This window comes from Bos grunniens, chromosome 6, assembly GCF_055505025.1.
Source record: "Bos grunniens cultivar Pamir isolate PY7600 chromosome 6, Bosgru_T2T1.0, whole genome shotgun sequence".
NCBI classification, from domain to species: domain Eukaryota; kingdom Metazoa; phylum Chordata; class Mammalia; order Artiodactyla; family Bovidae; genus Bos; species Bos grunniens.
In genome coordinates this window covers 48,841,309-48,985,487 of record NC_141170.1, presented here as the reverse complement: position 1 = coordinate 48,985,487, position 144,179 = coordinate 48,841,309, and the positions used below count along the sequence as shown (strand labels likewise).

The 144,179-nt window shown below is 39.2% G+C and overlaps 2 protein-coding genes across 2 annotated transcripts; both read right to left on the bottom strand.

The window, feature by feature from the left end:
• Positions 1-54,197: 54,197 nt before the first annotated feature.
• Positions 54,198-112,687, bottom strand: CHIC2 (cysteine rich hydrophobic domain 2). The gene is made up of 6 exons (XM_086407668.1): positions 112,229-112,687; positions 80,393-80,447; positions 80,100-80,255; positions 57,970-58,026; positions 57,744-57,803; positions 54,198-54,552 (listed from the first exon to the last, which is right to left on the bottom strand). The coding sequence occupies exons 1-6, from the start codon at positions 112,345-112,347 to the stop codon at positions 54,502-54,504; spliced, it is 498 nt and encodes a 165-aa protein (XP_086263794.1). The 5' UTR covers positions 112,348-112,687; the 3' UTR covers positions 54,198-54,501.
• LOC147370675 (cytochrome c oxidase subunit 7C, mitochondrial) lies at positions 63,016-63,444 on the bottom strand. Its single transcript, XM_086407669.1, has one exon. The coding sequence runs from the start codon at positions 63,320-63,322 to the stop codon at positions 63,131-63,133; it is 192 nt and encodes a 63-aa protein (XP_086263795.1). The 5' UTR covers positions 63,323-63,444; the 3' UTR covers positions 63,016-63,130.
• Positions 112,688-144,179: the final 31,492 nt, after the last annotated feature.

Below are 144,179 nucleotides of genomic sequence, written 5' to 3'. Positions count from 1 at the left end.
TAATGGAGACATAAAAAGCTTTTCAGACAAGCAAAAGTTAAGAGACTTCAGTATCATCAAACCAGGTTTACAACAAATGTTAAAGGGACTTATATAGTCAAGAATATAAGAGAAGAAAAAAGAGCTACAAAATCAACCCCAAACAATTAAGAAAATGGCAATAGGAACATATATATCAATAATTACTTTACATGTAAATGGATTAAATGCTCCAACCAAAAGACACAGACTGGTTGAATGGATACAAAAACAAGACCTATATATATATCCTGTCTACAAGAAACTCACTTTAGACCTCAAGACACACATAGACTGAAAGTGAGAGGATAGAAAAATATATTCCATGCAAATGGGAAGCAAAAGAAAGTTGCAGTAGCAATCCTCATATCAGACAAAATAGAACTTAAAGAAGATTACAAGCGATAGGAAGGACACTACATTATGATCAAGGGATCAATCCAGGAGGAAGACATAAAAATTATAAATATCTATGTACCCAACATAGGAGCACCCCAATACTTAACACAAACACTAACAGACATAAAAGGAGAAATTGACAGTAACACAATAATATGCAGAGTACATCATGAGAAATGCTGGGCTGGATGAAGCACAAGCTGGAATCAAGATTGCCGGGAGAAATATCAATAACCTCAGATACGTAGATGACATCACCCTTATGGCAGAACGTGAAGAAGAACTAAAGAGCCTCTTGATGAAAGTGAAAGAGGAGAGTGAAAAAGTTGGCTTAAAGCTCAACATTCAGAAAATGAAGATCATGGCATCTGGTCCCATCACTTCATGGCAAATAGATGGGGAAACAGTGGAAACAGTGGCTGACTTTATTTTTGGGGGCTCCAAAATCACTGCAGATGGTGACTGCAGCCATGAAATTAAAAGATGCTTACTCCTTGGCAGGAATGTTATGACCAACCTAGATAGCATATTCAAAAGCAGAGACATTACTTTGTCGACAAAGGTCCATCTAGTCAAGGTTACGGTTTTTCCTGTGGTCATGTATGGATGTGAGAGTTGGACTATAAAGAAAGCTGAGTGCCAAAGAATTGATGCTTTTGAATTGTGGTGTTGGAGAAGACTCTTGAGAGTGCCTTGGACTGCCAGGAGATCCAACCAGTCCATCCTAAGGGAGATCAGTCCTGGGTGTTCATTGGAAGGACTGATGTTGAAGCTGAAACTCCAATACTTTGGCCACCTGATACAAAGAGCTGACTCATTGGAAAAGACCCTGACACTAGGAAAGATTGAGGGCAGGAGGAGAAGGGGACAACAGAGGATGAGATGGTTGTATGGCATCACTGACTCAATGGACATGGGTTTGGGTGGACTTCAGGAGTTGGTGATGGACAGGGAGGCCTGGCGTGCTGCTGTTCACGGGGTTGCAAAGAGTCAGCCCCGACTGAGCAACTGAACTGAACTAAACAATACCAGGAGACTTTAACATCCCACTCACACCAATGGACAGATCATCAAAACCGAAAATTAATAAGGAAACCCAAGTCTTAAATGATACATTAGATGAGATGGATCTCATTGGTATCTCCAGGACATTCCATCCAAATGCAGAAGAATCCACCTTCTTCTCAACTGCACATGGAACATTCTCCAGGATAGACCACATCTTGTGTCACAAATCAAACCTCAACAAATTTAAGAAAATTAAAATCATATCAAGCATCTTCTCTGACCACAATACTATGACACTAGATATCAATTACAAGGAAAAAAACTGTAAGAAACACAAACAAATGGAAATTAAACAACACGTTTCTAAATAACCAACAGGTTACTGAAGAAATAAAAAAATTTCTAGAAGCAAATGACAATGAAAACACAACAAGTCAAAAACCTATGGGATGCAGCAAAAGCAGTTCTAAGAGGGAAGTTTATAGCAATACAATCCTACCTCAAGAAACAAGAAAAACATCAAATAGACAACCGAACTTTACACTTAAAACAACTAGAAAAAGAACAGAAAACCCCCAAAATTAGTAGAAGGAAAGAAATCATAAAGATCTGAGCAGAAATAAATGAAAAAGAAATGAAAGAAACAATAGTAAAGATGAATAAAACTAAAAGCTGGTTCTTTGAGAAGATAAACAAAATTGACAAACCTTTAGCCAGACTCATCAAGTAAAAATGAGAGAAGAATCAAATCAACAAAATTAGAAATGAAAAAACAGAGGTTACAAATAATGCAGAAATACAAAGGAGTATAAGAGACTATTATGAACAACTATATGGCAATAAAATGGTAACCTAGAAGAAATGGACAGATTCTTAGAAAAGTTCAATCTTCCAAGACTGAACCAAGGAGAAAAAGAAATTATGAACAATCCAATTACAAATTCTGAAATAGAAGCTGTGATCAAAAATCTCCCCAAAACCAAAAGCCAGGACCAGATGGCTTCACAGGAGAATTCTATCAAACATTTAAAGAGATAATGCCTATCCTTGTAAAACTCTTTCAAAAAATTGCAGAGTAAGGAACACTTCCAAACTCATTCTATGAGGCCACCATCATGCTGATACCAAAACCAGACAAAGACAACACAAAAAAAGAAAAATACAGGCCAATATAACTGATGAACATAGATACAAAAATCCTCAACAAAATTTTAGCAAACAGAGTTCAGCAACACATCAAAAAGCTCATACACCATGATCAAGTTGGGTTTATTCCAGGAATGCAAGGATTCTTCAATATATACAAATCAATCAATGTGACACATCATATTAACAAATTGAAAGATAAAAACCATATGATGATATCAATAGATGCAGAAAAAGCCTTGACAAAATTCAGCACCCATTTATGATTAAAACTCTTCAAAAAATGGGCATAGAAGGAACCTACCTCAACATAGTAAAGTCCATATATTATAAGCCTCAGTTCAATTCAGTTCAGTCGCTCAGTTGTGTCCAACTCTTTGCGACCCCATGAATCACAGCATGCCAGGCCTCCCTGTCCATCACTAACTCCCGGAGTTCACTCAGACTCACGTCCATCGAGTCAGTGATGCCATCCAGCCATCTCATCCTCTGTCGTCCCCTTCTCCTCCTGCCCCTAATCCCTCCCAGCATCAGAGTCTTTTCCAATGAGTCAATTCTTCGAATGAGGTGGCCAAAGTACTGGAGGTTCAGCTTTAGCATCATTCCCTCCAAAGAAATACCAGGGCTGATCTCCTTCAGAATGGACTGGTTGGATCTCCTTGCAGTCCAAGGGACTCTCAAGAGTCTTCTCCAATACCACAGTTCAAAAGCATCAATTCTTCGGTGCTCAGCCTTCTTCACAGTCCAACTCTCACATCCATACATGACCACAGGAAAAACCATAGCCTTGACTAGACGAAACTTTGTTGGCAAAGTAATGTCTCTGCTTTTGAATATGCTATCTAGGTTGGTCATAACTTTCCTGCCAAGGAGTAAGCGTCTTTTAATTTCATGGCTGCAGTCATCATCTGCAGTGATTTTGGAGCCCAAAAAAATAAAGTCTGACACTGTTTCCACTGTTTCTCCATCTATTTCCCATGAAGTGATGGGACCAGATGACATGATCTTTGTTTTCTCAATGTTGAGCTTTAAGCCAACTTTTTCACTCTCCTCTTTCACTTTCATCAAGAGGCTTTTGAGTTCCTCTCCACTTTCTGCCATAAGGGTGGTGTCATCTGCATATCTGAGGTTATTGATATTTCTCCCGGCAATCTTGATTCCAGCTTGTGCTTCATCCAGCCCAGTGTTTCTCATGATGTACTCTGCATATAAGTTAACTAAGCAGGGTGACAATATACAGCCTTGATGTACTCCTTTTCCTATTTGGACCAGTCTGTTGTTCCATGTCCAGTTCTAACTGTTGCTTCCTGACCTGCATACAAATGTCTCAAGAGGCAGGTGAGGTGGTCTGGTATTCCCATCTCTTTCAGAATTTTCCACAGTTTATTGTGATCCACACAGTCAAAGGCTTTGGCATAGTCAATAAAGCAGAAATAGATGTTTTTCCTGAACTCTCTTACTTTTTCGATAATCCGATGGATGTTGGCAATTTGATCTCTGGTTCCTCTGCCTTTTCTAAAACCAGCTTGAACATCAGGAAGTTCACGGTTCACGTATTGCTGAAGCCTGGCTTGGAGAATTTTGAGCATTACTTTACTGGCATGTGAGATGAGTGCAACTGTGCGGTAGTTTAAGCATTCTTTGGCATTGCCTTTCTTTGGGATTGGAATGAAAACTGACCTTTTCCAGTCCTGTGGCCACTGCTGAGTTTTCCAAATTTGCTGGCATATTGAGTTCAGCACTTTCACAGCATCATCTTTCAGGATTTGAAATAGCTCCACTGGAATTCCATCACCTCCACTAGCTTTGTTCATAGTGATGCTTTCTAAGGCCCACTTGACTTCACATTCCAGGATGGCTGGCTGTACGTGAGTGATCACACCATCGTAATTATCTGGGTCATGAAAATATTTTTTGTACAGTTCTTCTGTGTATTCTTGCCACCTCTTCTTAATATCTTCTGCTTGTGTTAGGTCCATACCATTTCTGTCCTTTATCGAGCCCATCTTTGCATGAAATGTTCCTTTGGTATCTCTAATTTTCTTGAAGAGATCTCTAGTCTTTCCCATTCTGTTGTTTTCCTCTATTTCTTTGCATTGATCACTGAGGAAGGCTTTCTTATCTCTTCTTGCTATTCTTTGGAACTCTGCATTCAGATGCTTATATCTTTCCTTTTCTCCTTTGCTTTTTGCTTCTCTGCTTTTCACAGCTATTTGTAAGGCCTCCCCAGACAGCCATTTTGCTTTTTTGCATTTCTTTTCCATGGGGATAGTCTTGATCCCTGTCTCCTGTACAATGTCACGAACCTCATTCCATAGTTCATCAGGCACTCTATCTATCAGATCTAGGCCCTTAAATCTATTTCTCACTTCCACTGTATAATCATAAGGGATTTGATTTAGGTCATACCTGAATGGTCTAGTGGTTTTTCCTACTTTCTTCAATTTAAGTCTGAATTTGGTAATAAAGAATTCATGATCTGAGCCACAGTCAGCTCCTGGTCTTGTTTTTGTTGACTATATAGAGCTTCTCCATCTTTGGCTGCAAAGAACATAATCAATCTGATTGTGGTGTTGACCATCTGGTGATGTCCATGTGTAGAGTCTTCTCTTGTGTTGTTGGAAGAGAGTGTTTGTTATGACCAGTGCATTTTCTTGACAAAACTCTATTAGTCTTTGCCCTGCTTCATTCCATATTCCAAGGCCAAATTTGCTGTTACTCCAGGTGTTTCTTGACTTTCTACTTTTGCATTCCAGTCCCCTATAATGAAAAGGACATCTTTTTGGGGTGTTAGTTCTAAAAGGTCTTGTAGGTCTTCATAGAACTGTTCAACTTCAGCTTCTTCAGTGTTGCTGGTTGGGGCATAGACTTGGATTACTGTGATATTGAATGGTTTGCCTTGGAAATGAACAGAGATCATTCTGTCGTTTTTGAGATTGCATCCAAGTACTGCATTTCAGACTCTTTTGTTGACCAAGATGGCTACTCCATTTCTTTTGAGGGATTCCTATCCGCAGTAGTAGATATAATGGTCATCTGAGTTAAATTCACCCATTCCAGTTCATTTTAGTTCACTGATTCCTAGAATGTCGACATTCACTCTTGCCATCTCTTGTTTGACCACTTCCAATTTGCCTTGATTCATGGAACTGACATTCCAGATTCCTATGCAATATTGCTCTTTACAGCATCGGACCTTGCTTCTATCACCAGTCACATCCACAGCTGGGTATTGTTTTTGCTTTGGCTCCATCCCTTCATTCTTTCTGGAGTTATTTCTCCACTGATCTCCAGTAGCATATTGGGCACCTACTGACCTGGGGAGTTCCTCTTTTAGTATCCTATCATTTTGCCTTTTCATACTGTTCATGGGGTTCTCAAGGCAAGAATACTGAAGTGGTTTGTCATTCCCTTCTCCAGTGGACCACATTCTGTCAGATCTCTACACCATGACCCACCCGTCTTGGGTTGCCCCACTGGCATGGCTTAGTTTCATTGAGTCAGACAAGGCTGTGGTCCTAGTGTTATTAGATTGACTAGTTTCCTGTGAGTTATAAGCCTACAGCAAACATTATTCTCAATGGCGAAAAACTGAAAGCATTCCCCCTAAGATCAGGAACAAGACAAAGGTCTCCACTTTTGCACTATTATTCAACATAGTTCTGGAAGTCCTAGCTAAAGCAATCAGAGAAGAAAAAGAAATAAAAGGAATCCAGATCAGAAAAGAAAAAGTAAAGCTCTCACTGTTTGCAGATGACATGATATTGTACATAGAAAACCCTAAAGATAGTATCAGAAAATTACTAGAGTTAATCAGCAAAGTTGCAGGATACAAAATTTGGCAAAAGGTGCAGGATACAAAATCAATACATAGAAATCACTTGCATTTCTATATACTAACAATGAAAAATCAGAAAGAGAAATTAAGGAAACAATCCCATTCACCATTGAAACAAAAGAATTAAATATCTAGGGATAAACTTAAGACAAAAGAACTGTACACAGAAAATTATAAGACACTGATGAAAGAAATCAAAGATGACATAAACAGATGGAGAGATATTCCATGTTCCTGGGCAGGAAGAATCAATATTGTGAAAATGACTATACTACCAAATGCAATCTACAGATTCAATGCAATCCCTATCAAATTACCAATGACATTTTTCACAGAACTAAAACAAAAAATTTCACAATTCATATGGAAACACAAAGACCCCAAATAGCCAAAGCAGTCCTGAGAAAGAAGAATGGAGCTGGAGGAATCAATCTTCCTTCCTTCAGATTATACTACAAAGCTACAGTCATCAAGACAGTATGGTACTGGCACAAAATCAGAAATATAGACCAATGGAACAAGATAGAAAGCCCAGAAATAAACCCATGCACCTATGGGTACCTTATTTTTTACAGTGGAGGCAAGAATATGCAATGAGGCAAAGACAGCCTCTTCAATAAATGGTGCTGGGAAAACTGGACAGCTACATGTAAAAGAATGAAATTAGAACACTTCCTAACACCATACACAAAGATAAACTCAAAATGGATTAAAGACCTAAATTTAAGACCAGAAACTATAAAACTCTTAGAGCAAAACATAGGCAGAACACTCAGTGATATAAATCAAAGCAAGATCCTCTATGATCCACCTCCTAGAGTAATGGAAATAAAAACAAAAGTAAACAAGTGGGACCTGATTAAACTTAAAAGCTTTTGCACAGCAAAGGAAACTATAAGCAAAGTGAAAAGGCAACCCTCAGAATGGGAGAAAATAATAGCAAATGAAACAATTGACAAAGGATTAATTTCCAAAATATACAAGCAGCTCGTACCCGAAAAACAAACTAAAAGCAACTCAGTGCAAGGAAAAAAAAAAAAGTAGGGAAAAGACCTAAACAGACATTTGTCCAAAGAAGACATACAGATGGCTAACAAACACATGAAAAGATACTCAGCATCGCTCATTATTAGAGAAATGCAAATCAAAACCACAATGAGATATCACATCACACCTATCAGAACGGCCATCATCAAAAAGTCTACAAACAATAAATGCTGGAGAGGGTGTGGAGAAAAGGGAACGCTCTTACATTCCCTCTTGTTGGAGGGAATGTAAATTGATACAGCCACTATGGAATTAGGAATAAAACCACCCTATGACCCAGCAGTCCCACTCCTAGGCATATACCCTGAGGAAACCAAAATTGAAAAAGATACATGAATCCCATTGTTCGCTGCAGCACTATTTGCAATAGCTAGAACATAGAAGCAACCTAGATGTCCATCAACAAATGAATGGATAAAGAAGGTGTGGTACATACACAATATGGAATATTACTCAGCCATAAAAAGGAATGTATTTGAGTCAGTTCTGAGGTGGATGAACCTAGAACCTATTATACAGAGTGCAGTGAGTCAGAAAGAAAAAGATAATATCATATTCTAACACACATATATGGAATATAGAAAAATAGTACTGAAGAATTTATTTACAGGCCAGCAATGGACAAACAGACATAGAGAATAGACTTATGGACATGGGGAGAGGGGAGGAGAGGATGAGATGTATGGAAAGAGTAACATGGAAACTTACATTATCATATGTAAAATAGATAGACAGTGGGAATTTGCTGTATGACTCAGGAAATTCAAACCAGAGCTCTGTATCAACCTAGAGGGGTGGGATGGGGAGGAAGATGGGAGGGAGATTCAAGAGAGAGGGGATATATGTACACCTATGGCTGATTAATGCTGAGGTTTGACAGAAAACAACAAAATTTTGTGAAGCAATTATCCTTCAATAAAAAAGTAAATTAAAAATTAAAAAATACTGTAGTTTTTCAATTGATTCTTTTGTGTTTTCTTGGTAGACAATTATATATTTATATAGAATACTAGAGATTTGCAAATAATGATAATTTGGCCTGTTCCCTACTGTCAGTTATACTTTTTTTTTTTTTTAGCCTTCTTTCAAAAGTTAGCTGGGACTTGCAGGATAATGTTAAGTTTTAATGATGACAGGATGAACCTCATCTCATTCCTGATCCAAGAGGATTATTTTTGCTGCTGCTGCTGCTGCTAAGTCGCTTCAGTCGTGTCCGACTCTGTGTGACTCCATAGACGGCAGCCCACCATGCTCCCCCGTCCCTGGGATTTTCCAGGCAAGAACACTGGAGTGGGTTGCCATTTCCTTCTCCAATGCATGAAAGTGAAAAGGGAAAGTGAAGTCGCTCAGTCGTGTCCGACTCTTAGCGACCCCATGGACTGCAGCCTACCAGGCTCCTCCATCCATGGGATTTTCCAGGCAAGAGTACTGGAGTGGGGTGCCATTGCCTTCTCCAGAGGATTATCTCTACTATTGTACTTTTTATAGTGTTGGCTGTTATTTGAGATAGCACTTATTATGCTTTTTTTTTTTTCACAATAATGAATTTTTTTTCAATCTGTTTATATTTACAAAGCAGAGCGGTTTAAAAAATGAAACTCATTACATTTTTTGGTACTTATTTTGAAAATCTGAAGATTCAACCATCAACGACCTGTGTTTTGGTTATTTTTACTGCATTGGGAAGAGCATTAGACTGGTTCTAGTTTAGTTCTAGTTTGAAAACAATGGTTTCATTTGGGACAGATCCTCTCACTTCTCTGGGCCTTAGTTCTCTCCCTATAAAATGGTGAGAGAGAAGATAATTTCTAACTAATTTGCTAATAGTTTAAGCCCTATTTTCATGGTGCTTTGTGTTTTTAATCAAGCATTTGCATATGCCGCATCTCATGACATAGGCTGCAGCTCTGCAGTTCACAGCAAGCCAGTCACACACCTGGAACTAACAAGATTCTTTCCCCAGTCTCAGACCTTCCTTGGTTTAACCCATTTGGCAGAATGCTCCATGCTGGACGTGGGATCCAGAGCCATCCATCAAGAGGGACCTGAAGCAGGGAGGGTGTAACACTAGTGGGACGAAGCTACATTAGGAAGTTGCTGAGCTGGCAAGCTGAGGGTTACAAACCCTGGGGCTGCTACAGATCAGGCCAAGCAAAAGGTCAGGAAACTGGAAAATTAGGACAGGACCACAGAGAATTCTGAGGGCAGAGGTCAGTCACAAGGCAGGGACGGAAGCCAGGAAGTCTAGCCCGAGGGCTAAAGAGTCCACAGTTCATAAAGCTGTGGTCCAAGGGAGAAGAGAAAAATTTCAGAGTTCAGGTTAACAGGTAAGATGAGGTTCAGGTTCCAATTCAGCTAACTCAACACCCTTGCACAGTGTGGAAGCTCAGAAATAGTTGTTGCATCAGATCCACTTAAACCTGGTCTTGGAACAGATGCTTCCAGCCCCAGTGATAAGCAGGAAGTGTTTTCATAAGTGAGCAAATCAGTTGCATTTGGGGAGAATGGTTCTGGCTGACTGAGGACAAAGAATTGAGGTCAGCTGAATCCTGGCAAATTGTCTGAGGGTGTGGGGAAGGGTGGGAAGGGAGTTGGATAGGGTAGTACTCGAGCCATAAAAAGGTGAACTTCTAGTGTCCCACCATCCCTCAGGGAGAATGAAGAACATTAGAGTTTGCTTTCAGAATTTTCTCTCTGTATGTTTATCGTTCTCCATCGCCTCCAGCCCATATCAACTCTCTAAATACTGCCCTCAAAATCTGCTCTCAGATAAGTCCTTTCCAGCAAGGAAGCTGATAAACAAGCTCATATGATACTCAAATAATCATTTGTTTCCTGTCTCAGGGGTTGTTGTCCTTTTATGAGCAAACTAATAGTGACGAATTTACATTAGGGAAGTACTGTGGATCAGGAACCAGGATAATGAGGTCTCACCCTGAAAGATATACAGATGCTCTTTATTCGAGGATTCTGTTTTTCTGACTTCACCTACCCACTAAAATTCACTCGTCACCCCCAAATCAATACTTGGCAGGGATTTTTTGGTCATTCACAGATGTGCAGAGTGGTAAAAAATGAGTCCCACCCAGAGCATCATTAAATAGGCTCTGCCTTCCTGCTTCAGCTCTCAGACTGAAAACAAGAGTCTTTTCGTGATCTATGTAGTTCCACGTTTTTTTGCACTCTTGTGCTTTTGTGGGTGATTTTACTGCTTAATAGACCCCAACATATTACTGAAGTGCTGTTTAAGTGCTTCTAAGTGCCAGGAGGCTGAGACATGCCTTAACGAGAAAAGTGTGTTAGACAAGCTTCCTTCAGGCATGCTTTATGGTGCTGTTGGCCATGAGTTCAAAATGAATGAATCAGCTCTATCTATGTATATATTAAATAAGTTGTCTTTGCATGGAAACATACATAAAGCAAAGTTATATATTGCTTGATGGATGAAAGCCTTGTTGTGACCAGAGACTCCAAAGAAGCTAACTCTGTATTTCTCCAGGAACAACAGTTCAGAATTTGCTAATTTGTGGTTCACAGTGACTTTCTGGAGCATAATTACTGCAAATAATGAGAAAGGGCTGTACTTGGTCTATCTCCAAGCACTTCTTCATCCTGTCAGCGTTACCAGGGACCTTCTGCACAACTGTTGCAAAAAAAAGAAAATATTTGGAAATATTTTCCAAGATCTTAACCTTTTCACAGGCATGACCTATAAGTCTCATTGACAAGTCAGGAATACAATGGCCTGTTCAGGATTGGATGCACTGTTACAGAAACTGACATAAAAAGACATGCTGCAATAATTCTGCTTGTATTTTCTTTTTTTTAAACTGTCCTACAGCTTTGAGGGGTCCTCCTCCCTCAACAGAGTTTTCTGTTTTGTTTTAATTATTTATTTATTTATGACCGCACTGGGTCTTCGTTGCTGCACTCGGGCTTTCTCTAATTGTGGACAGTGGGGGCTAGTCTATAGTTGCGGTGTACTGGCCTCTCATTGTAGCGGCTTTTCTTGTTGTGGAGCACAGACTCTAGGGCTCTCATGCTTCAGTAGTTGTGCTTCATGGGCCCTACAGCACATGCACTCAGTTGTTGTGGTGCACAAGATTAGAGTTGCTTGGCAGCATGTAGAATCTTCCTGAACCAGGGATCGAATCCATGTCCCTGTACTGACAGGTGGATTCTTATCCACTGAGCCACCAAGGGAAGTCCCCAACAGATTCTTGATGTGAGTGTAAAACTCTTGAGAGAGACTCCTCAGTGATCAATAATTTCACTAATTTTTCACTAACAATTTCAATAATTTCATCAATAAGTTCACATAGATTCCACATGAAATTCTAAGTAGAAAGCTGGGTCCAGGACAGAGACAGGTGGATAGAGGTTTACAAGGGCTCCTTACTCCTCCTCTAGCAGAGGGTAGGGGGTCTGATTCAGTCATCAAGAGAGGGACATCTCTATTTGGCACTTAGTCTGACTGTTTCTGACCCTTCTAACCCAGAATTATCCTGATTGGAATGGAAGCCAGATGACATTCTAGAATCAATTCAAAGGACACCTGGATCCCGCTGCAAATATAGAAGCTGCTTACGCATCCTAATCCCTAGGGCACAGAGCCTAAGACAAGAAGCCCGTGTGTGTTTTTAAGCAATGATACCAGGTAATTCACCTTCCAAATTTGTTTAAATACACTGAGGATTTCAGGAGCTCAAATGTTAGCTGAAATTTGCTTTCCCAGAAGGAAAGGCATTTCAAGGTGACACAGAGTCTCTCTGCATTTCTCTTTCAGTTAAGTTGTGGTTAATTTCTTTTCTTTGCATTGAAATTCATGGGACAAAAAGGAAGCTTCCCTCCCCACCATTCAAGGCTCCCTGGGCTCTTAAATGCCACAATCCTGAGCTCGGCATCCCAGACACACATTTCTCACAGAAAAGAACTGAAAGGCCTCTCAGTGCAGCCTCCCCCAGCCCAGAGGCCCTGCAGTCTGGCCTCCCTCAGGGCCTTCAGGAGCCGCCCCAGCATCTCCCAGCAGAGCAGTGCACGTGGCTGAGTCCAGGGAGGAATTTGTAACTGGGGACTGGGGTCAAACGCCTTCCGGTTTTTCTACTTAGTGACACGCTTTCTCACACAGGGGTCGAGCGTTGGGGCCTCACAAATGCAGCCTTGGAGATGAGCTGCTAGAAATGTTTTCTTAACAAGAGTCCTTTTCTTTTCCCTTGAGACCCCAAGAGTTTGAACCTCAGACCTTTCAATCCCTCAGCTGAAGCTATAAACCACAAATGTGCTTCATGATGAAAGTATGTGAGGGACTGGCTCTTTGGTCCTTGCCTCAGCAGATGGTTTGGGCTCTCTGCCCACGCTGGTGCGAAAAGAACAGGGGAGCAGCTCCCTCCACCACCAGGGAGCCGTCAGGATTCATCAGCTTGGGCTTGTATCCTCAGCAGGCCTGCTGCAGCCCTCAGCCTGGCCCAGAGCGCGTGCCTCTCTTGCCTGCTCGCCGACGGCTCGCTCCCATAGCAAGTCTTCTAAGAAGATTGTCTGAGAAGTCTCCTTTGGTTTGTGGCTGCTGCTGCTACTGCTAAGTTGCTTCAGTCATGTCCGACTCTGTGCGACCCCAGAGATGGCAGCCTACCAGGCTCTTCTGTCCCTGGGATTCTCCAGGCAAGAACACTGGAGTGGGTTGCCATTTCCTTCTCCAATGCATGAGAGTAAAAAGTGAAAGTGAAGTCACTCAGTGAGTGAAGTTGCTCAGAAGTGAAGTCGCTCAGAAGAGTCAGTGTCCGACTCTTTCCATAGCACAAAAAGCCCAGCTGCTGCTCCCTGGGGAAACAGGGGAGCTAGCATGGATCTAAAGTAACGGGTGAGACTAGGAGGGTGGCCACCCTTGGGACTGAACCCAGACCCAACAGGTATAGATTTCAGAGGATTTATCACAGCACAGATTGTCTTCATTCTTTTTCTTTTAAAATTGTTTCTGAAAATATTTGCATTCTGTGTGTATACGGGCTTCCCAGGTGGCTCAGACAATAAAGAATCCGCCTGCAGTGCAGGAGACACAGGTTCAATCCCTGGGTCAGGAAGATCCCCTGGAGAAGGAAATGGCAACCCACTCCAGTATTTTTGCCTAGAGAATTCCATGGACAGAGGAGTCTGGTGGGTCACAGTCCATGCGGTCGCAAAGAGTAGGACACAACTGAGCAACTAACACTTTCTTTTTCACTTTTCTGTGTGTATGTGTGAACACTTTCTTTTTCACTTTTCTGTGTGTATATGTGTTATTTGGGGGGTTGGGGTTTTCTTTATTGTGGAAGAGAAAAGCTGAAGGAGAGTGCAGGAGGGTAAGTGGAGGTGATGGTGAAGCCAGGTGCTCAGCTGAGCAGGGAAGGGTAATTCCTATCCTGGGGCATCTTACTCTTGACTAGCTTTGGAGGTGGGGGATGGGCTGGAAAGAAATTCAAAGAGGATTTCCAGCTTTATGAAAAAAGAGGAAAAGCAAAAATAGCATTCTGCATGGGTTTTGCAGCAGTCATTACAGAGGCAGCCATATTCAGTAGAAAGAGTGGCCTCGCCAAGCTCCTTCCTGGGGACACACTCAGCATCAGCCGCCATGGCGCTGAACTGTGTCTGTGAGCAGCTGTGCTTCATTTCCACTGATTTTGTGCATCTGCTACCAAGACATGTCCTCAGGTAATTGCTTCTTCACTTAAGGCCATTTCAACTAAGAAAAGGTTTCACAGGAACCTCTACTTTCAGATAGGGAAAGCTGCATTTGATTTTTTTCACTCACTGCATTAGAAACACCTATCCAGGAAGAACTTGTTTTAGTTTATTACTATCACGTGAAGGGCTTCCTTAGTGACTCAGCAGTAAAGTACCTGCCTGCAATGTAGGAGACCTGGGTTCGATCCCATGGTTGGGAAGATCCCCTGGAGAAGGAAATGGCAACCCACTCCTATTCTTGCCTAGGAGATCACATGGCCAGAGATGCCTGGCAGGCCACAGTCAGTCCATGGGGTCACAAAGAGTCGGACACGACTTAGTGACCATACAACAACATCACATGAAAAATCTTCAAAAGTTAAATTTCACTTAATATAGATTTTACAGATCACCATAGTTGTGTTCCCTGCTGCTGCTACTGCTGCTAAGTCGCTTCAGTCATGTCCGACTCTGTGCGACCCCATAGACGGCAGCTCCCCCATCCCTGGGATTCTCCAGGCAAGAATACTGGAGTGGGTTGCCATTTCCTTCTCCAATGCATGAAAGTGAAAAGTGAAAGTGAAGTCGCTCAGTCGTGTCTGACCCTCAGCAATCCCATGGACTGCAGCCTTCCAGGCTCCTCCATCCATGGGATTTTCCAGGCAAGAGTACTGGAATGGGGTGCCATTGCCTTCTCCATGTATTCCCTGATCTGCCTGCAATGCAGGAGACCCTGGTTTGATTCCTGGGTCATGAAGATCCCCTGGAGAAGGGAACGGCTACCCACTCCAAATTCCAGCTTGGAGAATTCCATGGACGCTATAGTCCATGGGGTCGCAAAGAGTCAGACGCGACTGGGCAACTTTCATTTTCACTTTTTCATGGTTGTGTTATTGTCCTTGGTCTTTATCAAACAGAATAAAATTATAGGACGTCAAGGCACTTTATTCTAGGGCATTTTCTGTTGTGATGGAAACATTCTGTAACTGTATTTTCCAGTACAGTGGCCACTAGCCACTTGTGATTACTGAACTCTTGAAATGGCACTGGTGCTACTGAGGAAATGAGTGTTCACTTTACTTAATTAGAATTATTTAGATGCTAAATTGGGGCATCCCCCGTGGCTTAGCAGTAAAGAATCCACCTGCAATGCAGGAGCCGCAGGAAATGCGGGTTCTATCCCTGGGTCAAGAAGATTCCCTGGAGGAGGACGTGGCAATCCACTCCAGTATTCTTGCCTGGAGAATTCCATGGACAGAGGAGCCTTGCAGGCTACAGTCCATGGAGTCCCAAAGAGTTGGACACGACTTAAGTGACCTAGCACACACGCATGCTGATGCTAAATAAAATAACTCCATGTGGCCAGTAGCTGCTATACTGGACAGCACATTTCTAGAAAATTGAGGATGAACCATCATTTGCTCCTAGAGGAGTTATATATAGGAAAAACTTTGAAACCAGACATCCTGGATTTGAACCCCAATTCTTTCCACTTACCAGCTGTGGGACTTTGCACACATCACTCAATCTCTCTGAGCCTATTTGCTCATCTGTATAATGAGGGTAGTAACAGTAATCCTTACTGTGTTGTTACAAGGATTCCATGAGTAAATACTTCTAAAAGGTGAATGCAGGAGGCAGGAGGAGAAAGGGATGACAGAGGATGAGATGGTTGGATGGCATCACTGACTCAATGAACATGAGTTTGAGCAAGCTCAGGGAGATGGTGAAGGACAGGGAAGCCTGGTGTGCTGCAGTCCATTGGGTTGCAAAGAGTCAGACACTACTCAGCAACTGGACAACAACAGTTGAACGAGTGCTAAAGCACATAATAAGAGCTCAGTCAATACTAGGTATACCATTCTTCCCTAAGAATACAAGTGGAAAGGCGAAAAGAAACTTGAGGAGGGGAGGAGACTAGAGTACAGAACTTTTGAGTGAATAAAAGGGGTGCTTATTCCCTCAGGAAAGACAGGGAGGTCAACAGTGCAAATAAACCACCTATGCTCAGCATGCTGAGACCTGCCCCCAGATAGAGGGATGTCAGTAAAAAGTGTGATCTGAAAAGTGAACTCCTTCAAAGGGGTATTAAATTCCTCTCTTTGCTCCTTCCCTGTGGAGGCTGCTCCAGGCCTCTGCCCAGCTTGAAGTCCTCCTAGGGCCTGGCAAGACAAAGCCCTGCTCCGTGCCTGCCCATAGCCCTGTGGCCTAGGCCTCTGAGCCCAGGGGGCTGCACAGGCCTCCCAGGACTGCCAACAAACAGTGGGCACAGTGTTCCCAGCCCCCAGGGCAGCCTCTGTCCTGTGGCTGTGTTAAGGCTAATTCCAGTAAAGGGCAGGAAAGATGATGAATCTATGAAGTGGATTTCTCTTCCATGGGGAAAACAGTCTGGATAATTGGAATAAAGTGCTCAGGCTGCTTAAGAGTTTATGGATTCATTTGGACTGTTAGCCTTCCCGCCTACACATATACACTACACACACAACACACACACACATATAAAACCATGTGTCTAGAATTCTTGGAATGTGTTTCTCTGGTTATTGCCACCTCCTGAAGCAGCACTGCAGGCAGCAACATCAACTGATCTATTTGTCTCTCTAACTCCTTCACACAGACGGATGGTTGAATGAGTGACATAATTGAGTCCCTGAAAACATACTCTAAAACATGCATTCTCTGAAATTAACCTTCTACATTATGAATAGGATTTAAAACGGAGAATTCAATTGTTATTAGCCTTGGGTCAGTGTGAATTATAAAGCCAAGAAACACATCCTTGCTTTAGGAAAAGACACCATTACCAGCCTGGCCAAAAGGATGCTTGGGTTCAAGCTCCAGTTCTGCCCTCTGACCTACAGACTCCACTTCCTTTTTCGTAAAGGACAGGAGAGATAACGGATGCCTCCAGGATGCCTCAAAACTCACATATCCTACACCACCGGGGATCCCTGGGCGAGTCGTCAGGCACAGACCCTTATAGCTACAATTTTCCCAGCCAGGAGGCCACTTTCTCAAGTGGTAGGATGTTGCTGCTCTTGCTGTTACCTCCAGCTATCCCAGGGGCAGAATGGCAAAGCCACAGCAGTTGTTGTTAGGAAAGCCAACCCTGTCTCTCCAGACAGGAGTTCCAGCTCCGATCACCTCGGTGGCTTTTGAGGGGGGATTTCCATTCATAAACTCCATTCAGAGGCTTTTTGGAGGCCTTCTATCCTGGTGCAATGAAGCAGGCTGCCTCTTTTTCCACTAAATGTCCAAAGGGAAATGACATTCACCAAGAATTCAGACAAACTTTTTTAGAAGTAAGTGTGAAAATTGCACCGATCCTTGTTACTTGAAGCATTTAAGAAGAAAACTGCAGGAAGTGGTAGATTCGGGACATAAAGGACATCATTTGCCTGCCTTATTATCTCATTTTTCAGAGCTGACAGGACAGCTGCCTGTTATTACAGGGCACACCAGGAAGTGTTTAGCTGCCAAACAGAAAGGAACGAGGGAGGGATTAGCAGTCCTGTTCACGCCACACAAATAGAATTCCTGCACCTGGTAGTCATGCAGTTAGGTTTATCATCTTCATAGACTATGTTACTTAAATCCCATTTACCAAGAAACAAAAACAACCCAAAAAAGGCATCTTAATGTCATTGTAATTATGATCAGTGTTAGTAACCAATTTGCAGTTTTTAGCCTAGATTAAATTAATTGGTGGCGGTTTTCATTTAATTGCTCTAATCTTTTATTTGGTTTGAAGAGTGAATGTTGTAAATTCACTCTTCTGTGTTGCAAATCAAACGCATTCTTAAAAAATGAAAGATGGATAACAGTTTAATCCTCCGGAAGGCTGCTACCATTAATGATGTTGTGTAACAATAGCGATCTCTTTGCAAGGTGGCAGATCACCTAGAGAAGTGACATTTCAAATGGAGTCAATAATCTGGTTCTCAGTTTCACTTTCTAATGCCAGAGGTGGGGGTGGGGCAGGGGAGCCGGCTCCTTGAACGGCCAGCACAGCGGAGATCCTGAGCGCAGGGCCGGAGAGGTTGCTGATGGACACAGAGGCCCCATATGGCCTGCTTGTTCCCACAAAAGTGAATTCAATTCCCTCACGACAAGCCCCAGGGAAGAATCTAGCAGGAAGAAAAAGTGAATCTCAGCTCCAGTGAAAACCACCCTTTAGTGTTCATGAACCTTTGAATTAATAAAAAAGCTAACCCCTCATGGAGGCTTGTTGCTTAAGATTAGGGTGGAAAATTGAGATGGTTAGGTTTTCATCTCTTTTGGCATTTCCTAGGGAAAGGCTACCCACTCTAGTATTCTGGCCTAGAGAATTCCATGGACTGTATAGTCCATGGGGTCCGAGGAGTCGGAAATGACTGAGCAACTTTCACTTTCACAGGGCCTCTCCATGCCAGCCAATCCTTGATATAAAGAATGAGACCAAGCTGGACCCTGTAGGAACTCCTCACAGTCTAACAGCAGTCATCCTGTCAGGAGACCTCAGGAATGTTTAGGTTTTCAAGGGAGTGCTAGTTCTCTAGCGGGGCAAGAGGCAGGGACATTCTGGGTGGAGGGAACCATGCAAAGGGCACACAAAGGACCTGAAGGGGGACCTGCTAGAAGTTGGGTAGGATCAGTGCTTGGGGTGGCTACAGAGGAGTGGTGGGGGGGGGGAGGTTAGAGCAGAGGACAGAGGGGCGTGGTCATGGAGAAGAGTAATATAGCATTGGTGATATTACTACTACTACTACTACTACTACTACTACTACTAAGTCGCTTTAGTCGTGTCTGACTCTGTGCGACCCCATAGACGGCAGCCCACCAGGCTCCCCCATCCCTGGGATTCTCCAGGCAAGAATACTGGAGTGGGTTGCCATTTCCTTCTCCAATGCATGAAAGTGAAAAGTGGAAATGAAGTCGCTCAGTCGTCAGACTCTTAGCGACCCCATGGACTGCAGCCCACCAGGCTCCTCCGCCCATGGGATTTTCCAGGCGAGAGTACTGGAGTGGGGTGCCACTGTACTCCTACAGCATGACTTTAAGGAAAAGAGGTTGAAGAGGGGAAAACCCTTAGGATATTCCAAGTAGGAGACGCTGAGGCTGCATATCAGAGCGCATGGGAGGAAGAAACCAGTCCCAGAGGGCTTTAGAGTAAAGGTTTGGCAAGACACCTGTTACCAACTAATTAGACATAAGGAAGAGAGGCTAGACTATATCCATGGGCTTACGGGTAAAGAATGGTACCATGAATAAAGATGGGGGATTCAGTGGAAAAATGGATTAGGGAATGAATAAGGGAAGAGTTGATCAGGACTATTCAGGATCCTGAACAGTGGGATGTCCACGTGGAGGTGTCTAGTCTAGAGATGTCTTCTGTAGAGAGTTTGAGTCTTCAGGTACCATGACCTGGCTCAAAGGGAGCTCAGGAAATAGACTTGGTACTTACCCTTAGAGCTGTTCTGTACTCACCTGAAGAGAGACAGATACTGCATTCATTGGACTTGATATAGTCACTCAGGGACTATGTGTGGTGAGACCAAATGTAGGCTGAACACCAGAGTAAAAGGACACCAGTTGTCATGGGCTGGATGTTTGTGTCTCCTTAAACTTTATATGCTGAAGCCTAATTCCTGTTGTAATGCTTGGAAATTTTGGGAGGTAACTAGGTCGTGAATGTGGAGTGAGTGAGTCATGAGTATGGAGCCTTTATGAATGAGATGAGTGCCCTTATAAGAAGAGACCTCAGACAGCTCTCTTGCCCCTTTGGCCATGTGAGGACACAGTGAGAAGACAGCGTATATGAGCCAGGAAATGGGCTCTCACCACACATCAAATCTGCCAATGTCTTTATCTTACATTTCCCAGCCTCCAGAGCTGAAAAATGTTTCTTGTTTGTTACCTAGTCTATGGTATTCTTGTTAAAGCAGCCCAAATGGACTAAGACACCACTCTTAATGGATACAGAGGGACTTTCCTGGCTGTCCAGTGATTAAGACAGTGCTTCCAATGCAGGGGATGTGGATTCAATCTCTGGTTGGAGAACTGCGATCCCACATGCTGTGTGAAATTTGCTCAGTCGTGCCTGACACTTTGCGACCCCATGGACTATATAGTTCCCGGAATTCTCCAGGCCAAAATACTGGAGTGGGTAGCCTTTCTCTTCTCCAGGGGATCTTCTCAACCCAGATATCGAACCCAGGTCTTGCACATTGCAGGTGGATTCTTTACCAGCTGAGCCACAAAGGAAGTCCATATAAATAAAGTCAAGCCAGCAAAAGAGCAGTGGTCAGAAGCCAGGGGAGGATAGAGTTCTCATGAAGAAGAATGTTAGCAACAATGTCACCTACCAGACAGACCATGTGTTCATGGGAGCTGACAATGAAGAGGTCATGAACATCCTAGCAAGCAGTGCTCTCTTTCGGCAGGTGGAGGTAGGGTGCTGGTGGAGAAGAATCTAGACAGTGAGTAGAAGTGTTGAATTACACTAGGATGAGGAGAGGATAGAGGTTGAGAGTGTTGAGACTATAAACAGAGACTTTTTTTGTTTTTTTAAGATTGGGATAGGAAGGAAAGAAACAACCCACAATGAGATGCCCACTAATGGAGGATTTTTTCTTTTTAATGGAGTCGACCAGAACCCACGTGTGAGGTATAGGGTGGGAACCAGTCGAGAGAGGGTAGTCAGAGGGAATAGATGGTGGTGAGTCAGAGGTGCTCAAGTGAAGTTGTTGGCCTTGTACTCCGGGTACAAACTACTTTTCTCTATGGTCAAAGAAGTAGGGCTAGGGAGAGAGTAGCCGAAGCACTGGTTAATTGTTTCAAGCTGTGTTTGCATTTGCTTCTGCTATTCTCTCTCTTGGTAGGGCTCCCCTTTGTCCCTCTGCCCCACTGACTCCAAACCAGAATTCACATCTTTCAGGGCTCCCCTCCCAGGTCCCCCAGACACATACCAACTCCCTCTGCTGTGGTTTCCTTACCTGACCTTGACTTTTCATCTGTTCTCTTTTCGTGGGCCAATGTGTTCTACCTTGTATCACTGAATCAGTACGTGCCCTCACTGTTGGAGGTTTTGCTCTTTGAGGGGAGGGACTATATCTAATTTTTTTTAATATAAAATTATTTTCATTTTAGCATTAATAAAATGTATTGGAAAGATAAATATGCTATGATAAAAGTCAAACATAAAAAAATTGAATGATCTTTGCTTAAACAAGGCAAATTATATAAATATTTGAAGTATGTTTTCTTGATCAGTAAAGTGGAACTAATAATATTGCCTACTTTTTAGGGTTGTTTCAACCATTTAATGAGTTAAGGTATATACAGTGCTTACCACTAAGCCTTGCATTTAGTAAGTGCTTATTCTTAGCCAACTACATAAACTCTGAGACCTAGTCTGGTTAAGTTCTATGATTTTTTCTCCACTACTGCAGGCAGACCTTTCCTATAAAATATGCACATATTTGATAATAAACTATAGCCATGAAGTTAGGGTTAAACCTACACTTAAATTTTCAAATGGGGGAACTTCCTGGTGGTCCAGTGGTTAGGATTCTGTGCTTCCACTATCAAGGGGTAGGTTCGATCCCTGGTTGGGGACATAAGATCCTACATGCAACACAGCTCATCCAAAAAAAGAAAAAGAAAAAAAATATATATGGGGGAAAAAGTCAGAATTCGAAGCAAACTGAGAAAACAACCCTTTCATATACTTCTCTGTAAACATTTCTACTGTAATTAGAGGCTATTCTAGTTCTTCACTTGTTTACTATGCAGATCCTTTTTGAACACTCAGGATGTGTGAACTGTTCCAGAAGAAGTCACAGGAAATACAGGATGAATAAAACGCAAGCTCTGCTCTGAGGTACTGTGGTGGAAGGGTAATAAATAAGTAAACGCACATTATAGTGCTACGTGATATGAGGAGGGAACCAAGGAGAACCTAGGGAAAGCTTCAGGAAGAAGGGGGCAGAGGGGCAACAACGATGATGATGAATTCTGCACCAAGCACATCAGCTTAGAAGCAAAAGCCTTCTGAGCTCACCTTTCACCATATAGGATTAAAAGAACACATGCTGTGGCTCAGAAGGTAAAGACTCTGCCTGCAATGCAGGAGACCTGGGTTCAATCCCTGGGTCAGGAAGATCCTCTGGAGAAGAGAATGGCAACCCACTCCAGCATTCTTGCCTGGAGGATCCCATGGACAGAGAAGCCTGGCGGGCTATGCTCCGTGGGGTGGCAAAGAGTTGGTGACAACTGAGTGACTAACGCTTTCACTTTCACTTGCTGTTTTCAAGGGCTTCTTCCCTTCTTAGCTCCAATTCTTCCAGAGTGGGGAAAAGAATAGACCTCTCAACATCAAGCACCCAATGGGCCTTCAGCAGACCAGTTTCAAGGTGACTTCTGTTTACTAAGCCAGCTGTATTTATCAAGTCCTCAGGAGCAGAGCAATTTCTGTAGGAAGGGTTGAGGGCAAATCTTTTTTTCCGCTTTAAGTCTTCAGAGGAGCCAACGGAATCAAGGTCTCTAAGACAGGTCTTTTGGGCAGTCCACGGAAGCCCAAGTCTTCCTTGAATATGGATACCTAGCTGGCTCCCTGACATCACCATCAGCAGGGAGGCAGCCTTGTCCCCAAGGAAAATGCACTCCTCAGAATGCCAAGCACCATTTTTTTTTTTTGGCTGCACCGCACAGTACATAGGATGTTAGTAACCCAACCAGGAATCGAACCCTCTTCCCCTGCAGTGAAAGTGCAGAGTCTTAACCACTGGGCTGCCAGGAAAGTCTCAAACATCACTTTTAAAACAGAAATTTCCAAACCATTTGCAATTTGTAATACAGACTTGAGTTCTGAGCTATTTGAGAAGGGAAAGTCAGAAAACTGTGTGATTCTAATCAGTGGCATGGATCAGTGGACATCATGGAAAAACTTCAGCTTTTGGTTCATTGTCTGGCTTTTGTCTTCTGCTGTCATGGGTTTCTGGGTGTGAGGTGGAGGGGACTTGAGACCAATGCTTTGTGATGGCAGTCACTGCAGGAGAACCACAGTAAAGGCTGCTTGTGCAGTCTGCTGGCAAGTTATCTACAGATGGTGTATGGGAATATTTTACCTGTGAGCCTGAAGGTTACAGCTTTGAGAGTCATAGTGCAGGAAGAGTGTCCCACACTTACCAAAAAACATGCCCTTGGCTTTATTTATTTATTTATTTTTTTGCCCTTGGCTTTAAAATGTCTAAACTTATCAGATACTGGTGACAATTTAAGTTATTTATGTTAACATGAGTTTTTGGTACCCTTAATGGAAGTTTTAGAGCATACTGCAGACTATTTGCTGGAGAAGGAAATAGCAACCCACTCCAGTGTTCTTTCCTGGAGAATCCCATGGACAGAGAAGCCTTGTAGGCTCAGTCCATGGGCTCGCACAGAATCGGACACGACTGAAGCGACTTGGCAGCAGCAGCAGCAGCAGACTATTTGCAGATTCCTTGTTTTTTGTTTTTTTTTTTTAATGGATATGAAATGTATTAAAGGAATAAAATTTAAATAATTCTAAAACTGTCTTCCTTAAACCTAAAGTTCAATGTAGAAAGCTTATTATTCTATTTATAAGCCAAGCAAATTTTAACCATCATTTTCAAGAGGATTAAAGATCTGTCAACTAAAGCGGCAGGAATTAAATTCTCCTAAAGTCTCATTTAAATACTTAATTAATTAAATTCCATGAGAAATTTCAAGCTGCATTATATGTTTCATATAGTGGTGCTTTTTTAGCACTTCAAATGCTTCTAAGCAAAATTTTCTCAAATACTTATATGACTCTAGAACAATGTAACTAGAGTAATCTGCAGTTCTTTTAAACTAAAATGGTTTAGAACCTTAATTAAAAACTTTTTAAAGTTCTCTTTATATACATTTCACCTAAAAATTACAAATTACACTCTTTAAATTAGGACTGCAATTCTCTAACAGGTTAAATCCTCCCTTACAAATATTTAAAATACCAAACAACACACATCATCCTCAAGATTATAAAAATCTCTTCCTGAACTTACACAAAAATGCTAACCCTGTGGGTTTGATTTACTTCACTACCTATTTAACTCTAAATCTTAACCAGATTAAAAGCCCCATTAAGAAAACAATTACACCATCCCCAAACAAGTAAAGGTCACCACTCTAATGGAATGAGTGTTCACACTGGCTGGGGGTTTGGGGCCAATGCATGAGATCTTATTATGACAATGATGAACAACATAATGACTTGTTTTGAGGATGTCGGTCTCTCAGTTTCTTTTTTTTTTTTTTTTTGGTCTCTCAGTTTCAAGGTACATCATTACCTAGTTTGTCTGCAATTCAGATCCTGCCCATTTGCTCACCACTTTTTGGCTAGAATAGTTTATTAATGCCTGATTCTTTTTTTTCCTGGCCATGCAGTTTGTGTTGTGCTGTGCGTGCTTAGTAGCTCAAAAAAGAAAATGAAGACCCTCAGTCGTGTCTAACTCTTTGCAACCCCATGGACAGTAGACCACCAGGCTCCTCTGTCTATGGGATTTCCCAGGAAAGAATACTGAAGTGGGTTGCCATTTCATTTTCCAGGGGATCGTCCTGACCCAGGGATTGAACCTACATCTCCTGCACTGGCGGATTCTTTACCACTAAGCCAGTGGAGAAGCTCCAATTCCCATTTATTATATGCTAATCACATGCCAATCACTAGGACAATTTGTCTCACATAATATAATATTATGAAAAAGGTATTATTATTTACATTTTAAAGGAATAGGAAATTGAGGTTCAGAAGGTTAAGAATCTTGCCCTGAGTCAAAGAGCTAGTATATGACAGAGTATGACAGCTGGTCAGACAGTCTTTGAAGACATCCCACAGGCTGGTCTTCTGACCAACTTCTACTACAAGAATGTAACAGAAGTGATTTCCAAGCTTGAACCTCAGGAAGTCCTTCAGCTTTTACTCTGGCCTTTTTGGAACACTGTGAACATGTGAACAAAATTAGGCTTGTCTCATTGGGGATGAGAGACTTCATGGAGAGAGAGGCCCAGTAATCCCAGTTGTTCCAGTCAAACAAGACACACGAAAACAATGAGACTGTCTGGGACCAGCCCCCTTCCAGCTGATCTGACAACTGACTGCAGACACGGAAGTGAGCCCAGCCAGCACCACATGGGCCAGAGACGAGCCATCTCAGAGGAGCCCTGCCTAAATTGCCAGCACACAGATTCATTCATAAGTATATAGGTGCTGTTTTAAGCTACTAAAACATAGGGTGGTTTGCTATGCCAACAACAGAGGACTAAGTCAGATTTGAATTCCAAGGATGCCCGATTTAAACCTCTTCTGAGCCCAAAGCCACGACTCTGCAAACCCTAACTTGATGCTCCATCACTGGTTTGGGGCCTACCTGTTCCTCTCCAAGTTCCAGCTCTAAGCCTAGTATAACACACAACACACAAGTCATTTCTGATTTTCCTCTGCCTCCTCCACCCACCACCCTTGAGCTGACTGCCTTCCTTTCTTTCTCTTTGGTTCTAGTACCCCTTCCAGACTGCCCTTTCTGCTCTTCTTTGAGCTACTTTCTTGGTAATCTTTATGTGAGGTCCAAGCTCTGGCCCTCCTTTGACTCCCTAGGCCAGTGTTCAACTTTTAGTGATCTTAAAAATCTTTGGAAGGTTTTGTTGAAAGGCAGATTCTGGTCCAGGTGGTCTAGGGTAGAACCTTCATGAAAGGCGGCATTCCACATAAGCCCCCAGGGGATGCTGATGTTCCTTGCCCAAGGATCACACTTTGAGTAGCAAGCTCTAGGCTAGTCTGTGAAGCAATTATCCCCCGCTTCCCCATTCACATAAATAATGATCAGAGCTGATGTGGGTCATGGCTAGACTCTTCAGCCAAATAGGAAGCCTCAGCTGTGCACTTATCAATGACCTTCACTCCTGCACACAGAGAAATCTGAAGTCTTGTATAGCTGTAAACTCATCATGCTTAACCCAGTAAAAGTGAAAGTCGCTGTCATGTCTGACTCTCTGTGACTCCATAGACTGTAGCCTGCCAGGCTTCTCTGTCCATGGAATTCTCCAGGCAAGAATACTGGAGTAGGTTGCCATTCCCTTCTCCAGGGGATCTTCTGAACCCACGGATCAAACCCGGGTCTCCTGTGCTGCAGGCAAATTCTTTACTGTTTGAGCCACCAGTGAAACCCAGGAACAATGTAAAAGAGAGTAAAGAATAAAAGATAAGAATTCCATTTTCAAGGCATTCATTCAGTACAAGTGTTTACCAAACACCTATGCCAAACACTGTATGAGAGTAACTAGATAGGGAAACCCATCCTCTTTGGGGGACCTGGACTAACTAAGCCAACATCATTTTATAATGACATTTTCTTTCTCTAGTCATTAGAGTCTCTTTAATTAGTTGCAGCCTGTGGGCTTTAAATGTAACGCTGGCTGATGCAATTTTACTGTAATACAGCAAAATTGCATCATTTTGTTGTATTACATCATCTAAACGCAAAATTTGCGTTTAGAAGCCAATGTTGTGTTTGAAATAAATATTTAAGTGTAGTTATCATTTATCTATCTGTATGGATTGAAATGTTGGGTCTTTAAAAGTGTGTGCCTGGGCAGATCAACCCCTTTCTTAATAAGAGCAGGGATGAACACAGGTGACTATGGAAATAAGGCCAGAGAGTTGTTTTGTTTGACCTGAGCTGCTTCAGTCTTTCATTAGAAAGACCAGGCTCCCAAAAGAGGATGCCCTAGGGCTCCCTAGATAGACACCACCACACACTGTTTGGCAGAGGTACTTGGAAAATATTTGTTGTTGTATTATTCATTGAATGCCTTGAAAATGAAATCTTTACCTTGTGTCCCCTTTCCTTACCTATTGAGGCCTCCTAAGATGAATGCTGTCTTTCCTGTGACTAGATAAAGGACATCATGTCCCTAGGGACCAGTCAGATGTAAGGACAGCCCCATCTTCCTCTGAAAGGGAGTGGTGAGGAACTGTAATTCTCCTCTCTCAACCTCCTTTCTTTTCCTTGAGGCCTCTAGAAGAGCTTAGTGGGATTACATCTTGCTTTGGGTTACATGACCCTGGTTTTTAGTGCAAAGGCCTACTTCTGGAACTCTAAACTTGATCTTTAGTTAGCTTAAGACAGGTAAACCCTGAAGAAGCAAAGATGTGAGAAGGACATAGTGAGAGATCAAAACAAGCACATGCACACTAAAAGAGATATACTATCATGGGGAACAGTCAGTGTTACCATGAAAGCACTCAGGAAGGACATCCACCCCAGGCTTGGGAATGAGGGTGGGTGACAAGCAGAAAAGACTTTCCTAAAGAGATGTCACCAAAGCTGGATATTAAAGAATGAGTAACAGTGAAGCTAAGCAAAAAGAAAGGGAAGGGTAGCAAAGCACCTGAAGGAGAAAAATGATTGTGTAAAGGCAGTTCAAACAAATCATTGAATCAAACTCAAATCCAAGTGTCAGTGCTATCGGGAATTTGGATAGAAACTCAGAGCACAATCTGGGCTGAAAATGGATTTGAACAAGTCCCTGGGGCCTTTTTATTTTAAACTAGTTATATCTTATCATTATTTACTGAAAATATGATAGAAAATGCAACACATTCTATTCTTTAGTATTTGGAGTTTTGCTCCATTCTTTAGAATTGTGTTCACTTACAGAAAGTGAACTCCATATTGGAAAGCTTCCCTGGAGAATATGAGGTAACTGAACAAAGCTGCTGTACCTACAAAGAAAGGATTTGCTAAGATAATGAAAAGAACAACCAAAGGCAGGCAATGTATTTAATACACTTCAAGGACACATTTTTTTTCCTCAGCATTTCATAAGCACATTATATGCAAATGATGCATTAAATTAAAAATCAGCCTCATTTAGTCATCAAAGAAAGTCAAGGCTTAACATCTACTGGGAAACAGTCATTATTAAAATAAACTTGAATTGAATTACATAATGCAGCATTTCAGAAGTACTTTCATTAAAACTTTGTATGAATTCACCCTGACCTCCTTCTAACTTACCTGACCTGTGAGATTTCACCAAATTTGATGTTCAAATGCCTGTGACTGATTTATATTGTTCTTAGCCTTGAAAATGCAAAAGAAAAGGTTCTAAACTCTTCTGAGACTATAATAGTTTTTTGTTTGTTTTGCTGTGCTTTTGTTTTTCTTTCCACCATACCACAAGGTATATGAGATTCCAGTTCCCCAACCAGGGATGGAACCCATGCACCCTGCAGTGGAAGCACAGAGTCCTTGGGACTGCCAGGGAATCCCCAAGACTGTAACAGTCAATCAAAATAAGCTCATTTATTAATATAAAATTTAGGCCAACCCTCTTTATTCAATTGTAAATAGTTTATGAGTAAAATTTTTAAAGCCCAGCAAAGGGTATCAGTGAAACAAAATGTTGAGCTCAAAGTAACTAAGAAATTTTTCAAAGTCCTCTTTTCATACAGAAATAACTAATATCTAGGGAGATTAAGTGATTGCTCATAATTCCTTAACTCTTAGTCTAAATGCCAGTATAGGTTCACCTTCTCTTGTCTGCAATTCTTAAATCTCAAAGGCTCTTAATTATTTATTTTGGCTGTGCTGGGTCATTGTTGCACACAGCCTTCTCTAGTTGGGAAAAGTGGGAAGCTACTCTGTATTCGGTGCACAGGTTTCTCATTGTAGTGGCTTCTCTTGCTGTGGAGCATGGACTCTTAGAGCTTTATGGGTTCAGTAGTTGTGGCACACGGGCTTAGCTGCCCTGCAGCATGTGGGATCTTCCTGAACCAGCAGGGATCCAAAGCATGTCCCCTGAATCGGCAGGCAGATTCTTAAGCACAGGACCACCAGGGAAGTCCTCAAAACAAAAACTGTCTGCTTTTTAAGTTTAGTACCAAAACTTATTGGATAGCAAAATCTGGCCTAAGCCTACCTTTGGCTATGTATCCCACTTAATGTGGGATATTCATATATTCATATAATATTCATATATTTCACTGAAGAAATACAAGTGTACTTGACTATGGAAAGCTTTCCAAGACCTCATCCTACAATCTGAAGGACTCTGGATTATGAAACATATCTGGCCTCAAAGGTTTCGGACAGGTATTATGAACTCCAAACAATAGCTATTTATTATTGAGTATCTGATTTGTGCCAGCTACTACCCTAACATTTTAGATGCATTTTCAAAATCTTAATTGGACACATTCCATTCTGACCCTATGTGTTAGTCGCTCAGTCATGTCCAACTCTTTGTGGCCCCATGGACTGTAGCCCGCCAGGCTCTTCTGTCCATGGGATTTTCCAGGCAAGAATACTGAAGTGGGTTGCCATTTCCTTCTCCAGGGGATCTTCCTGACCCAGAGATTGAACCCAGGGCTACCACATTGCAAGCAGATTCTTTACTATCTGAGCTACCATGGTATCCACTGTACTACCAGAGAAATCCCCATTCATTTTTAGCACAGTCCTTACAACAGAAGCATTTTCTGACCCTACCTCCTATTTTTTCCAGTTCATTCTTTCTAATACCCCTATTCCTCCAATCCCTCTAAATCATGGGGATTTCTAATCCATTTGAAAGTCCTTCCCTCCTTTTACGTGGGGTCCTATCTACTCAGCATAAATTCTCTAGTCATTATCATTGTAATTACTCAGTTCAGAACCCCTGAAATCTCTTACCCTCTTCTCACTTTGTCAAAGTTGCTTAGCAGAACTACCAGCCTGGCAAAACCCAGCTCTGTGTCTACCAGAACAGCTGAATACGCTTGCTGAAAGACTCAACTGTGCTGACTGGCCTTATTTTGAGCTTGATTGTTAACCCATTAAGTGGGACCTCAGTGCTATCTGGCATTCATAATATGTTCCCCCATTCCATTCACTCTCTGTTCTCCTGGAGGACAAGCTCATACTTACCTCTCTCCCCTCTGTCTCAGTTGATTACTTTGCTTCCTACTTCTCCAAGATGTTTGAGAGAATCAGAAAAAACCTCCACAGATTCCCACATCTACTCACCTACCAGCAGCTGCACCCAGGTTCTCTGCCTCTTTCCTTGTGCATCCACAGAGATGCAGTTACTGCTCCTTCTTCAAGCCACATTACCTTCTTTATTCTTTGCTCTCAAACACGCCTGGCATACTCCTGCCCTCTGGACTTTGTGCTGGCTTCCCGGTGCCTAGAACATTCTGTCTCTAGATACCCACATTGCTTACTCCCTCACCACTCTAATTTTTGCTTAACCATCACCCTCTCAGAGACCCATGCTGTCTACCCTCTATAAAATTGCAAGCCACACTCACCTTCCCATATCCCCCAACTCTGCCTTTGTAACTCATACCCTGCACGACTATTCTCTTAGCACGTACTTTAATATGTTTATGGTTTTTGTTTGCCTCCCATCCCCATGCCCTTGCTAGACAACAAGCATCACAAAGTCAAGATCTTTATTCTGGGGACTTCCCTGGAGGTTCAGTGGTTAAGACTCTGTGCTTCCATTGCAGGGGGCATGGGTTTGATCCCTGGTGGGGGGATCTCAATATGCTGTGTGGCACAGCCAAAAAAATTTTTTTAAATTCTGTTTGTTTATTCCAAACACATGGAGTTACATCCACCACAAATAAACCACAATCAACACACTTTATTTTCTTGGGCTTCAAAATCACAGCAGACAGTGACTGCAGCCATGAAATTAAAAGACACTTGCTCCTTGGAAGAAAAGCTATGACAAACCTACAGAACGTATTAAAAAGCAGAGACATTACATTGCCAACAAAGGTCTGTATAGTCAAACCTATGGTTTTTCCAGTAGTTATGTATGGATGTGAGAGTTGGACCATAAAGAAGGCTGAGTGCTGAAGAATTGATGCTTTCCAACTGTGGTGATGGAAAAGACTCTTGAGAGTTCCTTGGATAGCAAGGAGATCAGATCAGTCAATTCTAAAGGAAATCAACCCTAAATATTCATTAGAAGGGCTGATGCTGAAGCTGAAGCTCTAACACTTTGTCCACATGATGCAAAGAGCCAACTCATTGGAGAAGACCCTTATGCTGGGAAAGATTGAGAGCAGGAGGAGAAGGGGATGACAGAAGACAAGATGGTTGGATGGCATCACCGACTTAATGGACATGAGTTTGAGCAAGCTCTCGGAGATGGTGAAGGACAGGGAAGCCTGCCGTGCTGCAGTCCATGGGGTTGCAAAGAGTTGGGCATGACTGAGCAGCTGAACAACGCCACAGCATTGTACTATGTCCATTGGGACACATGACAGTTCTGTCGTTTTGATCTAAGATCAGATGCTACCATTCACTTTCTTACTCCAGAAGGAAATAGGATGAAAGTCAGTCAAAGGGACTGGTTTTCATTCATGTATCCACTCACTGATTCAGTGTATATTTATTGAGCACCAACATTCTGAGACTATACTGAGTGAGGACTGTTGCTTTGGATGCAGCCAGTAAGCCAAATTTCCTACTTGAACCCTAAGGGAAGAAAAATGCCCCCATCACTTCTGGAACTAAACACACAGAATAAAAGATGATCTCTTCTTTAATAGCCCAAGAACTAACAGCCCTCCCCTCAGCATAGGAAAAGACTCCTCCTGTCTTAGCCCCTGACCTGGGGCCTCTATTCCAAGGGAAGTGAAAAGGCTAGTCTGCGGGGCCCAGGCTGAGTTACACGGCTGATGCCTTGCTCGTTCTGAATAGCCTGGGCTGGAATCTGGAAGGAATGCGTGTAGTGCTCAATATGAAGCTCAGTTTGGCTTCAGGGACCATTTTAATTAATTTAATTATCTCTAGAAGAAACACTCGAGCTGTTTAAGCCTCAACAATAGCTACTTGTTCTCCTTACTAATAGGAGCTGAATTGTACAGAATTCTCTTGGTGAGCTGAGGACAATACACTACCAGATATTTAAGGCTGGCCCTGCCCTCTTGCTTTTTCTCCCCCTTCTCTTTTGCTCTCTCCTCACAATGTGCAGAGGCTTTCAGAGAAGAGGGATGCAGACCCTGCAACAAGTACAGGTCCAGGATCTACATAAATGCACTTCAGTGCTTCACTGCCTTCCCTGGCTCATCTTTGTCTTGCATGTCAGTTGTGGATGAGTCATGCTGCCTGCTCCATAGGGTCCATATTTCCAGGAAAACCAGTGCCATTCTTAGTGGCCCTTGTTGCTCCCCTAAAAGGAATAGGCGTCACCATTTTTCCATTACATTCTCCCCTGCCGCATCTTGTCTGACTGGCTCCTTGTTTGCAAGAACTCAAGGTCAATTTTTCTTTTTTTTAAATAATGTATACCCTGCCTCATTAAAAAAAAGTTCATCTGGCTCATTTGTTCTATTCCGTTCTTTTAAAACATGCAGTGCAAGGAAGTAAAGTAAATCAATAACTCCCCTACTTCATTCTCTAACAGCCAGCCATGCCCCACAAGCTTGTCACTAGAAAAAGGTGTGGAAAGTTGGTGGGGGAGGTCCCTGTATCTTCCACATTCACTCTTCAGAGCTGTGTATTATCTTTCAACGTGCATCACTTCTTTGTAGAAAAGCCTTGATATTGTGACCTTTCAGTCTTAATCCAATCAGAAGTGAGAATGTTCAAGGCCTTTCCGTGCTATACTAATAAGCTCTCCTTCCTGAGCTATGAGAGCTGATTCACCCTCAGCAGAGTCCTATATGGCCTCTGCTTCAGTGTCCCCCAGAGCCCAGTGAACACTGGACATGGCACACCGCAGGAGCCTTAAAGGCAGTCACTACTGTAGACTGATTGACAACTGCAGTATTAAGTGCCACAGGGGCTGGATTTGCTAGAATAAAAGCAAAATTATGGCCAGAGTACGCCAAATTAGTATCACATAATAGTAGTAGGCAACCAGAGCTGACTCATTGGAAAAGACCCTGATGCTGGGAAAGATTGAGGGCAGGAGGAGATGGGGACAACAGAGGACTAGATGGTTAGATGGAATCATCGACTCAATGGACATGAGTTTGAGCAAACTCTGGGTAATGGTCAAAGACAGGGAAGCCTGGCATGCTGCAGTCCATGGGGTTGCAGAGTCAGACATGACTGAGTGACTGAACAACAATATGGATAATTTACTGATGATCTTCTTCAATGATATTTATTCAAAGATACTACGGTCCTTCTTTTCAGCGGTTGGTGTAGGTGAAAAAGAGTGACAAAGCTTCTCAAATTAAGAAATGAGGTAATGAAGCCATGATCATACAGAGCCATGGGAGAAACAAGGCATATTTTCCTAGGGTCAAAGTTGCAAGGCTGGAATTGGCTTTATATTAAAAAAAAACATGGTTATGTATTTATTCAACAAATATATTGAGTACTTATGTGTCAAGCAATGTTCTTAACACTGGGAATATAGTGGTAAGAACCCAATTTATAGTGCTGATACCCTAATAAAAGGAATACCAAATGACAAAAATATGAATAAGATCAATGCAGACAGTGAAAAGCAATCCAAAGAATACATACATACAGTAGGATACTGACTGGGTGGAGACGGTAATTCAGATTGGGTGGCTGGGGAAGATTTCAACTGATTAAAGGACATTTGTGCTGAAACCTGAATGACAGTAGTTAGTCATTCCAGGCAGAGGCAACAATGAACCAGAGCCCAGAGAACTACATTTTGTCTTTTTGAATAAGACCATTCAGCTGGATTGCAGTGGGTGAGACTGGGTGCTGAGTGGTAGCAAATGTCAAAAGGTAAGGCAGGAGCCAGATTGGGAAGGAAGCTAAATAGTTAGAGTCCTCATAATAATTCAGATAAGAACTGACGTAAGATAATGGAAGCTGAGACAGAAGTGAAAGCAAGGGATACAGAGAGAAATGTACCGAGGATGTATTTTAAAGGTAGAGTATGGGGAATTGGGGAGATGGAGGAGAAAGGACAACTCCTGGGTTCTTGTCTTGAATATCTATGTGAAAGGAGGTACCATATAACCAAGGTTAAGAAGAATGAACAGTTTTCACAAGGGAGAAAACCCAGAAGTGTGAAATGCCCACTTGCTATTCAAGGAGAGAAATATTAAGTTGGCATCTAGATATCTAAATTTATAGCTCAGTGGAAAGGCCAGAGCTGGTATTATAAATTTGCATACACTAATAGATGGATTACATGAGACTGGGTAAAAAAAGAGAAGAGCTGAAATCAAGTCCTAGACTTGAGCCCTGGAGCACTCCAACATTTAAGGATGAAGAGGAGGAGCTGGAGCCAATGGATGGAACAAGGAGCAAGAAACTGTGAGAGCATGCTCTCAGGGAAGCCAAGAGAAGGTGTATGAAGAGGATGCAGTGGTCAATGGAGTAACTGTTTCAGAGTAGTGATCTGCGAAGTGGAGGTGTTTGGTAATCTTGACAAAAGCAACTTTAGGGGAGTGGATAATCAAAACCCAGTTAGCATCAGTAGAGGTAAGCTGAAATGTGAGGAAGCTTTTGAGAAGCCTTCTGTGAGGCCTGAGAAACGGCAGGAGATAGGAGGTCCAGGGAGGGTTTTATTTATTAAAGTCATGTCTGACTCTTTGTGACCCTATGTACTGTAACCCCCCAAGCTCCTCTGTCCATGGGCTTCTCCAGGCAAGAATACTGGAGTGGGTTGCCATTCCTTTCTCCAGAGGATCTTCCTGACCCAGAGATCGAACCTGGGTCTCCTGCATTGCAGGTGGATTCTCCACTGCTGAGCCACTGAGGAAGCTTTATTTATTAAAAAGGGAAGGCAAAGAGAATGTTAATATGCTAATGAAAAGATCCAGTAGTAAGTGAAGGTTGGTGTTGAACATTTGAAGTAGGAAGTGAAGATATGACAAATTTTGGAGAGTATATTTGTGAACTATGTTCAAATCTTTGGGTAGTGGCTATTTGACATTTGTGGTAATAATAAACTGAAAATGAAATTAGCACTGGTTATAGGTTTTTCTCCAGCCCCATTCAGTTCTTACACGCAAGCACAAAGTAACAACATAGCTGTGTTTAAAACAAGTTCAGACTCCCAGCTGACTATTACAGAGGGAGAGTAGCTGAAGGAGTCGATGTAATTACAAAGCAGCAATTGCTAATGATAGGCTTTGATATATTCAATCCCTAGTGCAATACAAGATAAGTGTTTATTAAATGTTTGATGCATGACAAAGGTCTGGAATCAAGCTTTATTTATCATTTCCTAGAACAAGTTACTTATCTTTAGCTTAAGTCAAAGTTTCCTTTGCAGAATAGAAATTAACCTTTATGTCCAGAATTTCCTTATAACTTTTATAATATCCCTAACCTCTTGATGAAAGTGAAAGTGGAGAGTGAAAAAGCTGGCTTAAAGCTCAACATTCAGAAAACGAAGATCATGGCATCCAGTCCCATCACTTCATGGGAAATAGATGGAGAAACAGTGGAAACAGTGTCAGATTTTATTTTTGGGGGCTCCAAAATCACTGCAGATGGTGACTGCAGCCATGAAATTAAAACACGCTTACTCCTTGGAAGGAAACTTATGACCAACCTAGACAGCATATTAAAAAGCAGAGACATTACTTTGCCAACAAAGGTCTGTCTAGTCAAGGCTATGGTTTTTCCTGTGGTCATGTATGGAGGTGAGAGTTGGACTGTGAAGAAAGCTGAGCACCGAAGAATTGATGCTTTTGAATTGTGGTGTTGGAGAAGACTCTTGAGAGTCCCTTGGACTGCAAGGAGATCCAACCAGTCCATTCTGAAGGAGATCAGCCCTGGGATTTCTTTGGAGGGAATGATGCTAAAGCTGAACCTCCAGTACTTTGGCCACCTCATGCAAAGAGTTGACTCATTGGAAAAGACTCTGCTGCTAGGAGGGATTGGGGGCAGGAGGAGAAGGGGACGACAGAGGATGAGATGGCTGGATGGCATCACTGACTCGATGGACGTGAGTCTGAGTGAACTTCGGGAGTTGGTGATGGACAGGGAGGCCTGGCGTGCTGCACTTTTGGGGCTGCAAAAAGTCGGACACGACTGAGCAACTGAACTGAACTGAACAGTACCTGGCATTGAGTAACCGCTCAGTATATTTTAGTTTCAGTTCTGCTTCCCAAACAGAAGTTTTCTCTTCCTCCTTCAGTTATTCAACAACCATTTCTTCAACACTTACTGTGTGTCAGGCACTGCACTTAGTGCTAGCGATAAGACAAGACTAACAGATCTCATGGTATGTAACAGAACACAAATATTAGACAAATAACTATACTTAGTAAATATTTAAGTTCAGTCTGAAAACAGTATAAAGGTTGACCAGTGTCAACTTATATAAAATGGAGACGTTGGAATGGCTGTATTTAAAAAATTTTAAACCTTTATGAAAATGTTCAAAGAATCTGTTGTTAGAGGTTTAACATTCTATCCTTTCTGCATATGAAAAATAGGCGATGGCACCCCCCACTCCAGTACTCCTGCCTGGAAAATCCCATGGACGGAGGAGCCTGGGAGGCTGCAGTCCATGGGGTCACTAGGAGTTGAACATGACTGAGCGACTTCACTTTCACTTTTCACTTTCATGCATTGGAGAAGGAAATGGCAACCCACTGCAGTGTTCTTGCCTGGAGAATCCCAGGGACAGGGGAGCCTGTTGGGCTGCCGTATATGGGGTCGCACAGAGTTGGACACGACTGAAGCGACTTAGCAGCAGCAGCAGCTGAAAGTAAAAATCTAAAACATAAGAAAAATCTACTCACATAGAAAAGGAATAAGAAGGTGCGGGCCAATAGGACAGGCCAAAAATGGACCAAACTATTTGAGAGGTGGCTTCAATATTATAATTATTTAGGGAATATTTTATAAGCTTTAAATTTATAATAGGCATTATGCTAAGTGGTGATTAAGGAAAAGCAGCCTCTGGCATCTGGGAATTGACTTGTTACTATTAGCTATGTCTTAGTGTTCTCTAGTTGAACATAAAATCTAATCTCATACAACATCAACATCAGACAAGGTCACTCTGACTGTGATGAAGACAGACAGACAAGTCTTCTTCACAAATTTGTATATGCATAGATAATTTTGTATATGCAAAATCACAGTGCAAAGCACAAAATACTAAGCATCCCCCTGCCCACTTAATATTAGGTGTCTGTGGCTTCTTTACCAATTACAGTTTTAACTTCCCTTCCTTCTTCTCACCTTCTAAACAAGATCCATTAAGATACCCAGTCATAAAATTATCCCACTTCCTGAGAGAATGCAATCCAGAGCAAACCCTTGGTTCCTTGGCCTCTTTCAAATCACTTAACATGAGCCCGTATCTTAAAAGGCCTTTTCAGTACCCTCTGATTGAAACAGCTCCATGGAACCCCACTGTGTGTGCTCTACTTTCAACAAACAATAAACCCAATTTTGTTCAACTCCTCATGTGTTCCTGGTAATCTTAGATTGGGTAGCACTGCCAAAAGAACATATGTATTACATTATTTAATCCTCACAGCTATTTCTTGAAACAAGTGCTATTATAAACCTATTTTACAAATGAGAAAACAGGGACAAAACTGTTGATTAACATTTCCAAGGTCACACAGCCTGAAAGTGGCAGAGCTGTAATTAGAGACCAGGTTTGACTCCAGAGATGCCTTTGTAATGTCCCAGATAATATTATATAATTATATATAGATAATAATTATCCAGAATTGTTAGAAGGCTAGTCTGTTTAACAAACATCAGAACTGTTTTTCTACACCTCTGTTCTTCCATCTTACCTATGATTTGGTTTTATTGCTAAAACAGTGAGTTCTTAAAAATCCTCCAATAGCTTCAAGTCAAAATTTCAGCATGAAACACATGAACTTTCTCCCTTTGCTGACCTTCTCTCTTGATGTTTCCCCATAATTCATTAATTTAAGATGATTACTATATACCAGATAATCTTTCCCTGTTTTCCAGGCATGCAGAACCCATCTTTGAATGCAACATATTTATAACCCTCTCTGCCTTTGCATCTGTCCATTTTCAACTGATCCTTCAAAATCACCTTAACTATCTCCTCTGAGGACTTCATTGACCTTCTCACCCAACACAAAATTTACTGCTTCTTTGTAGCCCCACCATACCAACTAATTCCCTTGATTACTGGCACTTATACCACATTACATTTATTCCTCCAGCCTCAAGTCTTCAGTAGAGTGATGTGATTTCTCTTGATATCCTTTGCACTTGGCACAATGCCCCTGGGAATAGGCCAAGCTTAACACACATTCTTTAAGTCCTTCCCTCACCAAACCAATTTAAAGTATGGCTCTATTAAGAACAAGTCAAGTGTCTCCAGTTTTGTTAGTATTTTTAGCTCTTTTACCTGGTACTCAAAATCAACATTACTGATTTAGTAATCTGTGAATTGAGATTTTCTGGCGGCTCAGATGGTAAAGAATCTGCCTGAAATGCAGGAGTCCTGGGTTCGATTCCCGGGTTGGTAAGATCCCCTAGAGAAGAGAATGGCAACCCACTACAGTATTCTTGCCTGGAAAATTCCATGGACAGAGGAGCCTGGAGGGCAACAGTCCGTGGGATCACAGAGTTGGACATGACTGAGGATCTAACACTTGCACTTTCAGTCTGTGCATTGGCCATGATGGTGGACAACTGGTATTCAGACTATTTTCCTAAGATCTATTGTGGAAGATATTAACTGGGTTATTTTTCTCACCCAGGAACAGCAGTGTTCTCTCTTGGAAATAAACTTACTAATATACTTTTAAAGGAAGTTTTCATCTGCTGTTCCAGGCCACAGACTGTTAACACAATTTGAGGACATAGTTCAGTAACAAATCTCTTTCAAAACAATGGAAAATAAATACTAATAACAAAAATAAAACTAAATTCACAATAGAAGGACCAATTTGTGAAAGCAAACTAAAGAGAATAGAAACTAGCCACTACTCTCTTTTTTACCTTTTTTTCTTTTTTATCTTCTGAATTTTGAATAGATGCAAAGAAAAAAAAACTGATAAAACTATTCTTTAAAGCTAAAGTTTTAACTATTAGAGGTAATGAAATAAAATTCATATAGACAGTGTGAAACAATTAAGAGGCAACTATTTATCCACTCAAATGTGATGGATAATCCTATTAAGAAAAGTGTGTTAACAGGGCAGCTTTTAAAAGTAGATTTTAAAAGTTGAGCTGGATTCCTTTTTGTTTCAGGAAAAAATATTACCATCATGTATTTTAAAATTATTAAGAACAAAATGGGTCAAAAACATGCTTAAGTGAAGTAAAAGTCACTCAGTCGTGTCTGACTCTGCGACCCCATGGACCATACAGTCCATGAAATTCTCCAGGCAAGAACACTGGAGTGGGTAGCCTTTCCCTTCTCCAGGGAATCTCCCAACCCAGGGATCAAACCCAGGTCTCCCGCATTGCAGGCAGATTCTTTACCAGCTGAGCCACCAGGGAAGCCCAAACATGCTTTAAGTGGCACTAAAATGACAATAAATCTTAAAAATTTGTTTCTCCCTTTTGTTTTTTGAGGTATCTTTGAAAAGCAATTCTGTGAGTAAACAGATTTGTTATAAGTTTGTCTGAAATATATTTGACATTCTCTTTATTTCTACAGTATTTGTTTTTAAAAAAAATTTCATCTAGCAGTTTCAAAAAGTTCAATCTTAAACACTCTCTTGTTGAAGGAAGCAAAGTACCCTTTTTGTAAGAATAAATAAATAAAAATAAAACTCTAATTTTGAAAGCTAAGCATTATTTCAAAGTAGGATCACCACTGACTTTCTATCTCTGGCCAATACTTAGAATTATTTAAAAACAAAAATCATTTTTCTTGTATTCTTTCTGTTTTAAGCTATGCAAATTTATCCCCCAAAGCATACTTTAACAAATTTTAACATACTATTTAAGAATCTAGGCTTCAACATTGCTAATTCCTATACTTCATCTTCTTAATTAAAAACATTTCCAGTTGATTTTGAATGGTTTGATAAATTTCATTTGTGATCTTGATATAAATTATTCCAAGAATGCAATTTTGATGAGTAAATCATGGTAGTTCAATGCAGAAAAAAAAGGAAATAACCAAAAATTGTTCATGTTTACCCTTTCATGGTTGAAAACATGGCATTTAGGAATCATAGCACATTTGAAGCATAGTTATAAGGACTCCATCCTGCTAGAAGACAGTGTAAAAAAGACAAATATCAGAGTTCACTAAAGTCTGCAATACCAATATTCTTGACTAATGGCTGCTTCCTTGAGAACTCCAAAACTAGGTATATTTCTGAGTGCTCCAAACATTTAATAAGTGAAACAACACATTCATGAAAATATTAAACATTTTGTGATTTTAAAAGTACATTTTATAAAAAAAATATCTAAAGCTGATTTTTCTTTAAGCTGCTAAGATTTTAAACTGCACATGAATAAATTTTTAAATGAATGATTCTGGTTGAAGAGCTTTCAGTTACTAAAAATTTTTAGACGTTAACTTTCTGCAGTTGAACAGTTAATACACTTTAAATTCAAGATACACTACTCTCAGAAAATATCTTCTTCGATCATGGCCTAAAGCCATAATGTCATTATTGATGCCAATAACTAAAAATAGGACCCTTCCTGTGGTTTTTTCAGGCACCTGCTTGTCAATTACCCTCAACTGGCAGCCTGCTGGACAGCCAGCTCCCTTGAGCAGAGTTCTTAGTTCCAACATTTCAACTCATTACAGAGTCAGTCACCATTTCCTCTATAACCCTTTCAAATTCTTTGTAATTTCACAGAATTTCCCAAAGTAACATATTTGAAAGAACAACAAACTCGATTGAATTCTATCCTAGTCTAGTGAATTTCATCATCAAATATTGTATTTTCCTATTGTCATTCACTATCGAGACAGTTTATTGATTTCTCTCCATGTGGATGCAGAACTAGAATGGTAAGTCTGTGGAGAACTGGTGTACAACATAGCTGAGCAGTGATGCTCAGAGTACCCTTCATTATCCCTAAGCATTTATTACATAAGGGAACATTACATAGAGCTTATATGGATAGATCCATAAAGTATGATTCACTAAAATGAGTGTTACTAGTTACTACGCATTACAATTAGCTTAAAACTTTAAAATTAAAAGGGAAGTTAATGGTAAGGAAACAGAATATAGTTAGCATTACATTATTCACCATTTGCTTAGAAAATGCAATGAGAACACACAAGCACACAAATGAGTATTTGTAGACCTGCCTTTGTAATTTAAAATGTTAATGAAATGTAAATTTTTTCTGTACAAAATTCATGAATGTTCATCTCTAAGCTGCATTGTGTCCAACCTTGTTGGAGTCCTTTTTATATTTTATTAGTACCAAAAGTCCCTTATTGTCCATTTCTCCTCCATCTCACCACCACCAAAGAAAATACTTTTGACAATCACAAATAGGATGGTGGCAGGAAAACATAAAATAATTTTAATTTCGAAAACAACACACCCCTTGCGTTTTCCTGTAACAAAATCAAGTTTTTAGGTTCCAAGCTATTCATCATGAAGAGAATGTGTTTAATCTGATGTGAAGTTGGCTACCCAGCAAATCTAGTCAGGCTGTAGAATGTTTAACTCGGAGCCTGGTAGGCTGCCAGCCATTCTAAATGTTTTCACATGGACTAGCAATAAATAATTAAATGTTTAAGTCACAGTTTTCAGGTTGGACAGTACATAGAGCTAGAATTTCACCACTTAGGGAGATAACAATTTGGGGTTGTTTTTCTTCAACAAATTGCCTTTAGGTACTCTAGGTGACAGTCTTTCAGTTAGTTGCAAAGAATAAATTTTGGTAACATTTCTTGATTTCAAATGATAAATAGCTTTTAGGATTTTTTTCAAATTGCTAAATTTGCAAAAAGGAAGATTCTATTTATATTATACATTTACTGCAGGAAACCGCCCCCCCTGCCCCTCCCCGCCCCCCCCACAAAAGCTCTGTCACAAACAATCTTGTGAGCATAGATAAATGACAAACTCCTTAGGTCATTATAAGGTTACAATGGGGAGGGACGATGTCATCATAACAGAGAAATCTTTCAAAATATACATGTTCTCCTTCCCTCTCCTCCCAATTCTAATGGGTGGGAGTGACGGGACAGCCAACTGAACTTGAAAAAACAAAAACAAAAACTTCCCAGTTGATTCCAAGGTACATCACCCACAGGGGTTTCTTCCAGCTCTGAGATTCTTTTTTAAAATGGATGTGGCCTATATGGCTAAAGAGCAATACCCAGTGCTGACAGAACTGGAAAAGAAGATAGTGCCCTTCTAGACAGACACTTTCTGCAAGGTTCTCCTGGTGCAGCCTAATTATTGACGGCTTTGATAGTATTTAAACATGTACTATGTGTTCATAGAGCATCTAACTCATCTTTGCTCTAAGTAGTAGACAGAAAAAACATTGGTCAGACAAGCTGGGCAGAATGATTGACTTGCTACCCTTGCGTTCTTATACAGAAATACCTTCCAGCAGGAATAGTATATTATAAACAGAAGACTATGAAGAACTGGTTTTTCAAAGTTCATAAACCTTAGAATATGTCTGATAAATTTTAGTCATATTTGGAAAATAACTTCATTAGTTTTTGTTACATGTTCGATGTACAGAGTAAAACTATATTGCTTATGCTTTATGTACACAAATAGAACACATCTGCCTATTTCTTCAGGTCAGTCTTTCTAAGCATAAGTTTAAAGTAATTTAAGTCCATTTCCATAGATTAATTCCAATTTGGAGGAAAAAAGTTCTCAATACATAGTACAAAAGTATTGTGTTATTTGTCTCACTACCTTTTACCTATAATAAATTCTGTAAGATTATACCACGGAAGAATGGTATCACTAATACAGAAATCATTGAGAAATACAGCCAAAAATACCAGGCAGAATATATAAATTCATCCCTGTGTTTTTCAAGTTTAGTCTTTAAACTATAGTTAATTACTTTTAAAAGACTTAAAAAAAAATTACAGGAAAACCATGCCCCAGAAGTACAAGTAGACAAAGATCCTGGGACATAAGACAAAAATTCTTACTACATTTAGTGTGCAAACTAGAATTTTAACCATGAAACACAGTAGTTGACAAGCATCTTTTGGGGAAAAGAAACTACTGAGGAGACACCATTAATATAGGAAATAAGATTTTTCCTTTTCAGATGTTTACAGGAATTTTGTATTTCCCACTTGAAGCAGAATGCCTCTGCAATTTATGCTTTTTGCCCAGATCATACATACAACATTAAAGGACTGATAATTTAGACTTTTATTCTGCTGAAGTAATCAGTAAATTATTTTGACAGAAACAGTCATATTTCATCTCTAAATAACTCAAGCTTGTTCCATTGCTTTGTGATCAGTTTATTTTCTCAGACTTATATAGCAATTTTTTTCATAGTTCCTAATTCTTTGCATTTCTAATTTAAAATGTCTGAAAATTCTTCACGTTTTATCAGTGCAGAATTTGCGTTTTAATTAAAAAACAAACAAAACAAAACCATATGGGTTAATAACAGATTGTCTGAACAATGTAAACCAAAAGGGTGTGACTGTGCCACAGAGGTATTCTTTGGCACCTTCAGATACCATGTTGTGAGTAAATCACTGATTTAAGACGTATCAAGTTGGATTCCCCTTCCATTCACAGCAGAATATTTGAGTTTTTTTAATTAGAAGACCATCTCTGGAGTCCAGGATATAATACAAAGGAAGGAGCATATAACTAAACCCTTAATCTAGTTACCATCCTTCCCACCTGGAGACATACCAGCAGTACTTGAAAATGCTAGTCCTCACAATCATCCACTAGGCTTCCATTAAAAGACAACTTGAACTCATAAGGCAGAGGAAGTCTAGCCTCAGTCATGCTCTAGGAAGGACTCAAAAAGAGATCTGAGGGTGAGAGAGAATCATCTCTTTGCCACTTCAGAAGAAGAGTTTCTCACTTTTTAAATGGCCCTGTATCAGTCAAGGAGGTAATCTGCGGTGTGCTAGCCTGGGCTCCAAAAAGTGGGTGGTCTTTGCAGAGGGAGGTGCTCACTCAGTCTACCTATGGCCTGAGCCAGTTCCTGCAGCTGGACCAAAGGCAGCCCACAGACTACACCCGGCACATTTCTTCATTTCTCACTTGAGTGCCCTTCTTTAGTTCCCTTTCAACTGCCCACTTTATATCGGCTTCATTACACCACCGCTCCATTTGTAATGTAAATTGGGAAACTCGGGGAAGTTTTTCTTTTGGCCTTGTCTATGGAAGAATACGGAGAGGTATTCAAAACGTATTAACACAAATCAATGGCACCAATAAAAGCAAAATCTCCTTAGCAACATAATCTTGATTGCAAAAGGAGAACTGAGAGCATTTAGCAGAACAGTGGCCCACATGGAATACGCATTTGTCTGGAAGAATCCAGCACAAAGCCTAAAAGAGAGATTTTGAAAAAATCCAAAATTAACTCACAGGGAACAGTTACTCTTTTTTTCAAAAGTATACAATTGGCTACATTAAATCTATCGTGTGCTTTTGCCTCAGTAACATTGTATCACACCACTTTGCAAACTGAAATTACAACACCCTGCATGCTTCACATGAGTTACAGGGTGTTTTTTGTTTGTTTTGTTTTTTGGACTTTTTCTTCCCTTCGTTGATTTCTTTAGTAAAGCAAACAAAAAAGTCTAAAGAAATATTCATCTCACACATGATGTAAAGAAAACTGAATGGCTATCTAACAATATCTAAGACTATAGGTACAAAAGGTTAGGCTATCTTTTGGGCTTTCTGTGATGGATTCTAAGATAGTAACTAATGCAAGCAGTAATGGCATTTTTGCTTAGGTCTCCATCTGCGAAAAGGGAAACTTCATTTACTTTTGAGAACATTTGCATTTTTCTTGTTAGCATGGAGAAAAAAGAGTAAAAGACTAAAAATTCAGAAAACAAGAGATCAATTCTTTCAAAACTACAATACTGAGATGATTCAAGGAAACAAAAATAATCCACAAGCACAAAATTTCTCTCTTTGTTTTTAAATGCTTTAAATAGAATCAATTGTCATTTTGCACTTTAACTACAACAATCCAGGTGATAGAGTGTAAAAGCATCTATACTGCTGACTGGAGAGATGTCCTAATGAACCGAGATATAATTACTTATAAATATTCTATTTTAGAATTATGTATGTATATACACACACATACACACTTTTTTCCGTATATACGGAACTTTTTAAAGGTTTGCACTGGAACCTGGGTCAATCTAGTAAAATGAAAAAAATAGCTTATATGACAAAAAGTCACTTGATACAGTATAACAAACTTTACCTAAGTGCTAAATATGTATATTTACAGGAGTAGTGATTAGAATTATATGTTTCCCCCCAAAACTTAAATATCAATGCTAAACTTTAATAGCTATATTGGCTTTTAAAACTTAAGGACAACTTAAATAAGATCTTTGGAGGGAAAAAAAGCTAATATAAAAACTGTACTTTTGTTTTCCAACTATAAAGCAAGGTTCCAACTATAAAGAACACAATAATATACAATTTTCTTTAATAAGTTTGTTGCTCACAGTTCCTAAACTCATATTTGTAATGTCTAATATTTTATTCCCAGAAACATGTGCGTGTGTATTCACTCACACAGTCATTTCAACAGACATGACTACCTTTGGTCAATTTCTTTTAAAGTGATTTGCTTTCTAAATTCCAGACTCCCTTTTCCAACTTCACCTAAATTGACTTAAATTTTTATTTAACACGTTATATAGTCTTTAGGGACCAAATGCTGTGAATTAGCCCATATTTCAGTTTTGAGCATAGAATCATGTTTTGAAGTCATGTGCTACAACAGATTCACTTAAGAATAATAAAAACTCAACTAGGCAAAGTAAGCAAGTAAAAAACAAACAAACAAAAAACGCCTAGCTCAAATTAGGTCTCCATTTGTTTACTAGAAAAAAATCAATGTCAATGAAGACTTAATTTTACACGACTAAATATTCTGCAGCCAAGACTGGAACAAAGACCAAGCCACCTTAAATACAGATTTTTTTCACAATTATAAAAACCAACAAATTTTTATCAAAAGAAAAATCTCATCAACAAAAACAGATGATACTCATTTGACAATGGCTTTAATTTCTCAATAAAGAAAAATATCTATCTTTAAAATTCAACTGCATATTTACCAATTTACCAATAATTTTCATTACTAGACTTAGCTGGGGGTAATTAGAATAAACTGAAGGTATAACTCATAGGGACCTTGATCATGGGTCTGCATAACTGCTCACTCATCAAAAATTTTTAATGAATTAGTTTATTTGAAAACTATTCCATGCTCATTAAGGACATAGGAACAAATTCCTAAAATCCTTTATTTGGTACTCTTCAAACTGTTTGTCACACTTAAATTATAAAAGATAAACAGAAGAATACTGTATTCAAGGTAGCCTCCAATCTTCTCATAAAACATTATATAGCAAGAGGAAAACTTTAGAACAATATTTTTCTTAAAAAAAAAAAAAAAAAAAAAACTTCCCAGTGCCCTGTAATACATAAAGCATATATAAAAGGAAGTATAAAGCTGTGTGCAATTCCTGGCCATTGCATAACTTTCCCCTTTGTAAACCAAATTGTAGGATAACAATGCAGTTATTTCTCTCCAACAGTAGAATTCAGCACACATTTTTCCAATCATCTACCTTGCTTTCCACCTGTAGTCTACAACGCTTAACTCTTCTGAGAGGTCAAAATGTCATTAGCTCTAATTACTGTAAAAAAGAAATAAGAGACTTTAAAAGGGCTTTGATAACTTCAGTTACAACAAACTTCTGTTTATGAAGACTTTATGGCAATACAATGAGATTGGAGTAATTACCTAATTAAATAAGCTGCTATTAAAAGGGAAGAAAGAGGAGGTGGTCTTTTATTTAGTACAAAAGGTTTCTTGCCAAACTAGAGTATACTTTTCTTCTAAAATGTTTAAAATCTAACCACTCCTACTAAATTAAGAACCAGTAGGAAAAATAATAGTAAAGAAATATCTGCAATTTAAGGGTACATTATGGTCCAGTACAGGAGAGTGGCCAAAACAGTGACCTGTTCCTCATTTTCTCTTGAAGGCTGGTTGACATTGTGGTTGTTTCTTTTCCTTTTTTTTTAAGGAATAGATACCTATCTGCCAAAGTTGAGAATTAGTATAGTTAATTCAATGAAATATTTCAGAGATAAAGAGCTAAGAAATCAATATACAATGTATCTTTCATGAAGTGAAAAAAGTTGTCAATTCTTAAATTCAGAGCACCATGTTTATGACGTAGAATGTTAAAACACACCAAAACAAAGGCATAATTTGGTTAAATATCAGAGATATAATTACATTTTAAAAGGTCTTATTAGAAAGAAATCTTTCTCAAATATTATATTTAATGTTTACCTCATTTTAAATAAGCAAACATTATTATAAGTATATATAAGGAGTACTGACTATAACTCTTCAATTTTAAAAGCAAAATTTGATAATAACTCAAGTTTCTGCTGGTATCATTAAGTTTAAAAAGCTACTCAATCATTACTATTAAACATCTAGCTATAGGACATATGTCCTATATGTCCATATAGGACATAATAAACAACAGCAAAATAAATGATTAAAAAATATGAGGTAGTCATAGTATCCTTCCATGAAAATGAAAAGCGAAGAGCCCAAGTAAACTTGATCTTGCAGGACATGAGAAATCAATTCAAAATCAGGTTTAGTAATCTGAACTTCTGTTTTCATTACTGTCTATTAAAGCTACAATCAATCTCTGTTGTTTTAATTTACCAAGGTGAGGTGGTGAGGGTTGGGGGCAGGGGGGTATTGCTCCCTATGGCAGAATCAAGTACACAGAATTATAATAATGTAAACACTAGCTAAACTTCTGCTAAACTATCTAAAAAGCCTATAAAAGTACAGAACAAGGTAACTCAAGATATCCTTCAGATCTCAAAGATAAATCTCCTTCAAACCTCAACTTCTACAAAAGGTCTGATCCTATAAACAATATATAGTTGGCAATTATATCTATGGAAAATGAAGAGTTTCTTTATTTAAAAAGAGAGTCTGAGTTTACTTAACACGAACTTTTCCAGAATTTTGAAGTTTATTGTGATCCACACAGTCAAAGGCTTTGGCATAGGCAAGAAAAGCAGAAATAGATATTTTTCTGGAACTCTCTTGCTCTTTCAATGATCCAACAGATGTTGGCAATTTGATCTCTGGTTTCTCTGCCTTTTCTAAAACCAGCTTGAACATCAGGAAGTTCACGGTTCACATATTACTGAAGCCTGGCTTGGAGAATTTTGAGCATTACTTTACTAGCATGTGAGATGAGTGCAATTGTGCAGTAGTTTGAGCATTCTTTGGCATTGCCTTTCTTTGGGATTGGAATGAAAACTGACCTTTTCCAGTCCTGTGGCCACTGCTGAGTTTTCCAAATTTGCGGGCATACTGATTGCAGCACTTTCACAGCATGATCTTTCAGGATCTGAAATAGATGCACTGGAATTCCATCACCTCCACTAGCTTTGTTCATAGTGATGGTTCCTAAGGCCCCCTTGACTTCACATTCCAGGATGTCTGGCTCTAGGTGAGTGATCACACCACTGTGATTATCTGGGTCGTGAAGATCTTTTTTGTACAGTTCTGTGTATTCTTGCCACCTCTTCTTAATATCTTCTGCTTCTGTTAGGTCCATACCATTTCCATCCTTTATCGAGCCCATCTTTGCATGAAATGTTCCCTTGGCAGCTCTAATTTTCTTGAAGAGATCTCTAGTCTTTCCCATTCTGTTGTTTTCCTCTATTTCTTTGCACTGATCACTGAGGAAGGCTTTCTTATCTCTCTTTGCTATTCTTTGGAACTCCGCATTCAAATGGGTATATCTTTCCTTTTCTCCTTTGCCTTTAGGTTCTCTTCTTTCCTCAGCTATTGGTAAGGTCTCCTCAGGCAGCCATTTTGCTTTTTTGCATTTCTCTTTCTTGGGGATGATCTTGATTCCTGTCTCCTGTACACTGTCATGAACCTCCATCCATAGTTCATCAGGCACTCTATCAGATTTAGTCCCTTAAATCTATTCCTCACTTCCACTGTATAGTCATAAGGGATTTGACTTAGGTCATACCTGAATGGTCTAGTGGTTTTTTTCCACTTTCTTCAATTTCAGTCTGAATCTGGTAATAAGGAGTTCATGATCCAAGCCACAGTCAGCTCCCGGTCTTGTTTTTGCTGACTGTATAGAGCTTCTCCATCTTTGGCTGCAAAGGATATAATCAATCTGATTTTGGTGTCCACCACCTGGTGATGTCCATGTGCAGAGTCTTCTCTTGTGTTGTTGGAAGACTGTGGAAAATTCTGAAAGAAATGGGAATACCAGACCACCTGACCTGCCTCTTGAGAAACGTGTATGCAGGTCAGGAAGCAACAGTTAGAACTGGACATGGAACAACAGACTGGTTCCAAATAGGAAAAGGAGTACGTCAAGACCGTATATTGTCACCATACTTATTTAACCTATATGCAGAGTACATCATGAGAAATGCTGGGCTGGAGCAAGCACAAGCTGGAATCAAGATTGCCAGGAGAAATATCAATAACCTCAGATATGCAGATGACACCACTCTAATGGCAGAAAGCAAAGAAGAACTAAAGAACCTCTTGATGAAAGTGAAAGAGGAGAGTGAGAAAGCTGGCTTAAAGCTCAACATTTAGAAAACTAAGATCATGGCATCTGGTCCCATCACTTCGTGTCAAATAGATGGGGAAACAGTGGAAACAGTGGCTGACTTTTTTTTCTGGGCTCCAAAATCACTGCAGATGGTGACTGCAGCCATGAAATTAAAAGATGCTTACTCCTTGGAAGGAAAGTTATGACCAACCTAGACAGCGTATGAAAAAGCAGAGACATTACTTTGCCAACAAAGGTCCGTCTAGTCAAGGCTATGGTTTTTCCAGTGGTCATGTATGGATGTGAGAGTTGAACTATAAAGAAAGCTGAGTGCCGAAGAATTGATGGTTTTGAACTGTGGTGCTGGAGAAGATTCTTGAGAGTCCCTTGGACTGCAAGGAGATCCAACCAGTCCATCCTAAAGGAAATAAGTCCTGAATATTCATTGGAAGGACTGATGTTGAAGCTGAAACCCCAATACTTTGGCCACCTGATGCGAAGAGCTGACTCATCTGAAAAGACCCTGATGCTGGGAAAGATTGAGGGTAGGAGGAGAAGGGAATGACAGAGGATGAGATGGCTGGACGGCATCACTGACTCGATGGACATGGGTTTGGGTGAACTCTGGGAGTTGGTCATGGACAGGGAGGCCTGGCGTGCTGCGATTCATGGGGTTGCAAAGAGTCGGACACGACTGAGCGACTGAACTGAACTGAACTGAATACAAACTATATGGGATAACGAATAGTTTGGTTTGGGATTGGTCTTGAGCCTTTTCTTTCTACCCTACTACTAGATACAAATCAGCTTTCTTCAGAAATAATGGTTTGAGAAGCCTCACATGCAACCATTCTACTACTTCCTTCCTGGGAAAGTCCAGACTGATAGGGTGTTTTGAAAAGGAAAACCAATTGAAAATTTAGGTTAAGAAATTCCCTTTTAAAAATGCAAGTACCACTTTAGTAGAATTCAGAGTGTCAGCCATTCATCACTTAATGTCACTGACTCACTTTAATTGGCTTTCTAAACACCTAGCTAACAGCGCCAAAAAATTAACATTCTTACTGGAAGCTTTGAGTAAGGAACATAGAAAGGCAATTCTGAACTATGTCCACAACTGGGTGAAGATTCTGGACATCAGGAGGGCAGCAAAAGGACCCACAATACTTCAATAGGATAGGAGAAGCTTGAAAGAGAGTCCAGGAGTAAATGCTAGAATTCAAAGACAGTTTTAAACACACTGTACTTCTGATTAAGTACTAGTGACCAAGAGTTGAGCCAAAGAAAATATTTACAGTGAAACATATAAGGCAAGCAGCTAATGGTTATAATAGTGAAGCACTTACCATAAAAGTTGAAACAGTCTATATACATATTAATAAATAAAAGTATGGGGTCACAAAGAGTTGGACATGGCTGAACGACTGAGCAACAACAATAACAAAAGTAGTGTAGTTTGAAATCATGCAGCTATGGATGCAGTCATGGATTCAACTGTACATGTTACTACTTAATATCATTATTTTATAACCAAAGATTGATATGGAATGCAGTCAATATTTTATACGGTTGGTCTGTGTCTATTAACATAAAGAGGCAATCGGAAGCTCTCTATGTGTAACACTGAAAATACAACTATGGAGAAACTTGTGGTTCTTCCTGATTTTAAATTATTCGATTACAAAACTAGCTTCTCTAGTCAGGAAAGGAAATCACTGTTTACTAGTTTTCAAGGTTGAACACTTCTTGATTTCAGGCCAAAATTACATGTTTATATTTTAAATGGATGAAACCTAGTCATTAAAGAGTCATAATAGAGCATCTGAGGACCATTTTACATAAGTAAGGTTGTGCGAGAAGGGCCTATTTACCTTAAGAGCTAAATGTTACTTCAGTTTTACTACAGTCATTAGATTTTGGATGACCATACATTTTAATTCAGGTATACAAAAGTCATGTCCTTCTCCAGGGAATCTTCCCAACCCAGGGATCGAACCCGGTCTCCTGCATTGTAGACAGACGCTTTACCGTCTGAGCCACCAGGGAAGTCCCTAAAATATAATAGGGTTTGCAAAGTACAATGTTTGATAAAGGAATGTTTCTACAAAGGGATGCTGGACTAATTGTAAAATGCCAGTAATATATGAATGAAGATCATAAGATATTTACTTAACCTATGTAAAATCTATACATTAGATTTTCTGCCGATAATACCTTTTCTTGGCCATTTTTATAATTATGTACTATGGTTCATGTCTCACAAACTTTAAGTTAGAAAACAGAAACTAAAGATCATCATTTAAAACATTTCCTTTGGACTAATGTTCATATAACACAGGCATCTCCAACATTCCTAACTTCCAGTAACATGGACACTTAAATTCATGATTCAAGAATGGGTAAACCAAAGGGCTTACACTGGGGGCTACTAATGAAAACCCAAGCATGGAAATCTAACTGCACAAAGCATAACTGGCTTATGGTAATGTCACATATTAAGCATTCACAGCTCTTTTCCATATATTCATTAGAAATATGAACGCCCATTTCTAGGGACTCTTTAGGCAACATATTTCTCAATAAAATCAGGAAAATATTTTAAAATCCTATAGTTAACATTATCAAGTATGAAAACTATCCTGTTAAAAATAATACTCTTATGGGAATATAATGTTAAAATTACAATTTATAGAAGATTAATAGGAGAAAAGAATTATGCCTAAATGGGTACATTTCTTCATATAAAGCTGATTAACATGATGCTCCACAAATTTACAAAATTTCAGATTTGGAAAACTGTGCTGCAGAGTCTACAGTCATATTTTTCTGTTCTTTTGGAATCCTCCTGAGGCAAAATTAGTGTTCTCCATAAGATAATTTGTCACAGGGAAACCACAGAGGAATACTAGAGTTTCTGAATAGCATTATCTTTTAATTTGCACTACTTTAAGGTGATAGGACATATCCAAGACACAAGGTAAATAAAATGAGAAGTGTATGAATTCTCTGTACTTTGAGCTCTTCATAGGAAAAGTGTTTTATAAATTCAAGTTGGTGTTTTGGGAAGCAAAGGAAACAAATAAATCTCAGGACACACCCCTCTCCAAAAATCCTAATTTTTAAGATAGTTCCTAATATATGATATAGGATATGTCATTAAATTATTCAAATTCACATAGAATTACAGTACTTTGGAGAAGTACAAAGAAATAGTTTTTAAAAATACAGGTATATAAATTAATGAAACTGGTATTTAAAAGATTTAATACAAGGAAAAAAGTATTATATAGTGGTACCAATTCTTAATACAAATTAAGCATAGTTTATATAATTTCAAAAGTTATTCACATTATTGCTCGATACCACAGTTGTATGGAACATGTTGTATACGCACACAAAATTTGTATAATTTCAAGGTTTATAAAAACAAAAATTTACACATAGGCCATTCAGAAATTTAGAAAGTTTTAAAATGCATGGAGATATGTACAACCAAAAGGAGGAGAAAAAAAAATGTATGCCTGTACATATTTTAAAGAAACAAAATGATCTGACTCAAACTTGTGTATCATACTCTTAATCAAAAAAGTCTACATAACTGGACTGAAAGCAAACTAGTGGATTAAAACAGTACTAGATACGCCCTCCATTTCTTAGTAATAATCTGCTTTAAATATCAATGGGATATTAAACACCAGTTTAATTCTATAATGTTTGTTTTCTTTCGAAACTTTTCAGAAGCACATACGCATTCTACAATTGCTGTTAGATTGAGAGATATTTTCCTTAGAAATTTTTTAAAGGAGTATTTCTAGTATTCCTATACTTTTGTACATAAGATTTGATAAAACAATAAAAAATAACCCAAATAAGGCCATTATTAATACCTTGATAAAAATATACAGATTGTAATGCTACTATGTTTTGTGATCCTGAGCTCTAGTAAACATTAGATGCATGCATACCATTCACTGATTTGTCTATTCTAATGAAAATAATTTAATCCTGCCTTACGACTTTTGAAGACGGAAATACTTTCAAAACTTTTTGACAGGTCTTTACAATGTTACAGATATTTCTGCTGTAAACATAGCATTAGGAATTGTATGAGAAGGAATATGTTATGGTTCAAAAAGCTATGAAAGAAAACACTATTTTAAAATAATGACAATAAATTTAAAAAGCAAGAGAAATAATACAGAGTGTGCTTGCTAGAATAATAGGTAAGTAGAGCCTTACAAAGGTCTTTTTCTATATTAAGGAATTAATAAATAAAGGACTGTGTATACCTTGGTGGTAAAATAAAAAAGCTGGCCACTTTTTATGCTAAGTTCAAATGTATTTTTTTTTTGATAATACAAAAAAGTAATCCTTGAAAATCAGAATACATAACAGAAAGAGCACAATAACTTAAGTATTAAACATCTGTATGAAATAACTGTTGCAAAGTTTGACAAAAATGCACACTTAGAACATGCGGTTATTAAAAAAAAAAAAAAAAAACAGAAAAAAACACCACACGATTCTGTAGAACCAATGTTATGTCACCACCAGGAGAGCACCAAGCAAGGCACCATTGGAAAGACAACATACTTGGAAAGTCTCTATAAATAAAGTAAATGCTAATCTGGTCGAAAAATCGGTGTCTTTGGTAAAAATTCTATGAGGATGACCTGTAGAAGGAGAAAACAAGTTTTAAAAGGATTTCTTTAAAATTTTATCTTAAAAAAACTTCAGTTATATTCCATCACTTAAAACAATTTTTATAGTGCCTCTGACAAACAGCAGAATGCATGCATGAATGAATGAGCAAAGGGAGCTAGCATATACTGAGAGCTAACTACATACCAAATATTTCATACTATATGCATCTATTTAATCCCGACAATGAGGCAAGTATTATCATACTCACTTTATAGACGAGAAACCTGATGATTTGAGAAGTACAACACCACAGATTATGGTGGCTGCAGCTGACCCTAATATTCAGCTCCACAGGCTTCCTCCCTTTTATTTACAGCCCAGTTCCTCGGGTCTTTAGGTTCTAGAGCTGTTCTCATTTTACTGTACCAGGTACATGTGATCTCTAGACCAAGTGTTGGTTCTCTCTCTTAATTTTTTAAAAACATTCTTTTCTTTTTAGGTTAGCAGAATTAAAAGTTAGGCTAGCAAAATTAAAGGTTAAAATCTGTTCCAAAGGACTTTTTACTAGGAAACTAAACGAAAATCAATCAAAAAACAAAACACAGTAACACAGAAAGACACAAGTTGACCAGAGCTAATTTTTATTCCAAACTTGGAACTGTCTTAAATTAGAATCAATCTTCCCCCTTGTTTCAACTCTGTATGGAATGGATGCTAAACAAAAAATTATTCAATTTGAACAGTTTCCAGTTTGAGGAACTCCTCAGTCTTTTTAGAAACTGTCTTGATATGACCTCTAGGTTTGGATACTTTTCTACATTTAGTCATCTGAGCCACAAATCTTCATTTTCACTCTTTAGTTCTCCTGATTTTTGACCTGTCTCAATAAAGAAGGTATTTCTATATGTGGCTCCAATATACTCCTCCCCTAGCTGACTCATCATTTGGTGCCCCCTGTACCACTCTCCTGACCTGTTATTTGGCTACAAAATGTTCACTAGCTTCCTACCCAGCTTCTTTATTTGAGCTAGAATCCTGTTTCTCAGTGTCCTCACCTATAAAATGAAAGGATTGGAGAGATGGCAAGATTCTTTGTAGCTCTAAAATTTGATAACTAAATTATATTTTCCAGTATATATTATACAATGAATAGTAAAAGCTATCTTTGACTATCTGAATTATTACTAGTTTTAAAAGAATATATCCTACAAACTTTTTCCCTTCAGAAGCCATACACAGAAGTTAACCATTTGTCTCATTTCTTTTGCCATATCTGAATAAAAGAAAATTTGGTGTATTTCATAGATTTACTCCAATAATCAAAACATAACCAAGGAGAAATATTTCCCTTTAACTAACAAATGAAATTTCTGTAAATTAAAGAAAATTTGAAGTCAAACAGATATAGAGTTATTTCTATTTTAACTTTGCAAAACTATTTTTAGGGAGTTTTTAAAATTATGTTTTTCCTCCACTCAACTGTCATAAATACACATACACACACACAAACACACACACACTCCAAGAAAACTGAAGAAGAATACATTTTAAAGTAATTTTTAGTCTTTAAAAAGCTATTCTTCTAGATATCTTCTATGATGGTAAGAAAATATAATGGCTTTAGGACAAAAGTGTTTATCTAAAAATTAATGACAATTTAACAGAGCAATAAGAGCACATATTTTACAGAGCACATAAGTTCATAATGTTTTGGAAGGTTACATTATTTTCATTAATACTACAACATCATAAAAATAAACATTAAATAGAATGAGCTTATTTTATGAATGAATGATCTTATAGTCCTATCTGGAAATAATAGTATTGGGAATACTTTTATGCTTTGCTTTCCAAAGTAAATTTAGAAGTGTGCTAAATAAATAAATAAAAGCTTCTATTTTATTAATAAGCTCAGTGTTTGGGTTTAAAAATATAGCAAATATTTTTTCACAAAATTCTTTAAATCACTTACATATCCATCCCTTCTCATAAAATACATAAACTCTCTCACCAATGAGTTTTCATCTATGATGAAAATACAAGCCTAGTATTTTCATAGGTCAATCTCAAAACAAGTTATTTGAATGTGCTTTTATCATTATACAAAAGTATCAAGTGCCTTTTTACCATCATAAATTAACATGTTTGATATAATAGATAATGATAAAATTTACATTATTTAGTTCACTGAATAGAGCTATTCTATGAAAAAAGAGACATTTTAAAGACATCTTTTATGTTCAAGGCTAGAAATGGGATTTGATTGTGTGATAATGAAAGAAAGAGAAAATGCTACCGAGAAAAATGATTTTATGATAATTTCCAACTATTTCCAGTATCCAGGCACTGTTTTCATTAATCTTTTATACACACACACACACACACGCTACCTATGATGGCTATGCTGTGTCAAAGAATAGACAAAATTTGTCAGAAATGATGTGCTAGATACTCAACCCCGTGCTCAGTTCTTCTTTTCATATATTAATCTTCACATTTAACATAAAACACCCAGGCTCAAGGGAGAATAAAAATTGACACTTTTTCTATATTATTCTGAACTTTTCAAACTGAGAAAAAATTTTCAAGTAAATCAAGTAGTTGGTAAATTAAATCCTATTCTAAGCTCTAAAACTGACTGTATACACATACCCATTAGATATCTTTTAAAGAATAAACACAGGGTGAGCAACATCTTATCTCCTGTTTACTTTTAAGATAATTTTTACAGAATAATATCCCAACAACACTTTGAAAGATTCTTTAAAGGCCACTGAGGTATCGGCAGTTAAAATCTATAAAGGCTAAAGGTTTCTTAAGCTCCAGCGGCTTGGCTGAAAGGTTTTCTTCCATACTTGGAAACCTGATTAGCATTATATAAAAAAGCCATATCTGACTTGCTGCGTAACCAAAGTTGTGGTTATTCTTTATACAGCATCTAAAATTTCACACTCCATCAACACATGTTCAGCCTATTTTATCTTGGCAATTAATTTATTATTTTTCAGAACACAGTGAAGCCTTGTTTTCAAGTCATTCATAACTTTATAAATCAGTCTTGCACATGAAACCATGCATCTGTGAACCGTAGAAAATCCTTGCACTCAGGAGATTAAGCTTCTGACACCTTTGCTGATTAATAATCATGGAAAGAATAAGATCAGAAGCAAAATAAATGATCATTTAATAGAGAAACTCACAAAACAGCCCTTTAACTTACATATTCCATCATGTTATTCGTTTCACATTTCCTTTTGCTCAGTCTCCAGTGCAAGCACAGCTAGACAAGTAGGAGAGTAAAAGAAGAAAAATGAGCTCTATTTTATTGCAGCACACAGACTAACCCATTTGTCCATCTTTCATATTTTTAGTTCAACAAAAGCATCTGTTTCCATACTGTGCAGTTCAGACCTCAACAGTATGAAGCTGCTCCCCGTGGTACTCACCTTGTGGTATAACCTATTGTTTTCCCATTCTAATAACTTCTCAATCGATCTTCGTGTCTAGAAGACAAATGAGAAAAAAGTTTACTCCTGACTGGTTTTAGAAAAACGTGGTTTTGCAGCTGTTTTTTGTGTGAAAAGGAAAGAGGTATAAGACAGTGACTGAGTATAGAGTGGTCTATAACATTAGTGACATTCTAGCACTAAATAGTAGCCTGAACAGAAATAGTACTGTTTTGATAAAGATATGGTTTTGGTTTTGGGCACTGTATTTTTTAACTGTTTTAAACTTACTAGTCTCTGATTTACTTAAGTCTAGAAAGCTACTGTTATCCACTAAAAAATACAAATTTAAATCCCCATTTCTTTCAAAAATATTTCTGTAATATTTAGTAGTAATACGAATACCTTAATACATATTTTAAAACAAAGCTATTTATATATTAACAAAATGAAAAGGGTCTTTAGTCTAAATTAAAAAAGGAAATGATTAAAAGTTAATAAAAAATATCAATCTGTATCAAATCAAACTAATTTTTATATCATACTTAAAAATAATGTCCAAATTTAAAAGCTAAGCTTATTTATTATTTCACAAAGATTTTCAGAGGCAAAACTGCATTTAATCCAATCATTTTTGTTGGTTTTCAAATAAAATTGGTTTTATTTGAAAATCAAACTTTATTCAATACTACTGTTAAGGGAATCAACTAAGAAATTTATACTGAAGGTCACTTGATTTTTGCAGTATACACTATGCAGCATGAAATGTTTCTTGCTTGCGGAGGAATAAAGAGGAGGATAATTCATGGTGCCAGGTGTTAGGATGAGACTTGACCCAGCTGCAGGTGCAAAAAGGACAGTGTGGCCACAAGAAGCAAATGCAACTTGCTGCAGCTGCAGCTTCCTTGCAAGGAAAGGAAAAATGCATCCAGCTCCATTAATGTGGCACAACTAAATAAGTACTAATCATCAAATATGAAAATCTGACTATCAAGCAAGGATGAGCGAGGTGAAAAATTGTTATGACCAAGCTGATATTGAATACTCTAATGTTAAATAAAATGTTTAGTATCTATTTAAGGCATCTACTGTAATCTAGTTACCATATTACCTTTTAGCATGTGGAACATGCTAAATACACACCACAGTCACAGAGGTGCCAATTATAATTCATAACTACCACTTACTGCCTTACATTTTCCAAGCTTATGTCAAAAAAATCAGAAACTCAACTAACTCCCTGGGTAATAATATGCCAATGACTAATTTATTACATTACTTTTTTGAACAGTTTTTTTGGCAAGAATTTTAAAGGAAAAAAAGTGCCCTTGTTAACAATGATCAGCAGACCTCACTTGTTTCTTTGTAAAGATAGCCTTTTAGAGGCAGCTCTCCTTTTAAATGAAAATAGGGCAGCAGTTATGGTCACACTTTTTGTTAATTTAGTTGCCAGTCAGCCCCAAATCAAAAGAAAATAAGGCTGCAGAGTGTAATTAACATTCAGTTCAGTCGTTTTGTCCCTTGTCTAGCCCCCAAGCTTTGTTAAAATTGCCATCTGAATGCTGAAGGCTGTAGGGAAATCGATTTGATTCTAATCGCACCATGAAAAGAACATGATCTAACTGCTTTCAGCCCTCCGTAAATCTGTACTAGGTCTTTAGCACAATGCAACTTTCAATTTAAAAAGCACTGAATGTCTCGTCAATGACTTTGTGAAGAAAAAAGAACAAGGAGCAGACATAAAAATTCCAATAGTTGTTTAAGCATTAAAGTTCATTTGCATCACAGCGAACCTGAAAAGGGCTGACCTCTCAAACCGCCTCTCAGGTCTATGAAGTTGTAGCCTTGACAAGCTCACATTGACAGAGCTCATTGACTCTGAAAGGCTACTCTATCAATGGTGAAAAATGGCAATAGGTTCTACTCTGAGCAGGCATCTGCCTGCCCACCCGCTGCTAAACCAATGGCAAAACCGATTCAAAACCTGAATCTACCTTGTAATCTTCCTTTCTAGGACCTTTTAATAATAGATTAAGATTACTATACAATTTGAGGTTTTACTTTTGCTGATGTTTAAAAAGGGGGCAGGAGGTATGAAAGAAGTAGGGTGAGGAGAACAAGCTTTCAAGTCTGTTGTTTCATATTAATATATAAAAATTAAAAGTTTAACATTACATTCTACAAATACGCATTACACACAGAAAAAAAGTGTAGTTTCCACAATCATTCATCACAAATTTAAACCCATACTATAACAAGAACAAACATTATGAATGGATCTCATGGTGTATATGATACATACACACAAACACACATCACTTTAGAAACTTAAAATATTTACTTTAAATAACTCAAATCAACTACCCATATTTGATTAAAAGACAAGTATAAAGTATGAACCTTAAATTCCAAAATATTTATGTAGAAATGCCAAATTTATCCTTTGCTTCTAATTGGAAGTTTAATGACAGAATTTGATATAATAATTGTATCTTAAACAATATTTAAGAACTCTAAACCAAACGGTGGTATGCCATATTCCAAATAAGCATCTAAACATAAAATATTTTTATACACTTGACAGTCTGGAGTAATAGCTGTGAATTTGCAGCATCTAATCTTGCTATTGATATAAGACTTCTTTCCTGCTTGACAGGTGGGGAAAAAAAAGCACATGCACGTGTAGCTTAATTAATCATTGCACTTGACATCTCAGTGATTTACAGTGAGGAGCAGGTGAGAACATACAAAACCAGAAAGGAACTCTTGATCTGAGTGGAACATTTCTAGCACACTAAGGTGACAAGTATATAACTGTAATAGTCATTAAAAAAAAAAAAAAGAAACTGTGCCACAAATTATTTGCTAGTAACAACGAAAGCTCAAATTAAATGGGGGGGGGGGGTGGAGGGAAGCTTTAACTTCTGAGAATGTTTAATACTTTGCAATTATTTTCAGTTAACAAAATCAAAATATATTTTCACGATTAAATACAACACCAATTTGGCAGATATTTTAAAAAAATGACACCAGCATTTATAAAAATCTATTTAAAAGCCTTTAAACATGAAAATAAAGTACTTTATTACTGCAGTACTCTAGAAATAAAAGTTAAGAGTTTATGTCCACAGGGTTGTCAGATAGCTATTTATCACAAAATATAAGATTAAACACTGCCAAACTCTATAATTATTACTGGACAAACAAACTTAACCATATAAAAACCTGTCCTTGATTTTTTAAAGTATTTCTATCGATCACCAAATCGACATAAATTAAAGGAAACTAATATGCCTCAGAAAAAACAGTATGTATAGGGTCTATCAACAGGAAATACTTTTTTAAAAAATCATCTTTCAGTGTTCTAGGCCAGTGGATCTAAAAATAATCAATTTTCTTAAAAGAATTTGGTGCTTGTGAAAAGCACCAGATTGATAGTCATGGGAACTAAAAATCTTCTATTTAACTGAAAGAACAGGGGAAAGGGCAGTGCAGGCTTCAGTGCAAGCTTCCCTACAGTGGGCCTTAATCCTTTTCAGTGCTCACACCCTGGAGGCTAGAGGACAGGTTAGCAGTTCTTAACCAATGCATCCTCAATTCTGCAAAAGATGATCAACAAGAAATCTAATTTTATCGTGGATTTTTACCCTTAGTTAAAAGGACCAAGACCACCAACCCACACCATGTAATCAAAACAAGGTTTTTATGAAAATAACATCATGTCAACTAACTTGGTTGGAAAAAGAACCACTCTAAGCATTTGGACTCTGAACCCCCCTTCTCTTCACAGAGCTCGCTTTATTTTTTTGTCACACATTTCCTCATTTCAACACTTTGCTAACTGTATTTTTCTCACTGGTGAACTAATTCTAATATAACCATTCTGCAACATTAAAGTAAAAAATAATAAAAACTAAAAAAACATCATTTCAATTACAAATGGACTTATTAAATAGACTTAACTTGAATAAGTAATAATAATAGACAGAAATTTTGGCTTCTATTTGGTTCCTTTTAAATTTTTGGTAGAATTTGGAAGTAAGTCAACCAGGAAAATGCAAAAGCGGTAAACAGCCTGGATAATTCACAAAAATGCTAATTAAATAACAACTGATCAACAATTAATATTAGGTTGATAAATCCCTATCAATTTCCAAAGAAGCATCTAAAGTAAGCTTACAATAGAAAAATACATATGAAACACCCAGATATAGTAAGCTACTGCAACTGAAAATTAGGATTTTCTGAAAATTCAAATTTGATTTATTATGAGAAGAAACATTTTTTGTAATTTTTCTAAATATCATACTTACTAATGAATATGTTGTTATTCCTCATAAATGAATTATGCACTATTAGAAATAAATAAGTCTTTCAGGACAGCAAATCATTTAGAAAGTTCTCTCTGTATTACTTCCCTACTTTGTTACCACTGTTACCACTCTTATTTAACAGTATATTCATTACCAATGATTCACTAACTCACAGTCCTTTGAAAAAAATTTTTTTCAAAGAAGTGGTTTTCTAGAACTTGCTGATAAAATCAATAGAAACCTCATGGATTTTTAAGTACTTAAAATCAAAGGAAAAATGTTAAATGTGGAAGCTGTAACAAAATTTCTCTGAATTTCCCCCAAAGAAAGAGCATTCTTATCAGTCTTCAGAATATAATATGCTAAAATATTTAACAAAATGTATGAATAGCTCACTAATAACTATTTATAAAAGTTTAACTATTTAAACTTAAAATAAAGCTTTTTGAATAGGATTTATTCATATCACAGAGTTCAGAGTGCAATTTCAAATGTTCAATTTCTTATTTAAAACAAATTTTAAACTCCTAAGTTTATAATGCATTAAGCTTTAACTAGAATAATGCTTTCAATGTATTCATAATTTTTTAAATTTTTAAGTATTTTTCAAATAAGAACTATACTTATCTTTTGACATCTGTGCAAATTCAAATCATTAAAATAAATGAATCAAAAATGTTATCAGTTATAAATCATTAGAAAGCAAGCATGCAAAATTTTAAATGAATTATTATTTTTTTTATGCTATAAGTTTATTTACAAACATATCTAGGATGCTGAATTCAAGGGATTGATCCTTTTAAGAGACTGCACCTCTTAATATGCTTCTCTTCCTATCTGTCTCATGATTACTTTTTAAGCAGTTGGTGTCTTACTATAAAGAAAGGTGCAGCAAATCCGGACCCAAAGAACAAAGTCATCATAGCTAGTAATCTCCACTTGTTTTCCACTGAAAATGGTATATTCTTCCCTGGACCCTCCTCATAGTGGCTCCGACGAACCACTGAGGTTGTGAACCTCCGGATGCTCTGTCCCAACATAGCGCTGTTGGACGCTCTACAAAAGATCCAGAGACCGGAGGCGGAAGAAATGGCGGCTGCAAACCTACCGCTCCTTGCCTCACGACCTTGCTCCTCTCTAAATGAATTATTTTAACTTAAGAGAAAATTACTTGATTTATCTCTGTCCTGGATTAATATAAATTTATATTGCAATAATATGCAGAAAATTAAATGGCATATCTCAGTATTATAATATATGAAAAATCTAGATTCACCAAAAGACAAACTAGAATATGATTAAATTCCTCAAAAAATTCCCTTCCTGTACTTAAATGCCCCTTTTAAAAATTTTATGTGTGGAGGAACTCCCTGATGGTCCAGTGGTAAGACTTCACCTTCCAATCCAGGTGTTGTGGGTTCAATCTCTGGCCAGGGAGCTAGTATCCCACATGCCTCTAGGCCAGAAAACCAAAACATAAACAGTATTGTAAAAAAATTCAATAAAGACTTGAAAAATAGTTCAAAAAAATTTATGTGAATATTCAGACTTAGAGAAAGAACTATGGCTGGGGGGAGGGGGAGTAAGGATGGAGGAAGGAATAGTTAGGGAGTTTAGGATTGACATATACACACTGCTATATTTAAAATGGATAACCAACAAGGATCTACTGTATAGCACATGGAATTCTGTTTAATGTTATGTGGTAGCCTGTATGGGAGGGGAAAGTTTTGGGGAGAATGGATACATGGTTTTATATATAAATAAATAAATGGCTGAGTCCCTCTGCTGTTCACCTGAAACTATCATAACATTGTTAACTGGCTATACCCCAAAACAAAATAAAAAGTTTTAAAAAACATAATAAATAAAAAGTATAGTATGTAAAGAGGAAAATAATTTTATGTGAATATTAACTTTTATGTAATCTAGATAAACTAAATATCCATCAAAGTATTTTCAAAAAAATCATTTCATTCTGTTTGTTAAAAATACTATTTTCAGATGAAGATAAGCTAAACAACTGTAAACATTTTGTGTATCAAAAATTCCCTTTAACTTAGTACTGAGCAGTGACCTACAAATACTAATTTTAAGCACAATTTTAATCAAGAGTTTATGACTAGGCTAGTGGTTCTTGACTTCTTAAGGTTACCCTGACTACTTTGGGATTTGATGAAAAAGGCATTTATGCACCAATATATAAAAATTTTGCACACAATTTTAAGGGGTTATCTATAAGTCTCTGATAACTTTTCAGAAAATACTGATAACGTCTCAGAAAACTGACTATATAATAGTCAAACATATTACTATCGGAGATTTTAAAAACCTGTATGACTTCACAAGGAAGAATTACTTCACAACAGGCAGGGGGGAAAATACTGCTGATTGATTATAATGACAATTAGAGAAACAAAGGAGTAAGGAATCATATCTGTTGATCCTCACTTTGGATCTGACCCCATGTTAACTGTTTTCCCTGTTTTCTCAATCAATCTTCACAATAAACCTAGAAGGCAGCTTGTATAACTTTTATTTTACATATGAAAACTGTTTCTTAGTGGGGTTAAGAAACTTAGAGCCACACTAGGAAATGGTGGAAGTGGGATTTGAAACAGGATTTCAATAATATGCTCTCTCCATTATTCAATGAAGCTACAAATTTGTAAAGAATTTTTAATTTGTTGGATAACACCTCTATGACATGTAAAGTATTTTAAACCACTAACTCAGCTATTGGCCTTGAACAGCCAACTTAATCTAAAACTAAAATTTTCTCCAGCTGAGGTCTAGGAAATACTCATTCTACTCTATTCTTAAGTCTCAATGAGATTTATCCAAAATGTATTTTGTTTTTGTTTATAACTTGCTTTGTGCAACTAAACGTGAACTGAGGCATATCATTATTTTATAGATTAAGTACACAGATTTACAAAAATTAATGGTTTGCCCATGGTCACATACCAATAAGGGTAATGATAGGATTCAAACTCAGATTTCCAAACCGAACATGCTTTCTACCTGGGATCAGCAAGCACTAACTACTTTCACTTGCATATAAATTAAGTGAAATCAATTTTAAATCCTTCCATTCAAGGCACTAACATAAAATGAATACAGTGTCCTTAAAATATGATTTAATTTCAAATATGAAGAAATTTCAAACAAAATGTTAAAAAAGCAAGATAATAATAATCACACTGTTCTTTCACTCCCAATATGCAAAGAACAGCACAATTCTTTATGTAAAGTCAAGGTAACTAGAGACTTGTATTTCCGGGTAGGATGTGCACACTCAAGCCAACACTTTCACCACAAACTGAAATGGATAAACTGAAGAAATAACAAAAACAAACTAAAAAAAAAAACATTATTTTTAAAACATCAGAACATTCTGGGAAGCAACAAGGCCTGGATGAAATAAAATCCAGAGAAGGAAAGCACCTTTTCTAAATCATTTGATGATTATGTACCAACCATTTTCTTTCTTTGTTGATTAGAGAAATCAGCTAAGGATTAGGTTTGACACAACCAGTGGGACTCTTACTAAGGAAAGAGGAAATCAAGAGAGCTTTGACAGATTGCACAGCCTGGCTCAGTGGACTGGAAATTAGATGTACCCTAAAATGCAAAGCCAGTTTTCCCAAGAGACATTACTGACTTCTGGGGTAGCATAGAAGGGTGCAGGACCAAGACAAACAGGCAGAAAAAGATTATTCATAGTCTCTCAGTACTTAGGAGACAAAATTCTGCTAGAGGGAGGAGGATCTGCAACAAACTCAAAATTGGTATACTCCTCAAAACACTTGCATAAAATCTAAACTCAAAATATCCAAAGGATACATACAACTTTCTGAGGAAAGGAGGCAAAGACCTGCTAGGCCTCAATCAAAAGTCTAGAAGGGCCATAACCAAGAAACAGAAAACTAGGTATTGACGATGAATCACTTACCAGTCCAACCTAGCTCAATCTCTGATTAGATCAAAGTGATCATTTTTCCTTACCCTATCTGCCTGAATTGATGCTTTTGAACTGTGGTGTTGGAAAAGACTTTTGAGAGACCCTTGGAATGCAAGGAGATCAAATCAGTCAATCATAAAGGAAATCAGTCCTGAATATTCATTGGAAGGACTGATGCTGAAGCTGAAACTCCAATACTTTGGCCACCTGATGTGAAGGACTCACTCATCAGAAAAAGACTCTGATGCTGGGAAAGATTGAAGGCGGAAGGAGAAGGTGACGACAGAGGAGGAGATGGTTGGATGGCATCAGTGACTCGATACACATGAGTCTGAGCAAGTTCCGGGAGTTGGTGATGGACAGGGAAGCCTGGCGTGCTGCAGTCCATGGGGTCGCAAAGAGTCAGCACGACTGAGTGACTGAACTGAATTGATCTGCTTGAAAGAGGATAGATGGGACCCTTGGTTTTGAAGATTTCTTCTGGAAGTTCTACTTCACTCTATTTATAATATCTAACATAAAATTAAAAACTTTAAGAGCCAGGAAAATATGACCAATAATCCAAAGAAAAAACCCACAGAAACAAATCCAGAGATAATCCAAGTACTGGTCTTAGTTGACAGGAATTTAAATTAACTATGATTAGTATGTTCAATTATAGTGGGAAATGGACAAAATGGGTGAAAAAATAAAGAATTTCAAAAGAGACTACACTATAAAAACATCAAATGTACCTTGTAGAACTGAAAAAATAGCGTCTGAAATTAAGAACCCATTTCGTAGGGTAAGAACAGACTGGACGCTGAGGAAGATGAGCAAAGCTTTCTACAAATCACCACATCAATACTATGTCATAAATATTCAGAAAGAACTGGATGTCGGTCAGCTCTCAGCAAAACACATTTTAAGGAAGTTTAACACGACTGAGCGACTTCCCTTTCACTTTTCACTTTCATGCATTGGAGAAGGAAATGGCAACCCACTCCAGTGTTCTTGCCTAGAGAATCCCAGGGACAGGGGAGCCTGGTGCGCTGCAGTCTATGGGGTCACACAGAGTCGGACACGACTGAAGTGATTTAGCAGCAGCAGCAGCAGCAGCACATCTTTAAAGTCCCAGTGCCATCTCTGCACATTTAAGATTCAAAGTTTGCTTTTTTGCATTATCCTCCTTTATAATGAGAAATTAGTAACAGGTTTTTATTGTTTGGTCGCTGAATTGTGTCCGGCTCTTTTGCAACCCCATGAACTGTAGCCCATCTGGCTCTTCTGTCCATGGGATTTCCCAGGCAAGAATACTGGAGCGGGTTGCCATTTCCTTCTCCAGGGGATCTTCCCAACCTACGGATTGAACACACATCTCCTGCATTGGCAGGCAGATTCTTTACCACTGAGCTATCAGGGAAGCCTTAACAAGTTATTTTAGTTGTTGTTGTTCAGTTGGTAAGTCATGTCCAACTCTTTGTGACCCCATGGACTACAGCATGCCAAGCTCCTCTGTCCTCTACTATCTCCCAGAGTTTGCTCCAATTCATGTCCCCTGAGTTGGTAATGCTATCTAACCATCTCATCTCTGTTGCCCCCTTCTCCTTTTGCCTTCAATCTTTTCCAGCATCAAGGTCTCCCTCCAACTAAAAACAATCAGTGCCATTCACACTAATGGTAGTAATTTAGTTTATGTAAGAAAGTTTTCCAAGTTTCAATCCTAAAATATTTTTTAAAATGAAACAGCAATAAATATATTCTTCTGGTCATAAAATTTTTACATGAGATCCCTTTCCCACAGCAACTGAAGTAAGATTTGAAAGAGGTTAAACCTATTTCTGTATCATGATAATACAGGAGGAATTAAGGCAAAAAAACTGCAAACAGAATACCTAGCATTAGAATCAGAAAACCCAATTTTACCTTCAGTGAGAGTTCCTGTCCCTCCTACAATGCATTAACTCACTACATGACATTCTCAATCTAAGAGTGAATATATAAGTTTTAAGGAAGGGTATAATATTAGAAACAATAAAAACTTTATCAGAAATAGTATGTACTTATTTATTAGGGAGTGAGAACCTGATAATTTTTCAAATATAGGGATACTGATTTTTTGTTTTTATAAAAGTAAAACAGAAGCAAAAGCAATGTATCAACTCTCATTTGTCCAACTGGAATTTAGTATAAAATCTGATTAAAATATACTGTTTTCTTGCATCTTTATTTCTTTTATGGCCTCCTTCCTTTACTGTGAGTTTGTATTTTCAAGAAATACAAATTTGTTTAATTATTAGGGGAAAAAATAACAGGAAAGTTAAATCTGCCAAACAACTGGAAGTATTGCAAAAGCTGATATTAAATGCTTGAACATTATTACCATTTATAAATCAACTGGATAAACTTAGGTAAATTATTATACAACACTCTATGGACCTGAATTTCCTGTTATGTGAAATAATGATCTTTTAAGTTCCTTTAAAACCTCTAAAATAGCCCTGGCTTCCCGATTAAAACTGAACTATAATAAAGCATAAAAAATAACTGATTTTGTATCCTTATCAAAGAGTGAAAAAAAAAGTATGAGATCTGGAGCTTTAAGCCTAGGGTTCTAACTATGGCCTAACTTTGTAGACAGTGGGATCTCAGTTTGATCTGAGCTTCAGTTTTCTCGTCCTTATAATAAGAATAATATGAATGTCTACTCTTGGAATTTGGGGAAGACTGAATGACACAGTACAAGTTAACTGATTAACTCAATCCCTGGTGTACAGTGAACATTCAATAATTAGTTATTAGATGTTACCACGATATTTACCACATAGGTATTGTAAAGATTCAAAGAGAACATATGGGTTTTGCAATATATATGTGTATCAAAATATTGTATCAATGTATACCTTAAACTTACATAGTGTTATGTGTCAATTGTGTGCGCATGTGAATGTGTGCTAAGCCGTTTCAACTGTGTCTGACTCCTTGCAACCCTATGAATTGTAGCCCACCAGGCTCCTCTGTCTATGGGATTCTCCAGGCAAGAATACTGGAGTGAGTGGGTTGCCACGCCCTCCTTCAGGGGATCTTCCCAACCCAGGAATCAAACCCACGTCTCCTATGGCTCGTGTGTTGCAGGCGGATTCTTTACAGCAGAGCCACTGGGGCAATAAAGCTGGGGGGAAAAGAATGCATGGGGTAGATCTTATGTTAAATGTTCTCATCACACCTATACATACAAAAAAAGAGGGAGGAAAGGAGTGAATTACTAGAGGATGGTTAGGTTTATGGCATCGTTTATAATGATGGTGTCACAGGTGCATACTTATTTTGAACACATGAATACCCTAATAATTATGTTGTATTTATAGAAATAAAGTAATTGGATAGCATTCTTTTTAAAAAAAGGTTAGCACTGATTTTCCTAAACCTTCAGTCTATAATAATGTCATAAGAATACATTTAGTTCACCATCTCGTTTACCAGAAACTTTTCAAGATCCCCTCCTTCTCTAAAATTTTGTTATGATGCTTTTGTTTTGCTTTCATTATCTGCAACATGTTAGAAGCATCTTTCTAATTCTTCATCTAAATGTTCACCGCAATTCTCATCTTATGATTCAGAGTAAGTGAATATAACTGCTCAAATCCAAAACAGAATAAATTAGAGTTCTAAAAGTTCTAGGTATCTTTTAATCTTGGTGTTATAACTGAGTAAGTACACTCCAAGTTCCTCACACACACAAATATTTGCAGCTTTCTGGTTATGATTCTCCCAGGCTCACTTTTTCTTGAATTTCTTTAAATCCTACAAGGCTGCATTCTCACTTAAAACCCTCGACTCCTGACCTCTCCCATTTGGATTTTCTACTCCTACTATATACCCCAACCAAAGTAACTCACTATTATTGAATAACTAAATCTGAAGTTGAGAGAAAAGACATTTAGAAGTAAATCTAAGCACATTACAACTTAAAGTAAAAGAAATAAAGTTTGATTAAAAAAAAGACTTGTATCTCATCTAAGTTTCAAAACTAAATAGCAAAATCTAAAAACAAAAACAAACAAAAAAAACCCCTCAGAGAAGCCAAAAAAGTAAAAGAAAAACTAGGACCAAAAACTAAAGACAGAAAACAACAAAATTCTGTAAAGCAATTATCCTTCATTAAAAAAATAAATGTTTTAAAAAATTTAAAAGTAAAGAAAATACTAAAATGTCAATCTTTAGATTGGAAATAAAAATCAATATTGAGAACTTCTTTACTTAGAGCTTGAAAATAAGGATGTTTTTGTTGACTTACACAGCTCAGTTTTCAAAGGATTATAGATTTTCAGGACTGGAGAGTACCTAGAGAGATCAGTCAGCCTTTCTTCTCCCGAGATTAAAAGAAAAATAAAGTAGGGGGTAAGGTGGTGAAACTTCAGGCTCAGAGAGGTTTTAAGTGACTCAAAGTCGCTCAGCTTCACACAGTGATTTACTATCTTTTATACTTTATCACACTATCCCTGCAGAAAAAAATGTCTGTTATTTACTCTAGAAGACAAACGCTTTCATTTTCTTAGGAATTTTGTTTTGAATAGTGAGGACTATGTCTTCTGAAATGTTATGATCTTACTACTCAAGAATTTCAAAAGCCAAAAGGTACATTCATTCAGTAAACATTTATTGAACACAAAACAGATGAGAGGCACTGTGATTTTAATAGCAACAGCCATTAACTAAGCAACTTGCTCTTATTTTTAAAACAATACTGCTTCGTGTCCCACCTGGGGTAAAAAAAAAAAAAAAAACAATACTGCAATTAAGAGGCTAACCTCATCTTAGAGAGGTAAAAACTGAGGTTTAGAGAGTGTGAACTGATTAATGTTCTGAGTAAGTGCCACTTTCCAAACCAGTTCTTTCCAGCATCAAAGTCCAGGTCCCAGCTACCACATGTTGCAGCCTACTTCCCTATTCCTAAAGAAGTGATTCCCTGATATAGGTCTAAATACAGAAGAGTACAAAGAGAATGGAAATATACACTATGTACAACAAATTCATATTGAGAACACTTTTAGAAAGCCATGCAATTTTATTCCTTATAGGTAAGAGGTTAAAGCACTAAAAAAAAAAAAAAGGTACAAAACTCACAAGATTAAGAAGTCAGTATATAAACATTCTAAAACTTAGAGTTCTTCAATCAGAAAGGACAATGGCTGAGCATACATATAAACAAAGTCCAAAAAATCACTAAAGTTGGGATATTATATATGTTCATCATATATATATATGCAAAATCTCAAAAGACTGAAACTAATAGTTACTTTAGGATGGAAAACAAAAAACACTGTAACAATGTACAGTTAAATTATGAAATTTTTTCCTCAATAAATGAGCCAGGCTAAAACCAAAAAAGTCATAAAGAGTTCACTTACTTAGATATCAATTTTCAAAACTATAATACTAAAATTAAGGCACAATCAAGAAGCAAAGTATAAACAAAAGTATTAACAAAAATAAGCTTTTGCAAAGTAAATGTCATAAAATCTATTTAATGAAGCTGAAGCATTGTACCTGCTTGTAAGCTCCTCAGACTCACACTAAGAACTACCAAAAGGCTGAGGTTTCCTTTATTGTCTTCCAAGCATTTATCACTATTTGTAATTACCTAATTGCCTTTTTGTCTATTTTTTAAGTCCACAAGAGTAAACATATAACCTCTAAACATCATTTGAAGCAATACCAAGCCCACAGTGTGGCTTTAGAAATAATTAATTGAATTAATGAAAAAGTAACTTCCAGAGAATGGTGTATTGACAGCTTAAAGTGCTTAGTCCTTCAGTTGTGTCTGACTCTTTGAGGACCCATGGACTGCAGTCCCCCAGGCTCCTCCATCCGGATTCTCCAGGCAAGAATACTGGAGAGGGTTGCCATTTCCTTCTCCAACAGCTTAAACTAATGGCAGCTAAAATCAGCAATTTCATAAGACAGATATGTTCATACTCTAAGCGTTCCAATGTTATTCAGTAAGTCATTTTAAACATTTTCTATTAAAACAAATAAATATTATATAATAGAATGTAAAATTCAAATGCGTGTCTGAGATATAACACAAGACTTCAAAAATATTTTGTTATTGCAGGTGGCTACTTCATATTTCTAGGACATACATTTATTGTCTTTTGTTATTAGAGCTGCTGCTGCTGCTGCTAAGTCGCTTCAGTCGTGTCCGACTCTGTGTGACCCCATAGACGGCAGCCCCCCAGGCTCCCGTCCCTGGGAGTCTCCAGGCAAGAACACTGGAGTGGGTTGCCATTTCCTTCTCCAATGCATGAAAGTGAAAAGTCAAAGTGAAGTCGCTCAGTAGTGTCCGATTCTTAGTAGTGTCCGACTCTTAGCGACCCCATGGACTGCAGCCCACCAGGCTCCTCCGTCCATGGGATTTTCCAGGCAAGAGTGCTGGAGTGGGGTGCCATTGCCTTCTCCGTTATTAGAGCTACTTCATGGAAAAAGCATAACAAGTACTTATAAACTTGAACTATTTCTGCGCTCACCTAGCCAGTTCTCCAAACAGACTACATGCTTTTTCAATATAGCATTAATATAAATCTTTCAATCCCAAGCACAGTACGGATTTGTCAAAAATGCTTTTAGGACATTCAGACTTTCATTTTCAGCAAAGATGCAGCAATAGTCACCAGATTTACCCTCTGGCCTGAGACTACCAAAACAAACAAAACAACAGAAACTCAAAAAGCAAGACTATTGATGTCAGAGAGCTTCCAGGCCACAGTAAATGGAAGGACAGCCTAGACAAAGCCTGGCAACTCTGAGTTAAGGAGACAAGAGAATTGAGAAACCAAGGCAACTTGAAGCCACAGAACAGAGTACCAAAGAGGAAAGTGTTTCAAAGAACTCCAAAGATCTGCATGCAGACAGTCCACACTGAATATTAAGGTGACTGCTGAGCAGTACATGCTGGTAAGGGAACTACCAAAGGTAGAGCAAAGAACTACTAGAAAGGATGAGAGGTAAGAATGTCCAAAGATCCAGCACAAAGATCTGACAAAGATACAGCACAAAGCCTCTTTCCATTAGCCAGAATAGAGAACACCACAATTAACAAGCTACTGAGTAGAATAACCAGAAAGATCTTGCCTTACCAGTGTTTAGCCCTAGATCAAATACTGCTATGGATACTCAAAAAGTTAAGCACCCTCCTAGGTATATACCCAAAAGAACTGGAAAAAAGTATCAAACAAATACATATACAACCATGTCCATTATAGTAGCACTACTGGGCAGAAAAAATCTGAATGTCCATCAATGGATGAACGGATAAACAAATTATGATAGTGTGTACATGGGCTTCCTTCCCTGGTAGCTCAGCTGGTAAAGAATCTGCCTGCAATGCAGGAGACTTGGGTTTGATCCCTGGGTTGGGAAAATACCCTGGAGGAGGGCATGGCAACCCACTCCAGTATTCTTGCCTGGAGAATCCCCATGGACAGAGGAGCCTGGCGGGCTACAGTCCATGGGGTTGCAAAGAGTCGGACACAACTGAGCGACTAAGCACAGCATGGTATGCATGGTGTATATAAAGGAATATTATTCAATCATAAAAAAGAATGAAGACTTGAGATCTATTACAACACAGAGGAACCTTAAAAACATTACACCAAGTGAAAGAAGCCAGATACAAAGGGTCATATACTGTATGATTTAACTTACGAAATAACCAAAATAAATAAATCCATAGAGATAGAACACACACAGTCTGTGGACAGTGGTGGGGAGCCACACTACAAGGCATGTGGGATCTTAGTTCCCTGATCAGGAATTGAACCCATTTCCCTGCAGTGGAAGCATGAAGCCCTAACCACTGGACACCAAGGAATTACTGGAAGTACAAAGTCTTAACCATTAGACCATTAGAACAGTCTCTAAACTGTTCACTTTATAATGGTTAATTTTTGTTATGTGAATTTCACTTTGATAAACTATTATTTTAAAAATTTAAGAAGGCTGAAAATGAAAACCAAGAATTGATTAGGAGAAAAGAAAACAAATAGTAAAATGAAAGACTTAAATTTAGCCAAATTGATAATTACAATAAATGTATATGGTGCAAAATTTCTAATTAAAAGACAAAGAGTGTCAGACTGAATAAAAACTGAAAACAAAAATCAAGACTTAACAGTGCCTATAAGAAACAAATTTTAAATAATGGCACAACTAAGTTAAAAGTAAAAGAAGGAAAAAGATATGCCATGCTAACATTAATCAAAAAAAAGATGGAATGACAATATTAAAACTAGAAAAAGGTGTATTTTGGAGAAAAAATAAAGAAGGTCAATGTCATAATGATAGAGGTCAATTCACGGAGTAGACACAAAAATCTGAAACTTATGTACCTAATTACAATGTCAAAATAAATTTTAAAAATGCTAAGAATAAATAGACAAATCTACAGTTACATAGTTACAGTCACAGAGTTTAATATCCCTGTCTTGATAACTAATAGTACTAGACAGAAATTCAGTAAGACTATAGAAGATCTGACATTATTAACCAACTTAATGTAATTCAATTAAAACACACCATACCACCCAAAGGAAGATGAAAACACATTATTTTCAAGTGCCCAAAGATCATTTACCTACAAAGTTCATATTCTGGGTAATAAAATAAATCTTAAAAAATTTAAAAGGATTCAAAACATACAAAGTATTATCTAATCACAATGAAATTAAAAATTGGCAACAGAAAGATATCTATAAAAGTCCCCCAAATATCTGGAAGCCAAATAAAATACTTCTAAATAATGCATTGGTTGTACAAAAAAAAACCAAAAGAGAAATATGAAAGTAAAAGAAACTGAATGAAAATTAAAACACAACATACCAAATTTGAGCAATATAGCTAAAGCAGTACTCAGGAAGAAAATTTTTAACATTAAATATCAAAATATATCAATGACCTTTGATTCGAACTTTAAAAAAAAATACCAAACAGAGTAAGAAGAAGAAAGAATAAAAGGTGGAGTGGAACCTATGAGATATTAAACATTAACTTGATATAAACAATAAAATCAAAAGTTGATCTCTGAAATTAACAAAACTAATAAACCACTAGCCAGATTGGTCAGGAAAAAGAGAGAACAAGGAATAAATTAACAATTTTAGGAATTAAGCAGTTGTATTACTAGAGATTTTACAAGTAGTGAAAGAATAATGAATATTATGAACTGTATGAAAATTCAACTACTTAAATAAAACAGACAAATCCCTTGAAAAACAGAAACTATGAGGCTCAATGAAGATAAAGTAGGTAACCTGAAAAGTTTCATATATATTAAATAAACTGAATTTGTAGTTTAAATAATTCCAACAAAGAAAATTACAGGTCCAGATGGCTTCACTGGTGAATTTTCCTAAAACTTAAGAAAGAAAGAATGCATATTCTGCACAAACTCTTTCAGAAAACTGAAAAGGAGAGAACATTTCACAACTCATTTTGTGAGCTATCACTACCCTAATGCCAAAGTCAGATATTATGAAAAAAGACTACAGAAAGATATCCCTCATGAACAGACAGAGGACTTCTAAACAAACTTGAAGTCTAAAAATTCAATCAATTCCACATATTTCTAAACTAAAAATAAAAAACTATATAACCACTCTAAAGAAGCAGAAAAGGTATCTGACAAAATCCAACATCTATTCCTGATGTAAACTCCCCACAAAGCAGTAGAATAAAACTTCCTCATATGACAAAGAACATCTACAAAACCCCATAATATGATATGGAATGATAAAAATGTGAATACATTCCCCCTAATATCAGGAGTAAGACAAGGACATCTATTCTCATTACTTTTTTTTCTTTTTTTAAAATTGTTTGGCTCTGCGGGATCTTTGTTGCTTCACGGGGACTTTCTCTAGTTGCGCCAAGTGGGGGCTACTCTTTGTTGTGGTGAGCGGGCTTCTCATTGCAGAGGATTCTCTTGTTGAAGAGCACAGGCTCTAGGCATGGGAGCTTCCGTAGTTGCAGCATGTGGGCTCTAGGGCATAGGCTCAGTAGTTGTGGCACACGAGCTTAGCTGCTCCATGGCATGTAGAATCTTCCCAGACCAGGGATTGAACCTGTGCCCCTGCACTGGCAGGCAGATTCCTATCCACTGTGCCACCAGGGAAGTCCCTGTTCTCACTACTTCAGTCAAAGATTTTCTGGAGATTCTAGTCAGTGCATCCAAAGCAAGGAGAAGAAGTAGTAAAAATAAGAGCAAAAAAAAACAATGAAATTAAAAACAGAAAAATAGAAAAAAATCAGGCCTTAAAGGACTCCACTTACATCACTCCTACTCAACATTTTACTGGAAATTCTACCCAATGAAAAAAAGAGAAAAAGAAATAAAAGGCATACAGATTAGAAAACAAGAAATAAAACAACATGGTTATCTATGTAGAAAATCCCATAGAATCTATAAAAATATTCCTGAAATATAGTAAGGTCATATAGAACACAATGCCAATATACAAAACTCAACTGCATTTTTTATGTACTGGCAATGAACAACTGGAAATCAAAATTTTAAAAATACCATTAATAACATGAAAAACAAAGAAACACATAAAGCTAATAAAATATGTGCATGATCTGTATTCTACACAAAAAAATTAGAAAATACTGATGAAAAAGAAATCAAAGATCTAAATAAATGAAGAGGTATATAACACATTCATGGTTTTGAAGACTTGTTAAAGATGTCAATTTTTTCCAAATTGATTTATAATTTCAAACCAACCAAAACTGTAACTTTTAAAAGATAAGACAAGCTGATTCTAAAATCTGTGTGGAAAATGAAAAGAGAATAGCCAAAACAATCTTGAAACAGAAGAATGAAGTTTAGAAGACTTGTCCTACCTGATTTCAACACTTTCTGTAAAGCTATAAGGCGCTAAACTACACACACACACATGCTTTTATAATACTTTATAATTTTATGGTAGTAGTACAGTACTATAGCGGGGCTTCCCTGGTGGCTACAAGGTAAAAGATCTGCCTGAGAGTACAGGAAACTCGGGTTCAATCCCTGGGTTGGGAAGATAGAGGGAAATAGCAATCCACTCCAGTATTCTTGCCTGGGAAATCCCATGGACAAAGGAGCCTGACATGCTACAGTCCATGGGGGTGCAAGAATCAGACATGACTTAGCAACTAAACAACAAATAGTACTATTGCAAATACATATACTACAAAGCTATGAACTACTACAAATGAGACCACATGGTATTAAAATCAAGATAGGCACATAAAAATCAATAGAACAGAGTCCAGAAATAGATCCACATAAATATGGTTGACTGACTTTTGACAATATACAAAGGCAATTTATAGGAAAAGGATACTTTTTTCAACAAATCATCCTGGAAAACTTGAAGTCATATGTAAAAAATGAATTTTGACCTGTATCTCACACCCATACAAATATGGATTCAAAATGGGTCATCAAATACAGAAAAGATCATAGGAGAAAAATGTGACCCTAATTTAGGCAAAGAATTCTTAGATATGATGACAAACACACAATTTTTTAAAAATTAATATCCTGGACTTAATCAAAATAAAAAATTTTTGCTCTACCAAAGACATTAAGAGAATGAAAAAACAATTACAGACTGGAAAAATATATTTGCAAGTTAAAGATCTCACAAAGGATGTCCTTCAATTGGCAAATGGATAAACAAATTGTAATACATCCAAACAAGAGAATGCTTCTCACATTCCTACATATCGGTTCTGTTCTATTGATTGCTATGGGTCCATCTTAAGTTTAATACCATGTGGTCTTATTTATAATACTTTATAGCTTACTTTGTCTTATTTTGTAAGACAAAAAGGGCAAATGATAAATAAAAGGTTAAAAATCCCTGCTTTAAATCCCACCCCCATCTGACAAAACATCCCTTTTTTCAGGGCCTCTAACATAAGAGTCGGACACGACTGAAGGGACTTAGCAGCAGGAGCAACACCCTTCATATATGCAAGAAGGGTCCCTCTCTCCAATTATGTAACAGCTTATACCCATGACAGGGAAACAGTTTTTTAACCAGTAATCATTATTTGTTTATGCCAACTGGACAGCAGAGTCCATATAAAATTAAATCATAAACATATATACAAGAAAGACTTCAGAGGTAATAATACAAGTTGAATGAAATATACTTTCTGAAACTATAGATTGAAATAACCTAAAAAAGTCAATCTACCTTATGTCTCAAATAAGAAAGAATTCAATGAAAGCATCCAAAATATGATCTTGTTACTAAGAATGCATGGAAAAGGGTAGGAAGTTTCTTTTTGTTTTCTAAATCCTACACTGTGCACACATTACAATATCTTATTTATTCATTAAAAAAAAAATAAAAATAACTGTTTCAAAGGTTTCTATAGTAATAATACTCTTTAATTCCTTGGGTTAAATAATAGCAACCAACCAAGTAAGGAAGTTACAGCAGTCACATAAGCACTGGAAATGTCCAAAGAGTAGGAGGGAGTGAGGGGATCTAACTACAAGAACTACAAATTCAACTGTGGATGCAGGAAAAATCAGATTTTTTTCTTTTAATCTATGGTAGGAAGATGATCTGGTGAGTACTATTTGGGGGAAAAAAGAAATATTCTTCGAATATAAAAAATTAAATATTACAATAGCAATTCTATTACAAGGCAGTATCTACTTCCTATCAACAAAATGCACTAGTTAAAAACCTTTTCCAGTAAAATACACATCTTATTTTGTAAGACAAAAAAGGACAAATAAAATTTGCTTTTCTATATTTCTTATGATTATTTGATGACAAAATGAAATGTAGCCACACAAAACTATTCATTCTCTTCCAATGTATTTCATTTTTATACATATAATTACCATAATTTTTAAAGCTTTATAACAAAAAAATGTAACATTCAATCTGTACTAATTTGCCATACCTCTACCCATATCTTGGAAATTTTTTATTATAAGCAGTCAAAATTATTAGTCTTTAGATCATTTGTTTGCCTTCCCTGGTGGCTCAGTCAGTAAAGAATCCATCTGCACTGCAGGAGACCTGGGTTTGATTCCTAGGTCAGGAAGATTCCCTGGAGAAAGAATGGCTACCTACTCCAGTATTCTTGCCTGGAAAAATCCCACAGACAGAGGAGCCTGGAGGGTTACAGTCCATGGGGTCGCAAGAGTTGGACACAACTTAGCAACCAAACCACTACCACCATCAGACCATTTTTTTCAGATTATAAGATTACTATTTCATCACAGGAAACTTGTAAAATAACAACAACAAAAACTCTTTAAATAAAAAGAGAAAATCAAATTTTCCACAATTTTAACAAACATTGTTACCATTTTTTTCTGAGGTACTATCTTATAGATCAGTAATAATGCTATTAATCAATATTTATTACTTTGAACTATTCAGCTAAAACCTTTACAAACACTATTTCATCCTTATAACAGTCCTATTCAGTAGGGATAAATATTGCCATTCTACAGATATGTCAACTAGAGTTTAAAGAGGTTAGGAAAACACATTCGAGGTGGTCACAGAGATAAGTGGCAGACCTTAATACAAATTTTCAATTACCACCATCAATGGATATATAGATAAGGCTGTACTCCATTCTAACGTAATGTCTTACATCATAAAAATTACATGTTATTTTTAGATGGCTACTGAATATAACAGTATATGGTCAATCACTTCTCTACTGGATCAAATTATTTTTGTATATTATTCAGAATAGTGACTCATTCAATACAAAAAATAAAAACTAGATAGTGCAAGATCTCGCTTGTCTACTTCTAAATTTAAATTAAAATATATAATTCAACTTACTCTTTTACTGAGGCAAATAACTGGCCACATACTGCAACCTAAAGTGCAGCAGCAACAAAGGCAGCCACAAAGTAGCCAACGTACATTAACAGGAAGATTCTTCTTAAGACAACTGTTAACTCTGTTGATGCTGGCTTTAAATTCTTCAGGAGCTACCTAAAGAAAAATTTTAAGAAATAACAATACTGAAACATTAATGTCAATAAACATGTCTAACATAAATTTTTTTCTAATTTGTTAGGAAAAGACTATTTTTGAGGTATTTAAATAATGTCTAAATAATTGACACTCACTTTTCCAGTTAATGAAGAGGGGAATTCTGATTCAAATTTGTTGCTCAGTCCAAATCTATGTTTTTTAAAAAAAGAAAAATATATTATTATATGTCACTGTTGCAAAAAAACAGACCATTTAACTTAATAAAAGGTCAAGTAAATAAGAGCACAACTTTATAACTTTATACACAGAATAACAATGGAAGCTTAAGACATTATAATTAGCAATTTACGAAATGCAAAAAGCAATTCTGCAGCTGAATCAAAACTTTTATACAAGAGGTTAAGAATATATATAGACATCATTTTTCTTGGAGTTATCTTTGTGAGCCAAATATTAATGAAACAGAAAACAACACAATTGTCCAATTTTGTCAAAATTACTAAGATTCTTCCAATTAAGTAACCGAAAGCTAAAATCTCTGCTATTAATTACTCTTTAGGTTAAGAGTATTTTGTTAATACTCAACAAAATAGTGACTTGTCTAAGAATGCAAATAACATTTTCTAAGACCAGCATATCTACACTGCTATTACACCTAGAGAATGTTAAAAATATTTGGAACAACATGGCTACTTTAACTTTCAAATACTAAGACATTTGCTATACATTATTTCCAAAGAAATGAAACCAAGGTAGTACATTTTAACATCTTTAAGCTTTTAAATGTTTGCACAGATCATGAAGACTGACTGGGCACTTGACTATTTCTTTGCATAAGTTAGCAGGAAAGAAAAAAAACACTCATAGACACATTGGTAACAGCAGACTGCACCCTGGAAATAAAATTGAGATGTTTATATATGATAATTTTTTTACTGGATTTTGGAGCCAAATCTTTTTTCCAGTTTTATTGAGATTTACTTGGCATATAAAACTGTATTAGTTTAAGATATACAACCAAATGATTTGATACATGCATACACTGTGAAATGATTACCATAGTAAGTTCACTAGTTCATATCCATTCATCTCACACATATTTTTTTTCTCTTGTGAAGAAAATGCTTAAAATTCACTGTCTTAGCAGCCAGTCTTGAATACACAAGACTGCATCTTAAATAGCTGGCACTGATAAGAGGGATCCCCTGGGATATTCTGTATGAAAGAGCTGGCCAGGGTTTCTGACTCAACCATCAGTGAAGCCACAGAGAGAAATTAAGTAGGTATTCTGTGTTAAGGCAGTAAGGGGTGTTGGAGACTGGCCAGGTATTGCGTGAATGTAATGAGTCAGATCCAGCTGACTACTGTCACACTAGAATGCAGGCCTAACTTTGACAGTCTGTATGACTTTCTTTTTCTAGGAGGAGCTAGAAAACCAGACCTCTATGCAAAATTTCCCACCTTTAAAATAGTGTGCAAGTTAATCACAGCACTTCCGTGGGTCAGGCTGTCATTTGCATCATGACCTAGACTTCTCCACAACATCTAGATGGTGGCATCAGAGACTATCCTGTCATCATCTTAAAGTACTTTCAAAAATTATTTAATAGTAGCATTGAAATAACATCAATATGTCTTTATAAACAATGGATACTATTTATGAAAAAACTACAATACAATTACCTAGGTCCAAGACAAAGTTCTCTTCACACTAAACATAAACCATTACTATTTAATATAACTCTGGTATTGGTGATATTCTCTTTCTAAGACTCTGAGTTAAACCTATTTTTTAATATGGGGGCCTCAGAACAATGTGGTTCTACCCGAGATTGCCCCTATAGATAATTCACCCCCAACTGCAAAGGTCCTAGCATGAGGAAAAGGTATACAGTGCTTGCTGATAGTTCTGAGGTCTCTAGATAATGGACTTCCTTTTCATCTATTTCTCTTAGAGGAGATATAATCAACAAATATTTACTGAGTTCAGTTCAGTCGCTCAGTCGTGTCCAACTCTTTGCGACCCCATGAACTGCAGCATGCCAGGCCTCCCTGTCCATCACCAACTCCCAGAGTTCACTCAGACTCACGTCCATCTAGTCAGTGATGCCATCCAGCCATTTACTGAGTATTGGCTTCTAAATTATACATTTCCATCTCTTGTGTCATCTCCTTTTGTCTGATGACTTTCTCCTTCAATTAACAGGTTTCATTTCAATCATGTTTATTATTGCAATTAACCATCTCCTTCCAACTGGTTTTGAAATTTTTTTAGAAAAGCAACAACCAGATACCTCCAAGTCTCCTAAAGGTAAGTGTCTTCCCCTACCATCTTCAGCCATTAATATTTAATATACTTAAATATTTAAAACAGAATATTTTATCAAATACCAATAGTTTGCCAGGTAATACGCTATGTTGGAGGCAGCAGTCCAGCATGAGTATAAACATCTATTTCCTTTCTTTCCCAAGACTGGATACTCCCTACAACAGGACTGAGTGGCTGGGTGTTGATGCTTTACCCAGGAAGCACTACCAACTAACTGCCCTGCTGTTCCTGTAAGTCAAGGTTCCTTTTAAGTCAGGCTAGTAGTTATTCTTCTGAGTAAGAACTAAGGACTTTCCTTAGGCACTCCCCTCTTCATACTTTTGATGTGTCTTAAGAACAGATAGCAACCCTTCTTTCTTCATCTCGCCCCCAAAAGAATGACGTGTTCACAATAGATGGGACTGCTTAGCTCTGCCACCAGCCTTTAACTTCGTGCCAATAATTTTTCCATTTTGCCTCACTTGTGGTTTCCCACCTTCTGAACAAGAATACCTATAAAGAGTATCAAAAAGATACTGCTGTTGAAGAGCTTGGAGTCTCCCCAGCCCACAGGAGTGAATCCCAACAGCAATTTGCTTTCCTTTTAAAAGTCTTAAAAAGATATTTACATTTGAATCAAGTACTTCGCGATTACAGGCAGATCGAGCCATGATAACCAGGCACCCTTTCCATTTGTACTCTGCTATATTTAAACATTTGGTGTCAGGACCTCTTTGCTCTCTTAAACCCTTGAGGACTTCACTGAACGTAAGTTTATGCGATTTATATTTATCACTATTTTGGATTATACATTAGAACGGAAACCCCTAAAACACTTAAAATATTTTTTCATAAATGAGTCCACTGTATGCTAATGAAAATGTTTTTATGACAAATATTTTTCAAAGCAAAAAACTTTAGTGAGATCTTCACATATCTCTTTAATGTCCAACAATGGGAGACAGCTGAATTTTTACATCTCTTTCTGCATTCAGTCAGTAGTAACACACTCTTTTGTGTGCATGAGTGCTCAGTCATGTCTGACTCTTTGCAACCCCATGGACTGCAGCCCACCAGGCTCTTCTGTCCACAGAAATTTTCCAGACAAGAACACCGAAGTGGGTTGCTATTTCCTACTGCAGGGTATCTTCCCTACTCAGAGATGGAACTCATGTCTCCTGCATTGGCAGACGGATTCTTTACCACTGGAGCCACCAGGTAATCCCCCATGCTCTTTTGGTTAACGTTTATAAAGAACATTGAGTTTCACCAGATACGTAGTTGAAAAATTCTGTATATTCTTTGCTATTATAACACTTGATAAGTGGTAGCTTATTAAGAATTTTTTGCAAGGCGGAAAAAAATTTTATCAATGAACTTTTAATACTTTGTTAAATTAAAATCCACTGTATATCTTTTTTTTACCAGCTTTTTTTTTTTTTTACCCATACCTGATTCTATAAGTTCATATATTTGTACCTTGGAAAACACTGGTAGATTGAGTGATGCAGATTTCCAAATGTTGATACACGTCATTGTGTGATACCAGAATCATCACACCATAACTACCTATCTCAGCAAAAGTTTGGGGAAGTTGTCAAGCTCACAGTGACAGACATAAGTTTTCCAAAAATTCTAATTTTCATCTGAAAGCTGGAATTATTCACAACAAATGCTATCAGCTGTTCTACCAGAAGTGAGTCTTTACTTTAGAAAAGAGGGTGAATAACCAGCAGTATATAAATAAAAGAAAATGGTTGCTTTAATTTAAGCTACCATTAACATCTTTAAAACTAACTTCAAAACATATTACTTTAATAGATGACTTTCTCCCTAGCTTTGAATGTTGCTCTTGGAGACAGGCAGTTAGCTGTGGGTTTTAACAAGTGTCCTTCGTAGCCATAAGCAATAAAAGGAAAAATGCAAGGAAAAGTTGGAAACAAGGAAAGAGAAAAGAAACAAAGAAGAAAATGAAGACTGACAAAGTGTTACCAAAAACTGTCTTACTTACTATTCAATACTTACTACCTATCAGTCCATTAGATGTTTGAAAGAAAATGTAGACATGTGCTACATCTAGGTGGTGATGGAATTCCAGTTGAGCTATTTCAAATCCTTAAAAATGATATTGTTAAAGCGCTGCACTCAATATTCCAGCAAAATTGGAAAATGCAGCACTGGCCACAGGACTGGAAAAGGTCAGTTTTCATTCCAATCCCAAAGAATGGCAATGCCAAAGAATGTTCAAACTACTGCACAATTGTACTCATCTCACACGGCAGCAACGTAATGCTCAAAATCCTCCAAGCCAGGCTTCAACAGTACGTGAACTGTGAACTCCCAGATGTTCAAGCTGGATTTAGAAAAGGCAGACGAATCAGATATCAAATTGCCAACATCCGCTGGATCATCAAAAAAACAAGAGAGTTTCAGAAAAACATCTGTTTCTGCTTTACTGACTATGCCAAAGCCTTTGACTGTGTGGATCACAACAAACTGTGGAAAATTCTGAAAGAGATGGGAATACCAGACCACCTGACCTGCCTCCTGAGAAATCTGTATGCAGGTCAAGAAGCAACAGTAAGAACTGGACATGGAACAACAGACTGGTTCCAAATTGGGAAAGGAGTACATCGAGGCTGTATATTGTCACCCTGCTATTTAACTTATATGCAGAGTATATCATGTGAAATGCTGGGCTGGATAAAGCACAAGCTGGAATCAAGACTGCCGGGAGAAATATCAATAACCTCAGATATTCAGATGACACCACCCTTATGGGTGAAAGTGAAGAAGCACTAAAGAGCCTCTTGATGAAAGTGAAAGAGGAGAGTGAAAAAGTTGCCTTAAAACTCAACTTTCAGAAGACTAAGATCATGGCAAACAGATGGAGAAACAATGGAAACCGTGACAGACTTGATTTTGGGGAGCTCCAAAATCACTGCAGATGGTGACTGCAACCATGAAATTAAGACACTTGCTCCCTGGAAGAAAAGCTGTGACCAACCTAGACAGCATATTAAAAAGCAGAGATGTTACTTTGCCAACAAAGGTCCGTCTAGTCAAAGCTATGGTTTTTCCAGCAGTCATCTGTGGATGTGAGAGTTGGACTATAAAGAAAGCTGAGCATCGAAGAATTAATGCCTTTGAACTGTGGTGTTGAAGAAGACTCTTGAGAGTCCCTTGGACTGCAAGGAGATCCAACCAGTCCATCCTAAAGGAAATCAGTCCTGAATATTCATTGGAAGGACTGATTTTGAAGCTGAAACTCCAATACTTTGGCCACCTGATGCGAAGAACTGACTCACTGGAAGAGACTCTGTTGCTGGGAAAGACTGAAGGCAGGAGGAGGAGGGGACAACAAGGGATGAGATGGCTGGATAGCATCACTGACTCAATGGACATGAGTTTGAGTAAGCTCTGGGAGTTGGTGATAGACAGGAAAGCCTGGTGTGTTGCAGTCCATGAGGTCACAGAGTCGGACACGACTAAGCGACTGAACTGAGTTGAGCTACATCTACATCTATTCCTGTTACCTGAAAGATTTTGTCCTGAATCACTGTTAAAATAATCATTGCTTTAGAAGTGATAAAAGATTTAAACTGTTTTCAAAGAATGGCAAAAAGATAAAACACATCAAACATAGCCTATTTTACTCTTATATACTACAAGTTTACGATCTACTAGAACTTGGAGAAAAAGAGAATTCATTCAAATCAAACTATTCAGGACGTTCTATGTAACATTTCATGATCACAAAATCCTACAAAGGAAGTCTTGCATAGCTTAAAATTTTTTTAAGGAAGAAAGCATTTATGAGGCCAATTTTTAGCTTTTGCATGTGTGTGGGGGTGGGGGATGGGGTGGATTTTAGTTCTCTGACCAGTATTGAACCTGGGCCCGTGGCAGTGAAAGTGCAGAATTCTAACCACTGGACTGCCAGGAAATTCCTCCAATTCTTACTTTTATATAAAGTGAGGTAATTTTGAAAGTTCTTCAGTTCAGTTCAGTTCAGTCGCTCAGTCGTGTCCGACTCTCTGTGACCCCATGAATCACAGCATGCCAGGCCTCCCTGTCCATCACCAACTCCCGGAGTTCACTCAACTCACGTCCATCAAGTCGGTGATGCCATCCAGCCATCTCATCCTCTGTCGTCCCCTTTTCCTCCTGCCCCCAATCCCTCCCAGCATCAGAGTCTTTTCCAATGAGTCAACTCTTTGTATGAGGTGGCCAAAGTACTGGAGTTTCAGCTTTAGCATCATTCCTTCCAAAGAACACCCAGGGCTGATCTCCTTCAGAATGGACTGGTTGGATCTCCTTGCATTCCAAGGGACTCTCAAGAGTCTTCTCCAACACCACAGTTCAAAAGCATCAATTCTTCAGCACTCAGCTTTCTTCACAGTCCAACTCTCGAATCCATACACGACCACTGGAAAAACCATAGCCTTGACTAGACGGATCTTTGTTGGCAATGTCTCTGCTCTTCAATATGCTATCTAGGTTGGTCATAACTTTTCTTCCAAGGAAGTTCTTATATCTGGTGAAGTTCTGCAAAGGCACTGAAACTTTACACCTAAGTTTAAATGGAATCTTGAAATAGGATTCTTTTACTCATACCTCACCTACTTTCATATCATTGTCACCTCATTCCTAATCTACAGCCAAAACTTAGAGTAAGCGACTCTAATCTGCTACTCTGCACTCTCATCTTCATCCAATTCAGAACCTCTCTTCATGATAGATCTACCCTTTCCAAACTTCTTTTAATATTTAACTTTGGAACCTCTAATTATTGATCTGCTACTTGGATACCTTAAATAGGTATATTTTCTCCTATGAAATGACAATCTCTCCTTAGAAATTCTCAACTACAGCTCATTCTCTGGAGTCCATCTTCCAGACTCCATCTTCCATGTTCTCATAATACTTGACTATATTCTCTCTTGCATAGCAAATTATCATGTCTCACTATAAAAATTTCATAAGCCTAATTCCCTATCTTGATAATCAGTGAGATGGTTATAGGTAGGCATGATATCTTAACTCTCTTTATATTCTAAATGTCTGGCCCAATGCCTGATAAATATTCAATAAATATTTGCTAAATAAATTAACTTCCAAGCCAGAAAAGTGGTTTACATTTTATTAACTCCTCACTGCAAACTTCCACTCCACTGTTCTCTCTTCTGATGCCCATGATTCTCACATTGTTCCAAGCCCCAACCATCATTTTCAGTATTCCAGGTCACTCCCTCTGTGTTGAGGATCCCCAAGATCATCCTCCGGTTTGATGATTCACTAGAAAGACTCAAGGGACTCAACATATTGTACTCAGAGCTAGATTTACTACAGCAGAAAGGTACAAAGCAAAATCAGCAAAGGGAAGAGGGATATGGGGTGAAGTCTAGAGGAAACCAGAAACAAGCCTGCAAGAATCTCTTCTCAATGAAGAATACAGGATGTGCTTAGTTCCTCCAGGAACTAGTTTTCACAACATATATATAATGTTGTCTACCAGGAAAGCTCATTAGAGAGTCAGTATCAAAGCTTTTACCAGGGACTAGTCACATAGGCCCCCTCGACTTAGCATGTACCAAAATTCCAGACACATGTACAAACTTTCCAGAAGGAAAGCAGACGTTCAGTATAAACCACATAATTTGTACAAACAGTTTAGGCACAGTGAGCCATTCTTATCAATTCTGGGCATACTGGGAACACTTCCAAAGTACAAGTTCTCAGACACCAACCAAAAACCAACACAGCAAACAAGGCTTTTTAAGGATAGCAGTCTCAAGTCTGCTATGTTCTTTTCTGCACAACTTCACACTCTCTAAGGACACAGACATTTATGTCACAGTTTTTCCTTTCTACAACAACTCCTGTTTTTATCCCAAATAATTCAATCTTCAGCACCAAAATCTAACTATTAACTGACCTTATCTAATCTGAGGAAAGTCACTTCTATTTAAATCAGCAACCAACATCAACACTTATAATTATATCCTGAAATTCGGAACTGTAAATTTCTCCTCTTACCACTAAACCATCAATCATTTCATTTCTTCCACTTTTATTAAATTTGTTTCCTTGTGTCTGGTTGTAACCCATTCCTCCTTACTACTCCTCCTTGCTTTCCATTCTAAATCTGCTCCCTATGACTCTACTTTCTCTTTACCTGCCAGAAATACACAATCATTTAACCATACTCAAAAAGAACCCTTTATCTTCTGCACCTCTAGAGGGTCTTTTGTCAATCCAATAGAAATGTTTACATTCTTTACTTCAATTTTCACTGCTTGGAACTACATTAGGGAAAAAAAAAAAAAAGCATAAATTACATCTAACTTCAGTTAGATTAATGCAGTAACAATCTTAAATCATTCATAATCAGCTTCCTTTTCCATACTTCACAACTGCTCCTCTGTATGCTCAGCCTTATCCTCACAAGGCACTTTTTTTCTTTTTGCAGATAACCATAGTTCCTTAACTCCAACCAAAGAGAAAAAGACCAATGAAATAAAAAACTGCTTTGCCTTCTCTCCCTTTCATGTTTAGATTTACCTCTTCCCTGGTGGCTCAGATGGTAAAGTCTCTGCCTACAATGCGGGAGACCCGGGTTCAATCCCTGGGTTGGGAAGCTCTCCTGGAGAAGGAAATGGCAACCCACTCCAATGTTCTTGCCTGGAAAATCCAATGGACGGTGGAACCTGGTAGGCTACAGTCCATGGGGTCGCAAAGAGTCGGAAACAACTGAGCAACTTCACTTCACTTCAGTAACTTTATCATCTTTCTCAATGGAGGCAAGCTAATCATTTGATACGGTGCATCTCCTTCAGCCTCCTCTGCAATCTACTCATTTCTCCCTCTTTTGGGGCTCCTTACACGAAGCTTACAAAATTGCCTAAGTCTATTCAGCCTGAGAATCTGAACTCCTATTTTCCTCTCCCTCAACGTATGATGGCATCCATCTCTTTTCCTTCCTCATCCAGCGTCTTGAAAAAGTCTTCCACATTGATCTCTTTATCTCACCTCCCATTCATTATTCAAACCACTACAATCCAGGATGTAATCCAAATTTCTCTACTGATGAGATTGCTCTCAACAGAATAGTTGAAAAGACTCTTTTCCTGGAGTCCTACTTATAGAGCATGCTTTCTCCTAGCAAACAACTTGATTACTAGAGTAGGGAATGTCTTATTTGGTACCAGTTCAGTTCGGTCACTCAGTCGTGTCTGACTCTGCAACCCCATGAACTGCAGCACACCAGGCCTCCCTGTCCATCACCAACTCCCGGAGTTCACTCAAACTCGCATCCATCGAGTTGGTGATGCCATCCAGCCATCTCATCCTCTGTCGTCCCCTTTTCCTCCTGCCCCCAATCCCTCCCAGCATCAGAGTCTTTTCCAATGAGTCAACTCTTTGTATGAGGTGGCCAAAGTACTGGAGTTTCAGCTTTAGCATCATTCCTTCCAAAGAACACCCAGGGCTGATCTCCTTCAGAATGGACTGGTTGGATCTCCTTGCAGTCCAAGGGACTCTCAAGAGTCTTCTCCAACACCACAGTTCAAAAGCATCAATTCTTCAGCACTCAGCTTTCATCACAGCCCAACTCTCACATCCATACATGACCACAGGAAAAACCATAACCTTGACTAGAAGGACCTTTGTTGGCAAAGTAATGTCTCTGCTTTTTAATATGCTATCTAGGTTGGTCATAACTTTCCTTCCAGGAGTAAGCGTCTTTTAATTTCATGGCTGCAATCACCATCTGCAGTGATTTTGGAGCCCACAAAAATAAAAGTTTGACACTGTTTCCACTGTTTCCCCATCTATTTCCCATGAAGTGATGGGACCAGATGCCATGATCTTAGTTTTCTGAATGTTGAGCTTCAAGCCAACTTTTTCACTCTCCTCTTTCACTTTCAAGAGGCTTTTTAGTTCCTCTTCACTTTCTGCCATAAGGGTGGTGTCATCTGCACATCTGAGGTTATTGATATTTCTCCTGACAATCTTGATTCCAACTTGTGCTTCTTCCAGCCCAGCGTTTCTCATGATGTACTCTGCATATAAGTTAAATAAGTAGGGTGACAATATACAGCCTTGACGTACTCCTTTTCCTATTTGGAAGTAGTCTGTTGTTCCATGTCCAGTTCTAACTGTTGCGTCCTGACCTGCATATAGGTTTCTCAAGAGGCAGGTCAGGTGGTCTGGTATTCCCATCTCTCAGAATTTTCCACAGTTTGTTGTGATCCACACAGTCAAAGGCTTTGGCATAGTCAAGAAAGCAGAAAGAGATGTTTTTCTAGAACTCTCTTCCTTTGCCATGATCCAGCGGATGTTGGCAATTTGATCTCTGGTTCCTCTGCCTTTTCTAAAACCAGCTTGAACATCTGGAAGTTCACAGTTCACATATTGCTGAAGCCTGACTTGGAGAATTTTGAGCATTACTTTACTAGCATGTGAGATGAGTGCAGTAGTTTGAGCATTCTTTGGCACTGCCTTTCTTTGGGATTGGAATGAAAACTGACCTTTTCCAGTCCTGTGGCCACTGCTGAGTTTTCCAAATTTGCTGGCATATTGAGTGCAGCACTTTCACAGCATCATCTTTCAGGATTTGAAATAGCTGAACTGGAATTCCATCACCTCCACTAGCTTTGTTCGTAGTGATGCTTTCTAAGGCCCATTTGACTTACAGCAAATACTTTCTTTGCTATGTCTTTTATTTCTGCCAAAGCTTTGCTTTTTAAATCTATTCTACTCCAGCCAAAGCAATATTGTCAGATAAAGTTTTAATGAAACCATCCTTTTTTATTAAATGGACAAAAAAAGCCACATACTTCATGTTTGCTAACTACAAAATACCATCTTTAATGATTTTGATGTGACATAGGTTAGTTTTGATACTACCTTAGATCTAGTTCAGCAGGAGGGTTGGAGGAGAGGGGCTGTTTTTTTTGCTTTTTTTAAGTTTGGCAGGAGGTGGGTTTGTTAGCAGTGAAGTGACATCTGTTTCAGTTTAAATTAACAGCATCAGAAATTACTCCTTTTATCCATTATGTTCCTTCAAGTTTGAGGTTCTTAAATATAATAATAATCTACTTTATTCTAAGTCAAAGTATAATTGGCCATGGACAGTAATAAAAAGATCAAATTTCTTAAAATAATAATTCAACATGCTTGAAAGAAGAATAATGGGTAGGAAGCTGAATTCAACCTAATAACCTAACATTTTATTAATCCAAAAAACTGGAAGCAGCACTTAATAATTTTAAGATATAATTCAAGATGGGTGGCATCCTAATTTAGTTAGCTACAGAGACTAATAGATAAAACTAAAAAACATTTTATGTTGGCAAGAAGGTCTTAAGATGGAAAATATCCATGTACTGTCAGTGAACTATAAATTATTACAACCATTCCAGAAATTAATTTGGCATTAAAAATATTTATACTTTTGGTACAGTAACTTTTCCTTTCAGGGATCATGCCTAAAAAATAATCCAAAATGTGAATAAAATTATATGCACAACTAAGTTTCCTGAAACTTTATTCACAATAGAGAAAAATAAACAAAATATTGGGAATATTAAGTAAACTACTACAGTATCTCAACATAATAGAATACTAGACAACTATTAAAAATGAGTGAGTGAGTGAATGAAGTCGCTCAGTCGTGTCCGACTCTTTGCGACCCCGTGGACTATAGCCCACCAGGATCCTCCATCTATGGGATTCTCCAGGCAGGAATACTGGTTGCAAACTAATAATATGGAAAGCACATATAATATACTGTTAAGCAAAAAATACAAAAACATACACAGAGCATATGATCTAGAACGTAAAAGAGAAAACCTTACAAAATCATAAACCCTTCAAGCACACAATTTGATAGTACATAGAGAAAGGAGCCTGGACTACAGTTTATGGGGTTGCAAACAGACACAACTGAGTGCACACACACACACACACACACAAAGGGTCTTAAAAAAATTCATTACAGTGGCACAGATATGTTCATTAATAACCAAATATTATGCAGTGTTTTTCTGTTTTGTTTGTTTGTTTTAAATATTTATTTATTTGGCTGCCTTGGGTCTTAGTTGTGGCATGTGGGATCTAGTTCCCTGAGGAGGGATCGAATCTGGGCCACGTGCATTAGGAGCTCAGAGTCTTAACCACTGGACCACCAGGGAAGTCCCTGCAGTGTTATTTTGGTGACGGAGATCTAAACACATTTTGTTTCATTTGTTGTTTCTTAAAATAGGATCTATTTTTCAGTAGATATACAAGCAAATATATTAAAAGTATTTTATAACATATAATAACATCAACATAATTTCTTATATTTGAATCTTTTATTTGGTACTAACTAGGTATGTTATCATAAGTAAAAAAGAAGTTTGGGGTTCACTAATCAGCTTTCCTGGATGCACTTCAACCTTTTCTATAGTTCTAGTCCATATAAGCTCATCCTTTTTGTTTTAACTTTAATTCTTCTGTGTTCCTGTATCTCCTCATATTAATGTCTCTTAGAATCCAGTGGTGCACTGTTATTTTGAATTAAAATATGTTTTGAACTCACAGTGAATTTTGCCTTTTAAATAAAAGAAGTATAACAATCTGACTTCAATTTTGTTTTGTTCTATGTTTATTTTCCTTGTTTCTTGAGTGCAGTGCTACTTTTAACAGTGAAAGTTTTAAAACAGAAGAAAAACTACAATTGTATGAAATTAATTATGATACACTAATCTGAAAAATACTACACAGCTCAAAACCATTTACACTAGAGAGTAGTCTGTTACTTTGCATGCCTAATTAGGATCCCCCTAAACTCTGGTGAATCAGATCACAAATGGGCATTTGCTTTAAGAATAACTAACTCCTGGGCTGTGGGATGGCCAGGGCTACGAAACCTGGACAACATTAACTAATTCAATCTGATCCTCTTTCTTGACGTATCTGAGAAAGAAACAACAGATGGTAACAAGAAGCTGAAATGAAAGCCAAGATACAGTAAAGTTATGAGTAAGTACAGGTTAAAACAAATTTTAAAAAAAAGAATAGGCTGAAGCCAACAGTAAACAGAAACTGTTAAGATAAAAGGAAAAAGAGGTCTGAAAAAGAGGCAACAGCAGAAGCTAGAACTGAAAGGTAAGTCGCTGTAACAGACCACTAGACCAAAGGACACAAGCTGCTGAGAAAAATGACACAATAACTTCATCACCAGAGCTGCACTCAATTAGCCAAAACAATAATATTCCAGTCTCCGTGAAGTCTGGCTATACAATCGCAAAGTTTCCTGTCTTCTTTAGTCTCCATGCACTCTTAAAAAAATCTGCACTACGAAAGGACCCCCGAGTGTTTCTGTTCTTGGAAATCTAATAGAGCCTAATACTTCAGACTATGTAAGAACTGGTAATAACATTGGCAAATGTTCCTAGTATAGTAAATGAAAAATGCAGAATACAAAGTACTTTATAAGCATGGTCTCAATTTTTTAACAAAAATATTTACATAAACATAAAAACAGAAAAAGTTTATCAAAATACTGATTAATCTTAGGCAATAATATTATGGGTGGCATTTCACTTTCACAATTTCATGTTCTCCAAAACTTCAATAATTACATATATGTACTTTAAACCAAATATTTTATCAGGGACAAGTACATCAAAATATTAAATGACCTTTTCCTCTTGGTGATAATAGATGACTTACTTTCTGCTGGGAAATACTACTTTTCAATTTTTAATAATCTTTACGCTTTTATTAGAATTAGAAAAAGTATTAAACCTGAAAAAAAGTAGATAAAGGAGTTTTTTATTTTTAACCTTGCCTAATAGGAAAAGGAGTATGTCAAGGCTGTATATTGTGACCCTGCTTATTTAACTTATATGCAGAGTATATCAGGAGAAACGCTGGGATGGAAGAAGCACAAGCTGGAATCAAGATTGCTGGGAGAAATATCAATAACCTCAGATGTGCAGATGACACCACCCTTATGGTAGAGAGTGAAGAGGAACTAAAAAGCCTCTTGATGAAAGTGAAAGTGGAGAGTGAAAAAGTTGGCTTAAAGCTCAACATTTAGAAAACTAAGATCATGGCATCTGGTCCCATCACTTCATGGGAAATAGATGGGGAAACAGTAGAAACAGTGTCAGACTTTTTTTTTGTGGGCTCCAAAATCACTGCAGATGGTGACTGCAGCCATGAAATTAAAAGACGCTTACTCCTTGGAAGGAAAGTTATGACCAACCTAGATAGCATATTCAAAAGCAGAGACATTACTTTGCCAACAAAGGTCCTTCTAGTCAAGGCTATGGTTTTTCCAGTGGTCATGTATGGATGTGAGAGTTGGACTGCGATGAAAGCTGAGCGCCGAAGAATTGATGCTTTTGAACTGTGGTGTTGGAGAAGACTCTTGAGAGTCCCTTGGACTGCAAGGAGATCCAACCAGTCCATTCTGAAGATCAGCCCTGGGATTTCTTTGGAAGGAATAATGCTAAAGCTGAAACTCCAGTACTTTGGCCACCTCATGCAAAGAGTTGACTCATTGGAAAAGACTCTGATGCTGGGAGGGATTGGGGGCAGGAGGAGAAGGGGACAACAGATGATGAGATGGCTGGATGGCATCACTGACTTGATGGACGTGAGTCTGAGTGAACTCTGGGAGCTGGTGATGGACAGGGAGGCCTGGCATGCTGTGATTCATGGGGTCGCAAAGAGTAGGACATGACTGAGTGACTGAACTGAACTGAACTGAAGGAAATATACACACAATTGACATGTTTAGATTTCAAGATAATTCTACTAGTTTAAAGTGTATTTCAGGGCATACTTTAAGGATTTTTAAAGTATATTTAAATATATGTTAAATAAATTGTAAAAATTTGAAAATTAAATAGAAAAAAAAATTCCTAATTCCACAATAGAATCTCTGAATCTGAGAGCTAAAAGGGACCACAACCATCCTTTGGTCCAAATATTTAATTTTACAAATGAAGAAATTGATGCATAGAATGCAAATAACTTGGGTATCATAACTAATTAACATGTAAGATCTAGGCTAGAGCCTTATTCTCCTGAACCCAAGCCTGGGTAATTTCTACTACTGGACAATGCCTCTAATAACTTTCTCTCCTTGAACTAGAAACTCTAAATTGAGAAAATATTTGGGAACTGGAGAGAAAAAAACTTTTTCCATCAAATAGAAATTATAAAATTAAAAACAACACGTGGGACTTCCCTGGTGGTCCAGTGGCTAAGACTCTACGCTCCCAATGTAGGGGGCCTGAGGTTCAATATCTGGTCAGGGAACTAGATCTCACAAGTAGCAACTAAGAGTTTGCATGCTGCAACTATAAGATTCTGCATGCTGCAACTAAACATCCTACAAGCTACAACACCCAGTGCAGCTAAATAAATATTTTAAAAATAAATTTTAAAATGCTGATAAACTACAAGAATGCATTAAAAAATAGCTCACAATAAATGTTAACATTCTCATATGGATCTAGGGGAAAAATCTGGTTTTGAGCTTTTCACATTTGTATCTAAAATCCCCACATATGTAGGATTTTCCTGTAAGTATTTCTGTTGATGAATTATATAGAGAACACTTGAGTTTGCTGCTCTGGTTCAATAAAAGCAATTAAGCAAACAAGACTCGAGCCAGATTGCCTGGACTGAAATCTTGACACTGCCTTTTCTAGATGTGTCACTTTGAGCAAGTTACTTTTCCTAAGCCTCAGTTTCCCTATTTATACACCAAGGATAACCACCTCTAACTCATTAAATGAATTCACATACATAAACCACCAACAATACACTGCATAAACTCCATATGTTTAACTGCTTTTATCAGTTCAGTTCAGTTCGGTTGCTCAGTTGTGTCCGACTCTTTACGACCCCAGGAATCACAGCATGCCAGGCCTCCCTGTCCATCACCAACTCCCAGAGTTCACTCAAACTCACGTCCATTGAGTCGGTGATGCCATCCAGCCATCTCATCCTCTGTCGTCCCCTTCTCCTCCTGCCCCCAATCCCTCCCAGCATCAGAGTATTTTCCAATGAGAACGCTTCGGATGAGGTGGCCAAAGTATTGGAGTTTCAGCTTCAACATCAGTCCTTCCAATGAACACCCAGGACTGATCTCCTTTAGGATGGTCTGGTTGGATCTCCTTGCAGTCCAAGAGACTCTCAAGAGTCTTCTCCAACACCACAGTTCAAAAGCATCAATTCTTCGGCGCTCAGCCTTCTTCACAGTCCAACTCTCACATCCATACATGACCACTGGAAAAACCATAGCCTTGACTAGACGGACCTTTGTTGGTAAAATAATGTCTCTGCTTTTTAATATGCTATAACAATGCAAATGTATGCTATGTTTTTATTACAGTTATCACTCTTCTAATAAAGCTGACAATATTATCATTAACGTCCACTATAGATAATGATAGGGGGCTTCCCTGGTGGCTCAGAAAGTAAAGCGTCTGCCTGCAATATGGGAAATCTGGGTTCAATCCCTAGGTCAAGAAGATCCCCTGGAGAAGGAAACAGCAATCCACTCCAGTATTCTCCCCTGGAAAATTCCATGGCTGGAGGAGCCTTGTAGGCTACAGTCCATGGGGTCGCAAAGAGTCAGACACAACGGAGACACTTCACTTTCACTTTTTATAGATAACGATAAACTAGAGAAAGTCCAGATCACAATGACTTCACAAACACCCTCTTCAAACAGCTTAGCAAATAAAACAGCCAATGATAAAACTAATGTTAACTGTCAAAGGTATTCCAACCTTCTGCCAACCTCTTCAAGGTCAGGGTTAATGTGGAGGAAACAGGGTACACAGAGAGGTGCTGGGTTCAGGAAGCCCACCAGGCTTCTCTGTCCAAGGAATTCTCTAGGCAAGAATACTGGAGTGGGTACCCATTCCCTTCCCTAGGCGTCTTCCCAACCCAGGGACTGAACCCTGGTCTCCCCACTGCAGGCAGATTCTTTACCTTCTGAGCCACCAGAAACGCCCCTCAGGAAAGCTAGGAAAAATTAAACAGTTGGAGCTAATATGGGCAAGCATGAGGCCAGGAATCCATGCAGGTAAGACAAAGGTTGAAAGGTACAAAGAAGTTACTGTGGTGAAAATACAAGAGCAACACAATGGAGAAACAGAATGCCTGAATTCTAACCCTGGTTCAGATATCAACTAGATATGTTATCTCAAGAAAGCAAATTTTCTGGGTTTGTTTGCCTCACATAAAACAACCTGTTCTCAGGGTCGCTTATGCCCAAAGGTCAAATGCAATTTCAAAGTTTTTAAGGAAAAAAAATAGCAAGGTTTTCTGGATTCACATTTTATAGGCAGAACTACTACAAAAAAATGGAAGAAAGTTTTAAAGCTTTATTCCTATCAACAAAGTTTGAGAGTTTTCCTCCTTGCTAAAGTTTGTACTCTTTACCAAGTGTGGCTCATCTCACATTCTGACAGAGAAAGCACTATGGAAAAAGAGAAGCACAGAGTAAGGGGAAGCAGATGAGTTTTAATTTTAAGTAGAAAGGAGGACAGGACTCATAAGATAATTGTGAAAGATTTGAAGAAGGTGAAGGAGCTAGCCATTTGGGTATCTGGGGCAGAGGGATATTTCAGAAAGTGGAACCAAACAGTGCAAAGCCCTTAGCTAGAAGTGTGCCTAGAATAATTCAGTGAATAGAAAGGAGGCTTGTGTGACTAGACTAGGGTAAACAAGTGAAGAATGGTAGAAGTCAGAGAAATAATGATGGGCCACATCAGGTAGGGTCTTACAAGCCATTAAAAGGAACTTTAACTCTGAAGATGGGGAGTTCTGACAGAAAAGAGACATGATCTGATTTGTGTTTTAGAAGAATCTCTGTGTCAGATGTACCAAAAAAAACTGTAAAGGTTAAGAAGCAAAGGTGGGAGCAGGGTGAAGAAAAGTATGTAATATAAGGCAGAAGAGAGACAATGACAACTCACACCAGCAGTACAGAGATGGCAAAAAGTTGTCAGATTTTGGATATTTTTTTAAGACAGAGTCAAGAGATTTACTTCTTGATAGATTAGATGCAGTAAAAGAAAAATAGGGACATCAAGGATGTGTCAAAGACTTTTTCTACTCTAAGCAAACAGGATATCAGGTCTGCCATCAACTGAGAAGAGGAAGGCTGCACTTGAAAGCTGAGTTTGGGGGAAGAATACAAACTCAGTTTTGGATATTCTGGACTCTGAGACACTTAACCCATACAAATCTATAGACTCAAAAGAATTTTATCTTCCTGTCAATATGATAACACATATGAACATTAGTTCAGTTCAGTGGCTCAGTCATGTCTGACTCTTTGAGATCCCCATGGACTGCACCATGCCAGACTTCCCTGTCCATCACCAACCCCCGGAGCTTACTCAAACTCATGTTCATTGAGTCAGTGATGCCATCCGACCATCTCATCCTCTGTTGTCCCCTTCTTATCCCATCTTCAATCTTTCCCAGGATCAGGGTCTTTCCCAATGAGTCAGTTCTTTGCATCAGGTGGCCAAAGTATTAGAGTTTCAGCTTCAGCATCAGTCCTTTCAATGAATATTCAGGACTGATTTCCTTTAGGATGGATTGGCTGGATCTCCTTGCAGTCCAAGGGACTCTCAAGAGTCTTCTCCAACACCACAATTCAAAAGCATCAATTCTTCAGCGCTCAGTTTTCTTTATAGTCCAACTCGCACATCCATACATGACTATTGGAAAAACCATAACTTTGACTAGATGGACCTTTGTTGGCAAAGTAATGTCTCTGCTTTCTAATATGCTGTCTAGGTTGGTCACAGCTTTTCTTCCAAGGAGCAAGCGTCTTTTAATATCATGGCTGCAGTCACCATCTGCAGTGATTCTGGAGCCCCAAAAGATAAAGTCTGACACTGTTTCCATTGTTTCCCCATCTATTTGCCATGAAGTGATGGGACTGGATGCCATAATCTTAGTTTTCTGAATGTTGAGCTTTAAGCCAAATTTTGCCCTCTCCTCCTTCACTTTCATCAAGAAGCTCTTTAGTTCTTCTTCGCTTTCTGCCATAAGGGTGGTGTCATCTGAATACCTGAGGTTATTGGTATTTCTCCTGGCAATCTTGATTCCAGCTTGTGCTTCTTCCAGCCCAGCATTTCGCATGATGTACTCTGCATATAAGTTAAATAAGCAGGATAACAATATACAGCCTTGACATACTCCTTTCCCAATTTTGAACCAGTCTGTTGTTCCATGTCCAGTTCTAACTGTTGCTTCTTGACCCGCATACAGATTTCTCAGGAGGCAGGTCAGGTGGTCTGGTAGTCCCATCTCTTTCAGAATTTTTCACCATTTGTTGTGATCCACACAGTCAAAGGCTTTGGCATAGTCAATAAAGCAGAAGTAGATATTTTTTGAACTCTCTCGCTTTTTCAATGATCCAATGAATGTTGGCAATTTGATCTCTGGTTCCTCTGCCTTTTCTAAATCCAGCTTGAATATCTAGAAGTTCACAGTTCACGTACTGTTGAAGCCTGGCTTGGAGAATTTTGAGCGTTACTTTGCTAGCGTGTGAGATATAAACCAGAAATTTCAGATACAATCTGAACACATAGGTTATACAAATGGCAAGTGAAGACAGCACTTATTTTCTAATGCCGAACTCTGAGCTCAATGAAGTCAACTTTTTAGCTATTTTGGGAGATGAAGTCATAATCAAAGAAGAAATTAATAGGTTTTAATATATAAAAATCATGCTTTAAATTCATCTGGCTACCTTAATACACATCTAAATATCAATGTGGCTCATGGAAGGATAGAACTGAAAGTGTACCCAGAAGATACAGAACCCCTGGAGTTGGAGACACAAATATATGAGTCTCAGAATATAACTCTAAAAATTTCTAACTGTGTGACAAAATTCTATACATTTGAGTTCCACCAGCTCTGTGAGAGTATAATCTCATTCATAAACTAGTGAAATCAAAAACTTACTTAAATCATGTACTACAATCACTCATCACTATACCTCATCACTATACAGTTTTACAATATTCTAGTATTAGAATTTTACTAGTTTTCAACTATTAAGCTTATATTTTCATCAGACAATTACATATGTTGTTAAGCAGTGAAAGTTTTATAAATATATAGTAATTAAACTTCAAGGTTTTACTTCTGATAATTAGGGATGCAACTAATCTAACTCAACTACTTTACATTATCTGAATCAGACTAAGGAAAAAAGATTTTATATATCTAATCTGTATACAGTCTAGAATATGCTTCATATTTATATAACATTATGAACAACACAATGATGATAAACTATGTCCATTTAAGAAGCAATATACGGTTGAACTGGTTTACAGTACAGACTACCAAAATATCAACTTCAAGTAACATTTACAATTTTTTAAAAAATTTTAAATTTATTAATTGGAATATAATTGCTTTACAATGTTATATTAGTTTCTGCTATATAATAATGTGAATCATTTATATGCATACATATATTCCCTCCTCATGAGCTTCCCTCCCACCTCCAACATTTATAACTGGATAGTTTAGAAAGGTGATGGCACCCCACTCCAGTACTCTTGCCTGGAAAAGCCCATGGACGGAGGAGCCTGGTGGGCTGCAGTCCATGGGATTGCGAAGAGTCAGACACGAGTGAGCGACTTCCCTTTTACTTTTCACTTTCATGCCTTGGAGAAGGAAATGGCAACCCACTCCAATGTTCTTGCCTGGAGAATCTCAGGGACAGAGAAGCCTGGTGGGCTGCTGTCTATGGGGTCACACAGAGTTGGACACTACTGAAGTGACTTAGCAGCAGCAGCAGCAGTTTAGAAAGGGCAGAGAAAGAAGGCTGAATACATAGGAACTCCTTCACTGGACTAATCAAGGACTCCACTGTAATTGCAATGCATAACAAAAGAGAATAAAACCAGTTACTCTCGCAGCAAGCAGACAGACAGACAGATGAGGCAGACAGAGATACAGACACACACATTCACTTCTTATCAATCAAAAAACAAAGTAAGTTAAAACAATAGTCCAACCAACTCTACGCTAAGTAAACTTTACTTACTAAATGTAGAATGGAAAAGAGCGTCAAGAAAATCATTTCTCCAGATTTTTGAGCAAATTTCAGTCCTTATGTAGACAATTCAGCTTTAAGAGTAAAAATGTAAAACGCAGTCTTTTCCTCAAATCTAATGAACAGATCACTGTCAAACACCATACATCTTGTAGCTAAAGGGTACAAAGGTCCTCATTTCAAAATCTACCGTCTTGTGGGAAAGCCACGATCTTGTGGAGTAGCCACTGTTCTCTTGTCATACTTAGCTGCCCTGTGGCAGCAGAACAGGAAATGCAGGTATGTCATCATGACAGTCTCAAGTCAACAGTAAGGGCAGCCACTGATCTTTGACCTTACGGTTCACAAAGCCAAAACAAAGACCAAAAGAAAACAAAAAATAACACAACTGGGAAATGAGATGGCAAAAGTGACCGATGCAATGTTCTGCCATACCTCATAGAAAAGTTGCTAAATTTGATGGCTTACAGCCAGAATTGTAACACCTCCTTTATCTAAAGTCTATCACCCTAAACCAGGCCACTATCATCTCATCTTTACTGTTCCAACAGCTCCCAACTACTCTCCCCAGTTTCACTCGAATCTCTCTATAATCCTTTTTGGTCCCTACTGAGCTTGCCAATCTCATTTCAAGGAGCTATCTCCTTTGTTTCCTATGTTCTGGCCACAATGCAGTAGCAGCATCCTTTCAGCTCCTCAGGCAAGCCAAACTTATTTTGCTGTTCTCCAGACCCGTGCGGCTCCTCACAGGACTCTTTCACCCTTCCTAAACTTTACCTTCTCAGAGGGGTTCTCTATATCACATTATTTTCTGCCACAGATGCTAATGTCTCCTTCGCAGTAACTTTCTCAGACATAATTTATCTGTTGCTGTAAGCTCCTGAAGGGCAGAGGAACTATGTATGTTTCATTCATAACTGTAAACTCAGAGCCTCAAATAATACTGGGCATAAAATTTAATAAATACTTGTTAAATTACTTATCAGGAAACCTCAACAAGACAGTTGATAATGAAGGATTAATTGAAAAATACTCTGAGGAGATAAGAATCTCAAAACCCAAGTATTAAAATTCAAGCATCTAAATCCAGCACTCAGAACCAACTTTTCTTACTTTATACATTGGTCTTATAAGGTTGGTTGTCTCATTTCTAACTTACAGCTGATCAATTAGAAAGAAAAGAAGAACATAAACAGAAAGCAAAAGCTCTCATATGCAAATTCAAAAGGAAAGTGCCATTTAGAAAAAAAAGATCCTCAAACTTTAAAATACCTCAATGGCCTCTAAGAACACCACAATGTACCAATCTGTCAAGATTTTCTTTTGATTAAAAGTTTCCTCTACTCAAACAGATAATTCTGACAGGATCTTAAAGCAGGAGAGCATGTTTCCGACTGATTTTCAAGACAATGATAAAGATTAACCAAAAAATACACATGAAGGGATAAATATAAAAATATATGGCAATAATTTGCCAAATGTCTATTATGGGTTCAGGTAATCAGATAAATTATTTCTGACTGTCACACCTAATCCCTGAGATAGATATCCCTTTTGCAGATGAGAAAACTAAAGTTAAGAAAAGTTAATGGCTACAGTTCAGAAGTCTCTGAGAACTGAAATCAATTTGCTTGACATCAGAGACCACTCTTTCCACAGAACCATCTCTTGCTTTCCAAACGTGTCTAAGAATCACCCAAGCTCCTATCAAAAATAAAAATTCCTAGACTCTTCCCTTAAAGATTCTGATTGAGGAAGTCTGAAATGTGTATTTTTTAAAATGTCCTTAGTGATTCTGATAATCGGGCAAGTGATTCTAATAATCAGGCAAGTTTAAGAAATACTGTACTGAGATTAAGCAAGATTGCATGAACATGGAAACACTGGTATAACATCTGATTTTACAAATGGATTCTGAAACAAATTATGAAAAGTCACCAACAAATCTTACCCAGAAGACATCAGAGTAAGATACTTAAAAGCAACTGTTGCTGTTATATTTTAAAGCTTAATTTCATTGAGAATAATATCTTAAGTAGCTTTATAGTAGATTAAAAAGCTAAGCCATAGATACTAAAAAGACTTAAAAGATTCCATTCTGAACTTTCCTGGTGGTGCAATGGATAAGAAACCATCTGCCAATGCAGGGGACACCGGTTCGATCCCTAATCTGAGAAGATTTCACATGCCATGGAGCAACTAAGTCTGTGCCACAACTACTGAGCTCTAGAGACCATGCTCAGAAACAAGGTATAGCCCCTGCTCAACACAACTAGAGAAAGCCAGCCCAGAGCAACAAAGACCCAGCACAAAAAATAAAATAAATAAAAAGTATTAAAAAAAGAAAAAAAGATTCCCTTCTGAGTACACAGTTGATCTAATATCCTAGGCATTTAACCTATTAGGAATATAAACTCAAGCTGGGATTCAAGAGCAGCTATCAAAAATATTATTCTTTAGAATAATGTTATTTAGAATAATAACAGCTTTTGTACCATCATAAAGAATCTCTTATCATTTACTTTCCACCATTTAGTTCCTATATTCCACTTAGCTAAACGCATAACATTTTAAGTACTAGATAGTTTCACATCTGTTGGCAGGCAGAAATCCCACAATGAACTGTTTGGACTGGAATATCCATGTGTATTTCAAATTACAGCAAAATTTTGATCAAGACCATCCCCAAGAAAAAGAAATGCAAAAAAGCAAAATGGTTGTCTGAGGAGGCCTTACAAATAGCTGAGAAAAGAAGGGAAGCTACAGGCAAAGGGGAAAAAGAAACATATACCCATTTGAATGCAGAGTTCCAAAGAATAGCAAGGAGAGATAAGAAAGCCTTCCTCAGCGATTAATACAAAGAAATAGAGGAAAACAACAGAATGGGAAAGACTAGAGATCTCTTCAAGAAAATGAAAGATACCAAGCAAACATTTCATGCAAAGATGGGCACAATGAAGGACAGAAATGGTATGGACCTAACAGAAGCAGACTATATTAAGAGGTAGCAAGAACACACAGAAGATCTACACAAAAAAGACCTTCATGACCCAGATAACCACGACGGTGTGATCACTCACCTAGAGCCAGGCATCCTAGAATGCGAAGTCAAATGGGCCTTAGGAAGCATCACTACAAACAAAGTTAGTGGAGGTAATGGAATTCCAGCTGATCTATTTCAAATTCTAAAAGATGATACTGTGAAAGTGCTGCACTCAATATGCCAGCAAAATTGGAAAACTCAGCAGTGGCCACAGGACTGGAAAAGGTCAGTTTTCATTCCAATCCCAAAGAAAGGCAATGTCAAAGAATGTTCAAACTACCACACAGTTGTACTTATCTCACACACTAGCAAAATAATGTTCAAAATTCTCCAAGCCAGGCTTCAACAATATGTGAACCGTGAACTTCCAGATATTCAAGCTGGATTTAGAAAAGGCAGAGGAACCAGAGATCAAATTGCCAACATTCGTTGGATCATTGAAAAAGCGAGAGTTCCAAAAAATATCTACTTCTGCTTTACTGACTATGCCAAAGCCTTTGACTGTGTGGATCACAACAAATGGTGAAAAATTCTGAAAGAGATGGGACTACCAGACCACCTGACCCGCCTCCTGAGAAATCTGTATGCAGGTCAAGAAGCAGCAGTTAGAACTGGACATGGAACAACAGACTGGTTCCAAGTTGGGAAAGGCATACATCAAGGCTATATATTGTCACCCTGCTTATTTAACTTATATGCAGAGTTCAGTTCAGTTCAATTCAGTTCAGTTGCTCAGTCGTGTCCGACTCTTTGCGACCCCATGAATTGCAGCACACCAGGCCTCCCTGTCCATCACCAACTCCCGGAGTTCACTCAGACTCACGTCCATCGAGTCGGTGATGCCATCCAGTCATCTCAACTTCTGTAGCCCCCTTCTTCTCCTGCCTCCAATCCCTCCCAGCATCAGGGTCTTTTCCAATGAGTCAACTCTACACGTGAGGTGGCCAAAGTACTGGAGTTTCAGCTTTAGCATCATTCCTTCCAAAGAACACCCAGGACTGGCTGGATCTCCTTGCAGTCCAAGGGACTCTCAAGAGTCTTCTCCAACACCACAGTTCAAAAGCATCAATTCTTCGGCGCTCAGCTTTCTTCACAGTCCAACTCTCACATCCATACATGACTGCTGGAAAAACCATAGCCTGCAGAGTACATCATGAGAAATGCTAGACTGGATGAAGCACAAGCTGGAATCAACAGTGCCAGGAGAAATACCAATAACCTCAGATATTCAAATGACACCACCCTTATGGCAGAAAGTGAAGAAGAAATAAAGAACCTCTTGATGAAAGTGAAAGAGGAGAGTGAAAAAGCTGGCTTAAAGCTCAACATTCAGAAAACTAAGACCATGGCATCTGGTCCCATCACTTCATGGCAAATAGATGGGGAAACAATGGAAACAGTGACAGACTTTATTTTTTGCGGCTCCAAAATCACTGCAGATGGTGACTGCAGCCATGATATTAAAAGACGCTTGCTCCTTGGAAGAAAAACTGTGACCAACCTAGACAGCATATTAAAAAGCAGAGACATTACTTTGCCAACAAAGGTCCATCTAGTCAAAGCTATGAGTTTTCCAATAGTCATGTATGGATGTGCAAGTTGGACTATAAAGAAAGCTGAGCATCAAAGAATTGATGCTTTTGAACTGTGGTGTTGGAGAAGACGCTTGAGAGTCCCTTGGACAGCAAGGAGATCCAACCAATCCATCCTAAAGGAAATCAGTCCTGAATATTCATTGAAAGGACTGATGCTGAAGCTGAAACTCCAATACTTTGGCCACCTGATGCAAAGAACTGACTCACTGGAAAAGACCCTAATGCCAGGAAAAATTGAAGGCAGGAGAAGGGGACGACAGAGGATGAGATGGTTGGATGGCATCACAGACTCGATGGACATGAGTTTGAGTAAGCTCTGGCAGTTGGTGATGGACAGGGAAGCCTGGTGTGCTGCAGTCCATGGGGTCACAAAGAGTCGGACACGAATGAGCGACTGAACTGATCACGTGAATTTCAAATTACAGTAAAATTTTGAAACAAGCTTACTACCATATTTCTCATTTCTTCAAGAAAGTTCACTCACTGAGAAGTTTTAGCACTTGGTCCAGTTAAGATATTGAGCACTTTTTTCTTTATAGTGTCAGAAATTGCTCAATGCTGTGTTCTAAATCAAAGTAATTTCCTCTCAAATTATAAGGAGCAAGAAAAATCTCTGGGAAAATAATATCTACTTTAAACAGACAATTTTCTCACAATCACCAAATTTGCTTTTTAGAAAAAGACAAACCAAGGAATTTCCTGGAGGTCCAGTGGTTAAGACTCTGTGCTTTCACTGCCAGGGTTCAATCTTTGGCCAGGGAACTAAGATCCTGAAAGTGCAGCCAAAAATAAAAAAATAAAGTAAAAAATGATAAGCCATTTATCTTATGAATGTGGTTATAAGAGTTCTATTGTACAATAGTTTGCCTTCGTTTCAGAGGTACCAAAAAAACAAAACAGTTATTATTTTGACAAGTTTGACAAGATCCAAAGATGTATGCAATTACCTCATTTATTTAGAGAACATTTCAAAACCTATCATATTCCAGACAGGGCTTCCCTGATAGCTCAGTTGGTAAAGAATCCACCTGCAATGCAGGAGACCCCAGTTCAATTCCTAGGTCGGGAAGATCCACTGGAGAATGGATAGGCTACCCACTCCAGTATTCTTGGGCTTCCCCTGTGGCTCAGCTGGTAAAGAATCCGCCTGTAATGCGGGAGATCTGGGTTCGATCCCTGGGTTGGGAAGATCCCCTGGAGAAGGGAAAGGCTACCCACTCCAGTATTCTGGCCTGGAGAAGTCCATGGACTATATAGTCCATAGGGTGGCAAAGAGTCAGACACAACTGAGTGACTGTCACTTCACTTCACTATTCCAGACACCACATTAAGTAGTGGAGAAATAAAAACCAATAAACATAATTCCTGCCTTCAAAGAACTATCCAGCTTTGTGGAGAAATATCAAAAAGAACCTTAAAAGTCTCCAAACAAAAAATGTAATCTTTAAAAATGGAATAATTATGCTGAGTGGAGATAAGGTGAGAGTTACAAAAGTTTATAAAATTATTTAACTGAAGTGAATCTGTTATTTAAGCAAATCTCCTGTTGCTTACCACAGCATGCTGTAGCAATCTTGGTCCAGTACATTTCAAGATAGAATTTTTTTTAACTCTACTATCTGAAAGGTCAATATATACTGAGGTGTTCTGTGATGTCTCCTATGCAAAGGTCCTATCCATATTATTTCAAGTCACATTTCTAAATCTTTCAATTTTCCACAGCTTACCTGAGATGAATGATAAAGAGAGTGATGTCTCACAGCCATTGATAAAAGCTGGTAAAGGATGAGGAATTTTTGTGGACATCGTAGAAAGATTATACCTCAGAGGAAAGTATCCGAAGACACAGTAATTTAGTGAAATTAGGAGAATAACATCAGAAACAAATCTAAAAATAAGCTGGTTCTATGACAAGGCTTATGTTGGAAGTCAAAAATTAAACATTCCCTAGGGAGGCTCCAAGTTTGATTTTTATATGGGAGGGCATGAAACAAGATAGGAACTGATAATGTCAGTTATGATGACAGATTAGACAGGAAATACTGGCCTAAAACCTAGTTTTAAATTCTAATTTTTATATTAAGCACACTGCTATCATCACTGTGAAAAATCAAACTCTTCAACAAATGATAGTTACAAAAATTTATTCTAAGGGGAACAGAATGTCATAATTTAAAAAAATATTAACCAATTTTGCCAATTAACACCTAATAAATTAATCACCTTTCCTTCATCTTCATTACATAATAAACTGAGAAGTACACATACACACACAGAAAAATCTTTGAACTGTGAGCTCCAGTCTTTTAAATTAGATGTACATAAAAATTATGCAATAACAGGAACTTATCATTTCCCTCTCTTCCTTCAAACACTTTTCCTCAAAATACTATTTTGTATAAGATTTCTTCCTATTGGAGCTGCCAGCTTGTTCCATATTGCTACATTCAAATCTAAAAATGAAGGAAATTATTACACTCATCTAGAAAAATATCAAGAAAGAATACTGATCTTAATGGAAGTACACAGTTTAAGCCTGACTTGTGGTCAATATGAAAATACTAGAAACTACATTAAAGCAAACTTCATTTAGGCAAATTATACATTTTAAATACTTGTATGCCCAATATCTGATTATGCCACAAAACTAACTAAGCCCTGCCTGTGTAGTAGAAAATGAAAGATGACTTACTTTCTCACATCACTATAATGACATGCCGCATTATGTCATACAAGAATACTGCTGCTGCTGCTAAGTCGATTCAGTTGTGTCCGACTCTGTGCGACCCCATAGACGGCAGCCCACCAGGCTCCCCCGTCCCTGGGATTCTCCAGGCAAGAACACTGGAGTGGGTTGCCATTTCCTTCTCCAATGCATGAAAGTGAAAAGTAAAAGTGAAGTCGCTCAGTAGTGTCCAACTCTTCGCAACCCCATGGACTGCAGCCTACCAGGCTCCTCCGTCCATGGGATCTTCCAGGCAAGAGTACTGGAGTGGGGTGCCATTGCCTTCTTCTATACGAGAATACAGTGACTTCTAAAATAACAGCAATATAACATGATGTATTATATCATGGAGGGGAAAAGAGTAGAAATAATCAATCGTGAAGGTCTACTCAAAAGTGACATGTGTGAAAAACACACATGAATAGATCTATATAGTTTCAGATTGATGTGGATTGCAGATGATTCTATACATTACATTATATTGACTTCCAAACCAGTAAGGGAAAACAGCTCTGAGCAGCTCCTTAGTTTAAATAGAGAAGGAGCAGATAGGACAGCTGTAGTGATAAGCTTAACCAGTAGTCTTTCAACTGTTTTAATAGCTCTTCCCATTTATACTTGCAGGCAAGAAAAACTGAACATGCTCAACAATTATAGCAACCCACAAACACCAATTTCAAAAACCATTATAGGTATTAACTGACTCCTACTTGCATAGTATGCCAGTGAATGATACAAAAAGTTTTGTACTACTATTAACTGTACTTATCTATGTCCCCACAAAACAGGATTAGGCCTTCAATGTAGAAGATTCTTATTAATTCTCCTTGAAATATTTCACACAATTTACCCTCATACAAATCGCCCAGAAATGGAAAAATAAGACTAAAGTGAGTCACTATTAAGTTTGAGAAAGGCAGTCTGGATTTCTTAGTACTGTGCTTTATACCTATGTTTCTCAAAGAGGAACACTATATGTGTGGATGATAATTAATAAAGGCTATATTTATTGAGCACAGTACCACACAATGTGATGAATTCTTTGCACGTACTGTCTCAATCCTTAATTTTAACAATTAGGGACTACAACTAGCCCCATTTTAAATGAAGAGTCACAGATAAATAATTTACCCAAGAAGTGGCAAAGGGTAGATTTGAACCCAGAGCCTAGAACCAAAGTAACAGGAAAGAAAGTGAAGTTGAGAGAGAGCATAGAAAAATTAACTTCTATGTAGAAAGGCATACTGTTTATTGCGGGCATTTAGTTTCTCTTAATACTCTGGAATAGTGGTGTTTAATCCTGGGTACCTACTTGAGTCACTTGTGGAACTTTTTAAACAAACTAGGACCTCACTCAGAAACTTGGCTTCCACTGGGGCAATGACAAAAACTCCCCAAGTGATTCCAATGGGCAATTAAGATTGGGAACCACTAATAATTCTCTCCCACTCTGTTAACCTCTGTAAGTAGCCAACTAAAATCAAATTTACTAATCACCTATTCGGTGCTGAGCTCTCTGACTTTTCCATCAGGCCCAACAATGTACTTAGCTTTTCTTTTACTCAGAGGAAACATTATAACTATAGCTGCACCTTTTAAAATAAAATTTTGCCAGCTTTTCTTTGATACGAGGAATTTATGGGGAAGGGTGGACAGATACCATGATAAAGTTTGAAAACCAATCTTTAAGCACTCCTTAGGTTTAAAAGAATGCATTAAGGTTCAAATAGTCAAACAAAACAAATGGCAGGCTCTGAGATGTAAACATTTCTGTGATATATGTTAAAAAGATTTAATATCCCATAGTATTTGGCTATATGTCTTAATGATGCTAGTGATGACACTTAAAATACTAAGTAACTGTTAGTACGGTGATATTTTATTGTCTTCTCATGGCACTGTGACAGAGATAATGCAGTGTTTTTATACTAAGTCACCAGAATATAAACTAACAGGTGCTAAAGAAATCAAAGCATTACATAAGCACACCCAAACAACAATATGGCTGGTCATATCATGTTTTGAGAAGTGAAAAGATTTTGCTGACAGTCTTATATGAGAAGTCCTACTATTTCACTAACAGTTATTCACTGCACATCCCACTCACCCTAAGCCAAAAATAAAATATAAAGTGTTCCAGGCAATTTCAAACTTACTGGCCCTTTGTATTTTACTAAAAAGGTAAAGTGGAGAGATGTCTGACAGCATGAAGTTTGACCTAGGATTTGAACAGAGATCTAAAATGAAAAGGCATAAATTCTTCAACTTGTACAAAACTCTGAACTTCTCCGACAAACATTACAAAACTTCCTGCTTCCGGACAGCTCATTATTTGGTTCAAGTCTTCACATTCCTTTATTAGTCATGACCTTTCAGAAAGTGCTCCCTCCTTATTGTTTGAATAATATCAGACTTTTAAAATGTTGCCAACTGAACTTACAGGAACCCTTATCAAATGAAGAAACCATCCCAGAGTTCGTGCCCCAAGGAAGGGCTTAGATTACAGAGAACCCTGAGTAACCTGAGCAGTGTGTGCCCATCACGTAGATTTTTTTTAAATTATATGTAAACATACATCATTCTGCATCTTAAATACATATGTTCATCCATACATTTTTTTTTATCATATACAATTACAGGAACTTGCATTGGTTCCGCACAAACTGACTCTGCAAGAAACTGGGAAGACTTGTGGGTATGAGTGAAACAGACACGAAGACAGGGAACCACTCATTACCGATCGTCGCCAGGGTCTCACCCGGCCCAGATCCGGCCTCTGAGCCATATGTCACTAGGCTCAAAGGCACAAACGAGGAAAGAGAACCACAAGGTAAATGGATGAGAAAACTGGGGGAGGCACCTAGAAATACGTGTATTTCCACCCCGAAGCTGAAGGGGTGGCCGGAAGGGCAGACCCCAAAGAATAACCTTCCTCCTGGGATCCGTCAGAGCGCCCAGGCCCATGGGGCCTGCTAACAGGAGGAGGTGGGGTGCGGAGGGCAGCGTTTGTCCCCACTCCGGGGACAGAAACAAATGAAAATAAAGCAAGTTCTCACTTCCTGGTCGCCTACTCTTCCCGAAGGCCTCAGACACCCGACGGACACCGGGAGAGAAGGCCCCCGCGGAGTAAGGGGCCCACCCCAGCCCTGCACCTCCCGTCCTCGCCCTCGCCCTCCACCGGGCCTTACACGGTGACGTGACCAGAGCCGCGGACCACCACCGGGTCCGGCGAGTACTTGAGCAGCTGCTCTTCCAGGGCCCGCTCCTCGTCCTCCTCCTCCTCATAGATCTCGTCGAAATCCGCCATCCTGAGACTCCGAGACCCCCGGACCGAAGGGGCCTGTCCAGAGACGGAGGCCGAGATACGGGCTGGCGAGGCGGCGAAGGCTGAGAGGAGTCGCTACCGCGGGCTCCGAGGCCGCGGAGTTCGTTCTGTGTAGTCTCGGCTTCGGCTACAGAAGAGATGGGGTCCTGGCCGTCGGCGGCACCGCCGCCATTACCGTCAGCAATAACAACAACACAATGTCAACATCCGCCCAAGGGCCGACACCTCCACCAGCACTGCCGCGACCGCCGCAGCAGCAACTCAGGCAACCACAGCAACAGCCAGAGCCTCCCGCAGCGGGAGCACCCGGCTACGACATCGCGAGACTTCCCGGGAGCAGGCGGGCGGGTGAGCGGGCGCGTGGGCGCGAGAGCGCGCGGGCTGGCGGGCGGGAGCGCGCACGTGAGGCCTCGCGCCCTTCCCCAGGTCGCCTTCCTCCTCTTCCACCCGCGGTCTACTCCTGGAGCGCGCTCCCGCAGGCGCGGCCCCGCCCTCCAGGAGAAGAGTCGCTGACGCTTAAAGAGATTGTCTCTGGAAACTGGTGGCTTTGACCCCCGACCCAAAGAACAGAGCTCTGAGTGTCCAGTGGGGCACTTGGTTCCCCAGAGTAATCTCTAACCAAAACAACTAAAAATAAAGGCCCTAGTTTGGAATAGATTATTGTGCATGTGGTTGCCGGTTTATCCAATAATCGAATCTTAATTTTCGTCAGTTTTTTTAGTCTGTGAGGAGAATCAGAGTCTGTAGTTTTCCAATTTGAGGAACCCAACAGACACAGCTCAAATATGTTTGCCCACTGTAATATAGGATTTTTCAAAATATGCGCAGTTCAAACATCTTGTCCCATCGTCCCCTTAAATATAGTCCAATAGATGAGGCCAGTGGTGCTGATACATTTTTTTTCTTAGGAGAAAACTCACTGTAGTCAGGCCATGACACAAAATTAACAAACTCTGGATTCCAGATTAGAAGATGCAGTTGCCTCCCTCAACTTCTTCACAAGCCATAACCTCATTTCTCCTTTAAGAACTTAGGGAATCCCTTTCCCTTCCTTCCAGCTCCTCCCAGGAAAGAAAAGGTGAAGGGAGGAGAGCGGAGGCAGAATTTAGTGGATTCCTCTCACCCGCCTAGATCATCACTAAAGGCCCAAGGTTCACTCTGGGTACTTGGTTATATTCATAGTCAAGAACCTGCCCAGGCAAACAAATAGTTCAGGGGCAGGAGTGGGCTCCTGAGAGTGTCCAGGATAAGGAATATATACTGACAGCAGGAAAGGATAGTCATACTGGACCTGGTGCTGGTCAGAATATACTCCTAAGTACAGTGTTCACTTCCTACCAGTTTAGATGATTCGTTGTTGAGTTGAGAAAGTGCAAAGGCGGGCAATCAGGGCAAGTGAGCAATGCCAAAGAACCTCCTACTAGTAATGGTTGGAAAAAATGAACATAGTTAGCTAAGAAAAGATTAAAGAAAAACATAGTAGATCAAATCAAACTTGGTATGTGTCTCTCCTGAGGACATTTATTCATTCAAGAGATATGTACTGAGCCCCAACCATGTGGCAGGCACTGTGGTGTGTATGTATGATGAGGTATAGTTTCTGCCTTCTAGTAGCTTATTTATCACTAAGGCAAGCAATCATAACCCTGCTGAGCGCTCCCAGAGAAGTATAGAGAGGGTGGTAATAGAGCACACAGGAGGGAGCTTGGTTTGGTGATTAACTTCCCTGGTGGTTCAGACGGTAAAAGCATCTGCCTATAATGCAGGGGACCAGGATTAGATCCCTGGGTCGGAAAGATCCCCTGGAGAAGTAAATGGCAACCCACTCCAGTACTCTTGCCTGGAAAATCCCATGGACAGAGGAGCCTGGTAGGCTTCAGTCCATAGGGTCACAAAGAGTCAGACATGACTGAGTGACTTCACTGGCTGCCTGACTTTGAATTCAGCTCTGTCACTTACAATGTGACTCTGGACCAGACATTTAACTTCTCTGCTCCTCATGTGTAAAATGAGGATAGTAATAGTACTACCCCACTGGGTTGCTCTGCAGATTAAACAAGTCACTACATGTGAAATGCTTAGAAGAAAGCCTCGCACATAGTAAATATTGGGTGGCAAGAGGGTATCTCTATGGTCCCATCCAACTAGTTAACTCTCTGAGGATCAGCTCAGTTTTTTTGCATTATCTAAACCAGTCCATTCTAAAGGAGATCAGCCCTGGGTGTTCTTTGGAAGGAATGATACTAAAGCTGAAACTCCAGTACTTTGGCCACTTCATGCGAAGAGTTGACTCACTAGAAAAGACTCTGATGCTGGGAGGGATTGGGGGCAGGAAGAAAAGGGGACGACAGAGGATGAGATGGCTGGATGGCATCACTGACTCGATGGACGTGAGTTTGAGTGAACTCCGGGAGATGGTGATGGACAGGGAGGCCTGGTATGCTGCGATTCATGGGGTCGCAAAGAGTCAGACACAACTGAGCTACTGAGCTGAACTGAACTGAATGCTTTGCTGTTTATGAAGCACATATATCATTTAACATTCCCCCAAAACTGTACGAGGTAACCAAGGTTGTAACTTACTCCTTAGCTTCAGAGATGCTACATGACTGCCTTATAGCCAAATAACTACTTAAGAGTCAAACTCAGGGCTTCAATTCAGTGCACTGGATAGGCAGAGCTTCTGAATTTCCTTCTTGGCAGGAACTAGAAGGCCAAGTGGCTGCACTCAGTTAAAGGAATGGTAGCAAATGGGAGAGTGAGCAAAGGGAACCTGAGGAAGAAAGGTCAGTATGTTGCACACATGGCCCACCCTGTGTACCGTGACTGAGAATTCACCTTCCTGTAGAAATAGTGGCCAAGATAAGGGGCTGATGCTCCAAAATATCTAAATCATCACATAGCTGACAACTTCCCAAGGGCAGGGGAAGTGATATACAGCACTTTCGCAGCTCCTGCTTCAAAGAAGGGGCTCAATAAATGTTATCTGAATTGAGATACATTGTTACTGGTGCTATTTCCAGAACATCATGAGTTCATTAGGCTTCCCTGGACTGTGAGAACCTACCTCACCCTTATCTTAACAGTGGTTTTGTGTGGGAGAAATGTTCTTTATTCTAAGATCTATGCAGCAGAGAGATCTTTGTAACTCCCACTACCTCGGTGTAAGGTGGGGGCTACCTTATTTTTGCTCTTCCTATTTTGCGCTTCTTTGTCCTATTCTGAAAAACCTGTCAGAGCCAGCAAAAGGATATAGGGCCTGGGAACAATGCCAAGAGGGTGAGGGAAGATGAATCAAACATTTCCCTGATGATGGTTGACATCATAATCCCAAATTCCACCTCCAGCCCTCCAGAGTCCAACTTCCTGTCACATGCCTTCCCCAGTCTCTTCCTGGGGACAGATCTCCCTTCTCAGTGTATTTTCCCTCACTGTTATGTGCTCTCCTGCTCTCTGAAGTATGGACTCCTTTCCATTTGAGTTCCCCTTTCCATCCCTGCTTCACACACTCTCACACTTAGCTTCACACCAAATGGTTCAAAGCCAAACAGGATAATGCCTTGGGGGGGCCTCATGAGGCAACAAATCTGCAGTTGCTTTTAAGGCAAATATTCCTAGATTTGAAAACTTCCAAATTTTCACATTATCTAGTTGAGTGGTCTTGGGTGGTTTCAAATTTCTTTCTTTTTAAAAAAATTTATTTAGTTTTGGTTGTATGCCGGTCTTCATTGCTGCACATGGGTTTTCTCTAGTTACGGAGAGTGGCGGCTACTCTTCATTATGGTTCATGGGTTTCTCATTGAAGTGGCTTTTCTTGTTGTGGAGCACAGGCCCTAGATGCATGGGCTCAGTACTTGCAGCTCTTAGACTCTAGAGTGTGGGCTTAGTTGCTCTGCAACATGTGGAATCTTCTCAGAACAGGGATTGAACCTGTGTCCCCTGCATTGGCAGGCAGATTCTTATCCACTGCACCACCAGGGAAATCCTCACAATATCAGGACTTTTAATAGAACTATTGGGAAGAAGGGGACCTCTTTTTCTATGATCTACTAGGAACCATGTCGTTCTTATGGTAGATATAGTCTAAGAATGATTCCAGCGCTGAGGAAAGCAGAAGCAAGGGATGAAGCAAACATAACTTTTCCTAATGATAATGTCCTGAGTCCCCTGAGTTCAGCTACACTTTAAATTTCCCAGGTTTGTAGGAGAGGATAATGGATTTAGTTTGTGAAATAAAAGACACCCAGTGGAGATGTCCAGTAGAACATAGATAGATAGACAGAGATATTGGATAGATGGATAGATGGATATGTAGATAAATGAAGAGATAGATAAAACAGAGAGAGGAAAGGGGAAAGAATGAGTTGGGGGAGAGGCTCAAAAGACAAATCTTGGTAGAAAATAAATACATGGGATCCATCAACTCATAGATGGTGAAGTTAGCCATAGTAGTGACCTTGATGGCTCAGAAGCTAAGAGGTGAGGTGACTGGGAGAGAGTGAAGACAAGAGGATGTAGGATGAAGGAATTTCAGCGAGTAGAAATGGGGAGATGAGGTAGAACTGACAAAGGAAGTTGAGAGAGCCTCTTGCCTGGAAAATCACATAAATAGAGGAGCCTGGTAGGCTGCAGTCCATGCGGTCGCTAAGAGTCAGACTCGAGTGAGAGGCTTCCCTTTCACTTTTCACTTTTATGCATTGGAGAAGGAAATGGCAACCCACTCCAGTGTTCTTGCCTGGAAAATCCCAGGGACAGGGGAGCCTGGTGGGCTGCCGTCTATGGGGTCGCACAGAGTCGGAGACGACAGAGATGACTTAGCAGCAGCAGCAGCAACCAAAGTGGTAAAATGCAACTCGGAGAGAGTGTGGTGTTTCAAGTAAAGAAAGAGAAAAGTCAAAGAAGGAAGTAGTAACTGTTCCTGTGAGACATTGCAGAAATAAGGTAAGATAGTAACCAGTGTCAGCTGTATTAAAGAGAACAGAAGATCCCGAGAAAGGACTCAATTTCTTTAAGTAGCATTTTGACAGACAGAGCCAACAAAAAACCCCTTGGTTACATATAACTGCTAAAAAAAAAAAAAAAAACAGTAATAAAGGGAAGCATAACTCTCCACTCCTTAAGTGTGGACCATACATAGTAACTTCTTTCAAAGGAAAAGCGGGGGTGGGGAACTAACTCCACAGTGGGACACTGATAAACACTGTTTGAACCAGCTAATCAAGGTCAACATCATGTTGACCATAAATCACATTGATAGTATGTGCCTTTTTATGATATGATGAAAATAGCACTGAACCTTTCCGATCTTTCTCCCCTAAATCTATAATCCCATTCTAATCAAAGAAATGCTAAGTCACTTCAGTCATGTCCGACTCTGTGCGACCCCATAGATGGCAGCCCACCAGGCTCCCCCGTCCCTGGGATTCTCCAGGCAAGAACACTGGAGTGGGTTGCCATTTCCTTCTCCAATGCATGAAAGTGAAAAGTGAAAGTGAAGTCGTTCAGTCGTGTCCGACTCCTAGCGACCCCATGGATTGCAGCCTAATAGACTCCCCCGTCCATGGGATTTTCCAAGCAAGAGTACTGGAGTGGGGTGCCATTGCCTTCTCCGATAGAATCAAAGAAAAACACTAGACAAATTCCAATAGCAAGGCATCCTACAAAATACCTGAACAGTACTCCTGAGACTGCCAAGGTCATCAAAAACAAGGAAAGTTTGAGAAACTGTCACAGCCAAGCAGAGTCTATGGAGACATGACAAATAAATGTAACATGGCATCCTGGATGGGATTCTGGTACAGGAAAAGGAAATTAGGTATAAACTAGGAAGATCTGAATAAACTATAAACTTTAGTTAATAATAATGTATCAATGTTGCTTCATAATTTTTAGCAAACATACTGTAAGATGTTAATAATAAAGAAAAACTGCATGCAGGAGTATACGGAAGATTTTGTATTATATTCTCAATTTCCCTTATAGTCTAAAAGAGCTGTTAAAAAATAAAGCCTGATTTTTAAAAGTTAGTAGTACAGCAAATACTGAATTCAAAGGATAGGAGAAACTTTTTAGTGCCAGAAGCAAAGATAAAGCTTAAAGCTTGAGTAATAGACTCATAGAATACACTATGGGGCTAGAAGGGGAAAGGGATGGGAGAATTACTGGACCAGAAATAGGTCCCAGCTGCTAAAGGTAGGAGTTTTAACATGTTGTGATAGGAGACTTGACCCTGGGAAGGATCAAGGCAGGACGACGACAACCAACCAGGAAAGGCTGCAGGAGAGAGACCAGAAAAACTCTGTCCGTGGGACAAGGAAGCAATGCAAAAGATTTTTCTACTGGAATTCTGGGTTGGGGAAATAAAGATCTTTGGTGAAAAATCAAAGCCTCAGGCTGCACCCTGCTTTACTGCTATGTCTAAATTTACACCACACTTGTATTATAGGAATGGCCAACCTAAGAAATTAGCTGAAGGAGGAATCATATCTAGTATATGAACTCCAAAAAAGGCAAATGAGCGGGATCTAGAATATAGTGCCTGCTGCTGCTGTTGCTGCTGCTGCTAAGTCACTTCAGTCGTGTCCAACTCTGTGCGACCCCAGAGACAGCAGCCCACCAGGCTCCCCTATCCCTGGGATTCTCCAGGCAAGAACACTGGAGTGGGTTGCCATTTCCTTCTCTGATGCATGAAAGTGAAAACTGAAAGTGAAGTCACTCGGTCGTGTCCAACTCCTAGCGACCCCATGGACTGCAGCCTACCAGGCTCCTCTGTCCATGGGATTTGCCAAGCAAGAGTACTGGAGTGGGTTGCCGTTGCCTTCTCCAAGAATATAGTGCCTAGATCCTGATAATTACACAGAAGATGTTAGCTATTTTTCTTCTTATTACTCTGTCTCTATTACTGTATAACAAGAGTGATAGGAACAATAATATCAATAATAACATTTGATTTTGTATGTTCTTGAGCCTAATTTATTTAGATATTTGGATAGGATAGATGTTGTATTAAGGAACATGGCCTTAGGAGAAAAAATATTTGGTGTCAGCCATGAGTACTCAGGTAAGAAGAATTTTAAGGGACTTCCCTGGTGGTCCAGTGGCTAAGACTCGGATCTCTCTTTGCTGGGGGCCAGGCTTCAATCTCTGCTCAGGGAGAACTAGATCCTGCATGCCTAAACTGAACATGCTGCAACTAAAGATCCCACAGGCCAAGACAAAGATTAAAGATCCTGCATATAGCAGCTAAGATCCTGCACAGTCAAATAAATAAATATTTTAAAACAAAAACTTTTTTAAAAAAGAAGAATTTTTAATTGCATCAGGAGAGTTTTAGATTATCTGGAGAAATTCAAATTTCTTGGTTCTCCAGGAAAACAAACAAAATGTCTTCACTCAAAGACATAATTCCAAAAAAGAAATTAATTCTTTCAACTCACGTTGATAATTGTAAAAAAAAAATTTTGACATAAAATTGGCACATTGTGTCCCAATTCCTCAAGTTTGTGGTGCTCAGAGTATAACTAATGAAAAATAGCCCTGCATTCCAGCACCTAGGGAAAGGTCATGTATAAGAATACAAGCATGTGAAAGGCCTTTGGGGAGGAACAGTTATCTTTTTTTGCTTCCACAGTCATCTGAATAACTGTGGTGATTGAGGAAGGGGGAAAGAAGGTGATATAAACTAGACTGGGAGCTTCCTAAGGGCAGAATCTACTCTATTTGGGAAAAGAAACAAATGCTTATATAGCATACATAGTATCCCAGACACTGTTCTAAGCACTTTGCATGTATCAACCCATTTAGCCTCACAAACATCCCATTAACATAGGTACCATTTTCATTCCTATTGTACACATATATATGCAGACTAAAGCAAAAGGAAATTAAAGTATCTTGGCCCAAAGTCACACAGCTAGGAAATGGTAGAACCAGGATTTGAGCCTAAACAGCATGTTTTCTCACCCCATGATCTTACCAGTAAGCTCTCCCATCTTAAACACCAGCAGAGAAATATTCAGATCACTTTCATTTTCCCAACACCTTTATAAATATTAGGGACTACACACAGGAACTCGTTCTCATTTTTTCTTTGATCATTTCATACTGTATATACATATTTAGTTCAATGTCTGATCTCCAAATATTTTTATAACAAATCTATAAAATCCATATGGATTCTCCTAGATTCAGTTCCATCGCTCAGTCGTGTCCGACTCTTTGTGAGTCCATGGACTGAAGCACGCCAGGCCTCCCTGTCCATCACCAATTCCTGGAGATTACTCAAACTCATGTCCATTGAGTCGGTGATGCCATCCAACCATCTCATCCTCTGTCGTCCCCTTCTCCTCTTGCGTTCAATCTTTCCCAGCATCAGGGTCTTTTCAAATGAGTCAGCTCTTCACATCAGGTGGCCAAAGCATTGGAGTTTCAGTTTCAGCATCAGTCCTTCCAATGAATATTCAGGACTGGTTTCCTTTAGGATGGACTGATTGGATCTCCTTGCTGTCCAAGGGACTCTAAAGAGTCTTCTCCAACACCACAGTTCAAAAGCATCAATTCTTCGGCGCTCAGCTTTCTTTATAGTCCAACTCTCACATCAATTCATGACTACTGGAAAAACCATAGCCCTAACTAGACGGACCTTTTCTGGCAAAGTTATGTCTCTGCTTTTTAATATGCTGTCTAGGTTGGTCATAGCTTTTCTTCCAAGGAGTAAGCGTCTTTTAATTTCATGGCTACAGTCACCATCTGTAGTGAATTTGGAGCCCAGAAAAATAAAGTCTGCCACTGTTTCCACTGTTTCTCCATCTATTTGCCATGAAGTGATGGGACCAGATGCAATGATCTTTATTTTGAATGTTGAGCTTTAAGCCAACTTTAAGCCAATCTCCTAGATTACACTAGAATAATTATCTATACCTGCTTACCTGATTTAAACCAATGCTATAAATATGACATGTAAGTTGTACTGGGTTTTCCTTATTGCCATCTTTCAAATCCACAAAGGTCTAGAGTCTATTCCTAAAATCATAGGCTCATAAAACCAGAATGAAGTCTAGAAGTCATCTTGTCCACACTAACCTCCAAAACCATGCTTCAGCCTAAATCATGTGGTATGTCCTGCTCTACTGAACATCTTTGATAGTTTTATTAAATATCTGTAATGTACTGCATATATGCAAAAATGCTTTATTATATTTTCCACAGTTCTTAAAGACTGGATTCTTTATGGTCTGGGACTATGTCTTGGCTTTATTTTTTTATTCCAAGCCCTTTGTTATTGCCTGGAATTCAAGAGTCATTCACTATATCTTCCTCTATTAATTCTCTTTGTAATCTCTGGAGAGACAGAAATCAAGTTAGTTTTTCTTCTATGTAACAGTCCTTCAAGTAAGTGAAAAAAATCTTTTTTCTTTCAGCTAAACATGCCCATTTACTTAATTTTTCCTCCAAGAAGGTAGTTTCAAGTTTTCTGACTCTTTTCAAAGTCTATATCTGACTCTTATCAGCCTTGTTGGGTCAATAGCCATTTTGTTATTTGGGGTTCAGACCAGACATACTGTGATTTGACCAGTGTGATAGTCAATGTCCAAGACAATCCCAAATGAGCCTCATCCTCTGGTATTCACACCTTTCTGTAGACCCCTCCCTCACTAGGTTATAGAAGACATGGCAATATATACTTCATTGTCTTAACTCACTCATTCTGGGGGAAGCCAGTTGCCATGTCAGGAGGACCCTCAAACAACCCTACAGGGAGGCTCACGAAGAGAGGAACTGAGGCCTCCTGCCAATCCTGTGAGTGAGCCATCCTGAAAACAACCCTTCTCAAGCCCTTAGATGACTGCAGCCCCAGCTAACATGCTGACTGCAACATTATGAGAGATCCTATGCCAGACCACCAATCCCTAGTCCATGGAAACTCTCAAAGTAACAAACATCTACTATTGTCTTAAGCCACTGAGTTTTGGGGTAATCTGTTATGCTGTGATACACGATTATTAAAGCCAACTCAGAAGATAAAGAGACTAACATTTCCTTCTTGACTTTGGTAGCAACAGTAAAAAGACAAAGAAAAACAGATTCAATGGACTGATGAAACTATTACTTTGTACAGTTTTGGGGAAATTTGTGTATATGTGTCCATGTGTAAACATTTGCTCGGTATCTTTTGTAGTTAGATTGTTTTGTTTTATGCTTCTGTACGTTGCCACAATGCCATACTTACGTGTGTGCTAAGTTGCTTCAGTTGTGTCTGACTCTTTGCGACCATATGGACAGTAGCCCGCCAGGTTCCTCTGTCCTTTGGATTCTCCAGGCAAGAATCCTGGAGTGGGCTGCCATGCCCCACTCCAGGGGACCTTCCCGACCAAGGATTGAACCAACATCTCCTTCATCTCCCGCACTGGCAGGCAGGTTCTTTACCACGAGCGCCACCTGGGAAGCCCCCCTAGATAGACACTCAATACATAACTTGCAATATTGGGCTTCACCTTTAAGGCTGAGGGACATAACCAATCTTTGCTCTTGAATTGGGTGTGGTGAAATCTATTTTCTACCTTTTGGGAACTCTCACTGGGAACCAATGGCCTTCCTACTCACTAATGTCTAGGTGTTTCTCCGCTTCTTTGAACATGATACAGGGAAGAGTTGGGACTTAATGGTTCTAATCATGCTGGACTTCTCACATGATTGAGTTTAGACAACACCCAACTTCACATGGGAACTTAGGAGAGAACTTGCTGCTGGCCTTTCTCTCTCTCTCCACTGCTCACTGAACCCCCAACACATACATGATAGTCTTGCAATGCTCAATGATGTGCTTTTAATCACATCTGCTGTTTTCTTATTATATTTTCCTCATTATTTTCTTTTTGAATACCTGCTTTTTATATTCATACTTTTGAAATTTCTTTCTTTTCTATTTTCATTGCCTACTATGATTCAGCCTCTTTGTAAAACCTGAGTTACTTTTATGTAGAACTAAAATTGTAAAGAACAAATTCTCTCAAGTAAATGAACTTCAGGGCTTCAATACCCAACACATTATGTTGCTCTTAGTGATGCTAAGCACCTAAGAAGATGCATGAATAATTTTAGGTTTGGGGAAATCATCTAGGAACTCTGCACTTGATGTACTTAAAGACCACCAAAGTGTCCTTTGAAGATGTAACTTGCTGCGAGGTAATCTGGAGGCTCTGAAAATTAAAGGTACCCATTACCACTGGGAAAACTTAGATCTGGAGGAACACAATAGTTCTAAGTGAACTTTTCCAGGAATCTTTCTATTATCTTTTGTGTTACAGTTAAGTGCACTGTTCAGAAGGCATTTGGATATGAACATATAAAAGAATGCAATGTTCTTCAGAAAAATAAGGGAAAATGAGGCAAAGAAAAAAGACAATTTACAAGTAGAATAAATATTTATATCAATGTTTACATAGTGCTTATCATTTCATAAACATTTTCACTTAGAATATCTCATCTGACCATCACAACACTCCAGAGAAATAAAAACAGAGGGATATTATTTCCATTCTATACATTTCAGAGGAAGCTGAAGTTAAATGAGAGACTCAAGTTCAACTGGCTCCTAAAAGGCTGAGATACAATGAAGACCTAAGACTCTTTTTGATTCTGAGGGTAAGTTTCCACCACAAGGAAGGAAAAAAATAGAAACTTAAAGAGAAAACAAGGCTAACTATTTTTATGCAACATAATGAGGAACTGCTGAGTGGTTATTAAAAAAAAAAATTCTTTACCTCCCCAAACACTTAGCAATCCCAGGATGATACTTAAAAAACAGGAAACTGGGGTTGACTCAATACTTGTTACCCTTATCTATGTAGCAGAGCTAATTATAATGCTTATTGCACAGAGCTGTTGGGAGGGTTAAATGAGATAATACCTGTAAAGAATGATAAGTACTCAATAAGTGCTAGTTGTTATGACTAATGATGATGATGCCATTTTAATCAGTGTGGAGAGAATACTAGAATAAAGAGTAGTAGACATGTATTTGCATGCTGCATTATAATCAACCTACTCTAAATTATCTTCCTTCAATACCCTTATCTAGAGAATGAAGGCAATACTCCTTCCTAGCTGCTCCTGCAGAAATAATTCACCATGTTGGATCATGTTCTGAGCATCTGCAAAGCCCTACAGAAATATAAGAAGACACCACAACCATTTTTCTCACCCTTTCTTTCTCCCTCCTTGACATTCTGAGCAAAGCCACACTGTGGAGCTGTGAAGGGGGTTTTGAGTAGCCATCCCTTCAGATATACACAGTTGCCTGGCAACTTAAAATTCAATGCCTGAACTAGAAGGAACACTCAACTTGACTCAATTGTTTTCTGAGATTTAACCCAACAGCTTACCTTATCTATAAGAGGCTCACTGAGGTGGTAATGTGTGTCTCATCTAAGGAATGGACAAACTGCTTTGTTGTGTATTAGCATAGTGATTAGTGTGTGAGCAGTTGAAGGAGTTGCTTCCTCCAAATGTCCTTGCTGTCCTGTTGTAGCTCCCACTCACCTTAGAAGTGATTTCACGCTGGCTCAGAGTCCTGCTCCGCCCTCCTTCTGTCAGATTACTGTAACTTCATTCCCAGAGCAGCCCTCCTGCCATCCACCACCAACTATGAGGCCCTGTTTAAGGGCGTGTCACACAAGCAGGTGATCATTCTTGTTAGTACCATAGAGCAGCTGATCATTCATGATGAAAACATGATTGTTGACTAAATCAGGGTCCATTCAGACCCAGCTACACTCCATAGTACCAGCATGTGGTTCTATCCTGTCATGCCTGATTTGAGATGTTTTACGAATGATGCACCTTGGCAAATGAATCCAAAATCAAAAGCGCTTTAAATGACAATCTCAGATCAACTATGAGTGATACCAATCAAACTCTGAATGCAATGTCTCCAACATGTTAATTATTTAATTCAGTTCAGTTCAGTCGCTCAGTCGTGTCCGACTCTTTGCGACCCCATGAATTGCAGCACGCCAGGCTTCCCTGCCCATCACCAACTCCCAGAGTTCACGCAAACTCGCGTCCATGGAGTCGGTCATGCCATTCAGCCATCTCATCCTCTGTTGTCCCTTCTCCTCCTCTGTCGTCCCATCTCCTCCTGCCCCCAATCCCTCCCAGCATCAGAGTCTTTTCCAATGAGTCAACTCTTCGCATCAGGTGGCCAAAGTACTGGAGTTTCAGCTTTAGCATCATTCCCTCCAAAGAAATCCCAGGGCTGATCTCCTTCAGAATGGACTGGTTGGATCTCCTTGTAGTCCAAGGGACTCTCAAGAGTCTTCTCCAACACCACAGTTTAAAAGCATCAATTCTTCAGCGCTCAGCTTTCTTCACAGTACAACTCTCACATTCATACATGACTACTGAGAAAACCATAGCCTTGACTAGATGGACCTTCGTTGGCAAAGTAATGTCTCTGCTTTTCAATATGCTATCTAGGTTGGTCATAACTTTCCTTCCAAGGAGTAAGCGTCTTAATTTCATGGCTGCAGTCACCATCTGCAGTGATTTTGAAGCCCACAAAAAAAAAGTCTGACACTGTTTCCACTGTTTCCCCATCTATTTCCCATGAAGTGATGGGACCAGGTGCCATGATCTTAGTTTTCTGAATATTTAGCTTTAAGCCAACTTTTTCACTCTCCACTTTCACTTTCATCAAGAGGCTTTTTAGTTCCTCTCCACTGTCTGCCATAAGGGTGGTGTCATTTGCATATTTGAGGTTATTGATATTTCTCCCGGCAATCTTGATTCCAGCTTGTGCTTCTTCCAGCCCAGCGTTTCTCATGATGTATTCTGCATATAAGTGTATAATTAGTGTTGCCAACATCCACTGGATCATAGAAAAAGCAAGAGACTTCCAGAAAAACATCTATTTCTGCTTTATTGACTATGCCAAAGCCTTTGACTGTGTGGATCACAATAAACTGTGGAAAATTCTGAAAGAGATGAGAATACCAAACCACCTGATCTGCCTCTTGAGAAATTTGTATGCAGGTGAGGAAGCAACAGTTAGACCTGGACATGGAACAACAGACTGGTTCCAAATAGGAAAAGGAGTACATCAAGGCTGTATATTGTCACCCTGTTTATTTAACTTATATGCAGAGTACATCATGAGAAACGCTGGACTGGAAGAAACACAAACTGGAATCAAGATTGCCGGGAGAAATATCAATAACCTCAGATATGCAGATAACACCACCCTTATGGCAGACAGTGAAAAAGAACTCAAAAGCCTCTTGATGAAAGTGAAAGAGGAGAGTGAAAAAGTTGGCTTAAAGCTCAACATTCAGAAAACGAAGATCATGGCATCCGGTCCCATCACTTCATGGCAAATAGATGGGGAAACAGTGGAAACAGTGTCAGACTTTATTTTTCTGGGCTCCAAAATCACTGCAGATGGCGACTGCAGCCATGAAATTAAAAGACGCTTACTCCTTGGAAGGAAAGCTATGACCAATCTAGATAGCATGTTCAAAAGCAGAGATATTACTTTGCCCACAAAGGTCCGTCTAGTCAAGGCTATGGTTTTTCCTGTGGTCATGTATGGATGTGAGAGTTGGACTGTGAAGAAGGCTGAGCGCCAAAGAATTGATGCTTTTGAATTGTGGTGTTGGAGAAGACTCTTGAGAGTCCCTTGGACTGCAAGGAGATCCAACCAGTCCATTCTGAAGGAGATCAGCCCTGGGATTTCTTTGGAGGGAATGATGCTAAAGCTGAAACTCCAATACTTTGGCCACCTCATAAGAAGAGTTGACTCATTGGAAAAGACTCTGATGCTGGGAGGGATTGGGGGCAGGAGAAGAAGGGGACGACAGAGGATGAGATGGCTGGATGGCATGACCGACTCGATGGACGTGAGTTTGCGTGAACTCTGGGAGTTGGTGATGGACAGGGAGGCCTGGCGTGCTGCGATTCACGGGGTTGCAAAGAGTCGGACACGACTGAGCGACTGATCTGATCTGATCTGAATAGAGACTTTTTTCAGGTTATTGAAATGAGTTTTCAAACTTTGAGTTGCTCAGGACCTACCATCACATATGCATCAAATGTCATTTTGATAAATGCCACTGCCAGAGTCAGATATTGCTTTCTGTTTTCATTCCTAAAATGATCAAAAACAACATTTTGATGGTTATGTTGAGAAGAGCTGTTCAATCTGATTTAATTGAGTCAGATTAGGTTTATAACATTAAGGAACACTCCTACAATCCTTAATCCCTTTTTTGTTTCTGTATCATAATTAAAGTAACATGGAAACAACTTTATTAATATAATTTGAATTATATTTATCTATATTGAGCCTTCTATTCATTTTTCTGTCCACTCAATCTTAAGAGATCTTATGATTTATTAACTATTATCTTTATATTTTTCCTACATGACATTAAAATTATACAACCTTACAAATTTTACTACATACTTTCTCTTCTAGGTTAGGGTTAAAACTTCCCTTTGCAGAAAATTGATTTTTATCTTTACCTTTATTTTCTTCCAACTTTTCTATATTTTCTTTCCCCTGAGATATATTATTTCTTTCATCATAATTATAGTATCCTCTGTTTTTCTTTTTTTTTCCTTAGGTAATATTTCAAAGGTGGTGCAATGGTTAAAAAAATCTGCCTGCCAATGCAGGAGACACAGGAGACATGGGTTTGATCTCTGGGTTGGGAAGATCCCTTGGAGTAGGAAATGGCAACCCACTCCAATATTCTTGCTTGGAAAATCCCAAGGACAGAGGTGCCTGGCAGGCTGCAGTCCACAGGGTCTCAAAGAGTCAGACATGGTTGAGTGACTGAGCATGCATTCATGCAATATTTCAAAGATGTTTTAATCACTCACTGAAAAATTTTGTTAAAAATTTAAACTACATGCCATTTTTTTAAGACTAGCTTTTAATAATACCTCTTTGCACTTAGATTACAGAACAGTGGATATAAAGATATTTCTTAAAACGTGGAAAGATCTTGATCAAAGGGACACATATTTTCTCCTCTCTAGGATATTGGGTAATAGCCACCATTTGTCAAAATCAGCATTTCCCAATGTGAATTCACTTCGAGAATATCTAGTCCTGTGAAATGCTTCTAGAAAAAACAAAAAGGGAAGGTAAGTATTTTTTCTTTTTCCTTTTCTTCCTTTCTTCCTTTTTGTCATTGTTGTTTGGCGTCAATTGTTATGCTTTAAGTTGTAATTAATGAAACTGAATTCAAACTGTCTCAGTAAGTAGACATTTGTTGACTTCATGATGATTAAAGACTAGAGGTGGGACAGACATGGTACAATTTGATCAGACCTCCAGCTCCATTTCTGAACTCTGTTTATATCTGTGTATTAGGTTTTTCCTCTTCTCTGCAAAATGACTGCAGCAGATCCAGCTTACAAATCACACTCTCCAGAGCATGTGAGAGACTAAATGTTCTTAAACTCCCCCTACCCACAGAAGTTCTGAGATTTGCTCTTATTGGACCCGCTCAGGTTATAAGCTATTTACCAAGCCAATCATTATGGAAGGGATAATATATTCTGATCAGTTTAGTCCAGATTACAGCTTCTTCTTTGGAGCCATAGATAGTGTCAGCTTCCCTAGAATTCCAAGGCTGAAATCAAACACTATGAATGCTGTAGAAATAATTAATCAATGTTCACTATAAATAAATTTGGGAAATACTGACGTATACCTGCTTCTTAATTCAAGTACAATCTTAAAAATGGAGAAGACTCAAAACCTGTAGAATAAGCATTAAGAAAACATGAGCTGCATGAGATTTATCAGCATATCTCTAAAACTTAATATAAGGAACTATTAGAAAATAAGCCCAATTAGGAGAAAACTATATCTCTTTTCTTTGCCCTAGTGCCATGAAGACTGCTTGACATATAATAAGCACTCAATAAATATTTGTGGAATTAATGAAGAAACTAATTTCTAAAAAAGGTTCTTCTATCCAAACACTAGCAAGCTTTGTTCTCAAAGGGAAGGAGGATCCATAGGTCTCTAAGTAAGCCTTTTTGAAAGAAATGGGCATACGATGAAACAATTTTTCCAGTTCTCCATTGGTCTAGCTTCACATTTGCTGAGATATACCCTTGGCAAATCCTTACCAAAAACACTCAATCCACACAGGAAAATTGAGTATCTGTGTGTTCCTGTAACTAAAAATAGCCCATTTAATTGCAGCATTCAGTACTCAGCCCTATACAAGGAGGAATGGAAAGAGATCAAGAAAATACAGAAACTATTTCTGTTCTTTAAAAAATGAACACTAAAAATACGGTGTTTTGGTAAGATTATGAATGGCAGAGTCTCAAAGACATGGGTTTGAATCCAGGTTCTGATCCTTATTAATCATGTGATCGCAGGCAATGTAATGTCTCTAAACTTCCATTTTCTCATCTGTAGAATGAGGAGGGTATCTTCTCACTCAATCAAATGTAATAACACAGCAAAATGTTTAGTCTGGCATGTGTGTGTGGCACAGATGTGTGTGTGCTAAGTCGCTTCAGTTGTGTTTGACTCTTTGTGACCTTATGGATTGTAGCCTGACATACTCCTCTGTCCATGGGATTCTCCAGGCAAGAATACTGGAATGGGTTGGCATGCCTGTCTCCATTAGTCTGGCATAGTAGACACTTAATAAATGATAGTTACTATTGTTATTATACTCATCATTTAAGAAACTTCAAATTGACTTAGTTGAATAGTCCATTTAACTCAACCATCTCTCAAGGTGATGCTAGGGCTAGTCTATAAGATTCTGCTCTTGAAAGATTAGCATCTGTGTAAATAGAACCTGAGAAATTACACCCCAGTATATACTATGTAGAAATAAAACTTATAGCTACTATTTATGTAAACATTGAGGAATTTTATTAGATGACCTGAGTTTTCACTATTAGGAAGAAAAAGGTAGAAGAAAAGGGTAGAGGCACTTTAAGTGGGGGAAAGATTCAGTAGGAAGCCCTAAACACAGAACTCTATGTGCTGTGGACCACAAACAGGCCTGACTGTTTAAAACAAAGAAGTTGGTCCAGAATGTACTAGGATGTGGGCAATTAGGTAATGAGGTGATGAATGGAAAATAAATAAAAAGTTATAGCTGATAATAAAAGTATGTGCAAAGGTGTATGATTTTGTGCATTGATTTACCATTTCTCCCTGCTGTTTTCATCTACTGGGGAACTCAAAGATGAGCAACCTTCTTTCTGGAGGTGGCTATGACAGACCATTTTGCAAGCACTTGAAGTCTTTAAGGAAATACAAACATCTTGTGACCTGGAACAGTCATGTGGGATTCTGACTCACACTGGGAATCTGGGTGATGCTGCTGCTCAGGACCAGATCATAAACATCTGACTGCCCTACTTGATGGGTCCTTGGCAGGCTAAGTTGTCAACAGGCCCCATGGAGAAAAAATCATATTCATCAGAAAACGTCTAAGGTCTACATGGAAAAGGAAGTCTTTTGGAAAGAAAACAAGGCAAGTTATCTGAATACTACCTTAGGACTTCTTTACTTTGCTCTGTTTCTATTAGATGGGTTAGGATGAGAAGAGTGCTCGGGCCAACCTTCTAAGGCACCTGGTTGGCTAAAGGAGACTCTTTTGAATACTAATCCCATATTTCTACCAAGCTGCCTTACAACTTTGATTTGATTTTCAAATCTATTGTATTCCAGTTCCATTGTCAAGATAGTGTGACCAAGAGATTATATAGTGCCTGAGGACAAAGAAATGAGACTCTGGAATAGAATCAGCTCTCAACAAATATGTTAAATACTGTGTACCATTTACTCTGATGGGCACTATACCAAAATAACAACCTTAAGGCCTTTCCCAACCACCATACTAACCATCACCTCAACCCTCAGTAATTTCATCTTATCTTAATGCTGCAACTATTATACAAATACAGTTTGAATACTGTAGGTGAATGCCATTTTTATTCCAACCCCAATTTCTCTTAACTTCAGATCCATATTTACAACACTACTATATGTAAAAAATTTCTTCTTGGTGGTTCAGACAACACTTACAACTCAAAATCTTTAAAACCAAATAGTTTTTCTTCTTCCTTTTCCACCCACTCTGAAACAAACAAAAAAACCAGCTTATCTTGCAGCTATAACCACTGCGTTAATATTTAACATCATCACCATCAATGCAGACACCTAAGATAGAAATATAAATTTCCCACTGCCTCTTCTCTTTCTGTACCTATGTTCCAACCAATTGGTAACCAAGGACTGTTTGTAGTTCCTTCCACATGGCTCTTGAATTTATCCTTTCTTTTCCTTTCCTGCCACCATGGATTAATGTGACCTTCATCATCTCAGGACCAGACTTTAAGACTTTAACTGCCTCTGGTTTCTCTCTCTCCCAATCCATCCTTTTCAATGATTATAATATAATCATTGCAATTTTCTGCTCAGCACCTTCAGTGACTGTCCATTGAATATAGAGATATCTCCTAGTACTTCACCCGCCACTTAGACCCTTTGCTTTCTGCCTCTCAGCAGCCCTTGCTGTTTCACCCTGCTGTGTGCAGTCATTCCACTGCCACATGATGGAACATCCATCTTCTAGGCCTGTGCCCACCAGCAGACCTTTGACCTAGAAGTCTCTTCTCTCACGGCTGTTGTGGTGGTGGCATTGTTTTGAAGCTGAGCATATCCTACAAACAGTTCAAGTCCCAATCCCAGAGTCTCTGATGCCAGCTAGAAGAAAGAAGGGCTCTGTTCTCCATGGTGCCATAGACTGTTGTATCCCATTAGAATTCATCGAAGGCTGTGGTTAGATTCTGGCCATCTTTGTAACCCTAGTACCTAGCACATATAGGCACTCAGGAAATAATGGTGAATTAAACTGATTTGAATTTCAATAGCAACTGCAGCTCTATTTCCAGAAGTTCCTCTAGCAATATGGCCTAGACCTTATATTTAAAATTGGCCATTATTCTGATATGCTTTCTTTAGAGTTTACAACTAAATATCCAAGAATCCTATCTGGGTAAGAATCATTCTCTGGCCAATATAAATGGTATTGTGATCATTATTAGGTACACTGTTGGAAATTCCATTAATTTGCCTGATCTCAGAAAAAAGAACAGGTAAAAAACCCCCTTTAGAGCAGCAGTGATACAGTTAATTTTGGCTGCCATTGTTTCTTTCTGAACTATGCCTTCTGCATTCATAATTAACATCTCTGTTGCTTTAGAGCACCTGGAACTAAAAAATAGTGTATAACTGAGACAAGTATTCTAAATGGAGATGGCATGGAGATAATCTGTGAATAACCAAACATTGAATTAATATTTCAATAAACAATTAAATTGTTCTTTTCCTTTTCTTGCCTCGAAATGTTTAAATTTTTCCCATTCACATAAAAAAGTAAAAATTTATGCCAGTTGGGGAATAACAAAGAAGCAACTGTCATTTATTTTATTAAATGTGAACATCTTTGAGGAAAAAGTATTATCTCTAAAATTTTGTTCAGAATTGTTAATTTTATATTTACATCTATTTTCTGAATCGTATTACTTCTTTTTTTAACTCCTTTTGTAGTTCAATATGATAATTTGTTGCTTTAAAAACAATTATTGATTAATGGCTATTGAGACATCAATGCTCTCGAAAGGAGATGTCAATTTTTACTAGTATCTGTGGAAGACAATAGCGCTGTGTACGCCCAGAGAATGAGGGATATTATCTTGCTAAATCAGTTTGTAGTCAATGAGCTCATCAGCTAAATCTGATGGACTGACAGAGAGCCCAAACATGAGGAAAGAACTGTAATACACTGACTAAGACGGCATGTTGGTTTGCCCAGAGCAGTTAGACAAGGGAGGGCATCCCGCCAAGTCCAGAGTTTTAGGGCAGACTCCAAATAAGCTTGAGCCAACAGGACAATATCTCTTGTTTTCAACTCTGTGCAAATTATAAACACAAGAGGATGTGGCCATTGTGTTATGTTCCCCCAAGCACCACTTAGCTGAAAAGCAGACAGTGGAGGGAGGACCCCAGCCTTCATCCTGGGGCAGCATTTAGAAGGGTCTACTATGAATCTAGTAACTTATTAGTTTTCCTCATTGAGCCAAGTGTCTCTCACCCAAAAAGACACCCTGATTTAGATTTTAGTCCTGGATCTGATTTGGGCAAGTCTTTTAACCTCTGAATACCTCATTGTGGAAATAACAACTGGGGGGAAATAGTCCTATCTAGCTTATATTAATTGTGCAGCTCCAGTGACATAACATATTTAAGATACGTTTCAAACATATTCTTTGTAAACTCCAAAATGTATGTAGATGTAAGATATGAGTTGTGTTTAGGCATCTACCTAGAATACTGGCATTCTTCTTTCAATCCTGTTTCTAGTATTTTTGAGCACCGCCTACTGTGCCAGGCTCTGTTCTCAGTGACCCCAACAGATCCCAACAGATAAACATTCTCCAGGAGCTTTCATTCTTGCAGGGAGATTCCGCCATAAGCATACACACACAGTACATTATACAGCATGTTGGAAAATGATAAGTGCTATGAGAGAACAAAACAGAGCATAATAAGGGGGTTGGGAGTACAGAGGGCATAGTAGAGGCTTTGGTATTTTTTAAATAGTGAAAAAATGGCATTTGAGAAAAGACCAGAAGGTGAGGAAGTGAGCTTGTGGGGAAGAATTCTCAGCAGAAGGGAAGGCCAGTGCAAGAGAGGGCCAGCCAAGCAAGGAAGGCAAAGCAGGCAGGTAGGCCAATAGAAGAAGAGGAGGTCAGAGAGACACACGGCCAGATCGTGGAGGGCCTTTTTGGCCACTGTAATATCTTCAGTATAGCTCTGACCTGATTTGACTCCTATTTTTAGAGGCTCCTCTGGGTGCTGGGTTGAGAACAGACTGTAGAGACAAGCATAGGGGGAAAAAGCCTAGTCAGGAGACTAGAATGTAAGGTAGACCAGTGTGGCAGTGGTGGGAATGTTGAGAGGGGTCAGGTTCTGGATATTTTTAAACATAGAGCCATCAGGACTTCCCAGTGGATTAAATGTACAAAAAGAGAGGAGTCAGGAAGACTACAAAATTTGGGTCTGACTGACCAGAAGGCAGAGCTGCCAGCAATAGAGATGTGCCCATATGGAAGGGAGCTGAAACTCCTCCCTTTTCCCTCCTAGCTGCAGGAATTCTTCCTGCAAATGTAAAACTCTGCCTAGCGGAACAAGATTGAAATGATCTATTTGGTGATTGATGGAAGGACTGACAATTCGCACTAGTTCATCTCCCTGGACCTCAGTTTCTCTAGTTGTAATATGAAATGAGCCAGCAGGATAACGGCAAAATTTCATTTCAGCTGCTAAATTCAAGAATGTAGATGGTGCCACCAATTCTCACACTTTTCAAGATTTATTTTTGATGTATTTTCTTCCTCCAAAAAAAAAGTCTCAATAAGGAAATTCAATCTTTGAACATGCCCTTTATGGTTTAAAAGAAAATTATTTTGGAATCCTAGTTAGAACATCAAAAAATGAATGTTAATTAGACAGATTTCTTAAAAAAAAAAAAAAAAAAGTACGTCCTGCAATTGTTTATACAGTATCTTGTTCCAGGGAGTTACCTAGCTAATCAGGAAACATATTTCCTATGTCATATTTCATCAGAAATCTTGTTCACAAGTTAAATTTTGTGTCACTGTTAAAATACTCCCTTTCACTTTAATGGTACATGAGTGAACTTGAAAAGCTTCTAAGGTTGCCTGAAAGAACATTCGGCTCCTGTAGATTCTTGCTTTCTTCCCTCATTGCTTTATCATTTCTTTTTGACAACAGCACTATTGGTGTCATTAGTTCTGGAGCATAAGAAGTCACTAGGGCGACTTCCATGGTGGTTCAGTGGCTAAGACTCCACACTCCCTATGCAGGGGGCCTGGGTTCGATCCCTGGTTAGGGAACTGGATCCCACATGCCATAACTAAGAGTTTCCATGCTGCAACTATTAATAAGATCCCACATGCTGCAATGAAGACCCAGTGCAGCCAAATAAAAATAAATAAATAAAGAAGTTACTAGAGAAGACTGAAGACCAGGTATCTGATACAGCCTGATTCTGGAGAGGAATGCAGGATAATCATACATAGATTAATTTAAATCCTTGGATAATCTCTTAAACTTGTACCCCACAAACACAGCATCTCCCCTTCTCCCACATTGCATGTGACCTGGGGAACATCATCATCACCATCATCATAGCTGGCATATTGAGTGCTTACCGTGTGCCAGGCATTTTCCCACAGTTATCATGACTTAACTCATTTAACACCCACAGCCACCCTATGAGAAGAGTCATGATTATTTTCATTGTCAAAGGAGGGGAGCTTCACACCCAGGACCTCCTAACCCTAAGCCCAAGCTCAGTAGAGCAGTGAAAGGGTTGAGGCTGGAATGGAGCCGGGATGCACAGGCACTTAGTTCAGTGAATTATCTTACTGATATCACTGTCTGTCTTAAAAGCCTTCCATGCCCTTCTGCTTGAGGGCAGAGGCCAAAATTTTAGTTTGTATCAAATCATCAGTATTTGGCAAAGCAGTTACTCATGAACAGAAACCCCTGTGAAAACTGCATAGTGAGTGAGACCTAAGCTATCTAGTTCTCCTGGTTTCCCCAGCACCTAAAGCAGAGCCTGGCTTTGTCTAAATGTCCTAAAGCAGAGGACACATAAATGTTCACTGAGTGAGAAAATGGATGGAAAGAGGATCCAGGCAGGAGTGAGGGAAACTGGAGGCAGGCAGTGAAGAAAAGAAGGGGACTCCCGGAGGCATTGCTCCAAAGCCCCTCCCACTTAGCAGGTCCTGGCTTCACCGTGAGGTTCTCTCCAGGCTCTGCTTCCCCCACCCCGACTCTGACCTGGCAGGTTCCCAGGCCCCCGGTAGGAGGAGGAGCTTGCGCTAAGGAGGATGCCCACTGGGTGGGCTGGAGGGAGCAGCTATGAGGCCCGCGGAAGTACCCGAACCCCATGCACGCGCCCCACGAAGGCAGGTGGTCTCACATGCCAACTTCACACACACACACACACACACACACACACACACACGCTCTCTTCCACATTCACACTCATACTCAAACGCTCATATTCCCCATACTCTTCAGTACACACTTGCGGGCCCGCGCACGCACGTGCTTCCACAAACACACATACTCTCGCACATACGCATGGGACCCCACACTTCTCACAAACTCACAGTCGCACTCCCATTCATGCACCCTCGGCAACACATACATCCTCACACTGTCTCTTTAATTCTCACATTCATACATCCACACACCCCAATATTCACAGCCACCCTTATGCTTACAACCCCCATTCAAGCTCCTAAATACCTACACTCTTCACTTTTACACTAACACGCTATTCACACTCCTCACCTCTTCATACACTTGCTGATACATACATGCACATCACACATACCCTCCAGCATGCACTCATTCTCATACTCACTCACACTCACCCCCACACTCTCTCACACACGCTTCCCCCGCGCTTGCGCACGCACGGAGTCACACGGTTCTCCTGCCCAGCACTCACGCTTGCGCATGCGCACCTGCTATGGTGAGGACGCTGTGCCCAGCGTGGATGCCCATGTGCTTGGAGTTTGGAGACTGTTGCTGATGGAAGCGTTTGCAGGTTATGGGTTCAAGGCGATCTCTTAGAGTCGCTTCGTTTTCCAGTGAGAAGTTACCCAGGGAGAGGAGCAGATCAAGACCCAGAGATGGAGACGGACACCAGGAAGGAGTGGGTTGCAGGTTTCCCGCGGTGGCAGCTGGTAGGGGCCGACCCGCGGAGAGTGCCTATTCACCGCGTCTAGGGAGCAGCCTCTCCGGCCTCCGACAGCTTCTGTATCTCTCGGCCTGGGGAAGGGAGTGACTGGACGTGGACTTGGGACAGCCCCTGGCCACGCAGCGCCAGTCCCTGTGACCCAGAGGACACAGCACAGAAAGCTGTGAGCCAGGGTGAAAAGCGGGACGGGGTCAGCAGTTAGAAAATCATCAGTTTGAATCTTCCCTCTCCCACTTCTAAGCTGCGTGTCTTTGGACAAGTTGCATAGCCTCTCTGAGCCTCATTTATCCTATCTGCAAAATGAGGGATTAGTCATTCAACAAGTATTTATTCCACTCCTAATATATGCCACCTCTGGGCTAGACGTTTTATAGACACCTGTGAATAAACAAAACAGATGCAGTTTCTGCCCAGTGCAGCTTGCAGTCAACTGGGGGAGATGCTCAACCAGCACTGAAATAAACCTGAAGACAAATACCGATTATGATAACAGCTTTTGAAATAAGAGTAACATGTTGCTTTCACCTGGTCGACTGTCTTTAGCACTATGTTCTGGGAGCAAGTGAATAAAAACAGTCATATTCCCTATCTCATCCCACTCCAGTCTATGCCTTTTTTGTAATATGGGCTACATTAGACTGGCCTTCGGAGAAGGCAATGGCAACCCACTCCAGTACTCTTGCCTGGAAAATCCCATGGACAGAGGAGCCTGGTAGGCTGCAGTCCATGAGGTCGCTAAGAGTCGGACACGACTGAGTGACTTCACTTTCACTTTTCACTTTCCTGCACTGGAGAAGGAAATGGCAACCCACTCCAGTGTTCTTGCCTGGAGAATCCCAGGGACGGGGGAGCCTGGTGGGCTGCCGTCTATGGGGTCGCACAGGGTCGGACACGACTGAAGCGACTTAGCAGCAGCAGCAGCAGACTGGCCTTTGTAATCTTTAATTTGCAGGAAAGCCACATTAACCAAGGAGTGGACAATAAACAAATTCGAAATAGTAAAAGTATCTTCCTCACAGGGTCACTATGAGAAATAAATGATACATTAAAGGCTTAACTCATAACTGAGGACATAGTAGGTGCTCCACTATTATACATAAAATAGATAACAAATAAGGATCTGCTGTATAGGACAGGGAACTCAATGCTCTGTAATGACCTATAGGGGAAAAGAATTTTAAAAAGAGTGGATATATGTTTAACTGATTCACTTTGCTGTATACCTGAAACTAGCACACAACATTGTAAATCAACTACACTCCAATAATACTTCCCAGATGGCTCAGTGGTAAAGAATCTGCCAGCCAATACAGGAGATGCAGGTTCAATCCCTGGGTCAGGAAGATCCCCTAGAGAAAGGAATGGCAACCTACTCCAGTAGTCTTGCCTGGGAAATCCCATGGACAGAGGAGCCTGGCTGCCTACAGCCCATAGGGTCGAAAAGAGTTGGACACGACTGAGCACACATGCATACTCCAATAAAGGTCATTTTTTAAAAATATAGTAGGTGCACAATAAATATCCGATATATTATTAGGAGATAGTATTACCTAGTGCTTAAAACTTCCGACTTTTACATTCTACAGACAGGATCTGAGTCCTGGCTGCCTCATCTCTAGCTCTGTGACCTTAGATAAGCCTTTGAACTTAAATAAGATTCAGGATTCTCAGTGGAGAAATAACAGAAAAATAGTGCTTTATCTGGTAGGGCAGCTATGTAAATTAAATGAGGTTTTGTGGGCAAGGCTCCTGATTAAGGACAAGGCACACAGTGAGAACTCGGGAAATAGAGGTGCTCATACCCTCCTGTTTCCTCCTCTATAAAACCGTCCTCAAAGCTGTAAGGTTTCTCCAGGCCAAAAGAGCCTTGAAATTTAGAGCGCAGTCCTAAATAGGGACTGCCAAGATAGAGCTCCAGGCCTTTGACGAGCGTGGAGAATAGGAGGTGGCGAGGTTTTCCTGGCGGGCCCAGGTTGAGGAGGCTACTGAACTGTTCGCCCAGAAATAGAGGGCTGGAAAAACCACCGGACTGAGTGCCTTTAGGGAGAAGACGCCGGCCTGCGGAGGAGCCTTAGCTGGCAAATCCCGCCGGGAAAAGGCGTGTGGGGGCGGAGTGGTGATTGGGCAGAGGCCCCGGCTTCCTGGTTACTCACTACGAAACCCTGGGCTCTGGCACCTGCTTCCCAAACCTCAGGATCCGTGGAGCTGCAGATCGCAGATAATTACAGAAAACAAGAGACGCCACGAACTCTCACTAAACACCAGGCCGGGTGCTAGGGGCATCCCCTAATTCCTCGAAAAGACTCGAAAGCGGCGGGCGTTTTTTTCCCTGGTTCACAGAGGCTGACCCTGATATTCTTCTACCAGTCTAAGGGAGACCTCCTTTCAATTCTTTCAGTTAGCCCAAAGAGACTCCTCTCGGCATTTGGGCGCGCCTTTGGGTGGCCTGACATTCCCTCCAATCCCGACCCAGGCCGAAGATAGCCGGTGATCCCGCAGGTCACTTCACACTTGGGCTTTCTCCGCTCCCAGAGCCGCTAGGGCTTTGCTTTTATATTCACGCGACCTTTTGTAATTCACCAGCTCTGAGTTGGTTTACCGCTTCGTTCGACAAAGTGGACATTTCCAGGGGACGGGCCTTGTGCAGTGGATCCCCCAGTCCCGAACCTGTTATATAGTAGGCTCTCAATACACACTTTCAACCACTATCAGTTGTTCAATGGGACTCAAAGCGGTTATTATTTTGGATAAGTGAAAGTAGGATTTATCCATTATTTTTCAGCCCTCACCAGCATCAGGACCACGTAGAAAGTGCGCCATGGTTTTTGTTTGTTGTTTTAAATTTCAGTGTTTTGGCCACACACCATTAAATCGAAATCTCTAGGGCATCCATACTCCCCAGGTGATTTTTGTAGATGGCCAAGGTTGAACACCAGAAATGCCAGCTTGCTATAAATTATAATGATTCATTCTCTTTTTGGAAACTTTTTTTTAAAAAATAAAAAACCGTCCTGAATCCCATTACTAAGGAGCCACTTGGGCCAGTGCTTTCAGGAAACTTAGGCCAAGGAAAGTGGCGAATTGGTGTTAATTCAGCCCTCCCCTTATATTCTCATCTCCCCCCTTCCAACCAAAACCGCTAACTTTGAAAAACCCACTTAAAAAAAAAAAAGGCAAGCGCCCAGAGAACTGGAGAGGGAGGGAGATGCAGCATTTGCTTCAATTATCTGGATAATTGTTCCCCACCTCAGACCATTGTTACTAAAATGAAACAATATTCTATAGGATACAGTCTGGGCCTTTTCAGGCTTGCTCCCTGTGGAGCCCAGCACACGCTGGGCACTGAGAAGGCGCTCAATAAATTTTATTCTGGTGACAGAGGAGAGCTTTAAATGGGGGAGGGATGCCTTGTTAGGCTTAAGGATTTGGGACTGGGTGAATATTAATTAAGGTGAAGTGGGGAGCAGAAGGGCTGTGTGGTGGGGACTGGGTGCCATCAAAACTCTGTTCTGAAGGCCGTTCTTGAAATTCTCGGCCAAACTCCTCACTTCTTTCCCAGAACCTCCCCCACCCCTTCCTCTCTTGAAGGCCGAATTGAACTCGTGCGCCTGTGGTGAGCACAAAGGCGAATTCAGGTTTCTCAAAGGCCCATCGGTTCTGAATAAACAGTGGGGACAGGCAAGATCATTTTTGGTGGTGGGTGAGGACAAGGTCCGCAGCCTGAGCTCTCCATGGACTGGCCTCTCCCAGCCATGCATTAAAAGTAACAGTATTGGGGCAGCTGAAGGGGCAGCCAGGGCCTGAGTCCTCACCACTCAGCCAGCGCTGGAATGTGGGGACTGACTCCCAACTGCCCGTCTTTCTCTCCACTAGGGGCTTTTCAAGAGGGGCTTGGGTTCTCTAAGAGTGTGTCTTTGGTAATTACAGCCTCGGCCTTAATGAGATTCTTTCAACTTCCCCAAGCCCGTTTGCAGGTTACAGCCTAATCTGGGGACCTTCATTTTCCACTCTGGCTACACATCCCGGGAACAATTTCCTCTCTGGCTCCTGAAAAGCGAGCGAGCGCCCCAATTCTGCTGAATGCACGTCTCGGTTCATCCAAAGCCAGCGGGCTTTTGATGGCCACAATGCAAGTTACGCCCAAAGAGTGTCCCTTTGGTCATATCGACAACGCTTGGCTTCACGTTTGCAAGTTAAACGGGCAGAAACCCTGCCGAAACTCCCACGCCAGACGCCGGGGCATTTCCCTCCGCCCTGCTCACAACACAACTGGGGAGTGGGTCCAAGGGAGGAGGGGGAGGAGGGGGAGATTTTAGAAGGGGGAGTGGGAAAAGTCCTGATTCTCAGTCACCATCTACAAGAAGAAGTGGTGGGGGAGGACCGTTTTCTCCCGTATTTCTCTCTTATTTATATATTTTTTTCCATTTTGCTTTATTGGCAGCTTTACCCAAACAACAACAACAAAAATCAAATGAGCGCGTTTTCTCCTTGTCTTCACCTAGGTAGCTGCTTTCCTGCGGCCCCTGAAATGTGACTCCTTCATAAAATCAAAATTTATGATTATTCAAATGTTGGGGACTGTGAAAAGAGAGGAAGAAAGAGAGAAAATTAATATTGCAGCTGTTCTTCTGATTAATGAGAGATAATTGCTCATGAAAAGTCACCCCTGTGGCATTTTGTTGTCTCCTGGATCTTTGTTCTTTTCCACTATTATTGAGGACTTTCTTGAAGACTAAGCGGTTCTTTTCAATTTTGGGGTATTCAGAAAGGGTTGCCTGGTTACAGAGAATGGGGAAATCTCGGGCTATATCGGGTAAGATGTGCCACAGACAGCAATATCACAATGCCACTCGGAGAAAAGGATGGATACAAGTTAACGATGCGCTTTCAATAAAACATTCATAGACTTGTTCACGCTTTGATAATGACCTCATTAAAGGGAGCTGGGGGCAAGTAAGTCCTGTCTCCTGTTTGTGTTCGTCTAACAAAACCCAGCTTTGAGATCATTCATCGCTTTGGAAACTAATATGAAATCAATGTAAGAGGAGCAAATAAATCCGAGGAGGCCCGGCCAACTCCCGGCTGTCGGGCCCTGCTCCCAGCCTCCTCCGTATCGGGCAGAAGATCCGGCAGGAGAACCGTGTGGGCAAACGCTGAAACTGAGAGGGAAAAAAAGGACTTGGAGTTGGGGGAGGCGGGGAGCAGAGGGAGGGGCAAAGTAGGAGTTACAGCCGCCGGAAAAAAAAAAACAGTAAGCACGTCAGTGGGTCAGAACTCTACGTTTGTTGAATAAGTAATGCTAAGTCCATGCCACCTCTTATTTCCCTGTTTTTGCTGGTGACAGGAAACAGGAAGAGGAAAACGTGGGGTTCAGGTCTGGTGTGATCCCAGATGGGGGAAAGTACTGGAAGACTTTCTGAAAGCTATATCCAAGAATTCACATCTCAAGGTTGAGCTGCGAGGAAACCACTCATCCAGACTTGAGTTGGACAGTTTAGAGGCAAAAAGGTGGCTCTACTGAAATGAGGGGAATTTCTTCCCCTCAGTTGAGGGTAAGGATGGGGTATCCCGACTGCGCAGGGGTTGGGAGATGGTGGGGGACAATTTTTGTTACCTTTGCATTTGTGACATCATCAAAGACAAAGCAAAGCCATCCTCTATCATCCCCAGCAAGAGGGAGGAAAAAAAAAAAATCAAAGGATTTCTCCCCCCACAAAAGAACTAATTTTCTCCTTGAATTATGAAAGCAATGGCTTAGGTAACAGCCTGTACTCTGTACCCGACTGCTTAATGCCGAATAAATCCTTCCACGTGGCTCCCCGAGTCGTGGCAATTAGAGCTCATTATAGGCTCATAAGAGCTCTCACTTCGGGGATTACTTAATGGACGATGAAATTTTATCGGACAGGATCACTGAGAAATAAAATTGGGTGGCAGCGGGGGCCCCATAGGGGCACGCCAATGGCCTGCCCAGGGTCCCTTTCTGCTTCAAATGGGTTGGAGGAGCTGCTATTCTGAGCAAGGGCAGGGCTAGCAGGGTCAGTCACAGAGCTGTCCAGGGCCCTGGGGGGAGATAAGGGGGCAACGCACATGGAAGAGGAGCTTATGAAGATGGGGCTGAAGTGGGGGAAAGAGGAGAGACCGAGAGAGAGATTCAAAGAGAACTAAAGAGAGACTCCAGTGTGGATCATGACTCCAAAATGCTTGCTCGTGGTGGGCTCTGGCCATTAACCCAGTACCCTAATAGACACATTGCTCAGTCGCGGTCTGCGTTCAGCCTCAGTCCGGCCCCAAGCCGCTGCTCCCCTTGCAGTCCTAAGCAACCCCAGGGGCCTCTCACTTTTTTCAAAATTCCCCAGCACACCAACCGGATGTTTCTGTAGTCAGACATTAATTGAGTTAGATGCTCAAGCATCATAATTAGGATTCTCTAAAATAAAATGGTCCTCACATAGGCACAACTCCCAGCATAGTAGCATAGAAGTTTTCCCCATGCACAGAACTAGAACCACTGCAGATCATAGTGAATAAATAAACGCATATATTATATAAAATTTAAGTGAAAAAATATGTATATACTTAAAAATGAACAGGAAAATCATGTCACCTATTTGGACGATTTAGGCCTGTAAAAACATCCTGGTACTAGGCACCTCCCAATGGTAGAGTTCCCAGTCTTCTTTCTGAGGCTGTAATGACTTGGGGACTGCCTGGATTCTCCCATTTGAAGATGGGCTGAGCCCGGCAGGCTGGGTTGAAGCTGAGAGCTTGCGATGGCTGCAGCAGCAAACCTTGTGGTACAAAAGTAGTTACAGCTGAGCTGCCCTGAGTTAAGCCCTGAGACTCCTTAATTGTTGTCACAAGATGTTGGATTAGCACATTTCTGGAATAGCTGTCTGTTTACACTCTGGAGACCCACTGTCCACTAACCGCTTTCTAATTGAATTCTAATCACATTCAAAT

Excerpts from the sequence above, each read along its gene's own strand:
- LOC147370675 (XM_086407669.1), bottom strand. The coding sequence starts at position 63,322 with ATGTTGGGACAGAGCATCCGGAGGTTCACAACCTCAGTGGTTCGTCGG.
- CHIC2 (XM_086407668.1), bottom strand. The coding sequence starts at position 112,347 with ATGGCGGATTTCGACGAGATCTATGAGGAGGAGGAGGACGAGGAGCGG. Across the intron at positions 58,027-80,099 it reads TTATTTGCCTCAGTAAAAGA|ACACGAAGATCGATTGAGAA; the intron begins GTAAGTTGAATT and ends TTTGTCTTCTAG. Across the intron at positions 54,553-57,743 it reads CGAATAACATGATGGAATAT|GTCATCCTCATAGAATTTTT; the intron begins GTAAGTTAAAGG and ends CTCCTTCTACAG.